The sequence below is a fragment of the Terrapene carolina genome, unplaced genomic scaffold (genome assembly GCF_002925995.2).
Source record: "Terrapene carolina triunguis isolate 2854851 unplaced genomic scaffold, T_m_triunguis-2.0 Scaffold68, whole genome shotgun sequence".
NCBI lineage: Eukaryota > Metazoa > Chordata > Testudines > Emydidae > Terrapene > Terrapene triunguis.
The window spans coordinates 22,101,902-22,215,189 of NW_020664419.1; the positions used below are offsets into that span (position 1 = coordinate 22,101,902).

General features: G+C 43.6%; 1 protein-coding gene across 1 annotated transcript; it reads right to left on the minus strand.

The window, feature by feature from the left end:
- Positions 1-24,461: 24,461 nt before the first annotated feature.
- On the minus strand, positions 24,462-83,188 carry NAMPT (nicotinamide phosphoribosyltransferase). The gene is made up of 11 exons (XM_024208494.3): positions 83,084-83,188; positions 54,066-54,222; positions 52,114-52,217; positions 49,204-49,332; positions 48,389-48,547; positions 47,717-47,853; positions 44,920-45,145; positions 39,768-39,887; positions 32,725-32,865; positions 31,618-31,752; positions 24,462-27,352 (listed from the first exon to the last, which is right to left on the minus strand). The coding sequence occupies exons 1-11, from the start codon at positions 83,141-83,143 to the stop codon at positions 27,239-27,241; spliced, it is 1,482 nt and encodes a 493-aa protein (XP_024064262.1). The 5' UTR covers positions 83,144-83,188; the 3' UTR covers positions 24,462-27,238.
- Positions 83,189-113,288: the final 30,100 nt, after the last annotated feature.

Genomic DNA, 113,288 nt, shown 5'->3' on the forward strand with positions numbered 1-113,288 from the left:
TCTCCCTATGTTTATAATCACTTAATAAAGAATACATGATTTTTAAACGATAGTGACTTTATTACCTTTGAAAGAAAGCTGGGGGGAGGGTGGGTTGCTTACAGAGAATGAATGAGAATGAAGGGGGCTGGTTTTCATGAAGGGAGAAACAAACAGAAATTTCACACTGTAGCCTGGCCAGTCATGAAACTGGTTTTCAGAGCTTCTCTGATGCACACTGCTTCCTGGTGTGTTCTTCTAATCGCCCTGGTGTCTGGCTGCGCGTAATCAGCAGCCAGGCGATTTGCCTCAGCCTCCCACCCGGACATAAAGGTCTCCCCCTTACTTTCACAGAGATTGTGGAGCACACAGCAAGCAGAAATAACAATGGGGAGATTTCTTTGGCTGAGGTCAGAGCGAGTTAGTAGCGATCGCCAGCGTGCTTTTAAACGGCCAAATGCACATTCTACCACCATTCTGCACTTGCTCAGCCTGTAGTTAAACAGCTCCTGACTCCTGTCCAGGCTGCCTGTGTATGGCTTCATGAGCCATGGCATTAAGGGGTAGGCTGGGTCCCCAAGGATAACGATAGGCATTTCAACATCCCCAACGGTTATTTTCTGGTCCGGGAAGTAAGTCCCTTGCTGCAGCCGTTTAAACAGATTAGTGTTCCTGAAGACGCGTGCATCATGAACCCTTCCCGGCCACCCCACGTTGATGTCGGTAAAACGTCCCTTGTGATCCACCAGTGCTTGCAGCACCATTGAAAAGTACCCCTTGCGGTTTACGTACTGGGTACCCTGGTGCTCCGGTGCCAAGATAGGGATGTGGGTTCCATCTATCGCCCCACCACAGTTAGGGAATCCCATTGCAGCAAAGCCATCGACTATGACCTGCACATCCCCCAGAGTCACTAGCTTGTGTAGCAGCACCTCAGTGATTGCTTTGGCTACTTGTATCACAGCAGCCCCCACAGTAGATTTGCCCACTCCAAATTGATTCCCCACTGACCGGTAGCTGTCTGGCGTTGCAAGCTTCCACAGGGCTATTGCCACTCGCTTCTCAACTGTGAGGGCTGCTCTCATCCTGGTATTCTGGCGCTTCAGGGCAGGGGAAAGCAAGTCACAAAGTTCCATGAAAGTGCCCTTACGCATGCGAAAGTTCCGCAGCCACTGGGAATCGTCCCACACCTGCAACACTATGCGGTCCCACCAGTCTGTGCTTGTTTCCCGGGCCCAGAATCGGCGTTCCAAGCCTATAACCTGCCCCATTAACAGCATGATCTCCAAAGCACCGGGTCCCGCGGTTCGATAGAATTCCATGTCCATGTCCTCATCACTCTCGTCGCCGCGCTGCTGTAGCCTGCTCCTCTCTGCCTGGCTTTCAAGGTTCTTGTTCAGCATAAACTGTACGATAAGGCGCGAGGTATTTACAATGTTCATGACTGCTGTCTTGAGCTGAGCGGGCTCCATGCTTGCCGTGGTATGGAGTCTGCTGCGTTCAGCCAGGAAAAAAGGCGCGAAATGGTTGTCTGCCGTCCGTTGCTTTCATGCAGGGAGGGGGGGAGGGAGGGAGGGGTGAGGCTGTACCCAGAACCACCTGCGACAATGTTTTGGTCCCATCAGGCACTGGGATCTCAACCCAGAATTCCAATGGGCAGGGGAGACTCCGGGAACTATGGGTTAGCTATGGGATAGCTACCCACAGTGCAACGCTCCAGAAATCGACGCTAGCCCCAGTACATGGACGCACACCACCGAATTAATTTGCTTAGTGTGGCCGCATACAATCGAATTAATACAACCGGTTTACCAAATTCGAATTAGCTAAATTCGGATTAATCGTGTAGTGTAGACGTACCCTGAGAAACATCCAGCATTTTGTTCCAGGGGAAGCATGAGCCCAGTCTCGCTACAAAATGCCTTCTTCATACTGTGGATCCCCAGACTCATGCACACCCTTGCACTGATTCCCCTGTTTCCCAGAATAACATGCAAGTCTAGGCAGGACAAAGCCAAGATATCTTTATGACTAGAACAGGTTGGAAAATTTTCATTGAAATATTTAGCAGAGATGTATTGGTTTTCACAAAACTTTCATTTGGAAGGTTTTGGGATATTGGGGGGAAGAAAGACATGCTATAGTTGGGTGGTAAAGATACTGGTCTGGGCTGTTGGAGACCCAAGTTAAAGACCCAGATTCAAATCTCTGCTCTGCTTGAACTAGAATGATCTGGGATGAAAAACTCTGCTGTGAATCAGGCAGAGCTGTCACTTCAGCCTTGGGCTCCAAGTAGCCCAAGCCAATACTTTTGTTTGTTCCAGTGTGGAATGAAAACAAATTTAGAAACCCGAAAAATACTGTGAAACAGAATTGTCATCCTCTGGTCAATTCTGTTAATAGCTCTGTATTATCAGAGACAATTCTGACTTTTGGACCTTCTCCAGATGTCCATATAGCTTCTCATTTCACTTCCAGACTGTCCAGATGTAAAAACAAAGAACTGAGATCAGATACTTCATTCATACCTAAGTCACTGCATCTGAAAGCCTGAATATTGGCTATTTGTGTGCTACCAACAAAGACTGCTCACATCAGGTGTGAGAATTTCTCCTAGAACACAAGACACTCTCCACGAGGAAGATTTAATCCTCAAAGTGCAAAAAGATTTTCAATATGGGTGAATCCAATGCAGTCGACCCAGTGGAGGCTCCCATATCACAGATCCTGAAATAACTCCTACGTTTAATAGTCTGGACTGTCATTCAACTCCATCAAATTTCATCTAGCATTTATTTCATCAGCATGTCACCACCCCCCCAACCCCTCTTCTCCAATCCTGCTCAATTTTTTCACATCCTAGGCGATCTTGATTTCTGAAGAGTCTGCTTCATGCTTACCTACCAGTTAAGGAACCCTGTGTGGGTCCTAACCATTGTCCTGGTGAACCTCATGGAGTTCTGATTCAAGCCTCTTGCAGAGTTCTGCTTACACCATCTTACTTTTAATACAGTCTTCATAGTTGCCATTGCATCAGCCAGGAGGCTTAGTGAGCTTCAAGCTCCTATGGCTGATCCCTCTTACACAATGTTTCACAGGGAGAAGAGTTTACTCCTAAGGTGGTTTGGAATTCCACTTAAATTGGTCTATTAGCTGTGTTGGATTTTTCCCCCCCCCACAAACATCATTCTACACATGGAGAGGCTTGTGTCAAACCTCCTAGAGAATACCTGAACAGATCACACAGCGCATTCGACTTTCCTACCAGATGGCTGATGCACCATTTCCCCCAAATGGGGAAGTTCACTTCAGAAGAGTGCAAGCTGTGTCAGTTTCAATAATGTTTCTATTTTACAAATATGCCAGGCAACCATACTGGAGTATACCAGTGACTTTTGTTAAACACAATGCTTGTAATCTAGCTGCAAGGTCAGATGCTAGCTTCAGGACAGCAGTATTGCAATCACTGTTCTCTGGAAGGTGGGACTTAGCAGTCCTGGTTGTCTTAATTGAACACAGATTGTCTGTCACCTGAAGTGTGGATCCCACAACCTGCCCTCCATTCCCACTTCCCAGAGTTCAGCATTAGTGAGAGAACCGGAGGGCAGTTGTGTCTGTCCTGCCTTTACACCCTCAGAGTGGAGGCACAAGGACGTGCTCTGCATTGGTGTGTCCCCAAAAAACACTGCTAGTCACAACATTCTGAGCTTCTGCATGAGGCATATGTACACCTAGAGTGGAGTCCACACAGATGACAACATCTCAAAGAACCACAGTGACTAGAAGGTATGTAACGGTTCTTTTCAGAAAAACACCAAATATTGCAAGATTCACAATAAAAGTCACAAGAGTTAGCAACACTGAATAAGTGAAATCCCTGAACAAATATGCAGAAACTGCCAGGATCTGTGGATAAAAAACACTAAGCAAGTGCTAAGTATTATTATTTATACAACACATTAAGTGCTTCATGACATGCTCAGACACTACACTGATGAGGGCAGTACAGAACCTATGTACAATAGCATAAGAATGTATATGTGTAGAATAAGGACCTTCTGACAAATAACAAAACAAAAGAACAGATATGCAGGCAAAGGAAAGTGGGACACAATACCACATAGTTTGGATTGTTTAGCTTGGCACATTTCTTGTTGGTTCCATGGTTTTTGTTTTATTATTTATTAATATTTTTAAAATATAGTGGTAAAGTTGTGGCCCTTTAGATATTTAAAATAAACACTAGAGCCAGCTCAGATCTCCCACTGGGCTTGAGGACAGCCTTGATGTTATTTTACACCGTAATTTAGTTGCTGTTTTCAGCTCCCTGTATTCCATTTGTGATTTTAACATTCCAATTCTGTGTTTGAGATGCAGGAAAGCCTGCAGTCCGTTTTCTACACACTAGCTTTATTCAATGTTTTTAAACAAAGTGACAGCAGCTGACCCTCTGGACCATTATGTCACCTGAGGGGCTGGCCCAACATTCTTTGATACTTTGTGCCAGGTTAGAAGGGTAAAAAAACCCCAAACAGTTCTTTTCTAAAGAGAAGCCATAAATTCCAGTCAAAGGTCCAAACATAATTCTGTCTGCAAGAGCAGCCTAGAACTGATCAAATAGGAGAGAGAGAGAGAGAGAGAGAGAGAAATTTTTGTGTTTTCTGGTTTCAAATAAATAAGTCTCTTGATCCATCCAGCGAACAGATCCAGGGCAGGGTTGCATTGATTATACACTGGCTGGCTAGTTTTAAAATATGCAGTGTTGTAGTAAACATGTTTCCCAGACCTGAAGAACAGCTCTGTGTAAGCTTGAAAGCTTGTCTCGCTCACCAACAGAAATTGGTTCAGTAAAAGATATTACCTCACCCACCTTGTCTCTCTAGTTTTAAAATGTTATTTCAGCCAGAGGAGAACAACAACAACAACATAAACATCAGCAGCTCTCAATAACAATAACAAAAGGAAGTCTTATGCATGGGGGGGGGGGAGGGAGAGGAAGGAAATGGACCATTTCGTGTTTTCTCCAACAGCCAAAACCCCAGCACTTTAATTTGTTACTTACGAATTTGAATAGAAGGGCCCGCCTGCATACAACCTGCTCTGTTATAACTTCTGATAGGGGATGAAAGGTAAATGTGAGTCATTGTCTTTGTGGCAATAAGATACAAGAAAGGAGGCTTTAATGAGCCATTGATTCATATCTTAAGTATGCTGTGAAGTACAAGGCCCGCTCTGGAGAGCCTTATTACAAGAGGAATCCTTTGGCATTTTAGAAAAAACACATTTTTCAATATTAGTTCAGTGTAAGTGTTTGTGCGTGTTTTTCTGGTGTGAAAATCAGTTCATAGTAAAGGGCAGGAAAATGGAGTAAAAAAAAGCTGGTGGCTAAACCTTTCCTCTCCTATTTTTATTGCCTTCTCCCCCCCCCCCCCACCTCATTTTAAAATTTAATTGTATCAGGCTGTTCTGGCTCTTTAAAGAACCTGCCTAGGTCTAGCGACTGTGTTACTAATTATTCAATCCAGAACATCCCCTGCTTAGGCTGACATCAGTAGCAGGAGTGGCCTACCTTAGTAGCCTTTATTTTCCCAATTCTTTGGGCTTTTTGGATTGTCCACTGTTTTTTGTTTTTAATAGTGATTCATGTGTCACTTTGAATTCTTGCTTTTTATTAGGAAACATTTAAATGGAAACTGCAACAGCTGCTGATTTAGGTGGTTTAATTTTAATTAAAAAGTGAATTCAGAAGCACTGAAGTGTGAGAAAATTGAAGAAGTTTCCAGAGCAAGATGAGAAGAGTTAGAAAATCTGAAAACAAATGAAAAAGCCCTGTTGGATTTAGGCTCCAAGAAGATACAAGAACATCTGTGCTACACATTAAAATGCTTGAGGGGAACTCCCCCCCACAAAAAAAACCCAACCCCCCCCCCCATAAACACACACCAAAATGAGTTGGAAATGAGACTTTCCACTCATTGTAATTTTATTTCACTATTTCTAGTTGTGGTAGACAACTAGTCACAAGAAGAAGAACTCTGCGTGGACTCCTCCTGACGGTCGAAATGACAGACTGCACCTCTACATAGTGTGCTTCCGCAGACGTGCACAGGCTGAAATTGTGGACAAACAACATCACTTGTCCCATAACCTCAGCCGTACAGAACGCAATGCCATCCACAGCCTCAGAAACAACTCTGACATTATCATCAAAGGGGCTGACAAAGGAGGTGCTGTAGTCATAATGAACAGGTCGGATTATGAACAGGAGGCTGCCAGGCAACTCTCCAAGACCACATTCTACAGGCCACTATCCTCTGATCCCACTGAGGAATACCAAAAGAAACTACACCATCTGCTCAAGAAATTCCCAGCTACAGTACGGGAACAAATCTACATGGACACACCCCCAGAACCCCGACCAGGGGTATTCTATCTGCTACCCAAGATCCATAAACCTGGAAACCCTGGACGCCCCATCATCTCAGGCATTGGCACTCTTACAGCAGGATTATCTGGCTATTTGGACTCTCTCCTCAGACCCTACGCTACCAGCACTCCCAGCTATCTTCGAGACACCACCAACTTCCTGAGGAAACTACAATGCATTGGTGTTCTTCCTGAAAACACCATCCTGGCCACCATGGATGTAGAAGCACTATACACCAATATTCCACATGAGGATAGACTACAAGCTGTCAGGAACAGTATCCCTGATGAGGCCACAGCACGCTTGGTGGCTGAGCTTTGTGACTTTGTCCTCACCCACAACCACTTCAGATTTGGGGACAACTTATACCTTCAAGTCAGTGGCACTGCTATGGGTACCCGCATGGCCCCACAGTATGCCAACATTTTTATGGCTGACTTAGAACAACGCTTCCTCAGCTCTCGTCCCCTAGTGCCCCTCCTCTACTTGCACTACATTGATGACATCTTCATCATATGGACCCACAGAAAGGAGGCCCTTGAAGAATTCCACCTGGACTTCAACAATTTCCACCCCACCATCAACCTCAGCCTGGACCAGTCCACACAAGAGATCCACTTCCTGGACACTACAGTGCAAATAAGTGATGGTCACATAAACGCCACCCTATACTGGAAACCTACTGACCGCTATACGTACCTACATGCCTCCAGCTTCCATCCAAGACACATCACACGATCCGTTGTCTACAGCCAAGCCCTAAGATACAACCGAATTTGCTCCAACCCCTCAGACAGAGACAAACACCTACAAGATCTTTATCAAGCATTCTTAAAACTACAATACCCACCTGGGGAAGTGAGGAAACAGATTGACAGAGCAAGACGGGTACCCAGAAATCACCTACTACAGGACAGGCCCAACAAGGACAATAACAGAACACCACTGGCCATCACATACAGCCCCCAGCTAAAACCTCTCCAGCACATTATCCACGATCTACAACCTATCCTGGAAAATGATCCCTCACTCTCACAGACCTTGGGAGGCAGGCCAGTCCTCGCTTACAGACAACCCCCCAACCTGAAGCAAATACTCACCAGCAACTACACACCACACCACAGAAACACCAACCCAGGAACCAATCCCTGTAGCAAACCTCGTTGCCTACTCTGTCCCCATATCTACTCTGGCGACACCATCAGAGGACCCAACCACATCAGCCACACCATCAAGGGCTCATTCACCTGCACATCCACTAATGTTATATATGCCATCATGTGCCAGCAATGCCCCTCTGCCATGTACATTGGCCAAACCGGACAGTCCCTCCGCAAAAGAATAAATGGACACAAATCGGACATCAGGAATGGTAACATCCATAAGCCAGTAAGTGAACACTTCAATCTCCCTGGTCATTCTATTACAGATTTAAAAGTCACTATCATTGAACAAAAAAACTTCAGAAACAGACTTCAAAGAAAAACAGCAGAACTAAAATTCATTTGCAAATTTAACACCATTAATCTGGGCTTGAATAGGGACTGGGAGTGGCTGGCTCATTACAGAAGCAGCTTTTCCTCTCCTGGAATTGACACCTCCTCATCTATTATTGGGAGTGGACTACATCCACCCTGATTGAATTGGCCCTGTCAACACTGGTTCTCCACTTGCGAAGTAACTCCCTGCTCTCCATGTGTCAGTATATAATGCCTGCATCTGTAACTTTCACTCTATGCATCTGAAGAAGTGAGGTTTTTACCCACAAAAGCTTATGCCCAAATAAATCTGTTAGTCTTTAAGGTGCCACCAGACTCCTTGTTGTTTTTGTAGTCACATCTATGTCATTAACTTCACTATTTCTAGTTATATATGAATACATATGTCTATCACATTGTGACAGGGTGGAACTCACCACTCTGGCACCTCCTGCCAATTATCATGGGAATTAGCTCTTCTTGCCAGTGCACCCTCTTCTGGTGGTGCACCACCACCATCACTTCTGCTGTGGAACCCACATCACTCCCAGGACCGCAGTATCCTCTTCAGTGACACAGCCCCTCTCTGATTGGCCGGCTCCTGCGCAGCCTCCCAAGGTCTCTATTAACCACTTAGAGCCCAGTGTGGAGCAGGTGCCCCATCACATACATGTCTTATGGGGAAGCTATTATGTAGACATTACTTCCCCCAAAAGACAGTGAAGATTCATGCCTTTCCACAATGACTGAACACAATCATAATCATAAAGTGTTTAAACCAAGCAAGAATCAGATAATCAGGTCTATTTTGCTGAAGACATCTACAGGAATAAATAAGTATTAAGGCATAATTTACCACTCTATTCTGGAACATGCAGATGAAGATGTACCATCAACTAAATACTGGCCCTGTTACAACCTCACTGCTAGAGCTAGATGGGAAACAGTTTCCCCATCCCAGGAGCATTTGAGATTTTGAAACTTTTTCTTGTCCCAAATTGGGCCAAAAAGACAAACTTTCAAAAAATTTCACCAACTAATAATTCAAATAAAAAAAAAATTCAGATTAGGTCAATTAAAACATTTTATTTTGATAAATTCAAAGTGTCTCATTTTGATTTCAACCATTTTTTATTTAACCTTTTAAAATGTAAATGAACTAAAATTTCTAAATATATAGTTGTTTAAAAGCAAAAAATTAACTTTTCATTTAAAAAATGTCAAAATGGAATATTTTAACAACTTTGAAACATTTTCTTCAAAAACATTTTTTTTTAAGAATTGGGAGATTTGTCAAAACTGACTCTTTCCCCCCAACAGTTTTGTTTTTGATAAATCGTGATTTATTTATGATTTTATTTTATTTTGGTAAAAAATAGTTTGGTTAGAAAATTCCTAACCAGTGCTATTCACTGCCTAAATTATTTTATAACAACTTTTATAGCACCCAAAAATTCAGTTTAGTTTCCCTGGAGAGAAAACAGTTTACTCCTTCTCTACCACCTTTCTCCTGCCACTAGAAATTAAAACAAAACAAAAAACCTCACCTTTTTTCCCTAGTAAAAATACTGAGCACTTTTGTAAAACTTTATACCTTCGAAGCACTGTACAAACAGTACGTAATCAATTAAAAAATACCATAACTGGAAGGCTCACAATGCATTGTGCTGGTCAAACCAATGCTCTGAAAAGGATAAATCTCTGAATGGTGAGTAAACCAGATCCATTTGATTTTTAAAATTGTACTTCAGCCCAAGAGTCTTATGAGGTTTTATACTGTACTGCTTATAAAGGGTTACTGGTGTTTTATAGTTTATCTAACAATCTGCCAATTAAAGTTGCTCTCTCTGGAAATAAGAAGTTAGACTCTGTATCAAACATACCACGGGGTATGAGTTCATGTTCATGAATTGAAGCTTACCTTTTAACTCAGTTATTGGTGTGTAAAGGAAAGTAATCTCTTCTCTGTCTTTCCTCCTCCCCCCTCCCCCCCCCCCATTTTATAGTTAATTTTCAGATTAAGAAGTAAATTTTCATAGTAGAACTGTATTCTGGAAAACAGTGTCCCTGGAAAGGACTTAAGGGTCATGGGAGATAACCAACTAAACATATGCTCCCAGTGTGATCCTTTGTGGAAGGGCCTAGCACAATCCTTGGCTATATAAACAGGGGAATACTGAATATTCTGAGTAGAGAGGTATACATGACACTGTTAAAATACTACGTCCAGTTCAGATGGCCACATTTTTAAAAGGATGTTGAAAAACAAAAGATGGTTCTGTGAAGCGTTACAAGAATAATTCAAGCTCTGAAAAACTCCTTACAATGGGAGATTGAAGGAGCTCAATTGGGTTATGAAATAACTGGATCATGGTTCAGAAGCATTTCACAGAGAGAAGATATCTGATACTAGAGAGAAGTCCTTAATCTAGCAGACAAAGGCTTAACAAGATCCCATAGCTGGAAGATGATGCTAGAAAAATTCAAACTTAAACTAAGGGACACATTTTTAGCACTGAGAGTTAGTTACTATTGTAATAGGTTGCCAAGTGCCACGAGTTAAAATCCTAGTGTAGACAACGCAAATTGTGGTTTTAACACATGTTAAACTGGCTGAGGAAAGCCCTAGGGTTTTATAGATAGATACAACCTCTACTTAACTGCTGTCCAATTAATTATTATTATTATTATTTGTTTGTATTACAGGAGTGCCCAGAGGTATCAGCCAGGATCAGGGCCCCATTGTTCTGTACAAACATAAAGTAAAATTCCCAGACAAGCAAAGTATACAGATTGTGATTTAGCACCATGGGATCATAGCCAAAGCAAAGTAGTCAGAGGCTGAGAAGCTTCTCACATCACTGAATGAATTATTTCTACTGGTATTTAATCATGCTAGTCATGCAAGTCTAAAAAGCCAGACAGAATTGTGATCCAAGAACGCCTTAATGCCAGCTGGCACAGGGGTAACCAAAGAATGTCATGTGAGGTCTTAAATGAAAGCCAAAGGTCACACAGGTCATGAATAGCATTGTGACATATATGTACAGATGCTATGTAAGGAATTATGTATATATACCGAAAATACATGTTAAAGTCTGTGTCCAGGCAGAGTGAAAAACAAGTTTTCCTCTAGACAAGAGGCAAGAAATGTAGATCTTATTGTAAGGATGTAACACAATGGAGTCCCATTGACATCCAAAGTCAGAAACTAGCAAGGAGATATGAAGTCAACAGGGAAACAGCACACAGGAACAACAAGTCATGGGTGGTTGTCTTGGCTGTGTGCAAAGACAGTGAACTTCTGGGTTATATCTGTGAGGGAAAGATAACACTCCATCATCCTGGATCTAGAAAGTAAATGGGCAATGTATTTATATTCATGAAAATGGGATCTCAGCCAACCTTGGTTGAAGACACTGCAGAAAATTTTGGGTGAGATAAGTTTCTTTAGACAAGAGAGGAACTTGTTTGTTAAGTTTAATCTCTAGAAAGAATGTTCTGATTTTTGTTTTAGATGTAATTGTTTGTTTCCATTATCCTTACTCACTATTCCCTGTATCTTTAGTCTTTGATAATAAACTTTTATTTTTGTTCTCACTATAAATATATCTAAGTACTGTGATATTAAGCAACGTGCTGACCCTGAGTTGGATCATACAGGTTGGTGTGTACACTGTACCCTGGGGAACTGCAGACCTGATCATTCTGTAAGTAGCCAGTGACAGGGGCTGGATACCACAAGGGAAGGCTTCAACGGGACTCAAGTGCACCTGCTGTTAACCTGGAAGGCAAAGTAAGGGCTGGCATTGCCCAGAGGACAATATTTGAGCAGCCAACAGGCTGGTGGTGTCAGGGAGCTGACACCCAGCCAAGCACAAGCAAGACTCCTTCATAGTGGAGGCAGGGGTAACAAGGTGACTCTCAGTCCTTACTACCCCTGGAACCATCACACAAGTATCATTGAGTTGTTTCAAGTTTTCATTCATTTGCAATGCTGTGTGTTCTAGTTAAGCAACTATTAAGGTCACTCAAACCACTATGTCAGCAGATCTCAAACTGTGGGTCAGGACCCCAAAGTGGGGCGCAACCCCCTTTGAATGGGGTTACCAGGGCTGGCTTAGACTTGCTGGGGCCTGGGACTGAAGCCCAAGCCCGACTGCCCAGGGCCGAAGCCAAAGCCCGAGAGCTTCAGTCCTGGGTGGTGGGGCTCAGGTTGCAGGCCCCTCGCCTGGGGCTGAAGCCCTTGAGCTTCAGCTTTGGCCCCCCCTCCGCCCGGAGTAGTGGGGCTCAGGCTTTGGCCCCCCCACTGGGGCAGTGGAGCTTGGGCAGGTTCAGGCTTCGGTTCCCCCTCGGGGGGGGGGGGGGGGGGGGGCAGGTTCAGGCTTCGGTTCCCGGGGGGGGGGGGGGAGGGTCATGAAGTAATTTTTGTTGTCAGAAGGGGGTTAGGGTGCAATAAGGTTTGTGAACCCCTGCACTGTGCCATTTTAGAATGCTGATATCCCCCATCTCTGCTCATCTGGAGTAGGAACGTTTTGTCCACCAGTCTGACTGTCACTATACATTTCACTGTGTGATGCATTTGTATACACTAACAATTCTAAATCTCCTAAAATAAATATAAACGTGCTGGACCCTTTAGGTTTGTTAGTTTCCCCTGTTTACCCACCCTACAAAACTCAGACACACTGTTACCCCACTAAATGGGAGAGCTCCCTTCCTCTCTGACAGTTACAGCCACTACATTAAAGTAGTCAGATCCCAGCAGCCAGTTTCCAAGAGAGCCTAGGCATAGCAACTTATGTCATAGCCAATTAGGAAATGCCAAAGAGGTGAGCATTCCACCTTGCTCTAAATGTGGAAATACACTTGGACTCAGCATGAGCTCAAGCTGTAGTGAGTTCCATAGCTGTGGTCCCTCCACCAAAAATACCCTGTAAGCTTTGAAGATCATACTCACTGTCTCTTGACTATTACGGTGCAACGAATCCATTTATATTCCCACCACATACTGTATGGTCTAGCGCCCCATAAACCAATCCCAATAAACTAGCTGTGATAGGAACATTGATTTGAGGGCAGGAAAGATGGGTGTATCATAATCTTTTTCTGGTTTTCATCTTCCTTATTGCTGGCATCTGCTCTCTAGTTGTCTCAGAAGAACAATAGGAGGCCTCTTCTAAAGCTATTGCTGATGCTCTGATTTTATCAATAGAATAGCACAGGTTAACATGGCTCAGGAAAGGAGTATAATGCATGTGGTGCTTAGCTTCTGGTCATGCCTAGGCTGGAAGCCTGCAGTGCATATTTCTTTCCAACTCAGGACGTTTCTTTTGGAACACTTTGAGTCACAAACAACAGAAAATAGCAAAATGATCTCATAGATCAGTTGCTAAAAATATTGTGAAGGGTTTAGTTACAAACACTCTGGACTGCTGGTTTATAAGATGAGATTCCTAGTTTCTGCCAGTTGTGAAACTAATTTCCCCTTCATTAAGTCAGTGGTGGTGACATAGTTTGTATTCAGTCCTGGATCGCTTATTGTCAATCTATGAGAAAAACTGTTGTAAAAGAAAAGAAATCTTCTTTAGAAGTGTGTGTAATTGAATTATGCAGGAATGCAACACATTTAACATAGGCAATTTATCTGACAGTACATACCCAGCACCCTAAGTAGTGCAGCACAGCAGAAATAATCTATTCAGAAATATAGAAGTAGGAGGTGAAAAGGACCCAGCTACATTAATATCTACTGCTGCATTGGCAGAAAACTGATTAAGTTTGGTAACAAGTGATCCCTGTGAAAGTGTAACACAAGTATAATACTTTTGGAGTGGAATCCTAATGCTACCTTGAAAGCTTGATTTACTTTTACCTCTGTCAGGGCTTAGCTGAATGATTCTGTCTCTTCAGGGCAGGGACTGTCTCTTCCTATGTGTTTGTACATCCCCTACCATAACTTGCTCAACAGTTACATGTCCTGACCACCTTCTCCCTGCCTAACCAGCATCATATGCTACTTTTCTACCCACCGAGGATGTCCCTACCTTTATCTGGCATCCTCATGAGCCACCAGAACAAGGATATAGGAGGGAGTGTGTGAGGGATGCAAGGTGGGTAGAAGGGTGAAGATTTGACCCACAGAGAAGATAATAGGTGGGGAAGTTTCAAGATGGACAGCACTGTAGGGACTGAAGGTGCAGCAGGTTCTGAAGGTATCAATAGGCACCCGATGGGTGAGAGGAAAATAAAGGGCCTAAATTGGTAGTGATTATTATTCACAAGGTCTAGCTCCCTGCTCTTCCAATTGGCTTCATATAATATATTAGCACGATGTGGGTGCAGACGGGCTATTGAGCCTGCAACTAGGCCACAGACAACCAAGAGGTCGCTTACAGACAACCCCCCAACCTAAAGCAAATACTCACCAGCAACCACACATTACTGAACAAAAACACTGACCCAGGAACCTATCCTTGTAACAAAGCCCGATGCCAACTCTGTCCACATATCTATTCAAGTGACATCATCATAGGGCCTAATCACATCAGCCATACCATCAGGGGCTCGTTCACCTGCACATCTACCAATGTGATATATGCCATCATGTGCCAGCAATGCCCCTCTGCCATGTACATTGGTCAAACCGGACAGTCTCTACGCAAAAGAATTAATGGACACAAATCTGACATCAGGAATCATAATACTCAAAAACCAGTGGGAGAACATTTTAACCTGTCTGGCCATTCAATGACAGACCTGCGGGTGGCTATCTTACAACAGAAAAACTTCAAAAACAGACTCCAACGAGAGACTGCTGAGCTGGAATTGATATGCAAACTAGACACAATCAACTCAGGATTGAATAAGGACTGGGAATGGCTGAGCCATTACAAACATTGAATCTATCTCCCCTTGTAAGTATTCTCACACTTCTTATCAAACTGTCTGTACTGAGCTATCTTGATTATCACTTCAAAAGTTTTTTTCTTACTTAATTGGCCTCTCAGAGTTGGTAAGACAACTCCCACCTGTTCATGCTCTCTGTATGTGTGTATATATATCTCCTCAATATATGTTTCACTCTATATGCATCCGAAGAAGTGGGCTGTAGCCCACGAAAGCTTATGCTCTAATAAATTTGTTAGTCTCTAAGGTGCCACAAGTATTCCTGTTCTTAATATGTGTGTGCATTATTGCAGTGTTTCCAATTCTCATGATTTTGTTATGTGTCTCATGGTAATTATTGTTTTCCTTAAAGCCCCAGCTCCTGGAGTCAAGTGGATATGTGATGATTTCAGCCGTCATTCTTAAAGAAAAAGTAAGTTTCTCACCCCCGTGGCTGTGGAGAAAGCTTCAAAATGTGACACCAGCACACCGTTGATGCCCAAAAAGCAGAAGGCAAATAAAAAGAACTCCAACTCTATTACTTTTACATAATCTCATGCTTTTAAAGCCAATCTCATGATTTTTGGTGAGCCTGACTCATGATTTTTGAACATTTGGGGCTGGCAATACTGATTATATTTACATCCACTTTAAGGCCCTATAAACATTGCAGTGTAAAGAGATCTCAGTGGAAATGAGAAATATGCCCACAATAGCCATCTTCTACCTTCCTCCTGCTTTCCCTCACCAAATATACATTTGCTCCATTCATATAATGGAGCTCCAGGCTCTTAGGAGCTGGGCAAACCGATGAGGCCTCCTCATTACTGTTCACTGACTATGGCACTGCATATATTCTTGCTGCCATCTCCCTCTGACAGTCACAAACTAGGGCAGGAAAGGACATTAGGCCAGAGCAGTACTCCTCCCTATAGACCATTCTTGGGCAGAGTTGTCCACTGCAACTTTACATTTCCTAGCTGCCAGGTAGCTTCCAGCACCCTGTGAGAGGTTATGCCACAGTCAAATGGCTCTCACTCCCAGTTACTCAGCTTAAACATATTCCTTTTCTTAAATGGGGTGCTGGGAAGAGGCTGGGATATGGACTGCAGCCCTCCCTGCTCCCAGCTGAATGCAGAGGGTGGCTGTCCATTTCAATACAGTTCAGACTTTTTTATTGACAAGTGTTACCAAAGTAAAATAAATAGAAGGACATGGCTCCATATAGAATGTGTGCCCCAGTTTCTGCTGAGCACATCTTATATGGGGCTAGGTGGCCCTCATTATTCTTTAGGAGGATAGCGAATAGACACTCTCCCACACACAATAGGCTGTTGTTTTGGTAGGCTTGTGCCCTACACAACTTGGTCAGGGGGTGGGGGAGAGCAAATAATGAACTACTTGGATGGATGCAGAGATTAAGGGATGGGGTTAAGGATACGCAAACAGAAGCAGCCCAACTGTAACGCCATTTGGGGAGGTGATTTTACTGCATCACCATAATAGGGTGCATACTCTGGTGGGAGACAAATTTGAGTGTAGACACATGTACAAATAGATCACCACAAGGTGACTTGCATCATCCTAACTTTGTAGTGTGGTCCGATCCTTAGATTATTCAGAGACTTGAAAGATGACTGCTTGGAATATATTCTACTTTTCAAGTGCATTACTGGGGTGATGATGTAATGCTATCAAATTTTTCCTTTAAGTTTTCCCTCAGTTTCTGTTTATGAAATGGATGTCTCAACTTTGCTATATTCAATTTTGGTTTACACTGTTCAGCATTGTTTTGCTGAGGGGCATCAACATGTAAACTGAAAATGGCTCTGATCACCCTGCAGTCAGTCCAACACTTTGCTCCTCACTTTACTCTGGTGATCTTAACAGTTTTGATGTCTCTTTGTCGTATAATGATATAGTCAATCGGGTGCCAAAGCAACGATTTTGGGTTCATCCATGAAGTTTTGTATTTGTTAGCTTGCCTGGAGAGTGAGTTGGTAATAATGAGTTCATGTTCATCACATTTGCTGAGTAGAAGACCAGTGCTGTTCACTTTTATGACTCCGTTGTTCTTTCTTACACCACCACTCCAAGCCTCACTGTCTTTTCCAACTCCGGCATTTGAGGCAAGGCCTACACTAGGAGCTTACATTGATATAGCTATGTCTCTCAGGGCTGTGAAAAATCGACACCCCTGCACGACATAGTTATACCTACCTAACCACCAGCGTAGACTGTGCTAGGTCAACGGAAGAATTCTTCTGTCAGCTCAGCTACTGCCTCCCAAAGAGGTGGATTACCTATGCTGATGGGAGAAACCCTCCTATTGGCATAGGTAGCGTCTACACTGAAGTGCTACAGCAGCGCCACTATAGTGTTTTAACTATAAACATACCCAAAGTCTCCCAGAAGTATGAGTTTGTCTTCATTGGATGGTGTAGCCAAGGATAAAAGATATTAGGTATATTTAGGATATAGAGATAAAATATAAGTATTAATTCATGGTGTAACACAAGGCCTACAGGTTTCAGGCTTGTAAGATATTTAGCTTAGCCAAACTAGTCCTTTGAACTTAGAATAAGTTAGCTGTATTATAAAGATAAGTAAGTTAATAAATCTGCTAAGCTTGTGTCTATGTTTGTTGTATGCTGATGTGTTGAAACTAACGGCTGAGTTTGGATAATAATGTCTACAAGATATCAGTAAACACCACAAGATGACAGTTGGGAGCTGCGGTGAAAGGTCAGAGACTTCCTATTACTATAGTGATAAGGTGACATAAATGTTAATGAATATAAGGGGAACTAACAAATTAGCCTATGAAAAACCGAGCACTCCAAAAGTAGTGGGGGTGTGGAAGTTCAGATAAAGAAAAGGGGTTAAAACCTTCATAAATATGTATGAACCCCAGTGGGTGTCAGTGCAACACATTACAAAAGCTGTATCCCAACCTGCATGCCTGTGTGGGAGGGCAGGGTGAGATGCCAGGTAGTGAGTGTGAATTGGGTGGCTGGCAAATAAAAGTAATGATTATAGAAAGACCATGATGTAGCTTCTGTTGTGCACCATTGGGTTCCCCTTCTATTGATAACTTCTCTACTGTAGTCAATCTTGAGTGCTGAACTCTCACAGATTAACATAGGTGTAAACCCTCACCATGGGATGGGTAATTGGTTAAAGTAACCCATAACTATAGATAAGGCTACAATGTAGATTTCATTAGGTCATCCAAATCAGAACAAAACAGTTCTTTTATTTCTTCTGTCCTGTTCATGGTTGGTGCATAAGCCCTGATAAGAGTCGCAGAGTTTGAATTTCCAATGGGAAGTCATATCATCATTAGGCGTTCACTTTTGCCCACAGGTAAGTCCTTCAGTGATTTTAGGAAACTGGTTTAATGGCAAACCACTGTCATAAATTCTGTCTTCCTCTGCTGATTTCCTTTTCCAAAAATAGGTGTTCCTTTACGGAGCCTTCATTTGCAAGGCTGGTTTTACTGAGGACAGCTACATCAATGCTGTATCTAGCACAGTCCCTTGCAATTAACGCTGTATATTTTTCTGGTCTTGATGGGTTGCTCTGTCCATTAGGAGCCATATGTTCCATGACCCCACATGAGGGCTTTTGCTTTTTTTTTTTTAAAAATAGAGAACAACCTCTGTGTGGATGATCCACCAGTTGCAGTGACCTGGCCAGATTAAAGGTGGGAGGCAATGTTTAGGGCACTTTTTCTAACCCCTTCCCTTACTTGGCTGAGCAGTGCTGGCCTGAACAAGGGCTGCTCAGTCAGCTGGGGTGTTGCCGAACATCCTTGCTGCCCAGGATTCAAGTCTGAGCGACCGGCGTCCCAGGTCGCCTGCATGCAGGTTTATGACTATGATTCCCAGTATTCAGCTATACTTGTCACTTCAGCACTCGCCTATCGCCACAGAACTGTCTGTCTTAGTGATGCCTGAATGCCAGTAAGCAAGGGTTTTTTTTTTTTAAAAGTGGGAAGACCATTGTGCAGGGGCACTCTTACTCTCTTGGCTGAAGTTGAAGATCAGTGGCATGAAAGGTGACGGTGACTGGGAACTTCATTAGCTGCAGTGGATAACCACTGACATCTTTTCAACATTGCTTTGACAAAGGATGTTGCAACACAAAATGATGTTCACACTCCAAATTGAAGGTTATAATACAAAGTAGAGCCCCTGAAACATAATGGAGTTCACAAACGTTCATATAGCCCTACTGCAAATGCAAAGAAAGACAAGATTCTGAGTGTGGACTGGCAGCATATTAAGTTGTGCAGTATTTTAAATGAGACATTTTATAAGATTCCCTCCTCCAACCCCCAAAATGCAGTGCTAATCACAATGCAACATCTGCCATTCAAAGAACTAAGAGTCAAACATGGCAAGATCAAATGGTCAACAACATCCTGTGTTTTCTTGATTTAAAGAAAGATTTCTAAAATCTTTGTAAGGGCAAATCAAACTTGGCTGCCAGTGAATCATAAGGACTCTAGGATATTGTAAGAGGCTAGTGACCAAGGGAAAAGTCAGGTACAAGAAAATACCAGATTCCAGCAGAGGTGTTGTGAGCGATGTGCTGGCCGCGGCTTCCCCCCGCCCCCATTGGCCTGGGACGGTGAACTGCGGCCAGTGGGGGCCGCGATCGGCCGAACCTGCCGTGTCAGCAGGTAAATAAACTGGCCCGGCCCGCCAGGGTGCTTACCCTGGCGAGCCGCATGCCAAACGTTGCCGACCCCTGTCTTAGGTCAATACACACCTTGACAGAATTACCTTTACCGCAGTCATACAGAATGCTCTGCATCACCACCACTATCTTTTAACACATAAGCATTGTGATTATGGGCAATGGAAGCGGAATAACAGCATTACAAACTGTGCAGTCACCTTCTGTATTCATTGGAAAGTAGATTTCCTTTGGCATACTGCAGGGTGTTGTCTTAACCTGCCTGTAGGCAGGAATCCATTGTAACAGAGGAAAACCCCTGGAATTAGTTCCAGTACATGAGAATTAAATATTTACTGTAAAGAATGGGTCAAAAGCTGAATATGCATAACTTGTCTTAAGATACAACTGTCACAATGGTAGTCTCCATCGCTGTTAATAGAGTTGGTATCATTGTGGGTCCAAATGAAGACAAGACAAGTTTTACTATTGGCTTCAATGAGAGCAGCTATTTAACATACAGCAAGCATTTTAATACTTTCCCTACTCACAGAAGGCCCAATCCTGCAGCCCTTACGTATTTACTCACACAAGCATCCAACTGACTGATGGGATTGTGTGTCTGTGTAAGGTTTGCAGGGTCAGGCCCAGATCTTGTAACTCAGGAAGTGCCCACTTAGGAAATGAATGCAGGAGTCTTCAGGGAAGTTTTGTCATGTACTAGAATGGCTGTAAATTAAACATTGTTTTAATATATTTTTTTAAAAGTTATTTTTACACAAGGAGGATGAGTGAGTTTGTATAAAGACAGCAAACTCCTCTTGGTATCTCCAGTCTCTCGCATTCATCTGCCCCTTAGCAAGGCATGGGGTCAGCTTTCTCTTTCATTTTAACTTAAACATTTGCTTTTGTCTGCAGAAGAAAAGACTGTAGAATCTTATACATAGGTGCAACTTTCCTCTTTGCCCTGTGGAGAATTATGACTGCTACGAAGACAGATGATTAGCCTTCTAAATGATGTTACTTCAGGACAATCAGTGAGAGAGGTTAACTAATTCAGGGGCAACCAAAATATTCGGGAAGAATGGTATTATTAATGCAGTTTAGCACTGTCTTTTTTAAACAAACTAGTATCTACAGAGGGCTTGAAAAAAAATGGGTCAAGTTTAGATCAGGGTGTGTTAACCAATTACCACCTTTTTCCTAGTGTGGACACATTAAAACATCTTTGACATCAGTTGAGCAGGTCCAAACATATTCTAGGGGAAAGTTTAGGGTAGACTTCAACCAGTTCAATTGAGGTAAAAGGCATAGGAATACATCCAATGTTAGGGAAAAGGTCCTGATTAGTTCAAGGTTAGTTAAACACACCCTAACCTTCTCTCAGCCCTCTTTTCTAGTGTAGAGACACACGTACTCGCAAGGTTTCTCAGACCAGCAATTGATCCTCTTGGAAAATTTGGAAATTAATATCTTATGCTTAAACTAAGGTGACATCTTCTGCAGACTGGAGAACTTCTACCCCGGAGACAAGAACACTTCAGCTCTATTCTTTCCAAGAGGCAAACCTAGAAAACTGTAACCTGGAACTCCTTGACACATACACATCCTTGGTTAAAGAAAATACTTACTTTTAGAAAGAAAATTTAATGTTTGGGAAGGGGGAGCAGGAATGGAAATTTTAGAGACTGATATTCTTAGTAACAGCAGAAGTTTCTTCACATCACCGAGCTGAAATGGCTTATCCATGTTCTGGAAGGACCACCTCCAGATATGACAGTAGCTCATTTTCCAAGTTTTGCTAATTGTGGTATGGGTTTGTGTGAACACTTATCCATGACAAAAGGGACCAAGACCACATCCCCTTTCACACAGGCAACCAAACAGCTGTCCCATGAAAACTTCTAATAACTACCTTAACATTCTAGATTTAAATTGGTGACCTAATAGGTGAAAGTTTTCATAGTTCATCAGTCCAGCCCCTGATGGGCCATTTAAAAATCACTAAGAGAGGTTAACTGTGCTATCAGTAAGGGGAGGAAAACTGACTGAACAGAATGCTTAGCGCTCACAACTGCAATTACAGTACATCTGATACATATTCCTTATAAAGAGGAATGAGGCTAAAGATGTCATACGAGTTTGTCATTATGTGCCTTGGGAGACAGTGGATATAGATACTCTTAAGTGCAATGTCTCCCTCATAGGGACTCTACCCAGTCTCTCTGGGCAAGGACAGTCTTTCAGGAGACGATCTTCAGGCTTCAAGCAGGAGACTTGGGTCTATAGGACTCTGTTGGGGTTCTCCAGGTCTGAAGAATGTATCGTACCTCCACATGGAGATGCAACCTTCACAACCTGAATACAGGTTTTCTATCCCCCAGGAAACATCACAGGGAAACCAAGAGTAGCCCACGCACATTAACTGGAGCAACAGTTACAGTGTAAGGGAGTCAGCAACACCACACACACGGCGGGCAGTTCACCCTGAATGAGTTTAAATAAACCTGAAAATAGGAAGGAAAAAAAATGGCCAGTTATTAACCCCATTGCAATGACACGAATATAAAACCCCACAATCCACACATCTCTCTGACCCCCAAACACCTCCATGGAATGGAGCCTCCTTGCACAGAGAATAATTCCAATACCTATTTGTTAGCTAGCATTACAATGGACTCAATTTTGAGTCTAGAAATGCTAGCAGCCTTGTAAACGGCAGAGCCTGTTACTACAGATGTGGGACTCAAGCAAGGGTACATGAAACAGGAATAGGGTGGAGATCTTTCAGGAAATATGTGCTAAGGCGCCCATACAGCTTTAGACAGTCATAAGCTGTTACCCAGATCCACTTATTTCCTTCTTCTTGGCCAAAGTGATAAGCCAGGTGCTTCCTAGAAGTAAAAAGTCACACAGATTATTATGTTCTGATCTCCATTTTTGTGCGTCACGGTTGGTCTCTGGCCTGGTGTTTTCCTCAAAGTCTTAATTGGCAACGAAGAGGCTCTTTGGTTGCTTTTGTCAACAGTGCAGCCAGGGGCTTGCAATGGACAAGCTGAGAACAGCAGCTGAGCCATCCCATTTCTGCAGGAGCTTCCATAGCTGACTTCGCATCAGCCTTGCTCCTCTTGGAAAAATGCACCTGGCTCGAGTCATACACTGAAGAGGTGACCTCTTGTTGCTATAGCACTGAAGCCATGAAGTGCTCCAATCTGCAGGCTCTGGGGTCTAGTTTTGGTTCTTAAGTCACTGTTGCAACTGTATATAAATGTACATGAGCCTTTCTGGCGCTGCAGGGCTCATAAAAACACAGGGGCTAGAAAAACAAACCAGCCAACCATCTTAATTCTTAAACTGTATATTCATTATGCTCTTTATAGCTTTACTTTAAAATTGGTTTAATGCCCCTATAATTCAACTGACCCACTCCACTTATTACCTCCTCCCAATAAAAGGGAGGGTATAAATCAGAAATAGAGTGACTCAGCTGATTTTTGCTACCATTTATACCCCAGGCATGTATGACACTATTATTCTTAATCATTAATATAGTATGTAATGGACACTTTGACAAACAGACAAGGTTCCTACCGTAAGCAGCTCAATCTAGGTACTATTTTATATTTTATGTCAGAACTGGGGGACAGGGAAAAAGCACATCCATTTTTAGGGCTATTTTAGGTTAGAAGTTTTCTGACAGTCTCCTTCATACAGTGAATCACAAGCTACTCTATGAGGACACAACACAAAGAACATTTTACATATCTGGGAACAAGTAATAACTTAACTCACATAAAATGGGACTATCATGGAATCAGAAGCCTGGAGCATTGTATTGGGATGGCTTAACTAGCTTACTAAGACAGTCAGCTGTATGGTCCTAGCTACAGTACATAGTACATATATTCTTTTGAGAAACCATGCTCATAAGACTGAAATGTCTAACCATAAGCGGCCCGTTACTGTAGGCCAGAGAAGTCACTAAGATCAGGGCTGCCCCTTTTCAAAATTCTGTACAGCCTCATTAAGAGAGCTTGTAATCCTAGGGCATGCGCACCAGTTCTTTAAGCTTCTGCAGGTAGGGCACAGGGGATTCCAGTGACATTTTCTTTCATTTTTATGAAAAAGTTATACTTAACGCATTTAATTTAGGGGTCTGGCAATAAGCATTTTGCCCCATAAGCATTTACATTACATTTTTGATGGGGATGGTTAATGTGCTTCTGAACAAGCTTTTCAGCAGCTTTATTCTGAAACTGTCAAGTCCCAAGGAGAGGACATTCACTTGACTCAGAATTGTGTGAAATATTAAGGGTGATAAGCCCTTGGGGTTTTTATACCTAGTGTTCTGGCGGCTGTATATCAAGATCATGGAAGAGTGGTCCAGGTTCAAGTACTGTACATATAAAACCTATACGTGGAATAAGGTGCTACAGTAGGGATTTGCTCAAGTCCTGTAACAAACATGGGATGCATGTAACCCGCCCCACCTCCTTCCAGAATGTGTTTTAAAGTGTAATACAGAAATGTAAACTAGTGATACTCAGACTTCAGCGGTTCATGAGCCAAATTAGTTATAAACATTACCCAAAAGAGCCAGAGTACTGCAAATTCATGGTTTCATTTACTATTTAGATATATTATATATACAATCCTCACAGCAAAATGACTGACCAAGTATTATTTTATCAATTACAATTGGTTAATAACGTAGTAAAAGCATCCTGATTGGTTAATAATTAAAATCACACCGTTTTAATATCATGTTCTGCAAAGAACTGCAGAAGATGCATTAAAGAGCCACTTGTGGCTTGTGAGCCTCAGTTTGAGTATCACTTATGTAAACTGTTCACTTTGTATGGTTATCCTATATAGCGGATTATCATGGCACCTCAATTTCATTCTGTCCAAACTGCTGGCAATGGGTGCACGTGGAAGAAATCTGATGTCCAACATCACAGGTTTAAAACAAAGTCAAAAGGATATTAGTGTTTCACTACCAGAACTAAACTTTATTTCCATTTTATTACATATTTGTATTTGATGTTGAGTACATTTAACATAGGATTTAAGTGAAGAATATTTACTCTCCACTAAACAAGTTAAGGAGGAATGTAAAACTAGAAAAATGGTTTAAACTTTACGTTTTGAATTTTGGCAAATAAAACAATAAATACTTTTCTATTTTCTCCTCAGATCTTCTAAGATGGATCTTGTTACAAAAAGATTTAGCATCAGTTTCATAGCCATGCATCTCAGGAAAAAATAGTCATAAAATCCATTTCTTATGCTAAATACTGGTTACAAATAAATTATTTAGAGTATTAACACAAAACGTCCAACTCCTATTTTTAAATACAAACACTGTACTATAATTAAATGGGGATAATTAAAATCTCAATGGCTACAAATCTAATTATTTAAAGCAAACCCAAACATGCTGTTTGCTTCAGTATGGAAGAATTACGATATTGTAAGGTTCAAGCACGGTAATAGGTTATATCTGACATCACTATCAACCCTTTGGTGTCTGGGATGTCAACTGCCAATCACTTGGTGGCAAGAGTTGAGGATTGACTAGCACCAGGTGATTAAAGTACTAACATTATTTTAAAATGAATGACACGACTTTCTGAAAGTGACATGCACAGCTTAGGGAATTCATAGAAAAGTCCCAAATAAACTGAAATCTAGATATAATATCAAACAGTCACTTGTGTACTTCATGGCAGACAAAAAGAAAACAGTGCTTTCACAGCATATCCCCAGCTTTTAATTACAAAAATATCAGTTATGGGTAGTCAATAGTTATCAAAATCTTTATTGGTACAGGATGAAAGCAGTTTTTTTTTTTAAACCATACATCATAAAATTCTCTAATACATATCATATGGAGGAGTGAAAGTCTCTATTCTATTTAACTGTTACTAATTCTATCTCTGGAGTTAAAATCTTTCCTGACCAAATATGAACAATATGGGTAACTGCAATAGAATGCAGATCCAGGTGTGAAAGGTCAGTGTTTATCATCTTACTAAAACTCTACTTTTTGAAACGATACATCACCGAAGTGTATAATCACATACAGTAAGAGTGAAAAAATTTTTTAAACAAATAAAACAAACTATTGCGACTGGGCTTAAGTGTTTTAACTTCATATCCCGGAAACATCCCGGAAACATTACAAGCTCTTTGATGTGGCCCTTTTTGGTGTGACAGTAAGAACAATAAAGTATGGCTTTTTAAGCTTCCTTCAAATAAAAGTATGTTTTGTATTATTTGTGGTTGGTCTAAATTGTTTGATCTCTTCTAAACCATTTGCCCTGTAACATCACTTGCTAATACATTACAGCCAGAACCAAAATGCAACACCTGTACAATGGTCAGTGACTTAGTTACTCTTTAGCATAGATAACGTTACAGAAACCATTGCTTTTCTAAAAAAGGAGGGATTCATTTTCTCATAAGAGCCACCCTACAGTACAGTCAAACATCTGAAAACTTGCTATGGTTTGTCAAACAAAATCACTGACAGCTTTGTCCTCCAGCAGGTATTCAAGCAAGCATATGCAGAGAGTGAATAAAATCAAGCACAGCTGACTAAAAAGTACCTTTCATATATTTTGTTTTCACAATTATCCCTCTGTATCATGTCCCCCCTGGGGGGATTCATGTAAAAGAAGTTTGTCTAGCATAATATTTTATTAAAGTTGTTTAACAAAAAATAGTTAAACATATTTATACAATTTAACATCCAGTCTGATAAAAGGCAAATCAATGAAAAAAAATACAAAAAGTAAAAAAGTGCACTACCCAGTCCAGTATTTCACTTTAAAGTCATGTCACTTACAATATATGAAAAATAAACCCAGAAGTATAATTACTTTAAAATACACCGCTTCCATATTTATCAGTATTTTACACGTATATTCTGTAGTGGAAGAGGATATCTCTTAAAAACTTTACTCTTAAAATATTGAGGTGCATATGCCAAGTGGACTATACTTGACAAGAGACAAGTTGCAGTAGAGAATTCTTTCAAATTTGGCATTCCATTTACATACCATACACTGCTAGCTAGGCCTATACGCTTATAGTACCTAAAGATTCCAGCAAGAACAGTAATTTTCTTTAATGTAGAATGACTACTACAGATAACTACAAGGAACAATGAGGTCAGCAATTCTATGGGTCTTAAGTAGGTACAAGTCCTGATTTAACCTTCAAAATGGTACAATGTCACAAGAAACGTTAAGGCCATTTTTATTTGCTGATTAATGGACAAAAGGCAATGATTTTTCCTCCAAAATATTTTCTTGAAAGTCTGTGCTCATAAAAATCATGAAAAGTTGGAAAGACTTAATTATTGAAACTTTAAATATATTTTACACAATCTTGTTTGTACAAAAATACAAGTTAAATATAAACAAAGTAATCATGATAATTTTATGTAAATCCATTTTGTGATATTCTATTCCATATAAAAATGTTTCTCTGCTCTGTCTCATTTGTGAAAAGATCAATACCAGATTGAATCACTACTGGCAAAGGGCCCTAAAAAGCACACTTCAGCATTAAATAGATTTTACATTTTAAGTACCATTTCCTAATTTCATCTTTTCTAAAGACTGGTGCAAAAAAGGAAAGAAAAAAGGTAGTATGTCCATAAACCAACAAATAATTTGGCTATAATGTATCATAAAACACAAACACACAGATCTGTACAACAAACTCGTCAGCTATGCAGTACATACTCATTACACAGAGAGACATGGAATTAAACTTAATGAGGTGCCACTTCTAGTTCATTGTCCTTCAGTCTGGCATTTCTCCTTACTTCGTCAAACGAGTAAGACTTCATTACCTTTCCGTTCTTGAAGACCGTATGAAGGAGATCCTGTAACAGATACCACTTTGTTTCAGTGAATGTGAAATAAGATCTTTCAAGAAGAAATGCTGAACACACATGTATACTAGTTACACTGTCAGATGTAAACTTCTATATGATCCTGCAAACACGTATGCACTGCTCAACTTTATATATGAGTAGCCCTGTAGACATCAATGTGACTTACTGATATATATGTAAAAATGAGCACCCACATAAAGTGTTTGTGAGATTGGGACCTTAGTTGCTAAGAGACTAACTTTTGTGTTTCTATTTGTAACACTATCATTCTAACATTATTAAAATCTTATAAATATTTCAGCCATATTATGCATGTGTAGTAGTTTATAGTACAAAGAATTAGTATATACAGTCTCAAAATAAATTAAAAACATCAACCTCTTGTGCCAGGCCACTGTGGAAAGCACATAAACTAAGAGTGGGGAAAATATTTTATACACACTGCTAGAGCAATTAATAGGGAAGGTGAAGCTCACTTGACCAACACCCGAGTGTAATTCTGATATTAGAACTAAGGGTGCGATCTGACATTCACTTCCCTCAGTGTGCAGAGAGACCAAAACATTTTTCCCCTCTGGAATGGCTATTGGAAAAGCTGTTTGCAGCATCTCGCAGAAATCTCCTTTGCATATATCCTCGTATTAAACAGAGCATCACCAAAGACACAAGCTGTAAGTTAGAAGTGTAACAAAAGCCAACTCTGTATAGAGTGTTAATGTGAACAACACATCCCATCACATGGACCTGCAATTTTAGTCAACCAGGCCTGGGGAGCAGAGAGTATTTTGTATTCAGCTTCCATCTAGTGACATTAATGAATAAGCCACTTCAACACAGTAGGCAGAAAATCTTTCCTCCTTACCCATTGTACTTGCTAGAGATGGAGGACCATATTTTGCCTGATTTTGAACAGACTCAAAGCTTTGGGGGTCCTAAATTGTGTTGTGATAAGGCCTACCTCCTATGATTGAAAGCTAGGATGGACAAGTGTGTTACTCTGTGGGGCTCAAAGGGTTACCAAAATATACCACCTCCTACAAAAGTGCCATGCAAATACCCGTTCTCACTTTCAGGTGACACTGTAAATAAGAAGAGGGCAGCATTATCTCCTGTAAATGTAAACAAACTTGTTTGTCTTAGCGATTGGCTAAACAAGAAGTAGGACTGAGTGTCCTTGTAGGCTCTGAAGTTTTACATTGTTTTGTTTTTGAGTACAGTTCTATGCACTTTCACGACAAAAAGATTGCACTACTGTACTTGTATGAGGTGAATTGAAAAATACTATTTCTTTTATCATTTTTACAGTGCAAATATTTGTAATAAAAAAATAATATACACTTTGATTTCAATTACAACACAGAATACAATATATATGAAAATGTAGAAAAACATCCAAAATATGTAATACATTTCAATTGGTATTCTATTGTTTAACACTGCAATTAATCGCAATTAATCGACAGTCCTTGAAATTATAGATCTGTTTGAGAAATCTAAAGGCAAAAGTGATATATGTGCCTTCCTTGCTTGCGAACAGGCAAGTCTATATGACTGCACCTTTCTCTTTCAAGATACATCAGGCAGCTTCTATGACAAACTGTTCTGCAGTGAAGAGGTGTTATTCTCTTGGCCTATCCACTAAGTCACCTCCTTCCTCTCTATCCTCACTTGCATGTTAGTGTAACCTGGAGAATAAAGATTCTAAAAATCTGTGCATAAATACTACTTAGGAAATTTCCTGTATACAGCCACTCTTTATCTGAAGACAGTTAATTGATCCAAAAAGACCAAAGGATTGCATGACTTCTGCAATCTCCCCGACTCTTCCTCCCCAAAAACTGCCCTGCCATTGTACTGTCCTGCCAGCTGCCATATGCTGCTGACAATTCATACATTTGATCTCTTTATAAGGGCCCCTAGTATTTGTACACAACTGCCTGTAAAGGTTTTCTTTAGAATGCGCTAGTGCCTGTTGTGATCACCTGCACCAAGCGTAACATGTCTAGTAACTGTAGGGTTAACACTGAGAAGAAAGTGGCTACTGGGTGAAGCGGCTGCAAAGGCAGGAATGGTCACTCCCCCTCCAAGAAAAAGTCCTTTCCTCAGTAAGAAATCAAAATCCAATAATCTGATGTTTCTTTGCCAACCAAGCACTGTGGCAATTCAGAAAGCCTGGGCAAAAGCTGATAGCATACACATCTCTCACCACCTCGCTCTCCAATTTAAAACACGGCAACCAAATATTTCCTCTCTTAGCACGCATATCACAGCCCCCACATATATCCCTTCTACACCAAATTCAGGAGCCCATATTAAATGTCAAGCCAATGCAGAGCTCTCAGTAGTTGTTTCGTCCTGCATTCAACTCATATCCTATCGACTTTGTATCTCCCCTCTTTGCTGCACTCTACATTTGAAACTGCTTCTCTTGGCCTATCCACTAAGTCTCCTCCTTCCTCTCCTTCAAATCTACTGAGCCTGCCACTACTGATCAACTACAGCTACCTGTTCTCACCTCTTGCACCCAAATGTTGTTTAGTGTCTATCTGAACATGACTCAGCGTTCCAAAAGGCAGTGAACTTTTAAATCCTCATCAAGTATTATGAATACATGCAGTGCAATGAAATGGCTAGAAGCCAGGAGTGCTGGATTTACTCTCTGATTTGCCCCAGATTTAGCTCAACACTTTGGGCAAGTCATTTAATTTCTGCTTTCCTACATCTGAAAAGTGGAGAAATACCAACTGGAAGAAGCATTGCAAAGCTAGTTTATAAATCCTTGTCTGGAAGTCTCTAAGGGTGGTATTTTTTTTAAGTGCTCAGAGTGGGCCTAATTCTCCTCCCTCTGAAGTTAAAGGAAGTTTTATCTCAGATTTCAATATGAACAGAATTAGGCCTACGCCAAGTGCTTTTAAAAATTCAACACTAAACCATAATTAGCATAATCATCAATAATGTAACATTTAACCCATAGCAAGTTAGGCAGTTCTCAGGTGTTACTTGGCATCTGGCCAATTTCCTTGGTTATTTGGGGCTACTAAGGGTGTGATGTGCTGGAAACGGGGGGGGGGGGGAATGTGGCTGTATGAGCAACAGCCCTACGCTCTCTGCTAGGGGGGGCCTTCTAATGTACCCCGCTTCTCCCTACAGCTGGATCCTGCCTCCTCCCCTCAAATTAGATAAGAGGCAGGAAGGGAAAAGCAGATACTGGGGTGCTGAAGTGGGAAGATAAAGAGTGGGTGGGTGCAAGTTAGTGCAGGTGTACAACACCCTACTGGGGATGGGATCATTTTGAAAATTGGAAGATGAGAAGAGTCCTTATGTTGAGAGAGGTTGAAAACATCCCCCCCAGCCCCTTTTGCCTCCAAAATATCTCGGAGGAGTGTGCTAATGCTCAGTGATTCAGATCAATTCACTGAGGAGGTCTGCAGTCATCCTACTGGTAAAACTGGTCATTGACGTCCCAGGTACATCTTGAAGAGAACACACTGGATATCTGTTGTAAAGGGGGCGGGGGTGGGGGAGGAAATCAGTGAAATAAGATGCATTTACTGAGATATTCTGTGGCCTCCAGAGTACAGTGTCAAGGGATTAATCAAAGTTTATGGCACAATTAAAGTTTTGAGTTTAAATTTGTAGACGACTTTAATGCAGTTTTGAAGGCTATGCTCAGCGATACAGTATATAATGCCACACACTGCAGATATGGCATCGTAGACAGAATGGAGCTAAAAATGGTTTGAGAACAGGACAAGAACAGCAGCTTGGCTTTTATGAACATACCAGAAAACCTTAATTTTTTAAAAAGGAAATAAACGAGGACATGCTCTCTAAAGGGTTCTTTACCAGAAAATGGATTTTTAAAAATCCATTTAAAAAGACTCCAGTTGACAAAAGATATTTAAATATTGAGGGAGTATTACAGAGGTTGCACTGTAAGAACATTCTACATTTCATCAACAGACTGTTCAGATCTGGAAAAAGGCAGACAATTTTTCCCATTACTTTCCTATAATCCCAACTGAAAATACTAGAGAGTAAAACTAAGTGATAACTACAATGCTGTTTATACTGAATTTGCTATAGATGGAGCTTCTGAGATTATTTGATAGAGGTTATTGGTCAAATATAAAGAAGGCTGAAAACAAATCTCAAAAACAAGCTTAACTATCTAAGCTACTTTCTCTCAGTTTGGGTTAGCACTGGGAATGAAGACATCTACTTCTGGTGAAGTGATAAGTCAGAATACATACATGACCATATTCTTCAAGATCCCCCTTGCCTTCCTCTAATGTAACAAAATCTCCATTGGGTGTCCTATGTAAAGAGAGTCGACCTTTCTTTGACCTTTTGTTAGGATCCGCTACTGGATCCTTAAAGACATTCACCTGGAAATCAAAGTGAGAAGAAGTTAGTATAAAAAGAGATATTCAAATGAGTGCTCATGCACATCATGCAGATGGTGCTAACGTGATTGAAATATGAAGCAATACAAATACAGTAAAACCTCAGATACAAACACCAGAATTACAGACTGACTGGTCAACCGGACCCCACGTGAAACCGGAAGTAACCAATCAGGAAAAGCGGAGACGACAACAACAACAACAAAAAAGCAAATACTGTACTGTGCCTGTATTGCATGTTAAAGGTGGGGACATGTGGGCAACCTGTCCCTGTCCCCACCACCATGCGCGAGGCATCCACTTACAGCTAGGAGTTGAAGATGCTGTGAGTCGCAGGCAAAGCTGTGAGCCCCTGCTGCCAGCCGAAAGCAGCTGGAGCAGGAGCAGCACTGGGATCTGCAATGCTTTCCTGTAAGCCTTGGGTGTTGTTTTCACCTCCCCTCCCTCGGCCAATCGGGAGTGGGACAAGCTTCCCCAGAAAGAAGCTGCCTAGCTGCATCTGGAACCTGGCCCGGAGCGTGAACTGCTGGAGCCAGAGCGGCGTTTTGTTCGGCGTTACGAACCTTTCAGAGTTATGGACAATCTCCATTCCCAAGATGTCCATAACCAGGGGCGGCTCCAGGCACCAGCGCACCAAGCACGTGCCTGGGGCGGCAAGCCGCGGGGTGCAGCCTGCCGGTCACCGTGAGGGCGGCAGTCAGGCTGCCTTCGGCAGCATGCCTGCAGGAGGTCTGCTGGTCCCGTAGCTTCGGCAGCGAGTACGCTGAAGGTGCGGGACCGATGGACCTCCCGCAGGCATGCCGCCGAATCCACGTTACCAGCGGACCTCCCGCAGGCATGCCGCCGAAGCCTGCCTCACTGCCGTGCTTGGGGCGGCAAAATGCATAGAGCTGCCCCTGTCCATAACTCGGAGTTCATATGTGATAAAATGAGTGAAAAAATTAGAGGTCATACCCCAAGGCCATTGGTCACCACATAACTGCATTTGAAGGAACAATTCAAGAGATCCCTTGTTAATTTCTGCAGCAAAGCTCCACCAGATCCAAAGGAAACATTTTCAATACTCCATTTATTCTTCTTCATTCCCTCCACAATCTGATAAGAAAAAGAAACAGTGATAAAGGAATGTATTTTAAGAGCTGGGCTGATAAGTGCCATTTTCCATAATTTGTTATTGCATATTTTGAGAAGATGCTCTTTTACAGACAATTAAGCCAGCTAGCATTCAGGTTCAAGAAGATATATGTAAAATATTGTCAATACTTGGCATGCTGTTTGAATTTTTAATTGATACTTTAGCTTGAGATAATTATAAAATTGTACTGCTGGAGAACTGTTATCTGCACTGTAACATGCAATATAAAACACCACCCCCTCCCTTCCCAAGACAAGAGTAGTACAGTAATGCAACACCCAGCCACAGAGCCCTAAAGCATATTATTTATTTGCCCAAACTTAATCCTTCATGGTGGCATTCAAGAGCCTTCTGATGGTTGTCAAAATTGTGGGCCAACTCTAGATTTCACAGATGCTCAAGTTATAGAATGTGTTCTGAAACAAAGTGATCATTTCACCCACAAACACCAAGAGAGGGGCTTTGCTTGCCTCTACCCAGAACTACAATAGAGCAATTCTTCCTAAGGATATGCAGCCTAGAATTAGTTGTATTAGAGATTTCTAGGATGATATTCAAGTGGTAGAGCATTCGTTTTACCCTCTTCTTCAACCAAAGATCTTGAGCGATTCTTGTTTGGCATCTTTTCTGAGAGTTATCAGAAAAAAAGTTAAATGCAATCCCATCAACAGACAATTTAAAAACTTGCCATAAATATGCCTTCTCATAACACAAGAATCCTCTAGTCCAGAGTCATGATTGATGTATTAGCCCTACCCACAATGGCCAGAGAAGCTGATTGGTCAAAGATCTGTTTTCCTGAACTGCTCCCCTATATGAGCTTGGAAAGCATGTCACAACCCAGGTCAAGAAACTTCCAGTGCTTGGAGTCACCTATAAACATACTACTAACCAGAGTGCGAAAGTCCCAGATGAGAGGATTCTTCTGTTATGGCTCATCATCCCAAACCTGCATGACAAGGAGATCGATCCCACCAGTCACTGCTTCTGACTCTGCAAATACTGCAGGATGGTGTGCCCCGTGCTTGCAACATTCATGACAACAGTACAGAGCTGTGCAGGCTCCAGGTTTCTATCAGAGATGGCCAAAACCAAGGATGCCCATGTGGATTTGTGGGATTTTGAAAAGGCGGCGCAAAAATTATGGGACACCGATGAAATTATGGGATGGAGAATAATGCATTCTGGGAAGCTGACCCCATGCTCCTAGTCACCCCTGCCCAACTCGTTTCAGCTCCATCATGCATTGCCAAAATTCCCAAGAGACAGTGCACTGGAAGGTGGCGAGTTGCACAGTGGGATACCTACCCATGATACACCACATTCTGCATCGACACAAGTGCTCCTGGTGAGTATGCACACCACTGACACAAGGAGCCAACTACGCACGTGCACAAGCAACGTACTAACTGCGGCGGCTGTATGCTGACGTAACTTGAATCAACATGAGTTTGTAGTGTAGACATGGCCTCAATTTAGAAGTGGACCATCCACATAGAGGAGCACTAAAGTTCTAGACTTACTCTTACAGGATATGTTTAAGGCCTAAAGCCATGACAGGGAAGCCAACAGGTAATGGTATAGGAAAAGGCAGCACACAGCACAGCAGCTGAGATACAACTTCTCAAGGTTATGCTCCAGACTTCTTCCCACCAGGTCTTTAGGGGCAACATCTCCCTCTAACACACACATCTCTTTAGAGAATTTCCCCTGCCTCCGTTCCAGCATATACCGATTCCTCAACCCGACAAGGAGAAAGGAATGTCAGACCTCCCTGTAGTACTTCAATTTAACGGAATCTTGAGGGATCCTGAAAATTTCTCTTCTATACATTTAAAACCAATATGATTTTTAGCAATGAACTTCACATCCTCTGGTGCCAATGACTAGGGGATTCTGATTTGGACACTACTTCCTAGAGAGGAGTATGAGCAGGAAGGGAGTCTCCTTCCTTGGTGGATTAGAGGCTTTCCTAGAAGCCATTTGTAGAAGGGGAACCCGAGGAGGACAAATGATTCAGAGTTGTTAATTGGGTCTGAATGAGGGAGATTCTCCAAGAGCCTCTGGAATAACTGAAGGAGACAAGGAAGGGGTAGGAAGAAGAGCGGTTTGTGCAGACTCCCTTCAAGCACAACCTCCAAAAAATTGTTAGAAGATGGCCATGAGCAACATCTCATCCAGGAACATGAAGCTGCCTGGGAGGACCAGTCATTTTGAGGGGACACTCCCAGGTTAACAGGCATTACCAGTGCAGAGTGGCATAACTGGGCTCTGCTTGACTGGTGTAGTAGAGTGGGGCAAGAAATCACAGCTGCAGGGTTGGTCCCCTTCAACCAGCATCCAGCCACATGCTTCACCCCGTTCTGTCCATGGCATCCCTGGACAGTGGGCCTTCTTATGCTGTGGACACATTCCTCGATTACCTCAGCTGATGAACAAACACCTTTGGATGAAAAGTTGGCTTCAACCCATCCACACTCCCATCATGAGGGTCCTTCATTGGTCAGAATGACCTTGTGTGTGTGTGTGTGGGTAATAGTATGACCCTTGCTTATGCTATAGCAAAGTTCTGATTCTACCAATGACCCTTCTGCTGAGATCCACATTTGGTGCTTCCAGAGAGGAGGAGGAGGAGGAGGAGGAGGAGGAGCAGCAAGTAGAAGAAGAGGAAGGAATTACTTCCACCAAAAACCTCAAAGGTCTGCAGCCTTTCCCCAGAGCAATGCCACACAGAAGAGTTTCTCATTGTGGTGGAGGCAGCAAGACAGAGGGCGTGTTGTACTTTCCAGCTCATACAGAGGAAGCAATTCAGGTGTCCAGATTTTGACCAGCTAACCCAGGGGTTCTCAAACTTCATTGCAACGTGACCCCCTTCTGACAACAAAAATTACTACATGGCCCCAGGAGGGGGACCGAAGCCTGAGTCCACCCAAGCCCCACCACCTGAGTGGGGAAAGCCAAAGCCCAAGCCCCATGGCCCCGGGCTGGGGGCCCCAGCCAAAGCTCAAGGGCTTCAGCCCCAGTTGGGGGCCTGTAACCTGAGCCCCACCACCCAGGGCTGAAGCCTTTGGGCTTTGGCCCCAGGCAGTGGGGCTCAGGCCCCAGCTTCATCCCAGGCCCCAGCAAGTCTAATGCCAGCCCTAGCGACTCCATTAAAACGGGGTCCCAACCCACTCTGGGGTCCTGACCCACAGTTTGAGAACTGCTGAGCTAACCATTTCCATTGTAGGCACTGTTAGTCCATCAGTCATAATCCCAAACTAGAGGATTCTCTAGTATGAGAATTTAAAGATGGCTGGAAATTAAATGCTCAAAGATAATCTCTTGAAGGTCTACTATATTTTGCAGTTAGCAGATTGCAATGATTTAAAAGTGAAAACATCAAAATAAGAAGTCAAACAGAAGGTTCCTTACCTGTGCTACCAGTATCCCCTAAAATAAAGAATTTTAAAAATCCAGTTTACACTCTTCCTGCTGTTTTTTTTGTTTTTGTTTCATCTAGTTTGGACAGTGAACTAGACTGATCAGTTAATTTCTCATTCTAGGCATTTTCATAGCATGCCCATCACCACAGTACTGTATCTGGTACATGACATTGTAGTTACATTTGAGATTCCAACACTGATGTGGAACGTTTAAAGTTTGTTTTAACTTTCAAGGAGTTTAAAAGTAATCACTATGAATATGTATATACAGATAAGATCATGTTAAACTATTTAAAAATGTTTTATTCTACATGAAACCTACATTTCTACGTGTAAAATACTTGTAAGTGCCTCTTTAAAGCAATCCCAGCATTGATATCCTGTACATCAACATGGGAGATCTGGGATTATTGAAACAACAGGAGTAAGAATGCCTTTGCAATTTTAAATAAGTATAAACTTGGTTCTCTTATACCAAGTGTTATGACTTTTTGTTCTTGCAGGTAATGCTATGCTGCTAAAAGGCTCATGGCGGGGAAATTAGTACATATATTTTTATATCCTACATTTTTGGGATCTGAATAGGAAAGTAATTTAAATACAGACTTATCCCTTGTGTCCATTTCCTCTCACATTAGGTATTAGAAAGAACTTTTCCTGTCCTATTTACACCTTGCAGCACAGTACTGAATCTCCATATCCTGAAGAACAAGGTCCCACCCCTCTTTCTCCATAAATATATATTTTAAAGACTGGTCATGATTTTGTGATAGGAGGCAACTAGATACTAGTCGCCTCCTAGAATTTTGTCAGGTTAAGGAAAAGTCTTACCAGAATCTCACTGTCTTTCTTCTGGAAAGACTCTGAATTTACTGGGCCAAATTAATCGCTGGTGTAGCCCCATCAGAGGTCAATGGAGTCAAACCAGGAATAAATATGGCCCAATATATTCTAACTCTCAATTGAATTCTGTTTAACAATCAGACAATGTTACCAAGTGTTCAGTAGTTATGTATTAAAGAGAGGATACTACTCCTGGGGGGGATTCTGCGCCACTGTGCATGCACAGAATTCATGTCCCCCACAGATTTCTTTGCTTTCCCACAGAAAAATGACTCTCTGACGGGGAAGCAAAGCGAAGCCACAAGAGCAGTCATGCGACCCTCCCCAGCAGTATGTTTTGGGTGTCCAGGGCTGCCAGCAGAGAGGTAAATCACTGTGGGGCAAGCGGTGGGACTGGGGAAGACCTGGCTGGTGGCTCCTACCCTGTGCCGGGCTCACCTGCTAGTCCTAGCTGGGGAGGATGGGACTTCCTCTTCCCCAGCACAGCATCCGGAGCCGGGTCAGACCCACCCCCATATTTCTCTCCAGGCTGCAGGAAGCTCTGCAGACTCCTCACCCATCGCTCCTTAGCTGCAGGGAGAGGGATCACTGTATGCGGAGCTGCTCCCCCATTCACACAACCCCCATGCATCCAGACCCCCTCATACCTAGACCCTCATGTTGAGCCTCACCCCCCACACACACTCAGAACTCCCTCTCCACCTGGACCACCCCGACGAGCCATCTGCACCTGGATCCCCACTCTACTGAGCCCCAACCAGCTGCACCTGGATCCCCACACCCCATTGAGCCCCACTCCCCCAGCATCTGGACCCCCCACTGAGTCCCCTCCACACCCAACCCCTCCGCTGAACTCTATCCCCTCCCCAACACCCAGACCCTGCGCTACTGAGCCCCAATCACCTTCACCTGGACCCCCATGCAGAGTCCCATTACCGTTGCACCCAGAACTCCCCAACAAGCCCATGTGCATCCAGATTGCCCCAAACAGAACCCTCTCAACCCACACCTGGATCCCCCCACACTAAGCCCCTCCATACTTAGATCCTGAGGGCTGAGCCTGCCTTCCCATACCTGGTGCACCTGTCACACAGGAGTAGGGCCCTGGGGTGTTTGTGGGACAGGCTCGGTCCTTGCGCTGTGTCAGGGTTGGGTGCAACCTCACTGCTGAGCCATGTCCTGGGGGGGGGGGGGGGGAGAAGAGAGGGAAAGCTGCAGAGTGATATCCTACCTCTGTGCACCAGTGGTCTATCTTCCCCAATGCCATGCTGGAGCCGCCACATGTATTTGACAAATAAAACTTGCAGAATTTTGAAATATTGTGCGCAGAATTTCTATTTTTTTGGCACAGAATGCCATCAGGAGTAGAATATCCAGATGCAGTTATTTCATGCTTGCTGTTATCACAGTTGTGCATTATACAGAAAGACTATTCTCGTCAAATCACTCTCTCCATCAAACAAACCAAGAAAATCAGATTTGTTTTTCCAGGGCTGTCATGGCACGAGTTTGTTAGCTGCTTTCTATTACAAGGCAATCTTCCCACCAACAATTCTGTTACTCGATATCCCAACTATCATCCTCTCTCTGAGGACTTGAAAGTGACATGTAAACACCTTCGTAGCTTTGTTGTTTGGGTTCATGTTCGTGGATCTCAGATTATACATGCAAATGGTTTATCAAACTGAACAGATGCACGACTCCCACCAGTGTGCCACTGCTTTACTCCCACTTCTGTGGTCTAGTTTCTCTAGTCCTTAATTCAAAAGAATGCAAAGCTGCTCAGACCTGGTGAACTGGAGTTCCTGTGCGTACTTTCAATATCTAAGAGGTTTCACTGAACTATTTCCTAATTTATTTTGTAGCACTGCATCAGTATTTACTAAGGTGAAGACGATGAATGCCCTGAGCAATGCTGGTATTCATTTTCAAAGCAAAAGGCATTAATCCTGTGATGGCCTGACTCTTAACATCAAGTAACTAATGAAGTGCAGAAATAAGATTAACCAATCCTGCTCTGCACTTCCTTCCACCAGACAATAGCAAGTTCGTCACTAGAGTTTCCAGGAGGTAATAGAAACTTTGGCTTCTACCTTGCTGAAATTGTACTTTTTAATTTTAACAGTAGGATATTATGTGTCCATCTATCAGACTATCGGGCACCAGTAGGTTACTGTGGTATAATTTTGCATAAAACATGGATTGCTCAATTATTCTCATTAGCTGGGCTTTTAAAGATGCCCCCCCACCATCACCATATTTTATACTAACAATGGTTTGTAGACACTTTTGCATTTGCTTTCAAAAGTATCTCCTTCAAAAAGCACAAGTACACCTTGAAAGTTTGAATGCAGACATATTTAATTTACAACCTAACAATTCAAACTAGTTAATTACTACTGTTGCCACAGCGCAAGTCATGACTGGCACACTAGAGACAAATAAAAGGATAGATCTTTGCCCTGAGTTTAATCCTAATTAGTTTCAACATGGGAGGGTCAGTAAAGAAACATTAACATCTGACTAGCTGTAACAGACTCCAGATTAAAGGAGGACACTGCCAATTTCATCTGATACATTAAGAAAATTCATACCTCTTGCAGCGTGTTGATATCCACACCATCCCCCTGAATAACTCTGATATAAGGGGGCAACACCTTGTAGCCTTTTGCATTTTCTACAACAGGGAACTTCTTTCCTAAGATCTCCAAAACCTGTAGAAAACAAAATGGAAGCAATTCTGTTTCTACTTCTCCCACTCTAGCAAAGTTAAACATCAAATCCATTAAACTTAATAGAATTAATTTTTGTTAGCATTTTGAGTACATGGCTCAGAGCAAAGCCATGCTGTACTCTAAATACTCCAGCCATTGTGCAAAGGGTGGTTTAGAAGAAAATGGCTTAGGAGACAATAGGGTCTGTATAGTCACATGGCTAAAGAGGACTAATCATACCCAATCCCCACTTTTCTGCTTAACCACAAATTGGCAGCTAGACTCTCCTCAGTAGGTCAACCCAGCATATTACTCTCTCTCTTTTTTAAAAACTTTTCTTTACTTTACACAATGCGAACAGTGGATGTGCCCTTCACATTTCTCAGATCCATTAGCACCATATGCCTCATGGAGTAAGGATTGCTGTCTGAGGTCTCAGTTTAAACTAGCAATACTCAAATTTTAGATCCTGATCCACACTGACTTTTTTCATGGTTCTGAGAAAGGAACTTTGCTTAATCTCTCTATGGTGATGTAGTACTTGCCTTAGAGAAAAAAGTACCCAGACAGGTTAAATCTGTATTTGTCCTAGTAGATAGCCAACGTGTAATAGCACCGAGAGTTACTTTAATGGAATGATTGTTAGCTTTTATGATAAGTTTTCTACATGCAAATGTGTGTTCTAAATAGCTTTATATTTTTTTGTGGCATAATGCAATGACCAGGAGAACCACATGGTGACTTGCCTGCCCGGAGTAAAAGTTGCGCATCTCTCGAGGCATCTAGATAGACTTATGTGTAGTGTTGGGGAGGAGCCGGTGGTCATGGTACATGTAGGTACCAATGACATAGGGAAGGATAGGAGAGAGGTCCTGAAGGCCAAATTTAGGCTGCTAGGTAAGAGATTGAAGTCCAGGACCTCCATGGTAGCACTCTCTGAAGTGCTTCCAGTTCCATGCGCAGGACCAGTTAGACAGGCAGAACTTCAAGGCCTCAATGCATGGATGAGACGATGGTGTACGGAGGAGGGGTTTAGATTTATTCGGAACTGGGGAAACTTTTGGGAAAGGGGGAGCCTATACAAGAGGGATTGGTTCCAATCAGGTGATTGCTGGCACTTAAAATTAAAAAGGTCATAGAGCAGTTTTTAAACTAAGCGCTGGGGAAAAGCTGACAGGTGCAGAGGAGCATGTGGTTTGGACAGAGACATCCTTTAGGGGAGGATCTATTAATGGAGATTCTCTATGTCCTAAGTAAGGAGGAGAGGATGGAAGATGAAAAAATACAGGTAGGACCTGATGAGAAAGAGTCAAATGAAAAAAAGTCCCATTCAATTACATCATGTAATGGCAGACAGCTAAAAAGTGTCAAGCTTTTAAAGTGCTTATATATAAATGATATATAAATAATAAGATGGGTGAACTGGAGTGCTTTATACTAAATGAGGATATTGATATAATAGGCATTACAGAAACTCGGTGGAATGAGGATAATCAATGGGACACAGTAATACCAATGTACAAAATATATCAGAAGGACAGAACAGGTCTTGCTGGTGGGGGAGTGGCACTATATGTGAAAGAAAGTGTAGAATCAAATGAAGTAAAAATCTTAAATGAACCAAACTATCATAGAATCTATATGGATAGTAATTCCATGCTCTAATAAGAATATAGCAGTAGGGATATATTACTGACCACCTGACCGGGATATAGTGACTGTGAAATGCTCAGGGAGATGAGAGAGGCTACTAAAATAAGATAATAATGGGGGATTTCAACTATCCCATATTGACTGGGTACATGTCACCTCAGGACGGGAGGCAGAGATAGTTTATTGACACCTTAAATGACTGCTTCTTGGAGCAGCTAGCCCTGTAACCCACAAGAAGAGAGGCAATTCTTGACTTAGTCCTAAGTGGAGCAAAGGAACTGGTCCAAGAGGTGAATATAGCTGGACCCCTTGGTAATAGTGACCATAATATAATTAAATTTAACATCCCTATGGTGGGGAAAAAACCACAGCAGCCAACACTGTAGCATTTAATTTCAGAAAGGGGACCTACAGAAAATTGAGGAATTTATTGAAACAGAAATTAAAAGGTACAGCACCAAAAGTGAAATCCCTGCAAGCTGCATGGAAACTTTTTAAAGACACCATAATAGAGGTTCAACTTAAATGTATACCCCAAATTAAAAAAAAAAACATAGTAAGAGAACCAAAAAAGTGCCACCGTGGCTAAACAACAAAGTAAAAGAAGCAGTGAGAGGCGAAAAGGCATCCTTTAAAAAGTGGAAGTTAAATCCTAGTGAGGAAAATAGAAAGGAGCATAAACTCTGGCAAATGAAATGTAAAAATACAGTTAGGAAGGCCAAAAAAGAATTTGAAGAACAGCTAGCTAAAGACTCAAAAAGTAATAGCAAAAAATGTTTTAGGTATATCAGAAGTAGGAAGCCTGCTAAACAACCAGTGGGGCCACTGGATGATCGAGATGCTAAAGGAGCACTCAAGGACGATAAGGCCATTGTGGAGAAACTAAATGAATTCTTTGCATCGGTCTTCATGGCTGAGGATGTGAGGGAGATTCCCAAACTCGAGCCATTCTTTTTAGGTGACAAATCTGAGGAACAGTCTCAGATTGAGGTGTCATTAGAGGACGTTTTGGAACAAAGTGATAAATTAAACAGTAATAAGTCACCAGGACCAAATGGTATTCATCCAAGAGTTCTGAAGGAACTCAAATGTGAAATTGAAGAACTACTAACTGTTGTCTGTAACCTATCATTTAAATCAGCCTCTGTATCAAATGACTGGAGGATAGCTAATGTGACACCAATTTTTATAAAGGGCTCCAGAGGTGATCCCGGCAAGTACAGACACCGGTAAGCCTGACTTCAGTATCGGGCAAACTGGTTAAAACTATAGTCAAGAACAAAATTGTCAGACACATAGATGAACATAATTTGTTGGGGAAGAGTCAACATGGTTTTTGTAAAGGGAAATCATGCCTCACCAATCTGCTAGAATTCTTTGAGGGGGTCAACAAGCATGTGGACAAGGGGGATCCAGTGGATATAGTGTACTTAGATTTTCAGAAAGCCTTTGACAAGGTCCCTCACCAAAGACTCTTAAGCAAAATAAGCTGTCATGGGATAAGAGGGAAGGTCCTCTCATGGATTGGTAACTGCTTAAAAGATAGGAAAGGGTAGGAATAAATGGTCAGTTTTCAGAAAGGAGAGAAGTAAATAGTGGTGTTCCCCAGGGGTCTGTACTGGGTCCAGTCCTATTCAACATAAATGATCTGGAAAAGGGGGTAAACAGTGAGGCAGCAAAATTTGCAGAGGATACAAAACTTCTCAAGGTAGTTAAGTCCCAGGCAGACAGCAAAGAGCTACAAAAGGCGCTCTCAAAACTGGGTGACTGGGCAACAAAATGACAGATGAAATTCAATGTTGATAAATGCACATTGGAAAACAATCCCAACTATACATATAAAATGATGGGGTCTAAATTAGCTGTTACCACTCAAGAAAGATCTTGGGAGTCATTGCGGCTAGTTCTCGGAAAACATCCATTCAATGTGCAGAAGCAGTCAAAAAAGCAAACAGAATGTTGGGAATCATTAAGAAAGGAATAGATAATGAGGCAGAAAATATCATATTGCCTCTATATAAATCCATGGTACGCCCACATCTTGAATACTGAGTGCAGATGTGGTCGCCCCATCTCAAAAAAGATATACTGGAATTGGAAAAGGTTTAGAAAAGGGCAACAAAAACGATTAGGGGTATGGAACGGCTTCCATATGAGGAGAGATTAATAAGACTAGGACTTTTCAGCTTGGAAAGAGACGACTAAGGGGGGGAATATGATTGAGGTCTATAAAATCATGACTGGTATGGAGAAAGTATATAAGGAAGTGTTATTTACTCCTCATAACACAAGAGCTAGAGGTCACCAAATGAAATTAATAGGCAGCAGGTTTAAAACAAACAAAAAGAAGTATTTCTTCACACAACGCACAGTCACCTGTGGAACTCATTACTAGACGACATTGTGAAGGCCAAGACTATAACAGGGTTCAAAAAAAGAACTAGATAAATTCATGGAGGATAGGTCCATCAATGGCTATTAGCCAGGATGGGGCAGGATAGTGTCCCTAGCTTCTGTTTGCCAGAAGCTGGGAATGGGCGACAAGGAATGGATCACTTGACGATTACCTGTTCATTCGCTCTGGGGCACCTGGCATTGGCCACTGTCGGAAGACAGGATACTGAGCTAGATGGACCTTTGGTCTGACCCAGTATGGCCATTCTTATGTTCTTATTCTACAGTTCTGTATGATGAAGTGGCCCTTTGACTGTTAAAGAGCAAGTGTTTCTAGTTTAACTGCAAGTCTGACCGGGTTTGGAGCTTTTCTTGTACGTGCAGCATGTGCAATTTATTGCTTCAATGTTAAGTGACTCTGGATTTTCAGGCTTATTTTAAATGGTGAGAAATGTCACTTTAGCTTGGTATTTGATTAATGCTTAGTCAGCCTCCTATTTTACTTCTTATTGGAAAGTGCTGAGACACTAATATATGTTGTATTATCCCAGAATCTTTCTAAAAAAACAATGAGGAGTCCGGTGGCACCTTAAAGACCAACAGATTTATTTGGGCATAAGCTTTCGTGGGTTAAAAAACCCACTTTTTCAGATGCATCTGAATCTTTCTGCATCACAACTGAGAATTTCATAACTGCTTGAAGAACAGTATATACAGTGACTAATTTTGCAGAGTTCTAAAAGGGACCAAAAATGGCTTTAAGAACTCTAAGTAGTTGAGTAACTGGCTTAGTAAAAACCAAACTAATGGGAATGTGGAACAGAGAGTTTCCTCAGATAAGGCTAATGAGGGACATTTTTGGATCTATCACACATGAAATACCCCAGTGCAGCAATAGTTTTAGATCATCAATAATAAATTTCCCAAATGTGTTAGACAGCCATTTCAAAATTCTACACTGGAAGAATTATTTCAAAAGTATTACCTTTAACACAGTGTCAAGAGGATTTCCAGAATCTGGTCTAATAATCAGTGGTGCCTTTGGACTTCTGGATACAATTAAATGCCTTAAGTCCTCACCCCATATTTTTTCACAAGCATTGTAGATGTCATAGCTGTCACTGACCACAGATACAGGCACTGAAGAAAACTGCGTCACTATGTGTTCAAAAGCATCTTTCTCATGGTCTTTCCCCCAAGCGGTTATGGTACTGGAAAATCAGTTGAAGATCTGCATTAGACTGAAGTTCATGAGCCAGCCAAATCACACATTTTGTATTTTTCTGTATGTAAAAGGTACTCTATAACTAAAGCCAACTGACCCAGTCCTTTAAATATCTTCAAGTAGTTTATATGAACTATAAAAGAAGCTGAATCAATGTATTGCTACTAATAGTTTTACAAGGGAATCTCTCAAAAGTGTTCCGCCTTAGCATCTTACTATCCTTCTCAGGCAGTGACCCAACAAACGTCACCCATCCCCTTCAATCTGAGGTCTATAGTACTTTGTAGAGGGCGCCTGTCTGCATTTCCAAACCTAGACACCAAGCCTAATTGGTGGCTGGTTAATCATTCTGTAGATTAGAGTAGGGTAGAATAAATAAAATCTCCCTCTACTTGGCTGCAAGCTGATTTCCCAAAACTGGGTACAGGATATGAGGGAGGAGATCCCTCTTGCTGGTGGTGGTGCTTGAGGTTCTATGTCCTGTCCCCTCTTTTGGAGATAGTGGTGAAGTGAGTGAAGGAAGAGCCCTTGTGGAGGCAGCAGAGTGGGGAGCAGGCATCTGTAAGACAATGGAACCAGGCTGAATGGAGAGCAGCACTCTAGCCTGGGGGCGGGGGAGGCAGGAAGGAGGAGGAGTAAGGACAGAGTCCTCTACTGCTAGAGTGTGGATAAGATAGTAAGTACTTAGCTAGCAGGGGGTGTGCACCTGGCTTCCTCTCAGGACCAGCTCCTTCAACCTCCAGGCTGACAAACTGGCTGTTCAGCAGCAGCTCAGCTCCACCTCCTCCTCCTGCAGGAGCACCATAGCTGGGGGTGTGGGTGTAATGCATGCCAGGGCGAAGGGATTTACCTATGAATGCTGGGTTGTTTTTTTTACAATGCTGATACTGGATGGGAATCTTATTTTTTACCTGTGCAGTTTTGTAAAACTCTGCAGTATCAAGGCCTTAAATACTTCTAACACTTAACTAGGTACAGAACTACTTACATCAATAGTCCTATTTACTACAATGAGGCTACTCGTGCCTGAAGTTAAGCAACGTGCTTATATGTTTGCAGCACTTGGCGCTAAAATTATATTAGTAAAAACTTCTCTTGGTAGCATAAAATCTGTCACTTAAAAACTAAAAGCATTTATCCACTCTGGTGGTTCTCTCCCCACGCAGGCACCCTCAGCAATGTTGGAAAAGAGATGCAAAAAGGAAGTTCCTTTTCCAAGAGGAGCTGTGGCAATAATGGGAACATGCACAGCCAGGTGCCAGCTACAAGCACAGCACTGACAGCACTCCAATCCTGGAGAACTTGGAACGATTTGAGAAGTGGCTTGCATGAGCCTCTTCAAACTCATTAGTGGCTTGGAGAGAATGGCCACAATATGCATTTACCAAACAGAATCTCAACTGGGACTACTTAAGCTGTTCACTTTAACATCACCATGCCAATGAACTGCAACTATTAGTATATTTTCTTAAATTGCACTTTAAATTTACAGTTGCTTCTGCCAAGCCTAAAATAAAAAAGTCAAAAGCACTGGGCAGCCTGTTGAACTTCCACCAACTTATACAACAGTTCTCTAGATTTCCAATTAGTCATTAAATCCCATACTTAGATTGCTCCAGAAACACTGACCTGGACAGATATTTACTGCTCAGAGATGACCACTATACAAAGTAAATCCAGTTTTCAAATTGGAATCATGTTCTCCAGTTTACCAGATTAGAATATTTATGATATTAAACACTGGACTTCTATCCACTAAGAATAATATGGAATGGTGCAAAGTTTTTATCCATTTAAGAGGGTAGACTGGATAGCACACGGTAATAAGATGCAGAGACTTTCATCTCTGTATCGAAATCCAGTACAAGTCAGGAGTAGCTGAAAGTTACCAGCTAGCGACGGTGATATGATGTTTGAAATGAATGAGTGTCAGTCTCATAGGAATGTTCAAAATATAACAAACACTGTCACAACTCTCATCCTTCTTGGCAGGGTCAGTAGAGATCAAGGATTGATCACATAGACAGGACTAATTCTTCAGTCAGGGTCCTGACATGATGGGAAGCTTATTATACCAGAACTACCTCTGCTTGGGAGAGAGGTCTTGAGTTGGGAGTGCTAACACTGGCAACTTTCATGACTTCTCGTGTATTTTCAAAGAGCTGTGCTAAAGAATTGGGCCCCAGTATCAAATTGTTGCCCATTGAGAATACAAATGTTCAAGATGTTTTAATTATGACTTTACAACTTGACTAAAAAAAACCCCAAGTTACAGTCTCATTTTGAACCTAAATAAGTTTCTTAAAAAATAGATCAGTACATTATACATGCATCAGCTGGCAAGGCTCACTTCTGCCTTAACAGCTGGACTAGTATCTACTCATACAGTGGGCCACACAAAAAGACTGAAGAGGTTTTATCTGCTTCCTTATGTGGAGTGAAGCAAGCATTTCCACATGCAAAGAAAGGACATGGGAAAATAGTTGTGTTAACACTAGAAACAAAGAAATTCAGCAAAGGTTTCAAACAACTGGAGGGGGGAAAAAAAAAATCTTACCTGTGTTCAGCAGCTGGAATAGAATATCCTGGAACAGGGTCTTTTGTTCCATAGTACTTTTTAATTAAAGCAATTCCTGCTACTGTGTCAGTTCCTTTAAAGTTTACCAAATGAGCAGATGCTCCTATTCCTGCTGTCTGAGAAACAGAGACATCACTTTAAATTACAGTGCCAAATCATAGAATATCAGGGTTGGAAGGGACCTCAGGAGGTCATCTAGTCCAACCCCCTGCTCAAAGCAGGACCAATCCCCAACTCCCCAATTAAAACATCCAATCATGAAGCCTAATTATCAAGTATTGTACAGGGTTAGTTCTGTTACACCAAAGCTCTTGTTTAATTCTAGTTTCTCCTTTATTTAGTTTAAACACAGTCTCATACTATCCAGAATATAATTTCCATAAAGAGAAAAGCTCTCCAGATCTTGATATTTAAGTAAACTGCAGTTTCTTTAATTTTGTACCTGAAGGTACTAAGAGAAGGAAAGGAGTTCTCAGGAAAGTACTCCCAACACACACTGCTCCAATAATCCAGACTTTCATAACATTACAAGACACCACAGTGTCAGAAATAGTCAAAAGGTATTTGTGCCAAAATGCTAGAAACCCCTGGCTATACAACATTTGTTTAAATAGAATTAGACTTCTCAAGCTATTGGGCAATTAGTGTTACCTCTTGTGAAGAAACTCCTCTGTAGCCAAAGTCATGCAGTTTGTACTCCAGTCCTTCTAAGCTGCCAGATGTCTCTAGCAAATACTTTGCCAAAATTTTCTTCTGCTCCCTGGAATTTGTGGCAACTGTGATTGGATACCATGACTGAACAAGAATAGTCTACAACAACAACAAAACTCATCGTTATCAGGTGCACATAAATGAAATATGCTTGATCACGACTCAAAAAAAATCCCCATTTGGCAATGAGCCAAGCACAACTGGGCTACTGGCAATAAACCAAGGGGAAATCTGTATGGACTGCAAAGACTCAGCAAATTAGGTATGGCAAATGGTTTCAACATGTGCACAAGTGACTTATTGGAAGAGTACCATCACATCACTCCCCAATTCTACTTCTATCTGTTAACTTACAGCTATACTCTTCCAAGAGGTGCTCCTCATTTTTAGAAGTGATGCAAGAAATATTGGCTATGTCCAAAATAGTTTGTTTAAGAGTCAGATTTAATTTAATAAGTCCTTTTTATTGTGCGGTGGGCCAAGCAACTACTCGCTGCAGGAGTCAAACTTCCTGAACTGCAGATCAATGCACACAAAAGCCAATCCCCACAACGTGTATGAGCACTGTTGTGAATTTCCCGTATTTATTAAATAAGCCTATCACACATAGCACTTCTGCAGCAGGCTTCAAGAAAGAGACAGATCTTTTGAAAGCAGAAACCAGCTGGTTCCAGAGATCTCACCCTAAACCCAAGTAGAATGATTGTGAACCCATTCTTTATTTTTAATTAAAACTTCATTTTTAAAAGACTGACCTCAACCCAGTTAGTGAGCCAATAGCACTCTGGATCCATGTTTTCTACTGTGAAGAGTACATTTCCTCTGGGAATGACTGAGCCTTCAGGAACAGCCTTTACTTCTATTGGAAGATGCCCTTCATACTTCTGTAAGAGAAATTAAGAGCAGCATTAGAGTGTAGGAACAGCTCGGCCGGCCCTGCTTCCATTGACTTCAGTGGAGCAAAATCAAGCTTTATATTTGCTAAAAAGAAAATTTACAGTGAAATAAACTGAATATTTAAAAAACACAAAACAAACCCCCCACTCAAATGCACCAAAACCTATACATTTAAAAAGGCACCAATTCCACAAAATGAATAAATAACCATGTTCCACTAAAGGATATTAAACAATGTTATTCTTTAAACACACTCATTTGAGGAGACCCTGCTGTTTAAAAAAAAGTTTGTTTGGTCCACAGAAGCGTTCATTTAACAGATCTTTGCCATTCAATTTTCTGTGGTGTTTTACCTTGACTGTTACTCCAGCTGGCATTCATATTTTAAATGGTCCCATTATGTTTTGGTGCAGACATTTGTTTTAAGATAACTAATATCTTTAAATGAAAATCAGTGTACATCCTTTCTAAAAAGTTTCATCTACTCTATCCACTGACCATGGAATCCAGTCTCCCAAAGTTTTGTTCTTTCCATTTCAAAACAATTGTCAACATTAACTTTCATGCTTCAAATATTCAACAGTCTGTGGAATATGATGTAGCAGCCTGTTTGCAATGAATAAATTATGAGACAGCAACTGTAAAATAACTATTATAAGCTATTCAAATCGCACGACGAACTAAACTGATAAGTAGCAGCTTGCACAGACCCAGATGAACATGCCTTAGGAGTCTTTCCATAAAGTGTACAAAAGTGTGTTAAAATGAACATATGTACCAAAATGGTGCTGCTTTAGAAAAATGGTGCAGTTTTGTAGCTAGTATCAAAACACATTCTCCAGTGATATCCCAATGTATGTCAAAATGCTGCTTCAACAGCTCCAGTTGTCAAAGATTAATCAGTATAACTTTTTTTTAATAAAACACTTCCATTCAGAATTTCAGAAGCACTTTCACATGGAGACGCATCCTAGAAATCCAGGTATTTCCAAGAAATCACTAGAGTTTTAGAAGTATCATCCGAGTCCTTTCCTGTTTAAGAGCCTTATCATATTTATATACAGCAAGGAACCAGTTAACTAGACTGACCAAAGAGGACCATGCCTATTACAACCTCCCAAGACAGAAACCTAGTAAAGACTGTCCAACAATAAGGCTTTAAATTATTTATGGGTGAGTAAATGGTGTTAAAAAGGGACAACCTAAAGAGGAAAAAGGAAACCAGGTCATTAAACAGTAAAATAAGATCTGGTTCTCTTCAGGAGAAGTAATATGGGAAAAATCATAGGAATTTATTCAAAGGATCTATGAACAGAAGTAGATATACACCCACCCGCCCACACCCCTTTAGCACTCTTGAGTAAATGGTAGAATGGAGAAAAACAGTTACGCTAATGTTACGCTTTGTGAAAGTGGAGAATTTCCATTCTTATTGTCCATTTTGGTTGCTAAAGGACATCCAGACATGCCAATATGTTCATACCCACATGCCATCAAATACCTCAGTCATGATCATTAATGGAATATACAATGCTTTCGAAGAAATAGTTTAGTTTAAGATAAAAATTGGCAAAGCAACAAGCTTTAGTGAGTGGAAAAAACGGAACAAATCTGCCCACACTTAAAGGGAAAATGCTCTCATTTCTTTGAAAAAAAAATTACACACTAAGAAAATAACATTTTAAAAGATAGTATCAGAGGGGTAGCCGTGTTAGTCTGAATCTGTAAAAAGCAACAGAGGGTCCTGTGGCACCTTTAAGACTAACAGAAGTATTGGGAGCATAAGCTTTCGTGGGTAAGAACCTCACTTCTTCAGATGCAAGTAATGGAAATCTCCAGAGGCAGGTATAAATCAGTATGGAGATAACGAGGTTAGTTCAATCAGGGACCTCCCTGGCCACACAATAGCAGATGTAAAGGTAGCCATCTTACAGCAAAAAAACTTCAGGACCAGACTCCAAAGAGAAACTGCTGAGCTCCAGTTCATTTGCAAATTTGACACCATCAGATCAGGATTAAACAAAGACTGTGAATGGCTATCCAACTACAGAAGCAGTTCCTCCTCCCTTGGTGTTCACACCTCAACTGCTAGCAGAGCACCTCACCCTCCCTGATTGAACTAACCTCGTTATCTCCATACTAATTTATACCTGCCTCTGGAGATTTCCATTACTTGCATCTGAAGAAGTGAGGTTCTTACCCACGAAAGCTTATGCTCCCAATACTTCTGTTAGTCTTAAAGGTGCCACAGGACCCTCTGTTGCATTTTAAAAGATAGTTATTTTGAAGATTTTGTGTCTCAGAAAAATTCCTAACTTCTCTATATCTCATAACAAAACTTATTTTAAGTAGCACTACAAAATTTAGATACCCGATTTTCATATACCAATTAAAATGTATTTTCTCCATTTACTATTTACTCATGCAAAAAGTTGTAGTGCTTTCTGCATTAGAAGAAAAGCAACTATGATTAATTAGAGAAAGTGATTTTAATGTCATAACCAGGCACTAAATATTGTATTACATATTGAAATTGCCAACAAGCCCCCACTCATACTAGCAGGTGATGGCTAATCCCTATTACCCAGAAAGCTATATCTGGTATTTGTAAGGATGAAAACTACTTTGCTTTATGGGTTTACAATTATTTGATTATTCTGTGACAGCTGCTAGTCCTTGCAGACTACAGCAATGATCCTAAAGATGGAAGCACAAATCCTACCTAGAATTTCCTTGAATTAAAATATACAAAACACACAGATTTTTACCTCAAGAATATAGTTCCATCCCTTTTCATTGAAGACATCATCTTGAAAATGCTCCCTGTACACTTCTTTGGCTTCCTGGATTTTCTCTTTGGTTATCACTTTGCCTGCAATGAAAAATAGTTAAAAAATAAGTTCAGACAATGCGATAATTTTTTAATGCCAAGCATTATTAAGCAGCTCTTTATGAATAAATAAAACATGAGGCTTTTATTATCAAAGTCTCCTCCCAGACATGAAAAAGTTACTTTGCGTCCAAAGAGCTTTTGGAGGGCAATCCTGTCATAGTGAATACTATGCTTAAAAGCGTCGTTTTTGGCTTTAAAGTTGTATTGTAAGAGAGACAGGACGGCTAAGAAAATTGGTATGGGAACAGAAGATCTTTCACTTATAGATCAGTAGTTCAAATTCAGCTCAGGTTGGTAATAATTTGAGGTCACTATCAACTGATGGCTGGTCAGCATCTACATGGAATGAGTTGATGCTCTCAACACTGTTCCCAGAGAAGGAGTCACAACACTCAGCAAAGCACCCAAAGTCTGAATTAGCGTGGATACTAAGCTACGTTCCTCCACACTGATGATCTCTTTAAAACAGGGTTGAGGCACCTTAGCAAGGACACTCTGAGGAAGCTTGCAATGCTATTGCCTCTGTCATACTCTTTTTGTGGCTAAGCAGGGGACTTCAACCTACAGGACTACTAACCTGGCACATTCCATAAATGCTAAAATGAATCAAGTTTAATATTGTCCTGTAATTCTTTAGAGCTCTATAGAAGCTGTTATAGTAATGTCAACTAGCCTCTGACAACCCACCGCAGAATGAGATTTTGAAGACTAAGTATACTGATTTGAATCATGCTGTGATTATTTTGGGACAGTTTTCCTATTTCAAGGAGGTACAATAAGAGGAAGTTCACAGTGAATGATATGGGATTGCCAAATGATTTTTTACTGGAGTGCCAACATTTGGCAAGAACTGAGATTGGCATTGGTGGAGTCTTGGTTAAGATTTGCACAGTCTGTGACCAATGATGTAGGAAAAGGATTTTTTGGTATAACAGAAACCGGAATGAGAGGAACAATCAAAATAGATGGTATTTACTTGAAGTGCAAAAAAACAAATAATTGTACCTCCAAACATGGGTTTATAATGCAATGTGAAGTTTTAAGATGTACATCTTTAAATGGTCTGGAAAAAAAATGCACACTTAGCTACCACAGTCAACAATTAAAATTCTGTATAGACCATTACTAGATTTAAAGGCAAATACACTTAGAATACAGAATATCAGGGTTGGAAGGGACCTCAGGAGGTCATCTAGTCCAATCCCCTGCTCAAAGCAGGACCAATCCCCAGACAGATTTTTGCCCCAGATCCCTAAATGGCCCCCTCAAGGATTGAACTCATAACCCTGGATTTAGCAGGCCAATGCTCAAACCACTGAGCTATCCCACTTAAACACATTACTAATACATGCATATAACTAATTAGAAAATACAAATTGTACATTTTTCAAGTTTTGAACATAAAACTTATTTTCCTCCAAATCTTAACTGACTCTCAAAGAGAATGGCGTTGCTACCTTTTTTAATGATTCCAGGTAACTTATCTTTGGCTCTGATCTTTTTCAAGTTTTGATGTTTCAGATGACCGTTCATCTAAAACATGGTAACATCTTTGCAGATAAAAATACTTGTTATTCTTTTTTGTAGTTTTTAGTTTGCTGAATATCTCATCGATACCTAACAAAAATAGAAGGCACTGAATGTAGAAGACCATTTTACAAAAGATGACATCTCATTTTTGAGAGTCACGAGAATAAAATGAGACTTCAAATTTTAAAAACAACACAGAGCTAAAATAATTCAAAAACTGCTTCAACTATCAGAATTCAAGAAGTTTGGAGAAAAATATGGAGATTTATGTTTTATCTGAAATAATGAGACAAATACCTTTTAAGTACTTATTTAGAATGTACTGCAACCCGTAAAAAACTGTTTCCTCATATTTCACCTTCTTTAATCTGGAGTTCTCAGTCTTCTTTTCACGACATTCAAAGTAGGAATAAACTTTGCTTGTATTAGGTGGATATTGCAAATAATGTGTAACCTACATTAAGAAAAACCTCAGTAAGAGCTCAAAACGTATAATCACCAGAGAACAGACAATAAAAGATCAGAAATAAACAAGACTTGTTAGAGTTTTCAGCAGAGTTCCGTCTTTACATGTGACTTTGGAATGACCCCATCTTTCAGGCTGCTAGAAATGAGGAACATTCTCTCATTTCCCCACTACATCCATACTAGTAGCCGGGAGGATGGGTGGGGGATCTTTACCGGTTTACCTCTCCCTCGGATTTCTGATTGCTCACCCCAATTTCTCCTATTTTACTCCTTCCCCCATCTGCTTTTCAATTTTTCTGTCTAGTGAATAGCTTTAGTGCCCACCTCTGCTTCTACTCACACAGTAGGTTTCCCTGTATCAGCAGAGTGAAACTGACCTGTGTTTTGAATAGCAGCAATGAAAAGTGACAAGATTGGTCAGTTTTCGTTCTGCTGTGTCTTTGCAAACCTGGTAGCAGCAGTGGAATGGAAGATGTTTGCCTGTTGAGAAATTATCACTGCTTCGGTTTATGCTCAATTCACATTTGCAGGTTATCATAGTCATAAGGCTAGAAACAATTCTTTAAGCAGTTCAGATTCTGAAGAAGCTGACAGCACTCACCCAAAAAAGCTATCTATCCTGGGTGAACAGAGGAGTAGACTTTTCTAGCTCTGCTTATGTCCATGCCAGCTCTCAAACCTGTTATTGCTGCTAATTGTGTTAAATAAGTGGGTTGATTTTCTTCTTCAATGGAAGAGTTGTATTTTCCCACTGAAATTACTAAAGGGATTTCTCTCAAAACTTTCCATAAAAACTGATCTTCAGGCACAGACCAGGCATTAGGAGTTCCACTCCAATAGTGAATGTTTAGTGGGAGCTGAGCATGTGAACACAAACGGTTATAAATGTACCTAGCATTCTATCTTAGCTTGTACATTATACAGATCTATTACATTTCAAGTCTAACTATATCTTCCTTTCTCATAGATGGGCCATTTTAGTCTTTAACTTGCAAAGCTGGTATTCCTTCTAAAATGTTAAAATTACACATACAACCCACAACTGCATGTGAGATAGGAAGGGTATACGAGGGTGTAAATTGGAAAGTTTGGGCTGGTTTACAGATTCTACCATCTAAGTGTCATAAGAAGTCAGCTAATTTTCACAATTTTTTTGTCTGTCAGAATATGTACTTATACACCATACACGAATATACACCTACACGCTTTACAGCAGAAAAAAATATATAAGAATGGAGAGGTGTCATCACTGCTCAGGACAGAAAATTGGAGGAAAAGTGCAAGATGTGTTTGCATATCTCTATGAAGACTGACAGATTTCTAGGTTTGAACAAGATATTAGAAATAATTTTTCCCTGCTACTACTTCCAAATTAAGAGGATTTTAAGTGATAGCTCCTAAGTATTTTTTGTTTTGTTATATCTTTAGAAAAGTGTTTCCCAGGTTATTTTTACAATAAGTATCTGACACTTTCAAGATTAAATATTTAATTTTTCCCTTACCTGTATTACTAAAACTGTAGATTAAAAGATTTTAAAAATCCAATTTTCCTTTTCATCACTTATGCTGTTCTATTTTTTGCATTTCACTCAGCTTGGACAGTGAACTAGACTGGCCAGTTTCACTTTCCGGTTTTCATATACCAGCACAATGCCGTTGTGTTTGGGTATCCAATGCTGCAAGGGAATGTTTAATAAATCACAAAGAGTGTAAAAAATGGAAGTTTTTATTCATCTTTGGCCTTTGAAAATTCAAGCCCCAAGTTTTAAGCATGGACAGCATGGCAGAATATTTTTACGTGTCTGCATTTACTTCAAATAATGAAAGTACTGCAGAACCAATACAGCTAAAGGATCATAAGATGGCTCAAACATCAAACACAATTGCTCCAAATGCAGAATGTGTAACATCTGTGATGTCAGAACCAGAAACAACTGGATTTTTAGATTTAGCCAAAAGAAAATGATGTGTTTTAATTTGGGAAGTCAGAAAATTCTATATAGAATTTAAAGACATTGCCACTTTTATTGAGCAATTCTTCAAGCATAATCACATCTGTATGGAAGAAAAAGTGCTACAATTGGAAGAATTTGAAAAAATTAAGCTATATTGAACCCTTAATTCCACTTAATGTTTATATATAAACAAATGTGCTTGACCACTAAAATTATATTACTTGATCTTTAAGAAAAGAGGATGCATGGAGCCATTAACAGGTTTGGCGATTATAAGATACTGGATGTTTGATATTCTGTGCCAGACAGTTTCACACTGAAGTGTACTGGACTAATCATGCGATTAACTTTCTAGTGTGCGTAAATTTGCAGAATTAGAATCCGTCATTAGGCATTTTTCTGGTTTTGTTGGTTTACGTCACCGTAAGGTGATGGATATTAAGTTTGTCTGCATACTGAAATTTAGTATTTGCACCTACCATTTTAGCTATAGTTATACTGGGCTCTGATCCAGTATCTATTAGTACCTAGATTTTGTACAGCAACCTTAAGGATCCCAAGCTGCTTCTATGTCTACACTACACTTTCGTCTGTAAAACTTTTGTTGCTCCAGGGGTGTGAAAAAAAAAAAAAAAAAACACACACCCCGACCGACAAAAGTTTGACCGATGAAAAGCCCCGGTGTGGACAGCACTGTCTGGAGGAGACCCTCTCTTCTGATGCCAAAGAGTGGCTACAACGCCTGCCTTACAGCAACAAGGCTTTAGCAGCACAGCTATGCCACTGTAAGCTGTGCAGTGTATACACAGCCTTAGTGAGAACACGGTCATAATGAATCGGCAACACTACTTCCTGCTCCATCTACAGAAAGCGTTCTTTAGAGGTTTCCCCAAAGAAATACTGAATGGGCACAACATTGCTTAGCTTGAAATATGCAATGTGATCACAGTACAAGGTGCGAGAAGTGTAAACTACAGCTTGCAGGCTGAAGTCAGACAGGATTACTAATAACCAGATTAGTTCTTTATGTATGGGGATTGAAAAAGAAAAAAAAAAAAAAAAAAAAAAATTATATTAATTAATAAAAATTAAAAAAAAAAAAAAAAAAAAAGGAAAAAAGTTATCCAGTTAATTAAGAATCCTTCATTGACAGTTTAAATCTAGAAACTATTAAAGTCTCAAAAAATTAATCAAGTTTAATGGATTTTCCCCTCTCAAGTTTCTTTGGGAAAAATGTTCCCTTACCTGAAGATGTATACCAAGCTGCTTCCCAAAGAAAACTTTTTAATTTAGTTTTAAAGCCTTGAAGAGAGTTATATTCACAGAGAAATGCTGTGTAATGTAATAGTCAATTACATTGCCTCAAATATTTTAAAAAGTCATTGACAGATTTCAAGTTCAATTAAATTTCTAAGGCTAAAATTCTTATCTTGATCACTGGGTACTGAGAAATAATTTAAATGGATTGAACAAGGTATATAGGTCTGTCATTTTAAGACACATAATATTTAAGCAATCTTTGTATTATATTTGTAGCATGACATACGCTATGTATGATCCCTCCCACATATTAAAATTCACGTTGTTAGTTGTTCTCACTTGCTTTGTCTTATTTGAAGATTGAAAGATCTTCAGGGTACAGAATGTGTCCTTGTGAGGTGCCTAGCACACTTCAGTGTACAGAAAAATAGAACTGCATAGCCTTGAAGTGCTATACTTTCCAACTGTTTAGTATAGTCAAACTATATTAACACGTTAGAAGTTAACAGAAGGGAAGGCTGGTCTTGTGGTTAAGATGTGGAACTGGATCTCAGGAGATCTGGTTCAGTTTTAAGCTCTGCCTGAGTGAAATTGGGCAAATCTCCAAATCATTCTGTTCCTCATCTGTAAAATGAAGACACTAGCACTTCCTTTATCCCACCCTTTCAGTCTCATCTATTCCACTGAAAGCTTCTTGGGGTAGGGAATGTATCCTACTAAGTGTCTGTACAATATTCAGCATAATAGAGCCTCAATCTCATTAGGGCCTGTAAACTACCATGATACAAGTAAATACAAATCATCATTGTGACAGTCAGCAAGAATGATATAGGGGTTGTGTTTAGTAGAAAACACAGCTTTGAAAAGGACAAAACATTAGTGAATAAAAACACTGCAGAAAGGCTATAGACAACAAAGAAAGCGATAAAAATCAGTATCATAAGGCACTTATGACTATAAAAGTGTCAAAAGAATGTTACAATTGCTTTTTTCCATTTCCAGGTAGAAAGAGAAAATGCAAGACACTGGGGAAAAAAACCTACAATCAGAAGAACAACTGAGTGAGATGTGGAGAACATCTCACCTGAGTTTCCACGTGTCCAACAGACCAGTTTAGGGGAAAGTTACTGTTGACTATTCTGTCACCCAGGAATAACTTGATACATTTTGCAAATGGTAGAGACTTTGCAGGTGACTGATTAGGGATGAAGATGTGTTGATACAAAGGGACAGAGCACTCAAATTTAAAATGACCTATGACAGACTTTTGATAACAAAAGTAACTATGCTGTTCAATAGAAAAACGCAAGGTAATGAGGCATGGACCTTCAAAAGAAAATATATCTCGATCTCACACTGTTAAATCAGACTGGTGGTGTGTGACGGGGTGTGCCAGCCCACACTAGATGAGAAGGGTTAACCCCATATTGTAGGCAGAGGAAGCAACACCCCCTCACCACTGCTGGGCATGCTCCAACTGGAGTCTCAGTATAAAAGGGAGCAGCCCAGCTCAGTCTGCCCTGATCACCAAAGGAGGAGGATGCACATTGCAGGCTCCTTCCTGGGAGCTGCTGGAGCCCCAGATGCCAGACACACTGAGACCCAGAAGCATGCCCAGCTGCCCACAGAAGCCCAAAAGGAGACGGCGCCATTATGAGCTTCGCCAGCCGATGATCCCAGAGACCCAGGAGACCTGTGGATGGCAGTGCTGGAAAATAGGGTAGGAAGTAGCCCAGGGGAACTAGATATTGGTCCAGTGGTGAAACCGGGACAAAGGCAGCATGTTTTGGATGGATCCCCGCTGACCAAGTGAGGAATCCTTTCGCTGCTATCAGGGCCCTGGGTGGAGCAGGGAGGGCCCAGGTCCCTCTACCCCGGCCACCACTCACCCCTGGGAGGTGGCCCATTTCCCCCTTGACCACTAGGCCCCGCAGAGGAGAGCTGCCATATTGGCCCTGGCCAATAGGCCCCACATAGGAAGGCTGCCATATTGACTCCAGCCACTAGTCCACGCAGCCCTGAGGCTTAGGGTGGTCATTAGGACTCAGCTGCAGGGCTATAACACCCTTCCCTGCGTACCCTAAGGGTATACCAGCCCCAGGACACGGTGATAGTTTAGACTTTGTCTACATGCAACTTGAGCAAAAATTCTGATGCAACACCCAATTTAACTAAACTAGATTGTTAAATTGAAGCTCAAACTGTGTGCAAACCAGCCCTGAGAAGCAGCTAAATACAACAAAAAACTAATGCCATCTACCTGCTAATGCCACAGTAGCCTAATCTAGAGGAACCCAACAGACTTTAAGCCTGTTAATGAAACTGCTTTCAAAACTATATAGCCCATCCACTTTAACCATTCCATAGTTGTTTTAACACATCCCTGAGAGACACCCAGGCAGAACCAGATTCAGGATCATTCCTGGTGCCTAGCAAGGTTCAAACATGTTAACAGAAGGTGGGTCAGATGATACAAATGGTTGTCTCTCTGTACACCAAAGATAGATATATCTGGCCAGCAGCAATTTGTTTACAATAGGACTCCCACAAGTTCAACTAAACCTGCATCAGACCCTGTTGTAGTTAACTGAAAATTTCTCCAGCACCAAACATGAGTTTGACGCCTGGCATAAGCTAGCATGACAGGCACCTTATTGTAACGGATGCTAGAACATACTGTTTTACTGATGGGATCAATTTCAACAGCAGTTGGGACAGGGAGAAGGAGAATAATAGGCAGCCAAGTTTGGCAAGATTTTCAGCTGTAGACAACCAGTTAGCCAAATCATTTTTAAACATTGTTTCCAGGGTGGATAAAAATCAATGATTTTTTTTTTAATAAATCAGATTTTTTTTTTAAATTGGATTTTTTTAATAAAATGCTTTTTGAGGAAAAATGATCGAAAGATAGTTTAAATTAAGATACATTATAGCTCAAAGATCTCATCATGAAATAGGGATCATAAATTCTATAGCAGTGGTTCTCAAACTTTTGTACTGGTGACCCCTTTCACATAGCAAGCCTCTGAGTGCAGTCCCCCCCCATAAATTAAAAACCACGTTATATATATATTTAATACCATTATAAATGTGGGAGGCAAAGCAGGGTTTGGGGTGGAGGCTGACAGCTCACGACCCCCCATGTAATAACCTCGTGACCCCCCAAGGGGTCCCAACCCCCAGTTTGAGAACCCCTGTTCTATAGTATTTGACCATATATTCATGTAATGTTTAAGAAAAGTTTTGTAAATGAGTTTCAATAGTTCATGGATTAGGGACCCAATCCTATGGAGTTCCACAGGCTTCTGTATAGATTTAGGTTAATCTTTCTATCTACCCAATGGGACTCAGTGTTCAGTCTAGGAGATACCATCAGAGATGCTTAGTTTTGCAGTTCTCAAACTGTGGATGTCTCTCTCCAGAGGTAACATGCTTGTTAACAGCAAAAGTGTTTTCAAATAAACAAATAAACAAACAAACAAACAAACAAACAAACAAACAAACAAACACAGAGGTGAGAAATAGCAGACCTCAACTCTTGTCTTACCAACTCTGAGAGGCCAATTAAGTAAGAGAAAAGTACTTAATTGGCCTCTCAGAGTTGGTAAGACAACTCCCACCTGTTCATGCTCTCTGTATGTGTGTATATATATATCTCCTCAATATATGTTCCACTCTATATGCATCCGAAGAAGTGGGCTGTAGCCCACGAAAGCTTATGCTCTGATAAATTTGTTAGTCTCTAAGGTGCCACAAGTACTCCTGTTCTTTTTGCGGATACAGACTAACACGGCTGCTACTCTGAAACTTGTATCTCAATGTATTTTGATTCTAAGAAGCCTCAGTGAAGCATTTGGTCAGCTTTTTGAGAAAGGAATTTGCAAATTAAGTGCCCAATCAAGAAATACTTAACTGACAATGGACCCTGGAAGACTCCAATCCACATGAGAAGTCTTTCTGGGAACATTCAAGAAAGCATGTGAGCAATGGCTGCCTCCTGTAAAGAACTGAGTCGTGCATGGACATGTGACTTGCCTATGTGACTTCAGACTCCATCTTGCTGCTGGGATTTTCCACAGTAAGAACAAAGAGGTGTCCTCCCACGGGCAGAGAGTATAAAAAGGCCCTGAAAACTCCTATCTTGTCTTCCATCCTGCTTCTTACTTCTGGAGGGACTTTGCTACAAACTGACGCTCTGAACAAAGGACTGAATGACCCATCCCAGCTGTGGATGTACTCCAGAGACTTGATTTGAACCTGCAGTTTATTCTATCACTGCTACAAGCCTGAACCAAGAACTTTGCCATTACTGTATGTAATTGATTCCATTTAACCAATTCTAGCTCTTATCTATATCTTTTTCCTTTTATGAATAAACCTTTCGATTCTAAAAGATTGGCAACAGCGTGATTTGTGGGTAAGATCTGACTTGTATATTGACCTGGTTCTGGGTCCTTTGGTATCAGGAAAACCTTTTTCTTTTACTGGGGTATTGGTTTTCATAACCATTCGTCCCCATAACAAGTGGCACTGTTGGTGGTACCGGGAAACTGGAGTGTCTAAGGGAATTGCTTGTGTGACTTATGGTTAGCCAGTGGGGATAAAACCAAAGTCGTCTCTGTTTGGCTGGTTCGGTTTGCCTTGGTGTGCAAAGGAACCCCAGCCTTGGGCTGTAACTGCCCTGCTTTAAGCAATTTGTCCTGAATTGGCACGCTCAGCTGGGTCCCACCAAGGGCAGCATCGTTACACAAGTATACCTAAACCAATCATTATAGCTGTTTGTCTAACCTCTTCTTAAAAACCTTGAATGACAGGGATTGCACAAACCTCCATTGGAAGCCTATTCCAGTGCTTAATTATCCTTATGGTTAGGTAAAACTTTTGAACGTCTAACCAAAATCTCCCATGCTGCAGATTAAGGTAATTATTTCTTGTCCTGCCTTCAGGTGGACATGGAGACCAACTGATCACCATTCTCTTTATAACACTATCTATTTCTCAAGACTAAAGAGGACTAGTTTTTTAAGCCTTTCCTCATAAGTCACATTTTCTAAACCTTTAATCATTTTTGTTGCTCTCTTCTGGACTTCCTTCTTAAAAGTGGCACCCAGAAATGGATAATACTCCAGCTGAGGCCTCACCAGTGCCAAGAAGAGGACAATTACAGTCTGCGTCTTACACAACGTTCCTGTTAATGTACCCCAAAATATTAAAGCTATTTTCACAATTGCATCTCTTTGACTCATTCAATTTGTGATTCACTATAACCTCCACATCCTTTCCAGCAGTATTCACCTAGCCAGTACTTCCTCATTTTGTACTTGGACATTTGATTTTTCCATCCTAAGTGTAGCACTTTGCACTTGTCTTTACTGAATTATGTCTTGGTGATTTCAGACCAATTCTCCAATTTGTCATGCTCCTTTTGAATTGTAATCCTGCTCTTCAAAGTGCTAGCAATCACTCCCAGCTTGGTGTAGCCACATATTTTATAAGCATATTCTCCATTCCATTAACCATGTCATTAATGGAAATTTTGAATAGTACCAGACCCCACTAGATACATCCTCCCAGTTTGACAGTAAGCCATTGATAACTACTATGAGTACAGTGTTTCAACTAGTTTATTTCCATAGTTTATGACAATGTCATGTGGAACTGTGTCAAAAGCCTTTCTAAAAATCAAGGTACCACATCCACAGCTTCTCCCCCTCAGTCTTCTAACCCTCTCAAAGACAGAAATTACGTTGTCTGGGCATGATTTATTGACTATTCCCTATTATCCTCTAGGTGCTTACAAATTCATAGTTTAATAAATTTGTTCTAGTATCTTTGCAGGTATTGAAGTTAGACTGAAAGGGGTCTAAGATATTTCAGAGTGCAATCCAGACCAGTGAGAGGCTGTGTCACCCCGGCCCTGCAACCTTGTGTCTGTTTACATATACTAGTTGTGGGACAGCATTACCATGAGACTTTTTAATATGCATCTTCATTCACCTCTCCTGGTACCTCAAAAGATCCTTCCCAAGAATTTTGCATTTTTTCCACAGGGCTTAAGATGAACACCAAATCTCCTATTTGAAAAGAGCATTTACATGTAATCATACCACACCTTTTGTCTGGCCTGTCACTGAGGTTAGTTTGAACAATACCCATCATGTCTTAACTCTTTTCTGAACCTTTGTACATATTCTATTACTGTTCTTCTTTTGCCTCAGGCCTGGTCTACACTAGGCTTTTATGTCGAATTTAGCGCCGTTACATCGAATTAACCCTGCACCCGTCCACACCACGAAGCTATTTAGTTCGACATAGAGCTCTCTTAAATTCGACTTCTGTACTCCTCCCCAACGAGAGGAGTAGCGCTAAATTCGAAATGGCCATATCGAATTAGGCTAGGTGTGGATGGAAATCGACGCTAATAGCTCCAGGAGCTATCCCACAGTGCACCACTCTGTTGACGCTCTGGACAGCAGTCCGAGCTCGGATGCTCTGACCAGCCACACAGGAAAAGCCCCGGGAAAATTTGAATTCCTTTTCCTGTCTGGGCAGTTTGAATTTCATTTCCTGTTTGGACATCGTGGCGAGCACAGCAGCACTGGCAACAATGCAGAGCTCTCCAGCAGAGGTGACCATGCAATCCCAGAATAGAAAGAGGGCCCCAGCATGGACTGATTGGGAAGTCTTGGATCTCATCGCTGTGTGGGGCGATGAGTCCGTGCTTTCAGAGCTGCACTCCAAAAGAAGGAATGCTAAGATCTACGAGAAGATCTCTAAAGCCATGGCAGAGAGAGGATACAGCCGGGATGCAACGCAGTGCCGCGTGAAAATCAAGGAGCTGAGACAAGGCTACCAAAAAACCAAAGAGGCAAACGGACGATCCGGATCCCAGCCCCACACATCCCGTTTCTACGAGGCACTGCATTCCATCCTAGGTGCGGCCGCCACCACTACCCCACCACTGACCGTGGACTCTGAGGATGGGATATTGTCCGCGGCCGGTTCCTCGTCGGACATGTTAGCGGACGGGGAAGATGAAGAAGGAGATGAGGAGGACGAGGCAGTCGACAGCGCTGGCACCGCTGATTTCCCCAACAGCCAGGAGCTCTTCATCACCCTTACCGAGATCCCCTACCAACCGTCCCCAGCCGTTAGCCCGGACACAGATTCAGGGGAAGGATCAAGCAGTAAGTGCTCTAAACATGTAAACATTTATTTTTAACAGAACGGGAATATTTATAATATTAACAATGGGTTTTTCCTAAAGTGCTTTAAACATGTAAACAATTATCTGCAACAAAACTGGAATATTTACAATAGTAACAAAGGGTTTCTCATGATTTGTCTGCCTTAGGCTCTTCACTATTTAGTCCCAAGTATTTAAAAAAAATTTTACAATGTCCGGTAATTCATGATTCTGCTGCCCAAGACGCTCCACTCTTTAGTCCCAGTGCACCTACGCGAAAATCCGGTCAATATGGCCGGGGATAGACGCGAAATCCTCATAGGAGAACTCCTCGTAGGTCTCATGGAGGTACATTTCCAGCCTGTTCATCAGGTTCCTGGGTAGGGCGATCTTATTGGGCCCTCCGTGGTAGGACACGTTTCCCCGCCACGACACAATCAAGTATTCTGGGATCATCGCACGGCAGAGCATGGCAGCATACGGCCCTGGTTTTTGCATGCTTTCCCTAAGCATGCGTTCCTTCTCGCTGTCCGAGATCCTCATGAGGGTGATGTCGCTCATGATGCCCTGCTTTGAATTAGGGAGGGGAATGTTAATATTGTGACTGCTTTACAGCCACGCGGTGGGAGAGGGGCAGCATACAGGGATCTTTCCCTGGGACAGCCGCGAGGGGGTGGGACAGGGGCAGAGTTCATGCTGTCCTGATTGCTGGCAGCAGAGACTGGCATTGCTTTCAATGTGAAAGGAGGCCAGTGCTACTATTACAGTTTTAAGCAGCCACAAGTCTACGGCTTACCATGATTGCCCGCTACAGAAGTTCAGGTGTCCTGCCCCGCTTCTCAGATAACTGCAAGACCACTGCAAGACCCCAGGCACTGAAGGCGAGGGCCGAAAATTCGACCTTGTCCTGAGTGCGCATGTGAGAGGTGCAGTGCATGGTCTTCACAGAGAAAGACTAGGTTCTTTGTACACAACTTCATTTATCTGTCTCAGGAATTCACTCCCTTTTTCCCATTCCCACAGACACATCTGCGACTGTCTCCCAACCCAGCCTGTCAGCACACTCCCAGAGGCTAGCGCAGATTAGGCGGAGGAAGAAGACGACGACGCGGGAGGACATGTTCTCAGAACTAATGGGCTGCTCCCGAGCCCAGGCAGCCCAGCAGACACAGTGGAGGGAGAACTTGTCACAAATGCACCGAGCAGTCATGGAACGGGAGGAGAGGTGGCGTCAGGAGGACCAGCAGGCTACTGAAAAGCTGCTTGGACTAATGAGGGAGCAAACGGACACGCTCCGGCGCCTTGTGGATGTTCTGCAAGACCGGAGGCAGGAGGACAGAGCCCCGCTGCAGTCTCTCTCTAACCGCCCTCCCCCGCCACCAAGTCCCGCACCCCCCTCACCCAAAGTACAAAGAAGGAGGGGCGGCAAGGGCCGTTAAAACTTTCAGTCAACCCCTGCAGACTGCTCTAGCACTAGAAGGCTCTCCCAAAATTCCCCAAAATTTGAAAAGTCCTTTCCTACCCACCTCACAGAAGCCCCCGTGCAAGTTTCACCCCCCACGTTTCATGTGTGGTTCATAATAAAATATTCGTTTCTGTTAATTACTGTTTCCATGATTTTCTTTTGGAGGAGAGTCTGTCTGAAGGGGGGGAAGGGGCTTGGTAATTGGACAGGACAGTCACCTTTAGCAGGGTACAGAGGCGGGGTCAGGTCCAGCATCAGGACACATACACAGTGCAGTCACTAGTTAACCTGGTCAGTCTGGGAGGTGGTTTTCATGTTCTGGGGGGGGGGGGGGTTGCTCTGTGACTTTGTGGCGGGGGAGGGCAGTTACAGATCTTATGGAGCGGTCCTTATCCTGGATCACAGAGCCACGCAGCAGGGGATCTGTAACCCTCCTCCCCCTGCCAGAAAGTCACATAGCCGACACATACACGCAGTTCCGCCCAGGAGTGCTGGCAGGCTCCGTTGAAACAACCAGTCCACCACTGCGGAGCCTGTCATTCCTGGAGTTTAGAAGCATCATTTGCATCAGAACACTAAACCCGCCCCCCGCCACAGTCTGCGTCCCAGGTGTAACACATTCCCGCGAAAACAGCAATAAAGACAACAGTGTTCATTAACTAAATAGAACTGATTTTATTTTTTGTGAAGGGGGTATGTAACTGGAGAGGATAGTCAACATGAACTGGGTAAAGAAACGGGGGCAGGTTCAGCTTCTGTGTCCACAAACATAACAGTCAACGGTTACCCTGCTCAGTCTGGAACCTTGCTTTCAAAGCCTCCCGTATGCACAGCGCGTCCCGCTGGGATCTTCTAATCGCCCGGCTGTCTGGCTGGGCGTAATCAGCAGCCAGGCTATTTGCCTCAACCTCCCACCCCGACATAAAGGTCTCCCCCTTGCTCTCACAGAGATTGTGGAGCACACAGCAAGCTGCTATAACAATGGGGATATTGGTTTCGCTGAGATCACAGCGAGTCAGTAAGCTTCTCCATCTCCCTTTGAGACGGCCAAAAGCACACTCCACCACCATTCTGCACTTGCTCAGCCGGTAGTTGAAGAGTTCTTTTTCTGTGTCCAGGGCGCCAGTATAGGACTTCATGAGCCAGGGCATTAGCGGGTAGGCTGGGTCCCCGAGGATCACTGTAGGCATCTCCACATCCCCAAGAGTTATTTTGTGGTCCGGGAAGTAAATACCTTCCTGCAGCCGTCTAAACAGACCAGAGTTCCTGAACACGCGAGCGTCATGAACCTTGCCCGGCCATCCGACGTTGATGTTGGTAAAACGTCCCCTATGGTCCACCAGTGCTTGCAGCACCATTGAAAAGTAGCCCTTTCTGTTAATGTACTGGCTGGCCTGGTGGTCCGGTCCCAGGATAGGGATGTGAGTCCCATCTATAGCCCCACCGCAGTTTGGGAATCCCATCGCGGCGAAGCCATCTATGATGACCTGCGCGTTTCCCAGGGTGACTACCTTTGAGAGCAGTACCTTAACTATTGCGTTGGCTACTTGCATCACAACAACCCCCACAGTAGATTTGCCCACACCAAAGTGGTTCGCGACTGACCGGTAGCTGTCCGGCGTTGCAAGCTTCCAGAGGGCTATGGCCACTCGCTTCTGGACAGTCAGGGCTGCTCGCATCCGGGTGTCACTGCGCTTAAGGGCAGGGGACAGCAACTCACAAAGTTCGAGGAAAGTCCCCTTCCGCATGCGAAAGTTTCGCAGACACTGGGATTCATCCCAGACCTGCAGCACTATGCGGTCCCATCAGTCCGTGCTTGTTTCCCGGGCCCAGAATCGTCGTTCCACAATATCCACATGACCCATTGCCACCGTGATGTCCTGGGCGCTGGGGCTCGTGGTTTCTGACAGCTCTGTGCTACTCTCCGACTTCAGGCCCTCACGGCGGTGCCGTAGCCTCCTCGCCTGATTTCTCTGCATCTGCCTCAGGGAAAGGTGTATGATAAGCTGCGAGGCGTTGAGAACGGCCACAACTGCAGCGATGGTCGCAGCGTGATCCATGATCGCAGTGCTGTGGCGTCCGCGCTGTCACTAACCAGAAAAGTGCGCGAACCGATTTCCCGCCGGCGCTTTCATGGAGGGAGGGAGGGCGGTAGTGACGGACGGATGACGACAGTTACCCAAAAGCACCCTCGACACATTTTTTTACCCAGAAGGCATTGGCGGCTCGACCCATAATTCCAATGGGCAGCGGGAACTGTGGGATAGCTGCCCACAGTGCACCGCTTCCAATGTCGACGCTTGCCCCGTTAGTCTGGACTCACAAAGTCGAATTACTGTCCTTAGTGTGGACACACACGTTCGACTTTGCAATATCGATTCCACATATTCGATTTAAGTGAAATTGAACTACCCTTGTAGTGTAGACATACCCTCAGTGTCCAATTCCCCGGAGTCTGAAATCTAAGGGTCCTCTCACATTCCTTCCATGTAGACGATCAAATGGGGAAGAACCTAGTTGATTCTTGGGGTACTTCTCTGTAAAAGAATAGCAAATAATGCAACAATTCGTCCCAGTCTTGAACTCTCTTCTTTGCATACATTCCCACCACAGACTGAAGAGTTCCACTGAATCTCTTCACTAGACCATTTGCCTCTGGATGGTATGGAGCAGCCATTAGTTGTTTCACCCCACATAACTTCCATAGCTCACTGAATAGCTGAGACATGAAATACGACCCATGGTCAGATAAAATCCCTTTAAGGAAACCCACTCTGCTAAAAATAGTGAACCGGACTTTAGTCACAGAATCAGCTTCTATGTTAGTCAGAGCAACTGCTTCAGGATATCTAATGGCAAAATCCACTACCAAAAGGATACATTTCTTTCCCCTTTGGATAGGCACAGGACTCACAACGTCCACTGCTACCCTATAAAATGCCTTTTCTTTCACAGGCCAGGAGCATATGGGAACTTTTTGTTGTCTGAAAGGTCTTTCCCTTTTTCTGTCATAATTCACAAGACCCGCAATAATTCTTCATCATTCTGTATCCCTGGCCAGTAGAAATTTTTCTTTAACCTCTCAGATTCTCTTGCCTCCAAATGATTGGAAAAAGGAAAATCACATGCTAGAAACATTAATTCCCCGTAGTCCTGGCCAGGCATAATTACCTGCTTGTACTGTTTGAGGGCTTTTTTCTTCTCCCATAGGAGCTTCCCTGTAGCATCTCCTTTCTTTGAAAAATCTTTCCCATTTCCCCTTTCTGGGACTCTGTCTGAGACATCCTCTTATGCTCTCTGTGGGGTCTCCCCTTTGTTCATATTCAAAATGCTGGCAACTGACAACTGGGACAGCTTCTTCTGTAACAGAGGTCAATTTCTCTCCCTCCTCTCTCCCCCCCCCCCCCCCCCGCCCCTAGGGCATACTACTTTTCTCTGCCATGCAGGAGCAGGCCTCGGCCCCTCACACATCTGGTAATATGCTGATTTCCCCCCCCCCCGACAGTGGACCAGGAAGCACCTTCATCTCTCTTCTCAGCAGTTTCTGGGACTTTACCATTTTCCTCTGGAATCTCAGCACAATATTCCCTTTTACTATGGGTTAAAACATTAAAAGCCTTAGTCATATGCAAAATATCATTCCTACAAGCATTTCCGCAGGCATACTATTCAGCACGCCCACAGTAAAGTCACCCTTTAAACCTTCCCATTCCAAATGAACCTTAGCCAAAGGCACGGGAATTTTATGTTTCCCCCAGTGCCAGAAGCTCAACCTCCTGGCCAGGTAACATGTCAGTCTTTTGAACCAGACTTTCCCTGACCAGAGAGATCTGCGCACCAGAGTATCTCCATCCTATGCATTTTTTACCATTCACTTTACCATTAATTGGCAACTTCAATAAATTCCATATCTACGTCCATAGGGTCAAACCTCACAAAACTACAGAGAGGACCTACAGATACCTCTTGAGGGCCTGCGCTCTCCCAGCCACCCTCCTCCCTTGTTAGCTGGAGGATCTGTTTCCTCCCAATGCTGTAGACCTTGCGGCCTCAGATAAGTCCTGGTAAACTGCCTGCCCACCGTTGGCTTTGTCATAATCCATGAGGTTTCTTAATTCCTGTCTTTTTTCCCCACCATGGATTAGGCAGCGATTAGCACACAATTCTTCTGTTTTTTGGTGTATTTGGCATATGCTTCTTTACTTATCTGGCCCCTGCTTCTGTTCTCTCACCCAAAATAAGCAACAGAAAACTGTAACCTTTCTTTAACTGTTCCCAAGCCATCATACTTGAGACTCACCTAAAACTAACACCAGTGCTTACACCACTATGATGTTTCAGGATGCAACCCAGACCAGTGAGGGAGTATTGTAAGACATCCTGCAACTTTGGGTGTCTTACAATACCTTGCTGCTGTAGCTCCCACCTGGGCCATTCATAAGCAGCCTGCCAGTATGCAGGTCACACCCTGAGTGAAAAGCATCCCATTCAATTACATTGTGTAATGGCAGACAAGTAAAAGGAGACAAGTTTTTAAAGTGCTTTTATACCAATGCTAGAAGTCTAAATAATGAAATGGGTGAACTAGAGTGCCTCGTATTAAATGAGGATATTTATATAATAGGCATCACAGAAACTTAGTGGAATGAGGATAATCAATGGGATACAGTAATACCAGCGTACAAAATATATCGGAAGGACAGAACAGATCATGCTGGTGGGGGAGTGGCACTATATGTGAAAAAGTGTAGAATCAAATGAAGTTTAAAAAAAAAAAGGTATCTATCTCATCCACCTGGGCCCTTTTAAATCGCCAGGCCCCTGGGCAATTGACCCCTTCTCCGCCTCTCCCCCCGGGCCCCTGGTGGCAGGCCTGACCCTTGGTAAATTGTTCCAATGGTTAATAACTCATTGTTAAATGGAAACAGGAAGCTAAGGGGGAAAAAGCCAGTATGGTTAAGTGACAAGGTTTTAAGAAGTTATTTGAGCCAAAAAGGAATCCTTTAGGAAAGGGGATCCAATTCTAGTGAAGTCAATAGACAAGAGCATCAAACTACAGCAGGTAGCATAAGTGCTGGAACTAAGGGTGTGGGGGGTGCTGCAGCACCCCATGGCTTCAAGGGGTTTCCATTATATACGGGGTTTACAGTTTGGCTCAATGGCTTTCAGCACCCCCACTATAAAAATTGTTCCGGCACCTCTGGCAGGTAGAGTGCAAGATGAAAATTAGGAAGCCTAATAGGGTCTACAGGAGTTTGAAGATCAAGTAGCCAAGAACACAGAAGTAAACAAGAATCTCTAAGTACATTAAAAAAAACAGGTAGCCTGAAAGAATCAGCAGGCCTGCTGGACTAACAGCATAAAGGGTGCAGTTAAGGAAAATGGAGGATAAGGACATTGCATAGACACTAAGTAAAGACGCTGGAGGTAGATCTGAGCTAATAATGGATTTTATGGTTAGGGACCAAATGGAAAAAAATCCAGAAAAAAATCTGGCTTGATTCTAAACAAAACCAATTTTTTCCTTAAATGTTTTGTTTAGTTGAAAAACTTAAGATTTCATTTCAAATAAAAAAAAAAAGAGTCAAATTCAACACTTTTTTGTTGTTTATTTCAAACAAGACATTTTCAGGTTCTCTTTTTTTAAATTGGTCAATTTTGAACTAAATCATTTAGAAATGAAACATTGTGAATGAAATCCCTCCCCCCACACAGCTTTTTCGTTGGCTGAAACTATTTGTCAAATTTGACACACATTCAAAAATAGTTTTGGAGCATCAAAAAAAAAAAAAAAAAAAAAAGCTGGGAAAAAAAAAATCTTTCTTGAGAAAATTTCACCCATCTCTCGCTGGGAGACACCTAACTTTCTATACAATGAAGAGGGGATACTGGTAGAAACTGAGGTGTAAGAATGGTGCTAGAACAAAGCAACACATTAAAATCCAGGTCATCAGAACCATAGTCCCAAAAGAACTTAAAAATGATGTGGCTAACCTGTTAAAGAAAAATACTTTGAGAGAAATCCTGGTCACACTGAAGTCAGTGAGAATTTTGTCATTGATTTCAACAGAGCCCAGACTTCTCCCTCAATTTCCCAATTAAAACCTTTTAGAACACTGGAGGACGAGTGAGGCAAATGTGATCAACTTTAATTCCCAGGATCACCTCATGTTTTTTTGTTTATTGTTTGAAATCAGGCTTTTCTGAGTAGTTACAATTAATTTAGTGAGTTTTACTTCAGTACCATGTAAATTGGTTGGAATAATGATTAAGAATTAAATTTTAGTATTTAATGTGATGACAGGGACAAACCAAGCTTCTGTAAGAAGAAAAATCATTGTATCTCTTCCAATTGATTTTGTCAAAATAATGGCTAAATAAAAGAACCGAAAGGTTTTTTTTGAAGTTCCAGATAAGCTTTCACAGTGTTCCTCACAAGAGGCTATTAAGGAAACTAGAGTAGCCATGGGGTGGGAAGTTATACACCATCATGAATTAGAAACTGGTTAAGAGATGAAAAACAATAGGAATAAATGGCTGATTTTTATTAGGGCAAAGAAATTAACATACGAGTCCCTCACTGGCCTGGTCTAAACTACAAAGTTACGTCAACATAAGTCTACTTGCATCAACCTCGTTGTGCATGCGTCTACGCTCAACTTTGTCTCCAGCTGACACGTGCCCCATTACAGCAATGCAGTAAAACCACCTCCCTGAACAGCATTGAGCCAAGGTAGAACTACTGAGGTTGTCTCAGGATGAGTGTAGACACTGACACCTATGGTGACCCTAACAGTCCTCCATCAGCTGTCCCACAATGCCTGACACAAACCACTGTGGTCACAACTGTGACTCCCACGGCTCAAGGGTCATGGAGATGGAAGCCATTCCCCATCCCTTTTAAAACTCCTATGTATTTTTGAAATGCCTTTTCCCGATTGCCCAGCTTGGTGAGCAACCTACTAGTTCTCCCATGTTGCGTACAATGGCTCAAAGAACCATGCCACTTATATGCTGTAGAATGTGCTCCTGCCTGGAGTAGACAGGAATATTTCTCCCCACAGGTCCAGGAGAGCCAGAGACTATGGAGGCACAGGTACCGTCAACTCAAAAACATTGACATCTACGATCAAATTACATTGGGGGGGGGGGGGAATGCAAATAGAGGGCTATGACAGGGATCAGTAGCAGTGCTGCATGAAACAGAAGGAATACTGGCAAGCATATCACAAAGCCACGGAGACCAACAGATTATCTGCTGCCAAGCCGCAGGCCTATTGCTTTTAGAAGAGCTAAATGCCATACTTGACAGACTCCACCAACGCCCTGCAGAGCACTATGGATACCTTGGAGGAGCCAGAGTCAAAGACCCCTTCTGTGAACAGCAAAAAGGAGAAAGATGGGGCACATGCAACTGGTGGGGTCCAGCTATGCCACAAGCTAGGACCATTTGAGACTCCACCACAGTCTAACCAGTCCTGCCAGATGAGCTTGATGGAGGGGAAGGAACCTTGGGTAAGTGTGTGAATGTATATTTCATTACTATGTTTAAATGTACAGATGCTACCCCGCCCAACTTAGCAGGACACAGGTATAGATTTTTCATTATTTTACTCATACGAGAAGGTGGTAAAACAAATAGGTAGAATTAGCACCTGCTTTTCATATCCTTGTTGGGTTAGACCGGACTGGGGAGTGGGGAGGGATGGGACAGGACTTGCAGAGCAAGTTGTTTATGTACATAGGGAAGTACCTTATATCCTCCTGAGAGATCTGCAGTCCTCTCCCAAAGGTTTCTAGGGACGGCAGCCTTATTTCTTCCTCCATTATAGGACACTTTTCCATGCCAGTCTGTGCAGACTTCAGCAGTCACCACTGCAGTAAACAAGTCAGAGGCACAGAGGCCCAAGCGGCTCCAGGACGCCAGCAGCAGCTGTGCATTTTGTGCCTTGGTTACTCTCAGGAGCGAGATATCAAAAATCACCACTGCATGTGGAAAATAGTGCCAGTACTCAGTGACATTTCCATGTACTCAGACCCAGGGAAAGAGGCCGAAATTGTACTGCTTCATGTGATTGAGCAATTCCTTCCTCAGCTACACTCACCATGGGACTGGACAGCAGTGCAACATCGAGGTGCTCCTAAGCTGAACTCTCATAAGCATGTCTTATTTAAAATTTTAGGGGAGCAAGGGAAGGAGTTCTGACCCTTATCATTTATAGTAACAGAAAGCAAAAGTTAACTCTGTGTTTTATCTGTAGCTGCTCCTGTTGCTGCCTTGAACACTTGACCATGATAAGGAAGAGAAAGAAGAGGACTCAGGAGGATATGTTTGCTGAGATCTTGTAAGCCAGCGTTACACCAAACCATGAACAGAGGGACCTGGATGGTGAATATTGCAGACAATATGGAGAAGGAACAAGCATACAGGAGAAAAGTCACAGCAGGAAACAGAGAGGGAGATGTACCAGGACATAATGGGGCTTCTCCAGCAGCAAACACAAATGCTGCAGACTCTTGTTGACCTACAAGTTCAACAAGCACAGGTTCCCCTCCTGTTGCAGTCAATGGAGAACTCCATTTCAACAGCTTCCTACACCCCTGAACATTCCACATACCATCATGGGCCACATCTCTATACTTCCCATTCCACGCCAGGGGATAGTAAGGACAACCACAGCTTCAGATAAACCAACAGTGGCTTTCACAAATCAGCGTATGGTAGCCAAAGTGGACTAAAATGGACATGAATGTTCTTTCCCCTTGTTAAGTTCTGTTCCTTTCATTTATTTCAGAGGTTTTTGTTCTATTTTTTAGTTTGGGTATGAATTTTTTTTTTTTTTGGAAGTTAATTCATTATTTCAGAAGATACATTGCAGAATGCCTAGCACTACTCAAAACATCAACTATACCTCTACTCCGATAGAACGCTGTCCTCGGGAGCCATTAAAAAAAAAAAATCTTACCACGTTATAGGTGAAACCGCATTATATCAAACTTGCTTTGATCCGCCGGAGTGCACAGCCCCGCCCCCCTGCAGCACTGCTTTACCGCGTTATTTCCAAATTCGTGTTATATCGGGTCACGTTATATCGGGGTAGAGGTGTACTTGTTACTGTGCAGGGCGACAGCACTCATAGGATCAGTGACAAACACACTGTAATAATTGTAAGTGTATACCAAGTACCACACAATCCCTTACAGGCCCTGAAACTTCAGGGCCAGGTAGAGCACAAACATACCACATTACTGTGGTTGACTGTTAAAGTGCTCTTTCAAAGTGCTCCTCAGCCACATAGCTCTGTGTTGAGCTCTTCTAATAGCCATTGTGTCTCACTGTTCAAACTCAGATGACAGTCACTTCATCTCTCTCCTCCATCACAACAGCAATTTCCCCCCCCCCATTGCCTCATAGATATTATGCAGGACACAACAAGCAAGCTATAGCCATTGGGATATTTTTTCTCACTGAGATCCAATCTTGAGTAAACACTGCCACCAGCATCTCTTCAATCTACCAAAAGCACATTCAACTGTCATTCCACACATTGCTGAGCTGGTAGCTGAATTTCTCCTTGGTGTTGTCAAGGTGGCCAGTGTATACTTTAATAAGCCAGGGGAGCAAGGGGTAGGCAGGATTCCCCAGCATCATTATTGGCATTCCAACATACCATTGGCAATCCACTAGTCAGGAAAAAAAAAAAAAAGTACCTGCTTCAGCTTTCTGAGCAATCTTGTATTCTTAAAGATGCATGTCATGCACCATCACTGACAACCCATAACGATACTGGCAAGGAGCCCCTGGAGATCCACCAACATTTGTTTAATCACAGAAAACTACCCTCTTCTGTTGATGTACTCTGTGGCAAAATAAGCTGGGGCCAAAATAGGAATATGCATGCCATCTATTTCCCCCGCAACAGTCCAGGAACCCCACTACTGCAAAGCCATCTACTATGTCCCGCATGTTACCAAGTCACAGTCCCACACAGCACATGACAACAGCCCCCATTGTGGATTTTCCATAATGATTGCCCACTGACTGGCAGCAAGCCGACACTGCAAGCTTCCACAATACGATCACCATTCACTTCTCAGCTGTCAGCGGAACTCTCATTCTGGCATCCGAGCTGGCGTGGGCTCAGCACACAAACGCAGGAACATGGCCTTCTGCATCTGAAAGTTTGGCACCCAGTATAATGTAGGTTTGGGACAATGAGTAATGTGATCCAACCAATCAGTGCTTGTTTCTTGCGCCCAGAAGCATCACTCCACCATCTTCTGCTGCTCAATGAATGCCACCAAAAGCCTTGAATTGGTTTTCACTCTGTGTCCCACAGCAAACGGTGCTCCATGAAATCATCATGTCCCCCAGTGCTGTTCTTCCTAAGGCTCTACAAATACCGAAGGATTGTGTGTCCTGTGTTTCCAACGCTTATGATGATAGTGCATATCTACATAGGCTCCATGCTTCTGTCAGAGATGTCAGACACCGAAAAGTGCTGCAGGGTGTGTGGGATTTTAAAAAAGATGAAAAAATATGGGATATGGATGGCATTATGGGGATTTGACCCCCTTGCTCCCAATCACGATTTGTTCTGTCCCACCCTGCGTTGTCAAAATTTCCCAAAAGATAATGCTCCAGAGAAGGTGATTGGCACACTAGGATACCTACTCACAGTGTTCCACATTGTGCATTGACACAAGCAATCCTGGTGAGCATGTGCAGCACGGATACAAGAAGCCAACTATGCACACACACACGAGTGATTCACTAACTGCGGTGGCTTTATGCCAACGTAATTTATGTTTGTCTAAGTTTGTAGTGTATACATGGTCATAGTTGTGTACAAGAATTAGTAGTGTTAATATATTAATCTGGAAAAGGAGATAAGCAGCAAGGTAGAAAAAATTATTGATGACAAAACTTATTTTGGATAATTAAGTCTAGAGAAGACAAACTTCAGATGATCTAACAAAGCCAGGTGAGCAGGCAGCACAATGCCTAGTGCAGTGGTTCTCAAACTTTTGTATTGGTGACCCCTTTCACATAGTAAGCCTCTGAGTGTGACCCCCCTAATAAATTAAAAACACTTTTATATATTTAACACCATTTTAAATGCTCGAGGCAAAGTGCGGTTTGGGGTGGAGACTAACAGCTCACAACCCCCCATGTAATAACCTCACGATCCCCTGAAGGGTCCCGACCCCCAGTTTGAGAACCCCTGACCTAGTGCAATTTATTGTTACCAAATGCAAGGTAATACATCTTTGAAGAAACATGTTAAACTAGGGGACTCCCATTCCATGTCCTCATCCTACCCCCATCCCTATGCCAAGGGTTCTGACACACTCATGTCAGGAGTTCTGTCTTCTCCCATTAATCTGCCCACCAAGGAGTTCCCAGAGTGCAACCTGGATGTAGGCCGGCTGAGCTAACTGTCCCACCAACCTGGGGTCTCCCTCTCACACCGAGATGCTGTTGGCAAGCTGCAAACCACTGGCAGGTACTGCACTTACACAGACATCCACAGGCAGGGACACACCCAGCTGAGTTACATGAATGTTTCTCCCAGCCACTCATGAACAATAGAGAGGCTCAAGCCAATTCCCCCCAGCTCCCCAGCCTTGCACCCCAGAACTATACCATCTTGCCCCGGTCAGAAGCCTGACCAGTGTACGTTCATTACTCAGTTCACCCCTACCTCAATGTGGAGACGACACACACTAGCCTTTGTAAACTGAGCTGAGATTTCTCAAGAACTTTAACCAAAACACACTAGTTTAGGTAAAATATAAAACAGATTTATTAACTACAGAAAGATAGATTTTAAGCAATTATGGGTAGTAAGCATAAAGATCAAATAATAAAGCATAAAGACCTAAAAAATAAAAGTAAATTTGCAGTCTGAGTTCTATAAACTAAACAGGATTTGAATCAAGCAGTCTCTCACCCTGATAGATGGTACAAACAGGTTACAGATCATCAAGGCACAGGCTGAAACTGCCTCCCAGCCCAGGACCACCCTCCCAGTTCAAAGTCTTTGTCCTCCAGACAGGTTTCCAGGTGTTGAGTTGTGGCGGGAGTGAGGGCGAGTCATGAGGTCATTTCCCCTTCTTCTATAGTTTCTTCCAGCTTGCTGGAAAGATCTTTTGCTATGAGGGGAGTTAAGCTGTCTCCATTGTATACATGCTCTCTCTGAGATGGTTGTTGGGAGAGTGGATTCCCTTCAGCAGGTCTATTGTACCTGAAAGGCTAGTTGTGAGTGTGCCCAACCTCACAACATATTTCAGTAACACACAACAAAACTTCATAACTTCACATCCAAAGACAGTACATACAATCCAACAGGATATTCGTGTTCGACAGATCAAGACTTAAAATGATACCTCACAAGGCATACTTTGTACAAAACATTAATTATATGGCAGTGGTAAATATGGGGGTTCCAGGGTGCTGTTTTCAGGTACAGAGTGCCACACAAGGGTTCTGTGGGCCCCCCAATAACAGTCCCTGGCATATGACAATTAGGGCCACACAGAGCCCCTACCATGGTGAGCATGGGGAAAACGAAGGGGCACAGATTAGAGGGAGTTGCGGGGAGTCCCTGAAATAAAAAGGGGAAGGAGGGAGGCACACAGAGTTTGTGAGGTGGAATGGACACACACCAGGGGCTCCATACATTGTGGTCAGCCTAGAAAAAGCAACAGAGTATGCGACCCTCTAGTTAAAAACTGCTAGCATTTTAAATCAGAAGAACTTTTCCCTTTTTCAGCTATGTTGTTTCACAGTAGAACCATAACAATGTATCTTCACCTTTAAGATATTACAAATGATTTAGCACATCCATGAGAACACTAGTTAACTAAAAAGTTTAGTTTTCAGAAATTGCTTTTGGCTTTCACAGATACGAATTTGTTTATTCAGTTTGTCAAATTAAGATTTCTCCCCTACACTGAGGATTCGTTTAGAGATGTTTACAAAGTAATACCACATTAATAACTCTTGAAATCTTTATTTAACAATGATAAACCAAGTACTAAAAAGGAACATTTTCACTCTGCAAGACACATATGCCCCAACATTAACTAAACAGCTCATTTAGTGATATAGCAATTACTGACAGGAGCCAAAAGGGATACCTTATACAAAAAAAAAAAAAAAAAAAAAAAGGAAGAACCACTTTCCTATAAGCCTGCATGTGCTACCTTCTTGATCTTGGTCCCTGTACACAGTGCATGTCTCCACAGTTCATCTAACAGGTTGCCCAATACTGAGGATGAGGCAGGCAGAGCTGGACTATATACTAGACTAACTGCAGGAAGGCAAAACACATGCAGGTGTGCAAGGAAACAATTTATGAGTGTGATTATGTGAAACACAGTAAATTTAATTTATTTCTGCAAATTGTTTTTAGTTCATACAGTGTAAAGTGTTATAAAAATATTTTATCTTATTGGTCCCAAAAACGGACAAGATAACTTAGTTTCCTGCTTCAAAAAAACTTGAAGCGTTTGCTGCATATTTCTGGGGGCCCAATTTATAATGCTAAGTTGGCCTTGCAACTCAGCACTGAAGAAAACTGTGCCTAGCCTGCAGCAAAGCTCTGAAATCCATCCATCAAATGTTAACTCATACCTAGAATAATTATGCCAAAACAAACTTTTTAATACCCTGCCACCCCTAATTTTTGATAGTTTGGCCCAGTGACCCAACAGGACTTTCCTGCCATACCATATGAGATACAGAGATGTTTTTAGAGGAAATGGTGACAACATGCTGATTGTTCACATGGTATTCCTTAACCAAAAGATCAGAGTCCAGTTCACAGTACTTATTTTTAAAGTCCTACATGGGCAGAGAGCCAGCTACTAAGTCCCTCTCACTCCCCCCACCCCAACCTCTTCACATTACATTCACTAAAGCTAATAAAACTCAGATTCAAATTCACGGGTGGGTAGAGGGGAGGACTGACAGTTGCTGAGCCTGCTCTCCACTAGAAATGAGTTCAGTAACAATCTTGCCCCATTTAGGACAGATTATAAATTCTGTTCATGCTGGATTTGCTAAATAATCATGTCAGTGACAATCGTTGCTTGGACGTCATCCACTGGGATTGGAACACTAAATAAGCAGCTTAAACCAGAGGTGGCTTCTTCCTCAGAGACTGAATTATGCATCCATTTTTATAAGGTGTCCATACAGTAAAGGGCGTTATATATGTGTGCAACAGCTCTTCAAGGTTTTTTATTATTAGAGGTAGGCATATAATGAGAAGTAAAACTTACATCATATAAAAAAAGTAGAGGTTTCCAATTGTATCAAGTATACAATGAAGGACACTAACTGTATCATTAACTTTGACCAAACTACCAGCTTTAAGCTATATTAAGGAGTATCAGGCCTACTCTAGCCTTTTCTGACAGTTTGCACTGGAATCTGTAGTGTAGATGATGCACAGGCAGTCAGCAGCATTTTGAACAACACAGCAGTTAAACACTGGCAAACTGATCTATTATACTGGCACTCCTACTATTGCGACCACCAGTGGAGCTACAGTAGTGGAAATCTAAGAAAAAATATCTAGTACAGACTGAGTTTAAGAACATGCAGCACAACTTACACCCATACCACAAAGATTCTGAACAGTATTTTAAATTTATTAGAGAGCAGTATTTGAGACCTGCTGGTGGTTAGCCTCAAACATGGTTCCAACTTGGAAGGTTCACTTACACCTAGGTGCCCAGATAGCAAGTATGAAAAATCAGGACAGAGTGTGGGGTGTAATAGGCACCTATATAAGAAAAAGCCCTAAATATCGGGACATCTGGTCACCCTACTTACACCCCTCCCCTCCCCAAAAGAGGCATGGTAAATTCATTGACATAGTGCCTAGAAGGGTAATGTACATGGGTTAAACCAGTTTTGAAAGCAGTTTCACTAAGGCCTGGTCTACATTAGAAAATTAGGTCGGTTTAACTACATCCATCAGGGATGAGAAAAATCCACACTCGAGTGGAGTAATTAAACCAACCTAAGTCCCCATGTAGGCTAGGTCTACACTACCCGCCTGAATCGGCGGGTAGAAATCGATCTCTCGGGGATCGAATTATCGCGTCTCGTCGGGATGTGACAATCGATCCCCGAATCGATGCTCTTACTCCACCAGCGAAGGTGGGAGTAAGCGCTGTCGACGGGAAGCCGCGGAGGTCGATTTTGCCACCGTCCTTACAGCGGGGTAAGTCGGCTGCGATATGGTGAATTCAGCTACGCTATTCGCGTAGCTGAATTTGCGTATCTTAAATAGACCCCCCCTCCCGTAGTGAAGACCTGCCCGTAGACAGCGTTCAGTTGACGACAGAATTCGCCCATTGACCTAGCTACTGCCTCTCGGGGAAGTGAATTACCTTGCTGACGGAAGAACCCCTTCGGTGGGGGTAGATGTCTATACTGAAGCACTCCGGCAGCAGCAGTGCAGCTGTAGCATTTTAAGTGCAGACAAGCCCTAACCCCTGACTGACTTGGTAAACTGATCTAATTTTCTAGTGTAGACCAGGCCAAACCACAGTTTAACAGTTAAAAATACTTTTTTCTTCACTACTCTAGAATGAGACCCTTCCCTCCAGATCCTAAGCAATACATCTCTCAAACAACTTCTACAGTGAGACTGAACAAAGCTTTAGAGAAAATAATACAGTAAGTATGTTATAAGTTACAAACATACTAGCAATAATAGTAAAATTTAAGGGCGCTGTAAACTAACTCACACCCCAAACTTGGATTTTGGGGGAGAAATGCACAAAGGTTGGGATTTTCAAAGCCAATTAGGGTTATTTAGTCATAACTCCTATTCATTTCAGTACAAGGCGAGCAGCTAAGGAGCTGGGGTTGGAAGTTTTACCTGGAGAATCTGACACCCAATATTAGCATTGATTGTTCCCTTTACAGCATTGTGAAATCACGACCAGAAACGAAACAAACGTGAAGCCAACCAGCACAGCTTCACTGTCCAAAGTTGAATGAAAGGGGGGGTGGGGAGCTCCATGAGAAAAGCTAGACATGGAACATTCTTTCAGTTGCTGTTAGTAACACGGACAAGGGGTTTTCAATAACATTCATTTTACAATTTTCCCTACACAGCCCTTCTCTGGGATCCCCCAAAACACCATCTTTATAGCTGGCAAGAGTGTTTTTTTTAGAACAAGGCGGGTTCCTGGCCAGGCAGCAGCATCTCCCCTTCGCTGTCACACCATCTAGGTACCCAGGCTAGTCGCTCTCCAAACGCGAGGTTTTTTCCTAGCACGCCCCAAGTGACATGCTGCCGCTGAGCACTTAGCAACTGCCCGTGCGCAGCCAGCGGGCACCGCGTAACCACTGACACCCTCGGGCCTCAGGCCCCCACAAACCCGCTGCGGGCGGCGCCAATGCCCGCCAGCGCTGAGCGTCACCCGGCGCCGGTTTCGCTTTCTAGCTCGCCTCCACTCTCCAGTTCCCGGCAGCCCCCACCCCTCTCGCTTAAAGGGGGCACAACCCCCGCGCCGGGGATACCCTGCCAGGCCCAGCCCGGGCCAGACCAGCCCCCCGCCCGCTAACCCAGCCCCTCCACCGGTACCCCGGTCTCATGCCGCCACCGGGACCACCGGGCAGCCTCCCAGCCCTCCCTGCAGCTAGGGGGAGCCCCGGGGGCAACCCAACCCCCTCCACTGGGTACCCCGGCCTCATGCCACCACCGAGACCCTCCGCCAGCCTCCCCCCGGGGGCAGCTCCCTCCAGTCCCGGCCCCGTGCCGCTCTGCGGCGACCTGCCCAGCCCGACAGGCAGCGGCCTCAGGTCCTGCCGGTGCCGGGCGCGGCGCGGCGCCCCCCCCGTGCCCCGCTAGCCTCTGGCCGGGCGCCGTCGGGAGCCCGGTGCCCTGCGCGCTATGCGCCGGCCGAGCCCACGCACGCAGAGGTGACCCGGCCAGGCCCACCGCCCCCCTACCTTGTAGGAGTCGGTGGCGAGCAGGATGTTGAACTCTGCGCCTGCCGCTGCACGTTCCATCTCGCCGAGCACGAGCCGCCGCTGCCGCCGCGAGCAGGGACAATCACAAACGGGCTGTGCCGCCGCCGCCGCCTCCCCCTCGCTGCCAAGAACCACCCTGGGGGCGGAGCCACCGCTCCATCTCCCCCCCATTAGATTCGACCTGCGACGGGAGGAGGTGGGGCTATGAGGTCACGGAGAGGGCGGGACCTGCGCCTCTACACATTCTCGAAGTGAGCGGGGCGGAGCCAGCACTTCACGTTCTCTGTCGTGGGACTCGATCGCCCGGAGGGAAGAAGGGGGCGGAGCCGAGGCGGTGATGCCACAAGGGTAGGTGCTCCACTCGCTCTTTCTATTGGCTGGGATTCCCGGCGCTGGGCGGCAGGAGAGGGAAAGATGCTCAGTCAGGAGACCTGGTGACCAAGCGGGGAGGGGGAGAGATAGGAGTGTATGCGCATGCGCAGAGCTCGCTGCTTTCGATTCTTCGGAACTGCATCGGGCGCGGGGAAATGGCCTCGCCCTGGCCGGTTTCTGGTGAGCCCGCCCCGCCCTTGGCTGAGGCGCAGCGGAAGCCCCGTGCGCTGGGCTCCGCCGGGGGGGCTACCCCGGGGTTCCCGCCCGCGGCGGAAGGCCAGGCCCAGAGGGCAGCCGCTTCGCAGCGAAGGAGGGTCTGGAACAGGGATGGGCCTGGATCGTCTGTGGGGCCAGCGCGGCGGAGAGCCCCGCTCTGTAGAGCACCCGCTCCCCTCAGCGCTGCTAGGAGCCCAGCTGTAGCCGCCGGGCTGGCCGGAGGTGGGCAGGGCGCGCAGGCCGGCGCGGAGACCCGCCTGAAGCCCGCGTGAAGAGGGCTCAGCGCTGCCGCAGAAGTTACGAAGGCCTGCAGGAGAAAGTTGTTCGGAGACGCTTAGGCCCATCCCTGTAGTCCAGTCTCTCGTCGGGAGTGCCATAGCTCCTGCGCCGCCGGGGGATAGCGACTACGTGTCCCCTGGTTACTTTCAGCAAGCCTCAGAGCCAGCCCCCCAGCTGCGCCTGGGACACGGCTCCTCTCCGGAGCTGGCAAGCGGCCACGGCAGGGTGGTGCGTCGGGAGCGGTCTCTCTTCCCCAGGGGAGGGATCAGCTGCCACCTCTCTCCTGAGCGGTGGGGCTGAGTTCTGCACACACACCTCTGGGCCCACTTCGCTGGTTTACCTCCTGTGTAGCAAATGCTCTGTAGAGCTCCTCCGTCATGGCAGCTAGGCCAAATTTGAGTGAGTGGCCTGCCTGGCATGTGGGGTTCAGAGTTAGCCCAACAGCCCCTCCTCCAGGAGATTAAATCAGGAGCTTTTTGGCTGTAAACAGGCACATCCTTGACAGACTGGGAGCTGGTCAGTACGAACACCACAACTAGCACACACAATAACCCCAAGCATCACTCTGAAGTCTAGAATGTCTGAGTCAGTGTGAGGCAATAGGAACACCTACAAGCATGGGTGAGAGGTCTTTTGTAGTGAATATCACCAGGTTCAATCATCACTGGGATTCACTGTGCTATTGTTTAGGTTTTTAAGTTTTCTTTCTTTTATTTATTTATTTTACACCCAACTGTACAAATTACATCTGTTACTCCTGGGGGAATTCTGTGTCACTGCGCAATGCAGAATTTTGCAGAAATTAATGTGTGTGGAGAATTTCCTTTCCCCCCCACAGAAGTGGGCTGCAGTGCTGCTAGGGGCCACTGGACCCAGCAGAGCCCAGTTTGCACATAGAAGACACTGCTGAAGGGAGGGGGAGGGAGCTAGAGGGTTCCTGGCAGCTGCAGTTCCCAATATGCCCTGAGAGAAGGAGAGGGTGGCATACAACAGGGATTCTCAAACTGGGGGTCAGGACCCCTCAGGGGGTTATGAGGTTATTACATGGGGGTCGTGAGCTGTCAACCTCCACCCCAAATCCCGCTTTGCCTCCAGCATTATAATGGTGTTCAATATATAAAAAAGTGTTTTTTAATTTATAAGGGGGGGGATCACACTCAGAGGCTTGCTATGTGAAAGGGGTCACGAGTAAAAAAGTTTGAGAGCCACTGGCATACAGGAAACTGCAAACCTGGAACCAAGCATCAGGCTGTTTCTCCCTCTGGATCCCTGGGCTCTGAGGGAGGAGAGGATGGGTGTCTGGGCAAGGGAGAAGTGGGGGCTCTGTGGCTGGGCTTTGGGGGGAGGAGTGCAGGTGTCTGGCCCCCAGCTGGGATCTAGGGGTGGGGAAAGGGGGCAGAGGAACAGGAACTGGGTTGTCATAGGGGTTTCTTTAACACTCTACTCCTGGAGGAATTTTTGCGTGTGTGTCTATTGTTAGAGGCGTACTTGCTCACAGGTATTTTGAAATAAATTACAATAATTGAAACTGTTGTGATTATGTAGTGTTATTTTGACAAAATTTGCAGAATGTTGCAGAATTTTTATTTTTTTTGGTGCAGAATGCCCCCGGGAGTAATCTGTGTGAGAGCATGGGCTTTTAGCCACTAGCTTTTAATATGCAGGAAGCAATGGCCTCCACTTGGGAAGATTCCTCCCCTGCCTTGAACATTAAAATACTAAATGTTACTCTGTTCTATATAGGTTTTCAGTTATATAAGATTTCAGGCTTGTCACTCCGAAACCTAGGATGGCTGTAGTCTGTGTAAAGAGAGAGAGAAACAGCTACAAGCATAGTAGGGAGCCTTTTTTGACTAAAATATCACCAGGTTCAGTCACTGTGATTCAGACTATTATTGTCGAATTTTTGGGATCTCAGCCTTTTTGACTTTACAGATTACACCCTTACTCTACACTAATTTGCATACAACAGTTTCATTGGTTGTATGAGGGAGATTACACAGATGGTAGAACTTGGCCAAACTGCTATATCTATGCAACAACACAGGCTTTCAGGTACTAGTTATTGAATAATACACAAGAACAAAATCCTCCAGAAATACCACCAGCCAAAGGTGACAGTGCTCATCAGAGTACATGCTGGGTCACCATGCCCAGTGATGATCCAGAAAGGCTGTAGGGGAAAATGGTGATCCTTCACTATTGCAGCTGAGTAGGTAAAGTGAGGTTATAGCCCCACCAATTCATGGTGTATAGGCAAATCCTCACACATGGAAGAACAAGTCATCCATTGCTATACATATATATACATACTATTGATATACATGCCATACATATTATGACTCTGCTCTGGTGAGGTGGGGGGCAACATACCTGGAATTAGATGACAGCTGTAGCAATGTTTGCAGGGAGTGCTCTGTGTGGATGTGGTGCACCATGTATACGGGACAGCTAATTTTGCTTCAGTTTAGCATTGCAAGTTACAAGCATGCAATTGTCTGGTGTACGCAATGAATCGTGCTAAGCTGTTGCTCAAATTACTATTTTGTGGAACCATATGCACCTTGAAGCAAAAGACAGATATGGTCCTTTTTGATCCCTGGAGTAAACTGCAACTGAGAAATCCTTGATTTCATTTACACAAACAAGTTAGGGTAAACCATAGGAGGTGCAGAAAGGAGTCCATCATTTAACTGTTGACCAGCCTACCAATGAATGGTACAAGAAAAAAACAGCTGTCTATATAAAGTGATAAAAGAAAACAAGCCTTTTCATAAAACAAGTGTTCACCCTCCAATATCATTTGATATATGGGTCTAAAAGTCAAAGTTATAAAAATGGTTACTGCTTATGAAGATGAGCCATAGCAGCTGGAATCTTGGTTTCTACTCTTCAATAATACTATTAAATATGAAAAGACTGAGTAAATTACACAAATGTAATCAACTGAGATAATCAATACATAGATCCTTTTTCTTGTAACCTCATTAATTAAATATTCAGGGCCTAATTCTATAGAACTCATGCACGTAGTCCTGTTGAGTTCCATAATCACACAATAGGCCTGATTAGCTGACCATACAACAGCCGTTCCTGGCAGTACATTAAAGGATCTTCTAGTGAACAAACGTGCTGTACTTTCTTGGAAGCAAGCTCTGTAGCCAGTATATATCTGGTAGCAAAGCCTGACCTACTAGTAGCAGCCCTGCAACCTACTGTATACAAGGCATCCATGACACTTCACATACTAGGGAATCCTTTCTCTTCTCAGGACATTGTTTCATGTAACGATTATTCTTGGTGAGTGCCAATGTTTAGCTTCTATTTAGAATTAATGAGTGAAAGACATTACTAAACTTAGGGCCTGATTGTCCTCTTGCTTAAATTGGTGTAAATCAGGAATAACTGCACTGAAGTCAATAAAGGTACACTGAAGTAAGTGAAAGAAGATATGTTACATATGGCAGTACCTAGTGATAGGACAGTATAATACATCTTAGCATTCCATAACAGGAGGAAGCTCTTCAGTAGAGTGGTAGCAGTTGGATAGGGTTAAAAGAAATTGTAGAGCAGAGATTCCTGCACATTTCTTCTTTTCTAGACAATATATGTGCCACGTAGCAAACAAAACACCTGGCAGCAGCAGTTATGAAAACCAACTAGTCTCAAGTGGCTGGCTGCCATTTGAGGATCAATGAACTGAATGTAGGATTAATTCACCATGACCGCTGACATCCTCTCCTCCTCCCCTGTGACTGACATTGAAGTTTCCCACCCACTTTCCTCTAGTCCATAACACTGTTGATAAAGTCATCTTTCTCCCTGCCTTGAATGCTTTCATTGGCTCACTCTCTTCCACAACATGAAGTTCAAGTATCTTGCCCTTATCTTCAAGCCAGTACTGCATAACTCTGCCGCCTTCCTAGTGTTCCCTCTAATTTTCCCCACCCATGTGCGGAATGAATTTTGTTGTGTGCACCAGTATGGAGGGGATGTGTCATATTGGTGCACATAACGAAATTCATGTGGTGGGGCTGAGGGGTTTGGAGTGTGGGAGGGGGCTCAGGGCTGGGGGTGCGGGCTCTGGGATGGGACTGGGGATGAGGCGTTTGGGGTGCAGGAGGATGCTCAGGGGCTACGGTGGGGAGAGAGGACTCCACCCAGCTCTCTCTCCCCACAGCAGTACCTGGGTTGGGAGGGAGAGGAGCCTTTCCCCGCTGCAGCAGCTCTGGGGCTGGGGCTGCAGCATAGGTGACCCAGTCCCAGCAGGTCCAGGCTGGAGGAAGGCCGTGCCGGGGGCTGGCCCAGGCAGCACCGCAGCAGAGTTGGGACTGGGGTAGGGGCACCCCGGCCTCAGCAGGTTGGGGGCCGGGCTAGGTGAGGGCCAGGGGAGAGGCATCCCTCCCCCGGCAGGTCCTCAGGCAGGTTCTCTGAGCACCTGCGTGGCGCTAAATAGGCTGCTGCACGGCCCTGCAGCTTACAGGGAACCTAGCTTCCTACTTATCTGTCCTTGTCGTGCCTCCCGCACTCAGCCAGTCTGCTCCTCCAACAATGCCAGTCTCCAAATACCATTTGCCTGCTTTTCTAGTGAACTTTTCTGCTCCTTCTGCCACATCACCCCCAAGCATGGAATGGCTTTCCTGAGGTGGTCTTGTCTGCAACCTCAAACCCCTTCTGAAGACATACTTCTACTGTGATGCATTCAGTAACTATAACAGTATAGTTGTAGGGTAATTTGGGTAATATTTTTACTTGATATATCATCATTTTAAAGTAGTCTGTCCTTCAAACTTTGTATTATCAGGATGGGGCCAATCACTGCCTGGCTTGTTTGCAGTTCTTTCCCCTGCCTTGCACCTCTATTTTCTTTTAGAACATCAGCTCTTTGAGGCAGGGGCTGTATCTGTTTTTGTGTTTGGAAAATGCATATTATAGTGCAGGCATTATCAGAAACAAGAGTTACTAATAATTAAATTAGTGACTGAATGAAGAAAAATCCTTTGCCTGAAACCACAGTTGCAGGAAATTTGCAAACTAGCTGTTTAATTAGCGAAGACTAGGGAGCAGAAATCCTGCAGTGTCCAGTTTAAAAAAAAAAAGTCATGACATTTCCTTGTATAAAGCTCTGCTGATGTATTTTAAAGCTTTCAGTAGTATGATTAATGCTGATTTGTTCAGACAGGATCTTTAATCCTCAGCATCTTTCCCCCTCTTAGCTCTTCAGTTGTATCTGACAACATGTCAGAGCTTGAATAATGGCTTAATTTAGTTTAGGTGAAAGAATCAAACTGTATCAGTAGTGAAATATTGGAATGTTAGCACACTGTGGAGCATTAATAGAAAATGGGACCAGGCTAAATGAAATTATGCTAAATTACGGTTTGCTGGGGAAAAGGACAAAAGGCAAAGATTAAACAGTGGCAAAGATTAAATACTAGTCACTGGTGCAGCACTAACTGGAGGGAGCATGGTTACAATGGGGAAGAGGGGTGAATCCAGGAACATATAGAACTCTACTCAGGTATAGAAATGCACTCAGAGAGTCAATTACCACCTGTCATATCCTCCATTACGGGTATAAGTAGACTTCAGTCTACACTACAAACTGGAATCAGGATTGTAACTTGGTTAGGGGACAACTACAATGTAATCAAGTTGCATCTGTAGCACAGACAAGGCCTTAATCTCTGTCTAAAGTAGGCAGGGAACCAAGTTACGGTTTATTTATTTATATTCAGTTTAAACATGATGCAGATAAATTGTTTCTAACATTATTTGGCTATTTGGTATAGTCAGGGCTGGTCAGTGATAATCTTTTAGCATTTTACTCTTGCAAGTGAGAAATTTTAAAATCTGTTCATTATAGGTATCTTTAACTCTCTCTCTCTCTCTCTCTCTCTGACAGTAATGAATGGATTTAAATTAGGCTAGGAACCACCTGGCTTTCCAGGGGTTTCTGCTAACAAGTGATTTTCTATTCAGCAGAAGTGTCCTATCAGCATTTTGCATGTAGTATTTAACTTACTGTAGAAAGTCAATCTCACAAAAATATTTTCAGTCTAGTGCCTTGTGAGCTGTCCAGGGACAGTCAAACTAAGATGGACAATTAAAACATCTTTCCACTGTACAGGTCACTAATCCAGATATATCAGAGCTCCAAACTTATTTTACATAGTGTGACAGGGTCAGGCCAGATGGCTACAAGAGAGGTAGATACATTAGTTCCAGGTTAAGCAGGTCCCTTTTCCCTGGGTAAGATAACAGGGACTATTCCAGAACGCTCAGGAACTTTCTAGAACTAATTAAGGCAGGCAGGCTAATTAGGACACCTCTAGCCAATTGGGAAGCTGCTAGAATTAATTAAGGCTAATCAGGACACCTGGTTTAAAAAGGCTCTCACTCTAGTTAGTGAGGTGTGTGTAAGTAGCTGGGAGTGAGAAGATATGCTGCTGGAGGACTGAGGAGTACAAGTGTTAATAGACATCAGGAGGAAGGTCCTGGGGTGAGGATAAAGAAGGTGTTGGGAGGAGGCTATGGGGAAGTAGCCCAGGGAATTGTAGCTGTTGCACAGCTGTTCCAGGGGGTACTTTAGACAGCTGCAGTCCACCAGGCCCTGGGCTGGAATCTAGGGTAGAGGGTGGGCCTGGGTTCCCCCCAAACCTCCCAACTCCTGATCTAACAGAGGAGGTTCCACCAGAGGGGAAGGTCTCTGGGCTGTTCCCCGACCCACATGGTGGATTAGCAGAAACTGTGGGGATTGTTCTTACTCTTTTTTTCTCTATACTGGCCAGTGATGAGGTTATCTGAGTGAACAGCAGATTTGAGCCACAAAAGTGGCCAAACTGAGAGCTACTGTGAATCTCTGAGGCAAGCAAAATCCACCAATAAGCACAGGACCCACCAAGGTAGAGGAGGAACTTTATCACAATAGTCACAGGAATGATATTGCAGGAGCACAGGAAACTCATCTGAGTGGAATTTCAGCACAGACCATGCAGAATTTAATTTCATCTGAGAAATTACATCCCATGTAAGGACTATGGGGTGTACTTAGTCATTATTTTAGGACCTCAGTATTACCTAAATGTACATTTTGGTGAACTTGAGAACGAGGGGCCCAGATTCTTAACAGTACTTAAAGCGTGCTCTGCTCAGTGTTGCAAAACCTTACCTCAAGGCAGCCTGCTGCCAAGGCTCTCTATACAATGCGTGGGAAGAATTAGGTGCTGGAGGAAGGGATCCATGGACGTCAGCAAGTTGAGTCGGGAGAGGTCTAAGCTAGCCAGGCATGAAATGCTGGAAGGGGAGAGGAGAGAGGCTTTGGCCTCTAAGTGGCTGACTTACTGTGCCTGGCTAATGGGCATCTCCCTTGGCTTGGGATCTTCAGCCACAAGCCCTCTCCTGGAGTTGTGACTGACTTGGCTTAGGTGCCTGGGTAGCCCAGCCCTAGCAGTTGAAATCACCTCACTGTCCTGCTCATGCTTGAGTCCTCTCTCAAGCTCACCCCACATTTCTCTGTGCCCTTATTATCTTTTGTGCAGAGGCTGTGCTGTCCCCCACCCCAATATCAATGGTCTGCATCCAGTTCTTCTGCTGCAGAGTCTGACAGGTCTCAGGAGTGCTCAGAGCATGCCTACAGGATCAGGCCCCGCTGGCAAGATTGGTATCCCACTGCCTAATGTGAAAATCCTGCTTTGGAGCCCCTGGGACTTTGGCTTGAACTAGGGCTATGAGCTGCTCATTAGCTGTGAGGTGGCAAATAGGAACTAGGCAGCTTTGCGAATGCCAACCTGCAGAAACGTAGGCTATTAGAGGACTTGGGCACCTACAGGGTTAGCTGGCCGCATAATGGTGGTTTTGAAAATGTCAATGGTGCCTAAATGGTGGCCTTAACTGCCTAAAGAGACAGATAAATGCCTTGGGGGATCTGGGCCTACATTCTCTCAACTAAGGTACCTCTGAGGTATTCATGAGCATGACCTCCTCAGTCAGACTTCCTGCAGAACAGCATCCCAAACACTTGCATGAACTCAGCGAGAAGGAGGAGATCATCTTGCATGGAAATTAGGGTTACCATATTTCAGCACGGAAAAAAGAGGACGGGAGGAGCCCCGCCCCCGTTCTGCCCTAGCCCCGCCCCCGTCCTGCCCTAGCCCCGCCCCTTCCACTCCCCGCCCCCCTCAGAACCCCAACCCTCCCCCTGCTCCTTGTTCCCTGACTGCCCCCTCCTGGGACCCCTCCCCCTAACTGCCCCCCAGGACTCCACCCCCTATCTAAGCCTCCCTGCCTCTTGTTCCCTGACTGCCCCAACCCTTATCCACACCCCCACCCCCAGACAGACCCCTGGGACTCCCACGCCCCATCCAACCACTCCCCACCCCCTGACAACCTCCCCCCAGAACTCCCAACCCATCTAAACCCCTCTGCTCCCTGTCCCCTGACTGCTCCGATCCCTCTCCCCACTCCTGCTCCCTGACAGCTCCCCCCAGAACTCCCACCCCCCCACCCGCTCCTTGTCCCCTGACTGCCCCCTCCTGGGACCCCTGCTCCTAACTGCCCTCCAGAACCCCACCCCCTACCTAAGCCTCCCTGTTCCTTATCCCCTAACTGCCCCTTCCTAAGACCCCCCCCCAACTGCCCCCCAGGACCCTACCCCCTACCTGTACCCTGACTGCCCAAAACTTTCTCCACTCCCCCCAAGAAGCCCCCCCACTGCCACCCCACCCCCCCCCCCACTCCCCCCCCCGCCCTCCAGAACCTCCCTGCCCCTTCTCCTGCCCCCCTTACCCTGCTGCTCAGAACAGGGTGTTGGGCTCTGTGCGAGCCGGACACGTGGCTGCGCTCCCCAGCACAACACACAACCCGGTCCCTGGCCCTACACAGTGCTGCCGGAGCGGGGCGCGGGGCTGCCGGGGAGGAGGAGCTGCCGGCTCAGAATGCAGGGAGGGAGCGGGGGAGGAGCTCCTCTACAGCTGCTCCGGAGTCCGGCCCGTGACTTTCCTGCAGCCCTCCCAGCCGCTCGCTCTGCTCTGCCGGGGGAGGGGGGAAATCCCGGACATTTTGAGTGATTTACAAATTCCCCCCGGACGCTATTTTTAGCACAAAAAGGAGGACATGTCCGGGTAAATCCGGACGAATGGTAACCCTAATGGAAATGAACAAGAAATCCCTGACATGTCATTTTAAGTCATCTTCAATGAACAAAGGAGTGGGTTTTTTTTATTGAACAGTGTACTCTCTCATGTAGTTCATCTAAAAGGAATGTGTAGATGATTGTTTAAACCATAACTCAAAAAGTTGTTTAAAAGTGATTTATGTCAGTTGTAAAAAGAAACTGAATACAGTATGTAATGAAGATGAAACATCAGGACTTGGTTCATACAATAGCCAGGGCAAGGCCAAGCCCAGTACAAGATTTTATTTCTAAAAGACTAGATACCGGATACTGCTGGTATTGTTAAAATATATGCAATTAATAATTTAGATTTTTTTTTTCCAGTTAATATTTTACCAACCTATAGTGTCATGCTTGGTTGTCCACTGAGCTTTCTGGTCTATACATTATTCAGTATTACTTTCAATATCTCAGGCTATCTATTTATGTTGTGTATGTGTGTGGGACCCAAACCAGCAGGACTAATATTTCATTACTGCTAGCCCAGGGATGTTAAGCAGGGCTCCTGAGTGCTACAACCTGAGCCATCATCAGAGGTCACTTTGACCTTCTACCTCCTAGGGACAGTGTCTGACAGCCAACCTCTGTCTTTAGATGTAAATGTATTATATTCATGCCAGACTCTAGATTTGTTAATCTTCTGGACACACTACAAAACTGTCCTTTCTTCACTGGCTTTTTAGAACAGAACGGGGGGAGGGTAGAAATGGGGGTTTGGTGAATTTTGATATAATGTCTTTGCCGCACACTACATCAACATATATTCCCTAATGTGTGTCTTGCATATAAGGTGCATAACCCTGTTTGGGGCATCTAAATTGTACCATAATACAAATACTCAATTAATAATAATGAGGTAGAAGATGTGATAATTTGCAGCTAATATGAGCTTTTGTTTGCCTCACCTGCACTTTGCCCACTAATCCAGCTCCCATACAGCATTTAAAATTCCCAAGTTTATAAACAGCTTCACACAGCTGGCATTTCTCTTTTAAACCAATTAGAAATATTTGTACCTTTCCTTGCCTCAAAAATGAACCCCTCTATCCCCCAAAATTAAAAATACAAGAGCCTGAGGCTCAGCATAGGCAACATACAGTAGGACTCATGGTAAATCAGAGGTCCGGAGGTACTTTCCAGTGAAAGTTAGGTTATTTGTGTCTGTCATTTTCTCTTAAATGAAACTCCTCCAAAGGTAAATTTCACTAGCAGTCTGGGGACTACTAGACAATCATCAGATTTCTGACCAACTGTTTTGACATCCTGGTAATATGGAAGGTGTTCATTATTTTGTGATAGATCAGGTCTATAACATCCACCAATGTTATCCAGGAAAAGGTTTTAAAGGAAAAACAAAACACTACATCAACATATTGAAAAAACAGTACATGGCCCTGACTCTCAGCATTTTGCTTTTACCTGCCAGTTATCTGAGTTGCAGTCTCATAGCTTATGACAGAGGTGGAGCCCCTCAGATGAACTGCAGCCTTGAACTGTATTTACTCTGCAGCTATGTTAGCCCAAAGTGTTGGAGCATGTTCTGTCCTGCAGGGTCCTGAGTCTCTCCACATACATGCTCAGCAGCCGGAGCGACTATTGACTTCAGGGCGCTTAGTACCTTGCAGGATTGTAGCTTATAAAGGCAAAGTCTGAACTATTTCATCTGTTTTCTCAAGAACAGCACTGAGGTGAAGTATTATAGAACAGATTGTATTCTGATTAGCTGTCATTGGGCTGTAACATTTCTCTCAATATCAGCGGCGGCTCCAGGCACCAGCACTCCAAGCGCGTGCCTGGGGTGGCAAGCCACGGGGGGCGCCCTGCTAGTCCCTGCGAGGGTGGCAGTCAGGCTGCCTTCGGCGGCATGCCTGCGGGAGGTCCGTGGATTCGGTGGGAGGTCCACGGCGGGTACGCCGAAGTCGCGGGACCAGCGGACCTCCCGCAGGCATGCTGCTGAATCCGCGGGACCGGGGACCTTCCGCAGGCGTGCCCCCCAAGGCAGCCTGCCTGCCGTGCTTGGGGCAGCAAAAAAGCTAGAACTGCCCCTGCTCAATATAAGTTTAAAGAAATGTCTGATTTTTTTTTTCCATTGTGCCAGATTTAAAAGTGAGCCAAGAGGTGTATCAGACAAAGAGCCTGCTCCCATTGAAGATTATGAAAATTTTTCCTCTACCTTCACAGGAAGCAGGATAGGACTTTACATGGGGTTGCCAACCTTCCAGGACTGTTCTGGAATCTCTAGGAATTAAGGATTAATTTTCAATTAAAGATTATGTTGTGATGAAACCTCCATGAATATGCCCAACCAAAACTGGCAACCTTAGCTTTACGTGTAGTGCTGCATCATGCCCATTGCCATGTAGTAACATCATAACCTGCAACGCCAAACTCCTTCAGTCACTCAGCAAGTGGCCTTTGTAACTGTGTGGCAAGAGCTACAATCCTTCACAGGGATGTACTGCAGAGTCATCCTGTTTTCAGTTGCTAGTACTCCACCTAGGGATTCAGAATTATTTCTGCTGATTCAGTGGCAAGTGGATTGTGGTAAACCCCAACCGAATGTGAGAGGAGTCGTAGGCCCTCTCTAGAGGGGTGGAAAATAGGGCCCAGCAGGGAGAGAAGACCAGAAACACAGCAAACTCAGGAGGAGATTCAGGCCAAGTTTATGTTTTGTTGCTATTGACGTTCATAATAAAAGCAGGGGTCTGCAACTTTTCAGAAGTGATGTGCCAAGTCTTCATTTATTCACTCTAATTTAAGGTTTCGCATGCCAGTAATACATTTTAACGTTTTTAGAAGGTCTCTTTCTATAAGTCTTTAATATATAACTAAACTATTGTATGTAAAGTAAATAAGGTTTTTAAAATGTTTAAGAAGCTTTATTGAAAATTAAATTAAAATGCAGAGCCTCCTGGACCGGTAGCCAGGACCCGGGCAGTGTGAGTGCCACTGAAAATCAGCTCACGTGCCGCCTTCGGCACGTGTGCCATAGGTTGCCTACCCCTGATAAAGGTAGAGAAGATGAGTTTTGGATGGTAACCTAGACTCTGATCCAGCAAATATTTACTCATATGCTTAAACTTAACCATGGGAGGAGTCCTGTTGACTTCAGGGGGGCTACTAACATGATTAAAGTTAAACATACATGTAAATTATTACAGAATGGAGACCTAGCATGTGTGCGCTGTTTTGGAAAGTGGGGTGGTAGGGTGGCTAGGCCAAACTCGAGCAGTGCAGAACTGCATGAATATGGGGCAGGCAAGGGGTACAAGTGGAGCTAGGTGTCCAGGATCGGGATGAGCTGCCCTACTCCAGGATAGGAGCAGAGTGCTAGGTTGGGGGTGTGTGAGTAGTCAGGAAGGTCTCAGGGGCAATGGGTGAGGGACTGTGGATGAGCTGTTGGTGGTCTATGGGGTGAGTGTGGGAGGTTGGGTTGGGGGTTAGGATATGTCAGGGCTGCTGGTGTGTGTGTGTGTGTCTGTGTAGGCTACCAGGATAAATGGGGCTGGTGGAGGGTTCTTGGGGTATATGTGGGGTGGAAGAGGCATTTAGGGATCATTGTGTGGGGTGGGGTAAGTACAGGGCAGGGGTGCTTTAAAGTGAGGGTCCCTATTTCCATAGTGCATAGGGCTCCAAAATTCTTTAATCTTGGTCTGCATTATCAACTCCTCGTGCTTTCCAAGGCTTCATTTTCACTCCACTTTCTCTCACAGGATTGATGGCTCTGCCTCCATACTCTCCTTTCCATCTTCCTGTATTGTGAGTGGCACTTACGAGGCATATAGATTCCTGTGCCAATCTCCTCATGGGTGTTGATCTCACCTTCAGGATGGACTCTGCCATCGTGATATTATGTTCAATCATGAGGGAAACTTCTGGTAAGAAGTCGGACTACTGTGACTATACCTTTTGTATTATTACACTCCTTGTGATTCTCAAGTTATGTTAATACTTCTGGAAAAAAACCCTGATTCACATTAACTTTTCAGATTAAAAAGATGCCCTCTATAGGCAGCATAGTTTACAGTAACTCCTCACTTAACGTAGTTATGTTCCTGAAAAATGCAACTTTAAGCGAAACAATGTTAAGCAAATCCAATTTCCCCATAAGAATTAATGTAAATAGAGGGGCGTTAGGTTCCAGGGAATTTTTTTTCACCAGACAAAAAACTATATATTATATAGATATATGTGGCATAGAATATCAGGGTTGGAAGGGACCTCAGGAGGTCATCTAGTCCAACCCCCTGCTCAAAGCAGGACCAATCCCCAACTTGCCCCTTCAAGGATTGAACTCACAACCCTGGGTTTAGCAGGCCAATGCTCAAACCACTGAGCTATCCCGATATACACAGAGTATACGTTTTAAACAATTTAATACTGTTCACAGCTATGATGATTGTGAAGCTTGATTGAGGTAGTGAAGTTAGAGGGTGGAATATTTCCCAGGGAATGCCTTGCTGCTAAATCAGTGGTTCTCAAACTTTTGTACTGGTGACCCCTTTCACACAGGAAGCCTCTGAGTGTGACCTCCCCGCATATAAATTAAAAATACTTTTTTATATATTTAACAGCATTATAAATGCTGGAGGCAAAGCAGGGTTTGGGGTGGAGGCTGACAGCTCGTGACCCCCCCCATGTAATAACCTCGTGACCCCCCTGATTCTTCCAATCCCTTGTTCCCCCCCGCACACACCACACACGGCTCTTTGCCAGACCACCATTTTAGAAATCCTGGGTTTTCAACTGAGCATGTTCAGAGTCCACCGCATCTATCTCAGAGTGGAGTGACTTTTGCTTATTGAGAACAAAGATCAGAATAACAAAGGGGAGACTGGAGAATTTCTCTAGTAATACTAGCAAGCCCTCAGAGTTTGGTGTCACCCACAAATTTTTACAAGCATACTCCATTACTACCAGGTAGTGTGTGTTCAGATATTTCTGTTATTTGTTCTAGAAATGCCTCATTCACCTTATCCTCCTCATTTGGTGGTTTATAGTAGACCCCTCCATGACATCAGCCCTGGTCCCACCTCCCCTTTATCTTTACACAGAGGTTGTCAACTGGTCTGCACTTCACCTCCTTCTGAACCTCATAACAAAGGTATATATTCTTGATGTATAATACAACACCTCGTCCCTCCCCCCCCTTTTCCAGTCATGAGATTTATCCCTATTTATTCCCCATACTCCTAGCATTTGCATACGCACATCTAAGATGTTTAGCAGAGCCCCCATTGTTATCCCTCTTGTTGCTCCTATTACCTTATTGTAATTTTCCATGCTCTCTTTTCCCCCACCCTTAAACCTAGTGAAAGCCCTCCTCATTAAGTTGGCAAGTCAGTGTGCGATGATGCTGTCTCCCTTTTTGTCAGATGGACCCCTAGCTCTTCCCAGTAGTCCTCCTTCCCAGAGTAGCATCCCATGGTCAAGGAACCCAAAGCCCTCCCATCAGCACCATCTACACAGCCACACATTAAGCTCCAGTAAGTGCAGGTCCTTGCCTGGGCCCTTCTGATAAACCCAGATGAACTCTTCTGATGAACAAGATTATGAGCTGCACTCCAGACTCCTTAACCCTCAGAGCCCTATAGTCGCTGATGACCTTCTCAGAGTCATACCTGGCAGTATCATTAATGCCCACATGGATATGCATCAGTTACTAAAAATTGGAAACTGGAATTAGTTTAAAATTATTTTTATGTACCAATGTATTTAAAAACAAGAGTAAATACTTTCCATTCCTTTTTTGAAATAAGTGCACTTGCAAATGGCTGTTTTGTTGTATAAAAATTGCAGGTTTTATTCAGAGAACCCATCACTGAGATACTATAAAGGTATGTGCAGTTGTAAATTGGGGGCTTTTTACTAAAAAAAAAATCCCAGTGTGTTTATTCCTCAAGTAAAGAGTTATTCATAAAAGTTACAATTTATGATTTTATTTATCTTGGGTGTCATAGAAAACCTATCATCCTAGTAAATTCGCTAGAGGTGGAAAATGGGAGACATAAAGCACAGTCTAAACCCAGAGATGACCAATTATGCACTCAATGTGACAGAAGAGAGACTGAGATAATCACTTTGCACTCCAATATCCCAAATACAAGGAAGTGAAAGAAACATATTTCTTCAAACTATCAGGAACCAAAAAAGACATCTCATCCAAAATATGAGAATAGTAAAAAATAGTTCCTGACCCTGGAAAAAAGAAGCATGCTGCCATCTCTTTGTGTAACAGCCTGCACTATACCAGGACAATCAACAATAAGTTGTAAATGGATACAAGAGACCACACCCCAAACAGTGCTGACCTTATCCTGGGTGGGTTGTACTCACCTGTAGAATGCTATGCCACAGTTCCAGGAAACTGCACCTGTAGTTCCCTCTTATGGTCCAGTGAGGGCACCCACTCTAGGCTGCAGGCTCCTCAGCGATCACCTCTTTTAGTAAGACATCCATGTCTCTCTCCCTCGTAACCAGGGTTTTTCCAGGCTGCACACATCCCTGCTTACGTTGTGAATTCCCCAGCAAGTCAGACTGCCTAAGCAGGCCTATTTGCCTTCTCCTCACAGGCCATAAACAGCATAATTGCCCATAGATATAAGCTACCAGACAGCTCTTTCTAAGCAAGCACATTTATTCTTAAGGTGAAAGCATGACAGAGAAAACATTAAAAACAATAAAAGAACCTACACACATTCTAATAAGCTTATGAGAAATCACCCTAACTCCAACAAGGGCTATGGGAGATGATCAGTCCTTCAAATCCCACAGGGGTTTTCTACAGTCACAAGTTCATAACAGCCACGAGCTCAGAATCAGCATTCCCATTACTAGGACAAGTCCTTTCAACCCTTCCCACAAAGGATTGGGGCTGGTGGGGGGCAGTTAAAGTAGAAGAAATAGTCACATAAGAAGACAGTATGCTTCTACAGTCCACAAAAAGCAGAGTCCTAGGCTTTCAGAAAGCCAAGGGGGTGGGAAGGAAAAGTACTAGTCCTCTTTTCTGAGAGGACCCAAGCAACCAAGACTCTCAAGCCATTACTCCAGCCACCAGTCCCATCCTACAGTGAACTTAGATGCTGTGAGTTACAGTCCTGCTCCTCCAAAGCACCACACTGTACTGAGCAGGGATCTTTACTGTTAAGGACCTGCCCCTTTGCAGGCATGACAAGCCTTACAGGTGTGCTGGGCTAAGACTGATTGTGCCCAGAGGAGCTCTTTAACTCCTTCTTAATATGATGGGGATCTCCCCCACCACACTGCCCCTGACAGATACCTGTAGGATCTGGCTTTTCCTTATGCTTTGGCAACACTCATGTAGCTTGTCATGCCAAAAATGCCTCCGAAGACTGAATCACATTTCAGCACTAGCATAGGATGGCCAACTTTGGCAGCAGGCCACAAGCCTGAGAGGCACAGATACCCAAGGATTTCACAGACCACTTCCTGGGAGCTGTGGTAAGTGCTGCCGGGACCCTGCATCCTGAACCCCCTCCCACACTCCAACCGCCTGCCCCAGCCTGGAGTCCCTTCCTGCACCCCAAATCCCTCATCCCTGCCCCCACCCCAGAACCTGCACCCCCAGCTGGAGCCGTCACCCCCCCTGCACCCCAGAGCCCTCCCCAGCCTGGAACCCTCTCCTGCACCCTGAACCCCTCATTTCTGGCTCCACCCGGAGCCCGCACCACCAGCCCAGAGCCCATACCTCCCCACACACTCCAACCCCCTGCCCCAGCCTGGAGCCCTCTCCTGCACCCCAAGCCCCTCATCCCTGGCCCGACCTGAGAGCCCACACCCCCAACCCAGTTAAAGTGAGTGAGGGTGGGGGAGAGCGAGTGACGGGGGGGATGGAGTGAGCGGAGGGCGGGGCCTCGGAGAAGGGGTGGGACGGGCGGGGGTGTTCCGTTTTGTGTGATTAGAAAGTTGGCAACCCTAGTATGATTGTTAGTGAGTGTCAGGTGACCTAGGACAAACTTAAATAGTAGCAGATTAAAGTACAGTAGAACCCCTATTTTATGAATTAATTGTGAATTGAGTTCATAACATTGAACATTTCAAAATTACAGTAGATACAGTGCATAAGTGAATTTATTAATCATTCGATGATAGTGTACATAACGAATGGTAACACATTTTTACAGTGTGCCTGATTTTTCTGTTTGAGAGAACTTTGTCACCAAATCTCTGTCTTTTCAAACCTGGACAAATCCTTGAATGCTGGCTGAAGGATTGAAGTCACTTTTGAAAGCAGAAAGATGGCAGCAGAAAAATCATGCATATAACTGGTTGTTCACAAGATTGATGTTCATAAAATTGGGGATCTACTGTACTTCACACTAACAGTCTCTGTACTAACTCCTAAGTACTACTCAAGAAATGTTAACTGAAGCCCAGGTTTACTACAAACAATTGTATCCAAGTCTTAGAAAATCTGTTGAGTAGTTCACTGTGGTTTTCCAGTAGCTTGTTTGTAGATAATCATCACTTTTCTGAAAGATAATATGGGAAAATATGATGTGGTCTCTTGTTCATTAATAGTTGTTCACAACAATATCAAGAGAATTAAAAAGATCTACGATTCCAGTTCTCAAGCTATAGACCTTCAACTATCTCTCTAAAATACTTATGAGCCGCATTACCATAGTATCTAAGTAACCCCGAACTGTGATAACTACTATAAACTATTGATTTTCAAAATTAAATGGCATTAGCATAGTCACTTAACATAACCATGGATTTGATTTTATGTTAGAGTACTTTCATGTACTTTTATTGATTTTTGGACCAGATCCATTTTTTTGAAAACATTTTTCATAACCTGAGTATTAGTCACTTTGGTAAATAGCAGTTCACGGACACTAAAATGCAAAAGACTGAAAGGGAAGCTTAGGAAAGGCATCTGTCTGCATCGGGATATTCTGGAATATATTTTATATATTTGAACAGAAAATTAATGGGGTGAACGTGTAAATGAATTTGCTTTTGACAGTCTTTTAAATGTTTCTTTTGCTTTTGTCTATACAGTGAGGAGATGCTGTTTGCAGAGAACAAAGGACAACACTCCCTCTGCTCCTACTACCAAGGAGCAGAGAGAAGCTGCTGCTAAGGGCAAGAGAACACCAGCCTGTGGATTGGAATCCTGGGGTGAAGTCCTGGCCCCACTGAATTCAATGGCAACACTCTCATTGACTGCTACAGTGTCAAGATTTCCCTACTGGAGCCACAGTGGGATTCATCTGATCAGCTGATGGTGTTTTTTTATTTTAGTGTGTTCTGTGTCACTGAATGGCCTACAATGGGGATTGCTGATGTGGGGCAGTGTTGGGGGATCAGAGTCCTAGAGGGCAGGTTCCTGGTCTGAAAGAAAGAGGGGGAATGGGACAAGGATAAAACTAAAAAAGAAAACATGTGGAAGAGGCTGATTTAATTTAGAAAGATTAACAGGGACTAAGAGTAGTTGCCACTTTAACCTGGCACTATGTAATTGTATAGGGTAATTACTGACCTTACCAAGTACACTAGAAACTATTTACCAGGAGTGAAGTCTGGATTATTGCTTGCTACCTGAACTCAGGGTGGGGGCAACACGCGGAACCTCCCTGGCCGCCCATGCGCTTAGAGGCTGCAGGACCTGGCAGCCACTTCAAGGAGCCATGCAGAGCCAGGGCAGGCCGGGAGCCTGCCTTAGCCTCAGGCCCCCACTGCTGCGCTGCCGACCAGACTTTTAACGGCCAGGTCGGCAGTGCCGTCCGGAGCCACCAGGGTCCCTTTTCGACCGGGCATTCCGGTCAAAAACTGGACACCTGGCAACCCTAAATTATACAAGTGCAGGCTTTTCAATTTATGAGGGCCCTTCTGAAGATAAACTCTTACTCCTCTCATCCATAATTATATGCATTTTGTTGAGTGAACTAGTGGGAGTTAAGAAAAGTCCAGTAAAACTGATCAGGCTTTATTCCAGTCTCAATTACACTGATGCAGAATTGCCAACTCTTGTCGTTTTATAGTGACTCGAGTGATTCTGGGGTGGGGTTTTTTTGCCTGTCCCATGAAAACATGATGAAAGGTGCCAACTCATGAATTTTCCCATATTCAAAATGACCACCATCTCCTATTACTGTCAATGGAGCTGAAGCCAGCAAGATGGTCACCATTTCCCTACAGTTTATATGTGGAAGTGAGGTTGCCCTTAATAAAATTGGCTGTCACCTCGCATTGTTTTCAATTAGATTGAAGCCATGCCCACAGGCAAAATGGCTTCCACTGTATGGTTCAGGGAGCTGGAGGAGCAGCAGAGACACTCAAAAGTAGCTGGGGAGAGCAGGGGGCAGATTTAGGAGTTCCAGAGGGATGGGGGGCAAGAGGGTGCAGAGGACAAGAGATGGATAGGATAGCAGCTCCCCCAGCCTAGGGGTAGTGGTGTGGAAGGGGAGTAACCTCTGAGCAACCAGGGGAAGGCTAACAAACTGCTCCTGAGTCACAGGATTTTGGCAGCTGCAGGAGGAGCTATTGCAATTATGCCAGAAGCTCCTCTGATCATGTGATCAACGTCACACAGGCAGTGGTTAAATCACAATCTACTGTTGCAAAGATCAATACAGAACCGTACCATTATCACAGCACTAGTATTCTTTTGTTGTTTATACATTTGAATGATAAAAACTGTCTTCTGTTAAATGTGAGCAATTAAGCTGCAGTACATTATGTCAACGTGTAACCTCTAATGTTGCATTGTAATCGTTTGAGTATAACTGTGTTCTTGTAACAAGCCCCAGTTGGGATGGAACCTTCAGTATTAAAAGCATGAGTCTTGACTGCTTGAGCTCAGGAGTAACTCCTTTAGAGTGCAGCTGTTGTAGACTTTTATCCTCTTCTGTGGACTAGCCACTAAAGGGGCACAAACATGCATTCTCTTATTAGAGTAGACTATATTCTTATTTTACATAACAGAATGCTAGTGACTGGCATTATTTATGTCATTATAAACAGGGCTCCAATGTAGAATACAATCAAGTGTTTTTATTACCAAATAGGATGGTGTAATAACATTTCATCACATTGGAATTCCATGTACATTTTATGTTATGTTACTCCTCAGCTCAAGCAGTCAAGACCCATGCTTTTAATACTGAAGGTCTCAGCCCAAGTGGGGCTTGTTACAAGAAAATAGTTATAATTAAATTTTCTTAAAGCCTGAGAATTTGGTGTCATGTGAACACACCAGCATGCCAGCTTTCTTTTATTTTTTTTAAGTAGGTTTCTAGCCCTGATGGTTTCCAAGAAAAGCTTGAGAACATGGAGCCTAAAGGTTTCAAAGCCAGAAGACAAATAAGAACTGCAAATGTACTATTTTAAAAATCTCAAGATTTTTAAGCCATTCTCATGATATTTTGGAGCCTGACACAATTTTGGGGTTGGCAGTATTGTATCACGCACACTTTGGAATGGATAAACATTTGACTACTGCTGTTTACCACTTGGATTGTGGTAGGGCTCAGAAACCCTGATTGGCATTATGTCCCCACTATGCTAGGCACTAGACAGACAAACAGATACAGCCCGTGCCTTGGTTATAACAGCATGACCCCTACTTCTAAGAGTGACTTTGATTTTTCTCAATGTGTATCCCCCTGAAACCACTTGCTACACATTTCTGTGTAGTTTGACTTGAGGTTTTTAAATTCCCTTATATTACAGGTTCTAAGCAAGATTAAAGGGGAAATGCTTGAGATTTATGTTGGTGTTCACACAGTGGCATCATATGCACCATTGCAAACAGTCTTTTCTATTTACTTATGTGATTAAATTGCAGGCACAAAAGCAAAAACGTAAAAACAGTTGGAAGGTTTTAATGTTAAGAACACTATCAACACATTTAGGACTTGAAAATGTACCCTCCTTTAATAGAAAGCAGATCACATGACCAGTCTCCGAAGAATGCCTTTAATATATTCAACATAGATTTTTTTTAAAATAGTTTGTGTCCTCAGTGACCCACATATAACTCTTTGTAGCTCTATCGCTGCTGCTGCTGCTGGCTCAAAGTCAGAGAGAGAGATTTTAGATAACACAAAGCTAGGGTACTTAGTATCTGTGTTCAACAAAGGTACCATGGAATTTTTACAGAGGAGGGGTTTCAGTCACAGTGTTCTGGACAAATGCCCAAGATATTTACCTTCTGCCAACCTAATTTTCCTCCTCCAGTGTCAAGTGGATGACTTTTTCTTCGCTTGTGCTAAACTGTTGTGTGGTGTTTCAGAGGAGCTGTAATTCACGTGGGGACAAAAGTATTTCTATACATACATGGGACTTAGTATTCATAGAATATCAGGGTTGGAAGGGACCTCAGGAGGTCATCTAGTCCAACCCCCTGCTCAAAGCAGGACCAATCCCCAAACAGATTTTTGCCCCAGATCCCTAAATGGCCCCCTCAAGGATTGAACTCACAACCTTGGGTTTAGCAGGCCAATGCTCAAACCACTTAGCTATCCCTCCTCCCTTAATTATTAATTATTATCTTCTTAATATATTTTTGCACTTCTCTAGTACCGCCCCTCAGAAGATCTCAAAGTACTTTACAAACATCAATACACTAAACCTATAAAATAAGTGAATGAGGTAGGTAAGTTAGTCTCATTTAACAGCTGGGAAACTAAGGCACAGAGAATTTAAGGTCAAAAATTTACAAAATTGTCCTTTGATTTTTAGAACCCAACTTGAGACCCCGTGAGCCCGATTTTCATTATTCCTAAATAATCTTGACATCACATCTTATGTTTCTCAACAGGATGACAGTGCAGGGTCAACATTCAGAGATAATTTCCACCAAAGACCTTGTGATGTATACCATGCCTGACGTCTTAATGCCATTGAAGTCAATGGCAATACTCCCATTGATTTCACGCCATGTCCTCGATCCAGATATTTAGTGTTTAACTATGCTTACTGCTAACCTCCATTCGAGATGGACAGCTGGAAGAATAACTCAGAGAGAGACAGCTGTATTTGGAATAGTACTTGTTCTCCACAACTTGGAGATATCTGAAAATGTCTGAGGGGCCTGCTTTGAACTACATCTGTCTCTGTGATGGTTAAATGACGCAGTCAGCAAAAATTGAACTAGATGACATGATGCAAATGCCTGACTAATAGGTATACGACCAATCTGTATACTGTAGTTTAGATCCATCAGGAACCAAATAATGACCATCAGTATCTGAATGATCCTGGATATGGCTAGATATGGATTCCTGTGAAACTTACAGGAATTCTGTGAAATTTGCAATGAAGTAGAGAGATGGAAGCCAGACTGAACTGTGTTACATACTGCAGCATGACAAGACACCTGCTTAGATACCCTTAATAAAATGCTCAACTTTTATTTAAAAATCTAGAAGATCCCAAGTAGCTGGAGGTCAATAATAGAACATTGTAACTAGCTATGAAGCCAACACTCCCCACTTTCTTGCAGTTTCTCAGCACAACTGTCTCCAGCCAAATCCAAAACTCAGAATAATTAAATAGACAGCTGCAGCCTTGCACAAGTTGCAAGTGTGTTACCTTTTGGTGTCCCCAGGCACTTATCAACCTCACACAGTAGCTCACATGGACTTCTGTGTTGTCCATGTGCATGCATTTAAACTAGTTAACCCTTTAGTTTCTGGATTAAGTCTGTAACACTGTGCAGAGAACATGTGATAGGGACTATCTAAAGTGAAAGGCAGAATAAAGGAGAAAGACATCAACACAGTGTTGGGGAGGTGAGAGAAAGTCAGACCATATTTAAAATTACCTCATACCATTTTAAGTATCAATACTTGCAGAGAGTTTCTGAATCAAATTTGTTCAAATTCAAATCCAGAACAGTTGCTGGATTTGTTCCTAGTGCCTAGTAGTGCTAGCATTTCCCATGACCTCTAAAAAACCCTGCAGCTAGGGATCTGTGATCAGAGAGTACCTTAATGTATCCTCAGGGAAAATCCACCCCCTTGTCTCTGTGACGGCAGATACAGCAAGAGGTTGAAGTATTGCTGAATATTGCTTTTGTTTAGTATCGGAGAAGAATAGTTACTGGTTGAGCTTCTTAGAGGAAATGTAAAAAGCATAAACCCTTCAGCTGGCAGAATATTTCCTAATGCATCATACCCAACGGATAAAAGGCACACTCGGGGCAACAGAAATTACCCTGATAAGGGGATACAATATCAATGACAATGGTTTGTGGTTCAGTGTGAGAAACCTTTAGGGAGAGATTGTAACTACAGAAGCCGGTGATTGTCCCTAGCTAGTAAGATCGATATACAAAACCGTATTTGTCCACCTGCCGAACTGCCAGTACTGAAACAGTTTAGCTGCAGACCCAGAGATTCAATAGAGTTCTAATTGCCATAATAGTCAACAGATGCAATATGCTGTAGCATGGATTGACCTTTAAGTGGTATTTCTCCTAGCAGAGGTTATCTTCTTGCAGATAAATTGTCACGTTCACATTCTTTAACATCTAAAGTTACTATATGTGTATTTACCACTCAAATCCTCTTGCATGCCACCCAGTAACTGCCAAAAGGTACATTTTATGTGATGTGTATGCTAATATTTGTGTGCATATTTGTGTTTGTATTCTTGTCCTTGAGCATGTTGCTGAGACATTGTGTGTCTATGATTAAAGGGACCGTTAGCCACTACATCTGCTGAAAACAGAATTAACCGTCTTCACAATTGTGTACTAGTGTAACTTTATGTCTAGTTTTGATTTACTGTAAGTAGGATTAGGGGATGATCATTAAAAATTAAGTCCCTACTCCCTCCGAACAGCATTCTGTGAGAGGCTGCCACAGATCTCTCCTTATAAAAGCAGCTTCTGAATCAAGCCCATACTTTACACAATGAGCTAGCTAAGGATAACAGCTATATACTGTAACAACTCAGTATATTGTGTGGCTTTTAACGAGCATAAGGTTTGACATTGTTCCTTATATATCTAGGTAAGTACAAATGTAGTTGTGTCACGGGGGGGTCGGTCTGTCCAGCAGGGGTCACCCCCATTGGCCCAGTGCAGTGGTTCCCAAACTTTAACAACCTGTGAACCCCTTTCACAAAAATGTCAAGTCTCATGAACCCCCTCCTAAAAATGAATATTTCCAGGGATTTTCTCCTTTACCTGAGTATAAATTATAAAAGCAGTGATCTTGGAAATACACAATTTGTATTTATGACATGCTTATTACACATTTATTATTTATTTATCATTACAGTATTATTACATTATGAAAACGGCAACACTCTTCCAGGATCTCACTTTTGTAGCTTGTATCTCTTTGAATAAGCCTGTTATAAGACAAGGCTCCTATGTTTCATCAAGGACTTTCAGATGTGAAACAGCAGGAAGGTATTTAAGAAGCCAACTCAAAGAGTTCCTCCTACACAAGCATTCAGGTCTTGAGCAGTCCAGGCAAACAACGCACATTACAACAAAGCTTAAACTTGTTCTTCATAATTTTAAAAACAATACTAGCTGTCTATTTCATTTTTAAAACTGCAAAAAATAGCCACCTCCCTTTCCATTTCTTATAAGGAGTCTTGAAGTTTAAATCTCCTTAGTGTGATAGAGATGCTTGCTTTGATCTGCTTAGCTCTTGGAAGTCCAGGGGCTCCAGGCTGCTGGCCCCATGCTGTCTGGGGTCCCTAGGGACAGCTCTGTCCGCCATTAGGGAATTTTTTCCCCAAGAACCCCCTGTAACATTTTGTGAACCCCCAGGGGTTCACGAACCCCAGTTTGGGAACCACTGGCCCAGTGGATACACCCTGTCACACAGTCATCAAGATTCCCTGCAGAGTCAAGTTATCACAATCAGGAACTCTGGACCCCTGGGTGGAGCAGAGCAACTGAGCAATCTATAGCTCCTCGGCCTCCTGGCTAGGGCAAGCAATAGCCATTTGGGGGGCTCTAACCCTCTGGGTAGGGCAGAACAAGCTGCCTATAGCCCTTGAGGGTGGGGCAGAGCAAACAAGGTGTCTATAACCCCTGGGCCTCCTGGCTGAGGCAAACAATAGCAGTTTGGAGGCTCTGACCTCCTTAGGTGTGGCGGAGGAAACCATCGGTCTATAGCAAGAGTCCCTGACAGCCATGTCTACGGGCAAGTGCTGGGCAGGGGAACCCAGGCTCACCCTACTCCACCAGGTTCCAACTTAGGGCCCTGTGAAGCCAGTAAACTTCCTATTAAGGATTCAAGCATTGGATCCTAACACATTCCCTAGGTCAGTGGTTCTCCACCAGGGGTCTGGTTTCAGGGGGGCCACCATTAGACTCATTGGGGCCCAGGGCAGAAAGCTGAAGCTCCACTGCATGGGGCTGAAGCCCAGGGCCCTGAGCCCCACCACCTGGAGCTGAAGCCGAAGCCTGAGCAATGTAGCTTCACGGGGGCCGCAGGGAATTGCCCGGCTTGCTACCCCCTAATTCCGGCCCTGACTTTTATATGCAGAAAACCAGATATTGTGGCACAGGTGGGCCGTGGAGTTTTTATAGCATGTTGGGGGGGCCTCCGAAAGAAAAAGGTTGAGAACCTCTGCACTAGGTCACTTCCTACCATAAAGCCCATCTTGGGCATCTCACTGGTAGTGGCTCAGTGTCCCTGTCAGGGCTGATCTACACTAATGCCGTACATCAATCTAAGTTACACTAGGTCAACATAATTTGGGTCGACTTATAGCAGGGTCTACACTGCGCTATGTCAATGGGAGATGCTCTCCCATTGACATAACTTCTACCTCTTCTGTGGAGTACAGATATCGATGAGAGAGTGCTCTCCCATTGACTTAGCATGTCTTCATCAGACCTGCTAAATCAACACCCCTGCATCGATCGCAACGACGCTCATTAAACCGGTAGCGTAGACATGGTCTCAGTCTCTGAGGTCAACTGTTCCTCTGCAGCATAGTCCCGGGCCACGGCCTTAGCAGTCTGGAGAGTCGACAGTTCCTCTGCAGGAGCCTGCAGCGCACATCCTTTCTCCTCCTCCGCCAGCCCCGACTGAGCTGAGCTGTCTCCTTTTATCTATTCCCTCCACCTGGAGTATGTGCAGCAGGAGTGAAGGGGTGTAGTCTCCTGGGCCCACAGTGATTGGTCAGCCCGTTAGCCCAATGTGGTGTTGATACACCCAGTCATACACCCTCCCCTTCAAGTTAGGGCTTAACAGTGGGCCTCCCTTGTCTTCCTCCCCTCCCACTCAGGAAAATAAATCAGTATTTGCGTGGGCTCAGCTCGGGCGGTAAAGTATCTTGAACTCATAGGGCTGGAGAGAGAAGTACCATCTCATAATCCTGGTGTTAGTGTCCTTCATGGAGTGGATCCATTGAAGGGGCATGTGATCTGTGATGAGTTGGAACAAGTTCCCCAGAAGATAACTTAGAACTTCCACAGCTCATTTCATTGCCAGTGCTTCTTTTTCTATTGTTAAATACCTCACTTCATGGGGAAATAACTTCGTACTTAGGTAAAGTATTGGGTGTTCTTCCCCAGTCTGCTCCTGGGATAGCACTGCTCTGAGGCATTGGTCTGGAGTATAAACCACTTTAAGAAGTCTGGGTGGAATAGGATTGGTTCTCAACTCAATCGATTCTTCAGGATCTGGAAAGCATGTTCACAATCCCTTGACCACTGTATCCTGTGGGGCTGGGAGTTTTTCCATCAGGTCTGTGAGAGGCGCTGCCAGGCTGGCAAACTCAGGAACAAAGCAAGTATAGTAACCACCCAGCCTGAGAAACTGCTTTACCTGCTTCTGGGTTGAGATGGTCGGGCAATCTTTCAGGGCCTAGATCAGGGGTCTCAAACTCAATTTACCTTAGGGCCAGTGCCAGTCCTCAAATCCTCCCAGCAGGCCAATGTCACTGATGCCACCCAGAACCCGCCCCCCAAAAACTCCACCCCCCACCTGCCTAAGGCTCTGGGACGGAGTTTGGGTTGGGGAGGAGGTCTGGGGTAGGGGATTGGGGTGCAGGCTCTGGGAGGGAGTTTGGGGGCAGGAGGGGGTATGTGGGGAGGGGGTGGAGGTGCAGGCTCTGGGAGGAAGTCGGGGGTGTGGCACTTACCTGGGGCTCCAAGGTGGGGCGGGCCGGGGGGCCTCTGCGCGCTTCTGCCCCCAGGCATTGCCCCCGCAGCGTCTTATTGGCCTCAGGGCGCTCAGGGCGGGGGCAGCGCATGGAGGCACAGCCCCACCCCGCCCCAGGCCGCAGGGAGGGGCCGGCAGCCACTGGAGCGAGCAGGCAGATGCTACTCAGCTCTGCTACGCTGCCGGGGCCCCTGGGGGAGGAGCGCCCGGGGGCAGCAGGTGAGGCCAAGGGAGAGACCCAGCCCCAAAACTGCTGGAGCCCCGCGGGCCACATTGGGGAGGCTCGCGGGCCGGGAGTTTGAGACCCCTGGCCTAGATCTTATCCATGAGTGGACGCAACTAATCCCGCCCCACTGTGTATCCCAGGTATGTTACCTTTTTTGTCCTAGGTGACATTTGGACAGTTTTGCAGTTCCCCAAGGGCTTGCAGCACTGCACTGAGGTGTCTTAGATGATCTTCCCAGCTGGCATTGTAGATCACTATGTCGTCAATATAAGCTGCTGTGTATTGATCATGTGGCCGCAACAGCTGGTCCATAAGCTGTTGGAAGGTCACCGCAGCCCCATGTAGTCCAAATGCCATGGTTGTAAACTGGAAAAGGCCGAATGGCATGGCAAAGGCTGTGTTCTCCAGGGAGGTTGGGGAAGGGGGGAGGGGTTTGCCAGTACTCTTTCATCAGACCCAGGGTAGATATAAACTTGGCATTTCCTAGTCACTTGAGCAGTTCATCCACCCAGGGCATAGGGTAGGCATCGAAATGTGAGATCACATTGACTTTCCGGAAGTCTATGCAGAACCAGGTTTCAGAACGAGGACAATGGGGCTTCTCCACCCACTGCAAGAGTCTTCCATGACCCTTAGGATTAGCATCGCCTTGAGCTCTTACCGGATGACTCCCCACATCTTCCTGGGTAGTGGCCGATGATGATCTCACACCTTCTTCCCTGGACTCGCAGCTATGTGATGGTGAGTCATATTCATCCATCTGGAGTGAGATGATAGTATGGCTGGGAAGGATGGACTAGTTGTCACAGCTGCTGCTGTTGCTGTCCGCTGAGATCCTGTCTGATGGATACTGCTGTTGACTCAGATGGGTTTCAGGCTATCGGCCCCAATTCTGGTTCAGACGAGTAGGGGGGAAATCAAAAAGCTCTCTGGGCCTTCCAGGCCTTTAAGAGGTTGAGGAAGTACACTTGGGAGCTTCAATGTCACCCAGGTAACCGAACTTCACAGTCTACAGGCCCGACTGTTTGGGTCACCTGAAATAGCCTCTGACACTTGGCCAACAGCTTGGCCTTGGATGAGGGGAGCAACAACAGTACTCGGTTCTTGGGCTCAAAGTTCCAGAGCTGTGTCCCCTGATTATATCATTGCTCCTAGGTCTGCTGGGCATTAAGTAAGTTCTTGCAGATGAATTTTCCAAGCCTCTTACGGTGCTCCTGCAGTTGTAATATATATGACTCTGACCCCATGACCCGAGACTCCTGCTCCTCCCAGGTCTCTCAGAGGAGGTTGGGGATCCCTCTGGGTTGCCTCCCATATAGAAGCTGAAATGTAGAGGACCCGTGGAGGCATGGGGCACCTCCCACACAGCAACAATGTGGGTAGCCGTTTATTCCAGTGTCACAGGTCGTCATCGATGAACATATGGAGCATGGATTTCAGGGTTCCATTAAATCTCTCTACTAGGCCGTCGGTTTGTGGGTGGTAGACGGAGGTCTTTAGGGCATGACTGTTCAACAGCCTGCACAACTCGGGATGAAAAGTTGGTTTCCCAGTCCGTTAGTATCTCCTTCGGTATCCCAAGCTGTGCAAACATTTTCAGGAGTTCTGTTGCTATGGCAGGTGCAGTAGTCAAAAGCAGCAGAATGACTTTGGGATAGAGGATCGCATAGTCTACTACTACCAGTATGTGATGGAACCCTGACCCGCTTCTCACTAAAGCAGGGGTCTCAAACACGCGGCCTGCGGGGTGATTTTCTGCGGCCCGCGAGCCCCTCGCAGCCCCCCCCCCCCCCCCCCCCCCCCCCC

Coding starts and splice junctions, on each gene's coding strand:
- NAMPT (XM_024208494.3), bottom strand. CDS start 83,143: ATGGAACGTGCAGCGGCAGGCGCAGAGTTCAACATCCTGCTCGCCACC. Junction 54,223..83,083: donor TCGCCACCGACTCCTACAAG/GTAGGGGGGCGG, acceptor TTCTTAATGTAG/GTTACACATTATTTGCAATA. Junction 32,866..39,767: donor ATATCAACACGCTGCAAGAG/GTATGAATTTTC, acceptor TTTTCTTATCAG/ATTGTGGAGGGAATGAAGAA.